General features: G+C 36.8%; 4 protein-coding genes and 2 pseudogenes across 6 annotated transcripts in view; 2 read left to right on the forward strand and 4 right to left on the reverse strand.

Annotated features, from left to right (window-relative positions):
• Positions 1-10,306, forward strand: part of DHRS7 (dehydrogenase/reductase 7) — a 21,448-nt gene extending 11,142 nt beyond the window's left edge. Inside the window, exons 5-7 of the mRNA XM_037832596.1 lie at positions 718-840; positions 6,470-6,685; positions 9,600-10,306. Of these exons, the coding sequence (XP_037688524.1) occupies positions 718-840; positions 6,470-6,685; positions 9,600-9,647 (387 nt within the window). The 3' untranslated portion in view covers positions 9,648-10,306. The remainder of the gene's footprint in view (positions 1-717; positions 841-6,469; positions 6,686-9,599) is intronic.
• Positions 10,307-36,896: 26,590 nt separating this feature from the next.
• Positions 36,897-93,298, reverse strand: PCNX4 (pecanex 4). 3 transcript variants are annotated; one of them, XM_037832598.1, is made up of 11 exons: positions 92,813-93,298; positions 71,709-72,453; positions 68,019-68,198; positions 67,410-67,924; positions 67,061-67,161; positions 66,808-66,930; positions 65,132-65,495; positions 62,734-62,837; positions 58,651-59,687; positions 58,080-58,266; positions 36,897-37,558 (listed from the first exon to the last, which is right to left on the reverse strand). In XM_037832598.1, exons 2-11 carry the CDS (start codon positions 72,404-72,406, stop codon positions 37,307-37,309), a joined length of 3,561 nt encoding a protein of 1,186 aa, XP_037688526.1. In that variant the 5' UTR covers positions 72,407-72,453; positions 92,813-93,298; the 3' UTR covers positions 36,897-37,306. The 3 variants fall into 3 exon arrangements, with proteins under 3 accessions (XP_037688526.1, XP_037688525.1, XP_037688527.1); XM_037832597.1 differs by having other exon boundaries at positions 92,803-93,298; XM_037832599.1 differs by having other exon boundaries at positions 67,806-67,924; positions 92,803-93,297.
• LOC119531395 lies at positions 77,917-78,215 on the forward strand (annotated as a pseudogene).
• LOC119531396 lies at positions 84,098-84,403 on the reverse strand (annotated as a pseudogene).
• Positions 93,299-120,217: 26,919 nt separating the features above from the next.
• On the reverse strand, positions 120,218-123,220 carry LOC119532625 (double homeobox protein B-like). Its single transcript, XM_037835039.1, has 2 exons — positions 123,193-123,220; positions 120,218-121,554 (listed from the first exon to the last, which is right to left on the reverse strand). The coding sequence occupies exons 1-2, from the start codon at positions 123,218-123,220 to the stop codon at positions 120,233-120,235; spliced, it is 1,350 nt and encodes a 449-aa protein (XP_037690967.1). The 3' UTR covers positions 120,218-120,232.
• A 3,749-nt stretch (positions 123,221-126,969) lies between these two features.
• LRRC9 (leucine rich repeat containing 9) overlaps positions 126,970-144,179 on the reverse strand; it is a 150,237-nt gene continuing 133,027 nt past the window's right edge. Inside the window, exons 30-33 of the mRNA XM_037832601.1 lie at positions 143,689-143,829; positions 131,086-131,230; positions 129,439-129,607; positions 126,970-128,569 (exon numbers count right to left, since the gene is read on the reverse strand). Of these exons, the coding sequence (XP_037688529.1) occupies positions 128,530-128,569; positions 129,439-129,607; positions 131,086-131,230; positions 143,689-143,829 (495 nt within the window). The 3' untranslated portion in view covers positions 126,970-128,529. The remainder of the gene's footprint in view (positions 128,570-129,438; positions 129,608-131,085; positions 131,231-143,688; positions 143,830-144,179) is intronic.

A 144,179-nucleotide genomic window follows, 5' to 3' on the forward strand; every position in this document is an offset into this window, starting at 1 on the left:
TTTAATGATCAAACAACCAGACAAACAAAAGATGAAATGACAGGGTTTTTCATTCTAGAGTGTCTAACTGGTTTTGGCAAAAGTCATTTAGTAGGTAATTATATTACATTGTTAACTAGCCATGTACCTTCTGATCACCCCCCAAAAAGATAAATGTTTGCTGAAACTAATTCAGTCTGTTAAAATAGTAATATAAATAGAAAAAAGTCAAATTCTTTCTCTGTGATAGTTTCCATTAAGTACTAATCCCTTCCTGCTCCTTCTTACACCAAATAAGGGCACTTTAGATGAATTTGGGGCATAAAAAGAAACCCCAACCTCAATGATTCTTAATGCAGAACTTGCAGCCCTTTTGGAGTGGGAAAATGGTGTATCAGAATCTAGGGATAGTTTTTCATCTATCCAGTGCTTGCCTACCATAAAAATCACTGACATGATGGGCCGCCACTACTAAAGGGGGTGAACCGTTCATATCTGGAAAAGCTGAGAATGTTGTTCTAGGCTGCCTCCAGTTGGTCTTAAAGTTAAAAATGCCTACTAAGCTTGCACAGTTACGTTACCTGTCCTTTACTCAGGCATTTCAGAACGTCTTTTTGATAAATGTGTTGATATTGTTCTTCATAAAAAGTTGAAGAAAAGTATTTCATGCCCATAGTAAACATGAGATATGTCTGCATTTAATTTTTTTATTTACCTTTTTTTTTTTTTGCCTGTTAGGGTTTTTTTAATAGCCTCCGAACTGAACTTGCTGCATACCCAGGTATAACAATTTCTAACATTTGTCCAGGACCTGTGCAATCAAATATTGTGAAGAATGCCCTAACTGAAGAAGTCACAAAGGTAAAAATTTCTAGTTGGGAAATAATTTGAATGTGTTAATAGATAACTCGTTTGTATTACTCCTTCTCAGGTTTTGCATTAAAACTCTAATGAATTATTCAGAAAACTTAATTCATCAATTGTTTTCACATCAACTTAACTCATGGCATTATGAAAATTGTTAAGGCTAGCTAATAGTGCTTTTTATTTTTTTGGCATCCAGTTTTAGTAAAGGCCAATGAAATTGTTAAGATACCATTTATAAGTAATCCACTATTAGGTGGGCCATCAACATTTAAGAAACCCAGTTTCTACTAATTCACAAACTTTAGCAACATTGAAGGGTTCTGCTGGGCTTAATTTTAGAACATTAAATATTACTGGGATTATTTTAGAGGCATTTTTTTGAGGGAACTTAGAAAATGTCTTGTCAAATTGTGTTTATTTTAGATTAGCCTTGCCAAGGCCTGTGCTTCCCTAGCTCACAGATTACACCCAGTGATCTATCAAATCAATAGCAAGTGTCTCATAGAGAGGAATTCAGTATTATTTGATAATACAACATCCCTCTCCACTCCATGAAATTTTCCTTCTTCTTCAATTAAGATTTATTTCTTATACATAAATCTGTATATGCTTTATGTAAATGTTCACAGATATAATTTATATTTTCACATTTTCTGTGGAAGCTCAAGGTAAAATGAAATCAGGAACTACTGGAATCAAGAGATTTGGAATCTAGACCTGGTTCTAACATTAATGATTTGTGTGAACTCAGATGACTTAGTATCTTTCTGGGCCTCAGTTTATTTTTTTATAGAATGGTAGTAGATTAAGTAGATTAATGACACCATCTTTTTTCACTTGCAAGAAATCCCTTTCATTTGTTCCTTCACTTCATCCACATGGACTCCATGCTTTACAAGATTTTATTTGCTAAATGCATGTATTAATAATTTGTTTAAAAATTTTTATTACTAAGGTGATACAGAATTATCATTAAGCACATTAAGATGATGTAATTCTAATTAAAAGCAAAGAACCTTCATCTTTTTAAAAAAACTTTTAGTAACAAATATACAGCACAGAATTTCCATTTTTATCACATTTAAGTGTACAATTGAGCAGTATTAATTCTATTCTCAATATTGTGCTACAATCCCCAATGTTTACTACTTCCTTTTTTTTTCTTTAAAGGTTATTTATTTCAGTGAATGTTAACAGTAACAGAAAAGTATAGAGAATAATGTAAAAATGTGTCCTCCAAACCAGAGTTCTTTTGATTGTGAAGTCACACTGGCCTCACCATTCCCAGACGGAAGCACCTGGTCTTGGCCGCTTTTGGAGGCTCTCTGGGCCGGGTGACCTGTCCAACCCTGTGGACACTGCTCCTGTGAAGTGCAGCACGTTCCTCTGGCCCATGTCCAGTTGCTGGGTGCTGCATTCTGTACATGGGTGTGTCTTTCACGCCCCTGCAGGACTTTGAGTTGTAATTTTTTTTTTTTTTTTTTGAGAAGATGTGGGTTTACAGAACAATCATGCATAAAATACAGGATTCCCATAGGTCACTTCACCACCAACACCTTGCATTGGTGCAGAACTTTCGTTACAATTGATGATAGCAATTTTTTAAAATTATACTATTTTTTAACAGTACTTACCTTAGCTACAATTGATGAAAGATTATTAAAATAGTACTAACTGTCTCGTCCATAGTTTACATTAGGTGTATTTTATCCCACATACCACATTATTAACACCTTGGATTACTGTTGTACATTTGTTATAATTCATGAAGGAACATTCTTATACTTGTACTATTAACTATAGTCCATCATCTACAATAGGGTTCACTGTGTTATATAGTCCTGTGTTTTATCTTTTAATTTTTATTCTAGTAACAGGTATTACTTAAAGTTTCTCCTTTTAACCAGTTATATAATTCAGTGCTGTTAATTATACTCAGAATATTGTGCTACCATTGCCACCATCCATTTCCAAATATTTATAATCCACTAAATAGAAATTCTGTGCAAATTAAGCATCTACTTTCCATTCTCTAAACCCAGTCTCTCCCTTGGTAACCTATAATTTAGATTCTATCTCTATGAATTTGCTTATTATATTTAGTTCATATCCCTGAGATCATACAATATTTGTGCTTTTGTGTCTGGCTCATTTCACTCAACTTAATGCCCTCAAGGTTCATTCATGTTGCCACATGCATCAGGACTTCATTCCTTTTTACAAGTATACCCTTGTGTATATGTATATACCACATTTGTTTATCCAATCATTGGTTGATGGACACTTGGGTTGCTTCCATTTTTTGGGAATTGTGAGTAATGTCCCTATGAACATTGGTGTGCAAATATCTGTTTGAGTCCCTGCTTTCAATTCTTCTGGGTATACAGCTGGTAGCAGGATTGCCCAGCTGTATGGTAATTCTATACTTAGCTTCCTGAGAAACCACCAAACTGTCTTTCTAAAGTGGCCGCACCATTTTACATTCCCATCAGCAATGAATGAATGTTCCCATTTCTTCTCATCCTCTCCAACACTTGTAATTTTCTGTTTTTTTTTTTTAATAGTGGGCATTCTAGTGGGTGTGAAATGATAATTCATTGTAGTTCTGCTGCATAATAGCTAGTGATGTTGAGCACCTTCTCATGTGCCTTTTAACCATTTGTATATCCTCTTTGGTGAAATGTCTATTGAAGTCTTTTGCCCATTTATTAATTGGGTTGTTTGTCTTTCTATTGTTGAGCTGTAGGATTTGTTTATATATTCTGGATATTAAATCCTTATCAGATATGTGGTTTCCAAATATTTTCTCTATTGAATAGGTTGTCTTTTCACATTGAGGCACAAAAGTTCTTAATTTTGAGGAGGTACCATTTATCTATTTTTTCTTTTGTTGATTGTGGTTTGGGTGTAAAGTCTAAGAAACCATTGCCTAAAAGAAGATCCTAAAGATGTTTCCCTACATTTTCTTTGAGGATTTTTATTTTACTGGTTCTTACATTTAGGTCTTTGATCCATTTTGTGTTGATTTTTGTATATAGTATGAGATAGGGGTTCTCTTTCATTCTTTTGCATATGGATATCCAGTTCTCCCAGCACTATTTGTTGAAGACTATTCTTTCCCAATTGAGTGGACTTGGAAGTTTTGCGAAAAATAGAGGATCTATTTCTGAATGCTCAATTCAATTCCATTGGTTGATGTGCCAGTTCCATGCTGTTTTGACCACCATAGCTTTGTAATATATTTTAAATTCAGGAAGTGTGAGTCCTCTGACTTCATTCTCCTTTTTCAAGATGTTTGTGGCTATTCGGGGCCCCTTTAATTTTTAAATAAATTTGATGATTGGATTTTCCATTTCTGAAAAGTAGACTGTTGGAATTTTGATTGGGATTGCATTGAGTCTGTAAATAACTTTGGTCGAATTGACATCTTAACAATATTTAGTCTTCCATTCTAGGAACATGGAATGTCCTTCTATTTATTTATTCTTCTTTGATTTCTTTTACCAGTATTTTGTAGTTTTCTGTGTACAAGTCCTTTACATTCTTGGTTAAATTTATTTGTAGATATTTAATTCCTTTAATTGCTCTTGTAAATTGATTTTTTTCTTGATTTCCTTCTCAGATTGCTCTTTACTGGTATATAGAAACACCACTGATTTTTATGTGTTGATCTTGTATCCCACCCCTTTGCTGAATTCATTTATTAGCTCTAGTAGCTTTGTTTTAGAATTTGCGGTACTTTCTATATATAGGAGCATGTCATCTGCAAATAGTGAAAGTTTTATTTCTTCCTTTCTGATTTTGTGCAATTTAATTCTTTTTCTTGCCTAACTGCTCTAGCTAGAATGTCCAGTACAGTGCTGAATAACAGTGGTGACAGTGGACATCCTTGTCTTGTTCCAGATCTTAGAGGGAAAGCTTTCAGTCTTTCACCATTAAGTATGATATTAGCTGTGGGTTTTTCACATATTCCTTTATCATGTTGAGGGAGTTTCCTTCTATTTCTAGTTTTCTAAGTGTTTTTATTAAGAAAGGATGCTAGATTTTGTCAAATGCCTTTTCTGCATCAATTCAGATGATTGTGTTTTTTTCCCTTCATTTTGTTAATGTGGTGTATTACATTAATTGATTTTTTCCCCTTGCATACCTGGGATAAAACCCACTTGATCATGGTGTTTAATTCTTTTAATGTGCTGTTGGATTGTATTTGCAAGTATTTTGTTGAGGATTTTTGCATCTATATTCATAAGAGAAATTGGTCTGTAATTTTCTTTTCTTGTATCTTTCTCTGCCTTTGGTATTAGGATGATGTTGGTTTCATAAAATGAGTTAGATAGTGTTCCCTCCTCTTCAGTTTTTTTTTGGAAGAGTCTGAGCAGGATTGGTATTAGTTCTTCTTAGAATGTTTGGTAGAATTCATCCATGAAGCCATCTGGTCCTGGGCTTTTCTTTGTTGGGAGGTTTTATTTTTGTTTTTGTTTTTGTTGTTGTTGGGAGATTTTTGATGACTGACCCAATTTCTTACCTATAATTGGTATGTTGAGGTCTTCTGTCTCTTCTAGAGTCAGTGTAGGTGGTTTGTGTGTTTCTATTTGTCCATTTTATCTAGATTGTCTACTTTGTTGGCAAACAGTTGTTCATAGTATCTTCTTATAGTCCTTTTTATTTCTGTGGGGTTAGTTAGAAGAATGAGTCCTCCAATTTCACTCTTCTTTTTCAATGTGTTTTTGGCTATTCGGGGCCCCTTTCATTTCTAAATAAATTTGATGATTGGATTTTCCATTTCTGAAAAGTAGACTATTTTCATGTTTTATTTTGTTTACATCTTCTCTCTTTTTTTCTTTGTCAGTCTAGCTAAGGGTTTGTCAATTTTATTGATCTTCTCAAGGACCAACTTTTGGTTTTGTTAGTTCCATTGTTTTTTTTTTATTCTCAATTTTATTTATTTCTGTTCTAATCATTGTTATTTCTTTCCTTCTGCTTGCTTTGGGATTAGTTTGTTCTTTTTCTGTTACCTCCAGGTGAACAACTAGGTCGTTGAGTTTAGTTCTTCCTTCTTTTTTAATGTAGGTGTTTAGTGCTACAAATTTCCCTTTCAGTACTGCCTTTGCTGCATCCTGTAAGTTTTGGCATGTTGTATTCGTGTTTTCACTTCTCTGGAGATTTTACTGATTTCTCTTGCAATTTCTTCTTTGACTTGCCATGAGCTTCTTCTACCATTTTAAAGCTATGTTTCTTGATTGTGCACTTATGCAGTTACTGTAACCCTTTAACTGTTTTCTGGAGTTTTGAGGAAGATGACTGACAGTTTTTGCTAGTTGTTTAAAGATTCCGTGGGATAATTCACCCTAGAGCGTCTTAAATTGCCATCTTGGTCAACTGCTAAATCTCAAACCTTCATCTTTTAGTTAGCTTGTACAATCTTATATGGTAAATGTGTGATTTTTGTTAGGCTTTTTGAAATATTATAAAAAGTTTATAAATCCTCATTAGTACCTATGGGGTCTCCTAAGGGGCTCCTTACTATAGGAGCCACTCCTTTTGGATCCTTTCCAGCTTAAAAGTTCTGTCAGATAGTTTAGATAAATACTCAGTATTCACTTTAACTTTTCAATTTTCTTAGTCCTTAGGCAATGACAGAGACCAGTCCTACAAGATGGCAACTAGTCGTTGTGTGCGACTGATGTTAATCAGCATGGCCAATGATTTGAAAGAAGCTTGGATTGCAGATCAACCTTTTCTGTTAATGATATATTTGGGGCAATATATGCCAGCCTTGACCTGGTGGCTAGCCAGCAAGTTAGGAAAGAAAAGGATTGAGAACTTTAAGAATGGTTTGGTAAGATCAATTTATACATTTCTTAATAATGCATATCAACCTTGTAGAAAAATACAAAATTTTCCAGTGTTTAAAAAGCTTTTCTTACTAAGCCTCCACCAACTTTATGATACACATATAAAACGTGTAAAAAGTGTTCTATTCCCATGCATATCTGCTGGTTTACCATAAGTCATTACTGGTCTTAGACAATGAAGATTTTTTACAAAGTAAAATCAAATCAAAGATTGCCATTTTTCTCTATATTTACTGTTTGACCAGTGTATGCTATAATCTGTTCATGGAGTATCTGAAAAAGCGTTCGCTAAATTTTTCATTTAGTACCATTTAGAATTTCAGGAAGGAGAGAGACCCTTTAGTTAGGGTTTTTGCCCCACAAATCATCTCTCACCACTCGCATTGTCTATTCCTTATTCCCACAATTCTAGCCTATGGCAAGTGGGATTCCTCTGCACAAAATTCTCTTTCCCCATTGCTTCTCCCCACCAACTCCTACCAATCCTATGAGTCTCAGCTTAGGTGTCTCTTCCTTGGAGTGATACCTGGCCTCCCTTTCTGTTTCTCCTCAAGACTAGGTGTACCATGGATTCCATGCTTGCCTCTGTCAAACCACTTACCACACTGTTAAAACAGATGTGTGTACAATGTATAGTACTGGTTCCTTTTACCTCATTCCTGATCTACTCTGCACAGCTAAGATGTGTCTATGCCCATGTCTAAGAAAATATGCTGATTAGTCCTTCTTTCAGCATTCATACTTATAGCAAATAAAAGTAAATATGAAGTATTTCTGAGAAAACTATGACTATCAAAATAGACTAATGTATAAATTGCATGGGAAATGTAATGGGTTAAGCCCCAAATTATAGATTATGATTATGAAAAGAAAGATTATTGCTGCTGATAGTTTTTATTATTAAAATATTTCTTTCCATGATTGTTATTGATTGTTAGTACCTTTTTATAGAAATCAACCAATAGGGATTGATATATAACAAAAAGAGAATTATATAAATGAGATAATACTGTATGTAACATAATCTACCACTAATTAAGCAAACCACTAATTGTTAGACATTAGTTTGTTCCAACTTTTTGCAGCCCTTGTTTACTGGCTAAAAATGAATTAGGGGGGAAAAAGTACAAAAAAATGCTTTAAAAGACTTAAAGGTTATTAACTGTTCCATGATATACCTAATGTCCAGAGCTTGAAAAATCATGAAGAAGGCAGTATATTTTCTACCAAGCTGGAACATGGATCAGTTTGCTTTGAGCCAAATCATTTAAAAGTGTTTTAGTAACATTGGGACTTGACATTGTGAGGCTGGTTCTAAAGGTAGAGCTTCATCAAAGATTACACCTGAGTTTTGAATTTGGAGGTAAGCTGCTACAGTAGCATTGTGCCCAGTGATGGGTAAGACTCAGGAGGGGAAGTCCACATTACTAAAGAGGAGGCAGTACATCCTGGTTAAAAGCATGGGGCTTAGTGCCTGTCTACCTGGATTAAATCCCAGCTGTACCCCGTACTAGCCCGATGACCTTAGGCAACTTATTTCTCTATAACTCAATTTCTCCATCCATGAGATAGAGATTAATGATAATAGTACCTAGTCATAGAGTTGTTATGGGGATTAAATTAGTTAGTATATGGAAAAAATTTTAAACACAGTCTGGAGCGTTATGCTTACTAAATGTTAGCTGCTGTGCTTTTATTTTTCATTCAGAGTTTGATGGCAGCTTATAAGGATATTCAGCTTATAGATAATAAAGATCAAAGACCTAAATAATGGGGCAGAGAGCAAACTGTTTTAGGGAGGAAAGTGAGACCAGGGACTAGAGTTTCAGTCCTCTATAGTAGTTGTTGATCTTTCAGGAATGTCCATAGTGAAGGTTATTTTGTTTGGTTTACAGAATATCTGACTATAAAATATAAAGATCACTCAGCAAATCTAGCATTTGATTTATACTAGCTTTTCTTTGCTAAGAATGATTGTCTTTTTTTTTTCCTACAGTGCTATTTAATATATTGTTTATGACACAGTCTTATTACTGTATCACTCTTTTTAAGGATAAATTGAGCATCCTCTCATTTCCCAATACCATTTATGAAAATAATACCTTGTTCTTTACACAAAATCATAGAAACTTTTAAAAATTGTTTCTCATTTTTATCCTCCTCTCCTCCCTGTTTCTTTCAAGCTGTCTACAATTATTTTCTGTTGTATATCTCCGTTACCTTATTGAGCTATTTAAGCATTTAAGTTTTAAGAGAATGCCAATATAACTTATCCCAAGCTAAATGTACTTGTTGAATTTGTTTCTATCTTTTTGGCTATAAAAAGTATGTCTGGAACTTTGTATTTTTATGAGGTTTTTTTTTTTTTTTTGTTTTTGTTTTTAGGAATCAAGACTAATAACTGAATTTCATATTATCATGATTTTTTTTTGTCTTAGTACAAATTCTTAGAAGCCATAAATGTATACCCAACCAAATGAAACATCACATCTAAGGGGTTATCAACTTACCTTGTTCTACTCTTTAAATAAAATACTAAAAGTTCACAAATCATTTTAGAGTTAGTTATAAAGTCAATTCTAAATACTCTGACCTATTTTTTGCCTTGATTAAGTTAGTGTAGGTGTGAGATGCAGGTCGAGAAGAGCAGTAATTAGAGAGTTCAGCATGTAAGAAATGGCATAAGAAGATGCCAACCAATGATATTTATTACCAGATAGAAAAGAGATTCTAAGTCCATTAGAGGCTTTTGTATGTGTGTAGATCTAGAATTTTGGTTATGATTTCTATTCTAATTAAGGCATTTGCCCAGATTTTGTAAGAATTCTTAACAGTGATTCATAATGATACAGCTTGTCTAAGCAGAGATTGATTCATGTTATTCCCACTCTGTTACAGGATGCAGATTCCTCTTATTTTAAACCCTTGAAGACAAAACATAACTGAAGGAACACTTGCATTTTCAAGCTGCTAGTGGAAGAATGGAAAAACATGAAAACAGCAATCTCTTATGCACCGAAGATGAATCTGTGACTTTACTTTTTAAAAAATATAACTTTCCTTTTAACATTGTAATGAATAAGAAAATCAAAGATTGCCATGAATCTTGCATACATTCTTGGATAAAAGAATTTTAAAATATTCTGGCATATATGCTTAAAATCTAGGTTAACAAAATGCTAACCAAAGATGTATAGTAATTAATTTAACATAAATGCATGGAATATTTTGCTCAAGGCAGAGTGCTGGTTAATGAGCAGATACAAAAAAGTTTCTGAAATGATCCTGGCCTCCAAAATGCTTGCACTGTCTTAGAAAACTGAGTTAATAGGTACACAAATGACTATAATTGGAAAGAGCAGGTAGGACTCATAGCAGCCATCATTTATTAAATACCTGTTATATGCCATTTGTTGTACTGGGGTGCTTTGTATGAATTAATTCATTTATTCCTTATAAAAGCCCTATAAGGTCTGTAGTATTATCTAAATTTATTGATGAAGAAAGAGACACCCAAAGCAACTAGGTGTTACTTTCTCAAGGTCACAAAACTAGTAAGGGGTAAAACCAGGATTAAATTCAGCTCAGGATTACTCTATTGGCGACTCCTGACTCTAGTTATTATAATTAATTTTACTTTAATCTTTAGCATCTTACAGTAGAAAACAAACAAATATTCCTTGATTATCTATTGTCAAGAAGGGTGTTATAGGAGAAGAAAAACATGGTTCTTACCTACAAGCGTTCACTGTTTAGCTGAAGCCCAAGTAACGTACACAACATAACTATATAATAGTTGGGGGTGTTGGAGATCACCCTGGAGGCTATGCTTGGGAAAGGTGGAACATGACATGAAGGAACACTGGGGTACAGCAGGTGGAAGCAATGGAATAAATGCACATATAGCAACATAGATATATCCTAGAAGAATGGTGATGAGCAAAGAAAGGAGCAATGAACTATAACAATACTGTTTACAAACATTTAAATATATATGATAGAAGATAGTGCTCATTTTGTGAGAAAATATCACAAAAAGATACACATTAAATGCATTAAAATAATTGCTTATGGTGGGGAGGGAAATGGGTACGAAGTATGGGAATATGTGTTCATACACAACCAGTGACGCCAGTGTGCCATGAACTGAGAATTATGATTAATTGAATAGATGGCACCTGAAGTAAAAATAAAAAGACTAATTGTTGGAATACTTTTAGAATGCTATAGAATAACATAAACATCATGAGGCATGGAACAGACTGTAAAGTACAATAGGAATTCAGAAAAGGGAGAGGTCTGCAGTGGTAGCCCGTTATAGAGAAAGTGTGTCTTGCACTGAGCCTTGAAAGAAGAGTGGAATTAGACCCAGGAGTTTGGGGTACAGAGGTCAGTTTCATTTTGCTTGTCATTGTATTCCCAGCACCTGGCACTGTGCTTGCCAATAGTTAGGGTTTGTTGAGAGTATGTAAGGCAGACATTCTTGGTCTCCAGAATGTCATGAATGAAAAATTACAGATTGAAATTAGCATGGTAAGGGCACAAGGGAACACAGTAATGAGATGAGTTTGTTCAATTACTCTAGCCAATAAAGGGAAGAGGCATAAACAAATTAAAATGATCTTTAAAAATTCATCTGTATGGTGTTTTTCTATAGCATGTAATTAATTACACATGCTTTATCTATATACACTCTCTCTTCCTTGGGCTCCTTTTGTCAGCAGCCCAAGATGAAAGGCAACTTTTTTTGCCAAAGCTCATTTTTTCAAATTTAGTCAAGAGCTATAAAACCAAGTGTTCACGCACAACTGTTTTGAAAGTGTTTGTTATCCTGCTTTGCCATCTTGTATCTTGTTTCCTAATCTAGAGTGGCCCTTTTAAAAACAGGAAGGAAACAAATGTGTTCATTCTACCCATGCTGAAAGTGAGGCATAGAGGTTGTGCAATGTGACAGCTCTTGAATTAGTATAAGAGTTACCAATAGAAGCTATGGCTTTAGGGTCTGCTCAACTATTGGCTGCACCAGTAAGTTCCGTGACACCTTAGTGGCAATCAGTTATTCTGAGGCAGACTTAATAATCCTTATTCTATAATATTTTTTATTTTTATATAAATTGTTTAATGGTGGACATACTATTTCATAATCTTTCCCCCCCCACTTAACAATATAGTTTGACATTACCCCTTAACAAAGCATATTTTTCTACAACTTAATTTTTTAAAGCCATAGTGTGGATGCATAATTTGGTTACCTGGGGCCATGCCCTTTCCATAAATTCATTTATTCAATAAATGTATAAGGATATTTGAATAGACTGGATGTTAGTCAAAGGAATAGTTTGGTGTATGGACAGCCATACCGGAATTTTCTACTGGGCTTCATAACTCTTTTATGTGTCTGAGACCTTGAAAAGGAAGGAAGGGAGGGAGGATCTGGGCTATGAGTTTTGCCAGCATCTTACCAAATAAGGGCTCCCAAAGGGAACACCCTGATCTACATCATTTGGTGGCATTTGCGGTCCCTGCATATGGCCAAAACCTGCTCCAGAGTCCTAATGGAGATAGCTATCAAAGGACTGTTAAGATACTCCAATAGATCTCTATTATTGTATTAATTTTTTTAAAATACACTTTTATTGTGAAATTTAACATCTATACAGAACAGTGATCTCTTTCAAAGTATGATTTAACAAGCAGTTAGAGAGCAAACTTCAAAGAATGTTATGGGTTAGAGTTCCACAGTTATTTCCTTACTGTTAAATATAGGATATATACAGAAAGGTGATAACTTTCAAAGTACAATTTAACAAGTAGCTATAGAGCAAATTTCAAAGAATGTTATTGATTACATATCCACCACTTCAGTTATTACCTTCTAGCTATTCTAATACCCTAACATCTAAAAAAATAAATACATGTATATATATATTTATATAAAGATTCAGTATTCATAATCCTTTGTTAATTCCTATCTTGTCTGTTGCTACCCTTTCCTTTTGTTTAATCACTTTATTGATCTTCAGAGGTGCTAGGCAGTGACCACCCTAACTTGTTCATATTAAAAAGGGCAGTTGACATTACTGGGAAGGGCTGCATGTGGTTGATGTTCTTAAAGAGGCTGTTGCCTCTGGGTTTTAGGACTTGTCTGGCATAGGAACACTCTGGTGAATTTAAGTTTCTGAAAAATAAACTCAGTGAATGAAATTTTTATAGAGTCACAGATAGGGACCTAGGTGTTTTGGGACTACTGTTGGTTAGGGCTTGGCATACTGTGGCCATTTGGGATATCCAGCTGGAGCTTGCATAAGGGTATCCCGCAGGAAATCCTCTCAACTCCATTTGAAATCTTTTAGCCACTGTAACCTATTTTGTTACCTTTCTTTTCCCCCTATTGGTCAAGAAGGCATTCTCAATCCCCTTAATACCAGGGCCAGGCTCATTCCCAGGAGTTGTGTTCCACATCTATTTTCCTATTATTTTAAACATTTTTTACTGAGGTATATAATTGATGTACAATAAATTGTGTATATTTAAAGTGTACAACTTCATAAGTTTTGACATATGGACTATGAAACCATTATCACAATCAAGAGAGTAAATACATCTGCCAACCCCAAAAGTTTCCTTGTGCCCCTTTGTAATCACTTCTTCCAGCCCACCTCCATTCCAGGAAAGCAATGACATGCTCTGTCATTATAGATTAGTGTGTATTTTCAAGAGTTTTATATACATTGAATCATATAGTTTGTACTCTCATATAGTAATGGTGGGAATGTAAAATGGTACACTTACTTTGGAAAATAGTTTGGCAGTGTCTTAAAACATTAAACATTCACTTACCAAATGATCCAGCCATTACAGTCATAAATATTTAACCAAAAGAAATGAAAGCATATGCCCATACAAAGACTTGTACATGAATATTCATAGCAACTTTGTTTGAAATAGCCAAAATTTAGCAAAAACAAAATGACCATCAACAGATGAATGGAATAAACAATTGTGGTATATTCCATACAATGGAATATTACTCAGCAACAGAAAGGAATGAACTATTGACACATACGACAACATAGATGAATCTGAAAATAAAGAAGTCAGATCATCTAGGCCTGGAAATTTTTTGGGGGGAATTTTTTTTCTTTAAACAGTGGGAATTTACTCACTTATTGTTAGAGTCCAAGAATATGTCCAATCAAGGCATCATCAGGGCAATGCTTTCTTCACAAAAACTGGCTGCCAGTGATTCTTGGCTCCTCTGCCACAGGGCAAGGTACATGGTGGTATCTGATGGTCTCTCCCTTCTCTTCTGGGTTTTGTTGCTTTCAGCTTCTTGCTTCCGTGGCTTTCTGGCCACATTTCATTCTCATGCCTTAAGTAACCTTATCAAAATGTCCTACTTACAAAGTATTCATACCCACGGGAATGGACTAGCTTTAAAAACATGATTTTCTGGGGGTACATAGAGTTCCAAACCACCACTGGCAGTGATGACGGGGAGGGAATGATGGTACCTGGTGTGGTTTGAGCACTTTACCAGCCCCTTTACTGTGTGGCTAGGAAAAAGGTGCCAAGTCTTATGTAAGAGAACTGCTCTGGGAAGATTCATAAGATGACTAAACTCTATTCAACAAATACTCATTGACTCCTTTACTATATGGTAGGCACCCATATCAAAAGATGAGTTCCAACCAACCCTTCCCCTCAAGAAACAATGACAATGCACTGCAAAAATGGTTTAGAATGGCTTTCCAGTAGTAACAGAGTATCAAAGACAAAAAAATCCTCTTATCAGATTTTAATTTCACCTCCATTGACCTTATCACCATGTATTCTCACATCCCAGAAAAAAATAATTTTTACAGCTGTCTGAAACATAATAGAATGAAACATTGTTGCATGTAAGATTATTTATATAGACCAAATTGCTTTTTAGAGTATATTGCCTTTTTATGTTTTTTAAAATGCAATTTTATTGAGATACATTCATATACCATATAATCCATCCCAAGAATACAATGTCTCACAGTATCATCATACAGTTGTGCATTCATTGCCATAATCAATTTTAGAACATTTTCATTACTCCAAAATAAAGAAAAGAATAAAAAAAAAGAACACCCAAACCATCCCATATCCCTTATTCCCTCCTATTATTTGCATATTTTTTGTCATTATTTTATTATTCATTTGCCATAAACTGGATAAAGGGAGTGTCAGTCACAAGGTTTTCACAATCATATGGTCACATGATAAAAGCTATATAGTTATAAATTATCATCAAGAATCACGTCTAGTGGATTACAGCTCAACAGATGCAGGTATTTCCTTCTAGCTATTCTAATACACTAGAAACTAAAAAGAATATCTATATAATGCATAAGAATAACCTCCAGAATGACCTCTCAACTCTATTTGAAATCTCTCAGCCACTGAAACTTTATTTTATTTCATTTCTATTCCCCTTTTTGGTCAAGAAGACTTTCTCAATCCCATGATGCCAGGGCCAGGCTCATCCAGGGAGTTGTGTCCCACGTTGCCAGGGAGACTTATACCCCTAGGAATCATGTCCCACATAGTGGGGAGGGCAGTGAGTTTATCTGCAGAGTTGGCCGAGAGAGAGAGGCCACATCTGAGCAACAAAACAGGTTCTCTGGGGGTGACTCTTAGGCATAATTATAAATAGTCTCATCTCCTTTGCAGGAATAAGTTTCTCAAGGGGAAGCCTCTTTTGGGGGAGCTTTTTAATAACAAATTCAGTTCCTTAATGGTTATTGGGATATTCAGATTGTCTGTTTCATCTTGGTTGAGTTTTAGTAGTTTTTGGTTTTCAATTGGATGATTTCTTCTAAGATGTTCGTAGTATTCCCTTATTATGTTATTAAGGGCTGCTTAATCTAGTAGTGACATTCTCTGTTTCATTTCAGATATTGGTGATTTGTGTTCTTTTTTGTCATTCTTCTAGACGTTTTCTGATTTTATTGATTTTTTAAAAGAACCAAATTTTTGTTTAATGACGTTCTTTTTTGTTTTCCTATTTTTAATTTCACTGATTTCTGCTCCTATCTTTCTGATTTCCTTCCTTTTGCTTGGTTGGAGTTTATCTTGCTCTTCTTTTTCTAGTTTCTTGAGGTAGGAACTTGGGTTATTGTGTTGAGAACTTTCCCCATGTCTAAGGTAAGCATTTAGGACTAAAATTTCCCTCTTGGCACTGCATTAGCTGCATCCCACAGTCTTATGTTGTGTTTCTGTTTTCATTCATTTTTATGTATTCTTTTTAAAATCTCCTTTGAGATTTCCTCTTTGACCCACTGATAATTTTTAAAGTGTGTTGTTTGTTTTCCATGTGTTGAGATTTTCCTGTTGTTTTCCTGTTATTGATTTCTAGTTTGCTTCCACTATGGTAAATGAACACACCCTCTAAGGTCTCAATTCTTTTAAATTTGTTAAGGTTAGTTTTATGGTCCAGGATATAGTCTATCTTTTTCAATGTTCCATGGGTGCTTGAAAAAAAAGTGTATTCTGATGTTTTTGGATGGAGTGTTCCATATATGTAAATTAGATCCTGTTGAGTGTCTTGTTCAGATATGCTATATCCTTACTGACTTTCTGTGTAGTAGTGCTGTCAGTTGCTGAGAATGAGGTTGGAAGTCCCCAACTATAATTGTGGATTTGTTTCTTTTTCCTTTCAGTTCTATCAGTTTTTGCTTTGTGTATTTGAGGCTCTATTGTTTGGTATGTACACATTTAGGATCATTATGTCTTCCTGGTGAATTGATACTTTTATCATTATATGATGCTCCTCTTCATCTCTGGTAATTTTCTTTGCTCAAAAGTTCTACTTTATTGGATGTGAATGTAGCCATTCCTGCTTTTTTAAAAATTACTTGCATGGTATATCTTTTGCCATCCTTTTACTCTCAACCTACTTATGTTGAATTTGAAATGAGATTCTTGTAAGCAGCATATAAGGAGTTGTGGGTTTTTAAATCCACTCTGCCAATCTCTGCATTTTGATTGGTCTACTTAGGTAACTGCTTAACTATTTCAGTGCTTAAGTCTGCCAGTTTATTGTTTGCCTTTTGTTTATTTCCTCTGGCTCTTGTTCTTTTGTTTCTCTGTTCTTGCTTTCCTGTGGGTTATTTGAACATTTTTTAGGATTCCATGTTGATTTATTTGTAGTGGTTTTGATTCTTTCTCTTTTATAGTGTTCATAGTGGTTGTTCTGTGTATTGCAATATACATATGTGACTTTTTTTAAAATTCAATTTTATTGAGATATATTCACATACCATATAATCATCCAAAGTGTACAATCAGTTGTTCACAATACCATCATATAGTGGTGCATTCATCACCCCAATTTATTTTTTTGAACATTTTCCTTGTACCAGAAAAAGTGAAAATAAGAATAAAAAAAAAAAAGTAGAAAAGAGCACCCAAATCATCCCCCTCCTCCCACCCTATTTTTCATTTAGTTCTTTGTCCCCATTTTTCTACTCATCCATCCATACACTGGATAAAGGGAGTGTGATTCACAAGGCTTTCACAATCACACTATCACCCCTTGTAAGCTATGTTGCTGTACAATCATCTTCAAGAGTCAAGGCTACTGGGTTGCAGTTTGATAGTTTCAGGTATTTCCTTCTAGCTATTCCAATGCATTAAATCCTAAAAAGGGTTCTCTATATAGTGCATAAGAATGCCCACCAGAGTGACCTCTCAGCTCCATTTGGAATCTCTCAGCCACTGAAACTTTATTTTGTTTCATTTCACATCCCCCTTTTGGTCAAGAAGATGCTCTAAATCCCACAATGTGAGTACAGATTCATCCCCGGGAGTCATATCCCATATTGCCAGGGAGATTTACACCCCTGGGTGTCAGATCCCATGTAGGGGGTAGGGCAGTGAGCTCACCTGCTGAGTTAGCTTAGCTAGAGAGACAGGGCCACATCTAAGCAACAAAGAGGTACTCAGGGGGAGACTCTTTGGCACAATTATAAGCAAGTTTAGCCTCTCCTTTGCAGTAACGAGCTTCATAAGGCCAAGGCTGTGATACAAGGTTCGGCACATCAAACCGCCAGTCCTCAATATTTCTAAGAACATCAGCAACAATCCAGGAGAAGAAGCCCAACACCTCTGCATTTCCCCCCAGCTCCTCAGGGGGCTCCTGAGTATATATTTTTATTCTCTGTCCAAATTACTTTGGGATGTGTTCTCTATTTCACAGTAACCTATGCAAACCTACCATAGCTCACTTCCTATTAAAAGTTCCATGTAATTGTGGTATTTGAACAAACTATACGAGTAAATTGTTTAGGAAATATAGATCTTGCACCAACTGAACATCTCTTCCCTTGGTCTCACGTGGAATTTGAAGCTTTAAAACACAGTCAGTATTGTCCTTTACCCTTTGGCATGATTAACCCTAGTCCTAACCACATCTGCTTCATTCATATCTCTAGTTGAAGTCTGGACCCTTTTTCAGCTTTTTAAACAGTTGCTATATGTGCTAATACTGATATTCATATCTGCCATGTTCTAGCTCTGAGTTTCAAGTGTCACACAGATACCCAAAATTCCAGGGATCAGTCAGGTGATACATAAAGGGATCAGCATCTCGGAATCTGGAGATAGCCATTACAATTCAGAAATAGATGTGAATGCTGTAAGAGCTTACAATCCAAGGACCATTACAATAAGGGTTCCCCTGAAAAGCTGTGTTCTAAGATTCAATTCTGAGTTTACACATTGTAGTTAGTCCATATTGGTAAGGCACTGTAGTGTTTGCTTTGTTTCTGGCATACTTCATTCAAAATGCTATCTACAGGTTCCAGTCACCTTGTTGGGTGTCTCACAGCTTCACTCCTACTTGCAGTTGCTCAGTATTCCATTGTATGCACACACAACAGTTCACCATTCTGTTCCTCAGTCTATGTACCCTTAGGCCACCGCCACCCATTGCAAGTCATGCATACTCTCTCCATAAACACCAGTGTGCAAATGTCCATTCATGTCTCTGTTCTCAGATCCTCCAAGTAAATGCCCCCTAATTAGGTTGCCGGACCTTAAGGCACCCACATGCCTCCCCACTGTCCTCCAGAAAGGCTACACCATTCTGCCTCCTAACCAACAGCAAATACATACATCCTTCTTTCCATGTTTTCACCAGAAATTTTATCCATTTGTTTTTTTCCATACAATTTTATAGAGCTATATTTGCATACCATATAATTAGCCACAGTGTACAATCATTGTTCATGGTATCATCATACAGTTGTACATTTATCACCACATTTGGCACTTGAACATATTGATTACTACGAAAAAAAAGTTTTTTAATAAATAAAATAATAAAAAAGATAATAAAAAGAAAAATAAAATATCATATAATACAATATAATAGTAGGGTCAGACAAGACCACTACCAAGAATCCCATATGCCTCCCTTATATCCCCCTCTCATACACATTTAGCTTTGGTATATTGCCTTTGTTACATTTAATGGAAGCATATTACAGTGTTACTGTTGATCATGGACTCCAGCTTGCTTTGATTATAGTTTTTCTCCAATACCATTCCCTTTCCAACACTCTGCATGGTTGATATTCATTTGTTCTCCCACATGCAAGAACAGTTTTATATTTGTACATTTAGTCACAATCACTGACCACTCCAGTTTTTGCTAAGTTAAACAGTTCCAGTCTTTATCTTCTATCTTTACCTCAGGTGTCATTCATGCCCCTAGCCCGCCTCTTTCAGCTTTACTTATCTTTGTTCAGTGTAGTTACAATATTGTGCTACCATCACACAGTATTATGCTATCTATTTCTGGATCTATACAATCAATCCTGCTGAACATTCTGTAGTCCTTCAGTATCAAATGCCCGATCTCTACCCTCTTTCTATCTCCTGATAGCCTGTGTTATCAGCTTTTAACTCTCAAAGTTTGCTCATTAATGTTAGATCACATTAGTGAAACCATACAGTCAGTATTTGTCCCTTTGTTTCTGGCTAAGTTCACTCAACATAATGTCCTCAAGGTTCATCCATGTTATTATACATTCGGTGTCTTTGTTCTGTCTTACAGCTGCACAATATTCCATCGTGTGTATGTACCACAGTTTGTTTATCCACTCATCCAGTGATGGACATTTGGGCTGTTTCCATCTCTTGGCTATTGTGAATAATGCCGCGATAAACATCGGTTTACAAATGTCCGTTCATGTCTTAACTTTCAGTTCCTCTGAGTATATAACTAGTAATGGAATAGCTGAGCATACGGCAAATCTATACATAGCTTCCTGAGGAACTGCCACACTGTATTCTGGAGTGATGGCACCATTCCACATTTCCACCAACAATGAATAAGTGTGCCTCTTTCTCCACATCCTTCCAGCACTTGTAATTTTCTGTTTTTTGGATAACAGCTATTCTGGTAGGTGTGAGATGATTTCTCATTGTGGTTTTGATTTTCATTTCCCTAATAGCCAGTGAAGTTGAGCATTTTTTCATGTTTTTGAGCCATTTGTATTTCCTCTTCAGAAAAGTGCCTGTTCATTCCTTTTGCCCATTTTTAAATTGTCTTTCTGTTGTTGAGTTGTAGGATCACTTTATATACTGGTGATATTAAATCTTTATCTGAAATGCGGTTTCCAAATTTTGTCTCCCATTGTGTAGGCTGCCTTTTTATCTTTCTGACAAAGTCCTTTGATGTACAAAAGTGTTTAATTTTGAGGAGCTCCCATTTGTCTATTTGTTCTTTGGCTGCTTGCACTTTGGGTATAAGGTCTAGGAAACCACGTCCTGTCACAGATCTTTAAGAAATTGCCCTATATTTTCTTCTAAGAGTCTTATGGTCTTAGTGCTAATGTTTAGATCTTTGATCCATTTAGAGGTAATTTCTGTATAAGGTGTGAGATAGGGATCCTCTTTCATTCTTTTGGAAATGGCTATCCAGTTCTCCAAACACCATTTTCTGAAGAGGCTGCTGTGTCCCAGTTGCTTTGGCTTGACTGCCTTAACAAAGATCATTGTGCATAGATGACAGGGTCTATTTCTGAACACTCAGTTAGATTCCATTGGTCAGTGTATCTAACCTCATGCCAGTTCCATGCTGTTTTGAGCACTTGTGATGGTTAGGTTCATGTGTCAACTTGGCCAGGTGATGGTGTCCAGGTGTCTGGTCAAGCAAGCACTGGCCCCCCATTACTGCAAGGACATTTGTGGCTGATTAATAAACCACAAGTCTGGTTTATTAAATCATCAATCAGTTGGCTGCAGCTATGACTGATTACATCAATGAAGGGCATGTCTTCCACAATGAGAGTAGAGTTTTCCTGGAATACAGGAGATCCCCTAGGGCATCTATTAGTACTACCATGCCCTGTAATTAAAGTCAATGGAAAACTGCCATTGACTTTAACCCAATCCAGAAAGGACTACCAATGGCCAAGAAACTTCAGGAATGAAGGTTTGGGTCATCCCACCAGGCAAAGAACCATGGCCAGCTGAAGTGCTTGCTAAGGGTAAAGGGAACATGGAATGGGTAGTGGAAGAAGGTAGTGATAAATATGAACTATGACCGTGTGACCAGTTACAGAAACAAGGACTATGATGGCATGAATATTTCCTCCTTGTTTTGTTATGAGTATGTTTGTGTTTGTCTGTAAAGCAAGTATCTTTGTTTTCTTCTCTATCTTATCCCCTTATCATATGACATAAGCTGTATTGTTCATTTTGCAATATTCAAGTTAAAAGAAATCAATTTTAAGAGTTAATGTCACCCAAGCACTTGCACCCTATTCTGGAGAGATTTAGTGCATTTCTGGTTGTATGCAGGACAGTGGAGTTGTTAGGCAAAATATATGTGTGTTATTGTTCTCTACTTAGAGATAAAGTATGGTTTAAGGTGATGTATATAACTTCCAAGTTGACAAGGGGTGGACTGTGATGGTTAGGCTCATGTGTGAACTTGGCTAGGTGATGGGGTCCAGGTGTCTGGTCAAGGAAGCACTGGCCTAACCATTACTGCAAGGACATTTGTGGCTGGTTAATAAACCAGAAGGCTGATTTATTAAATCATCAGTCAATTGGCTGCAGCTATGACTGATACATCAATGAAGGGCATGACTTCCACAATGAGAGAATTCAGTCAGCTGGATTTAATCCAATCAGTTGAAGACTTTTAAGTGAGACAGATAGAGGACCTTCATTTCTTCTTCGGCTAACCAGCAAAGCATTTCCTGAGGAGTTCATCAAAGTAGCCAGTTAATTTCCTGAGGAGTTCATGAAACACATTTATCCAAGTTGCCGGTTCACAACCTGAGTTCATCGAACATCTTCATTGGAGTTGCCAGTTTTTTGTCTGCCATACGGAATTTGGACTTCTGCATACCCACAGTTGTCTGAGACACTTCTATAAAATCTCATATTTATAGATATCTCTTGTTGATTCTGTTTCCCTAGAGAAATCTAACTAATACAGCACTGTAATACGTAATATGCTTGAAAGTCAGGTAGTGTGAGACCTCACACTTCGTTCCTTTTTCTCAAGATATTTCTGGCTATTCGGGGCACCTTGGCCTTCCAAATAAATTTGGTTATTGGTTTTTCTATTTCTGCAAAGTAAGTTGTTGGGATTTTAATTGGTATAACATTGAATCAATAAATCAGTTTAGGTAGAATTGACATCTTAATTATATTTAGTCTTCCAATCCATGAACATGGTATATTCTTCCATTTTTAAAGATCCTGTTCTATTTCTTTTAGCAGTTTCTTGTAGTTTTCTTTGTATAGGTCCTTTGTGGCCTTCATCATGTTCATTCCTAAACACTTGATTCTTTTGGTTGCTCTTGTAAATGGAATTTTTTTTTTATTTCTTCCTCCAGTTGCACATTACTTGTGTATAAGAACACTACAGACTTTTGTGTGCTAATCTTGTAGCCTGCCACTTTGCTGTATTCATTAATTAGTTCTAATAGCTTTGCTGTAGACTTTTCTGGATTTTCTATGTATAGAAGCATGTCATCTGCAAAGAGTGAACACTTTACTTCTTCCTCTCCAATTTGGATGCCTTTTATTTCTTTTTCTTGCCTAATGTTTTTTTTTTTTTTTTAATCTTCATTTTATTGAGATATATTCACATACCACGCAGTCATACAAAACAAATCGTACTTTCGATTGTTCACAGTACCATTACATAGTTGTACATTCATCACCTAAATCAATCCCTGACACCTTCATTAGCACACACACAAAAATAACAAGAATAATAATTAGAGTGAAAAAGAGCAATTGAAGTAAAAAAGAACACTGGGTACCTTTGTCTGTTTGTTTCCTTCCCCTATTTTTCTACTCATCTATCCATAAACTAGACAAAGTGGAGTGTGGTCCTTATGGCTTTCCCAATCCCATTGTCACCCCTCATAAGCTACATTTTTATACAACTGTCTTTGAGATTCATGGGTTCTGGGTTGTAGTTTGATAGTTTCAGGTATCCACCACCAGCTACCACAATTCTTTAGAACCTAAAAAGGGTTGTCTAAAGTGTGCGTAAGAGTGCCCACCAGAGTGACCTCCCGGCTCCTTTTGGAATCTCTCTGCTACTGAAGCTTATTTCATTTCCTTTCACATCCCCCTTTTGGTCAAGAAGATGTTCTCCGTCCCAAGATGCCAGGTCTACATTCCTCCCCGGGAGTCATATTCCACGTTGCCAGGGAGAATCACTCCCCTGGGTGTCTGATCCCACGTAGAGGGGAGGGCAGTGATTTCACCTTTCAAGTTGGCTTAGCCAGAGAGAGAGGGCCACATCTGAGCAACAAAGAGGCATTCGGGAGGAGGCTCTTAGGCACACCCATAGGGAGGCCTAGCCTCTCCTTTGCAGCAACCGTCTTCCCAAGGGTAAAACCTATGGTAGAGGGCTCAACCCGTCAAACCAGCAGTCCCCTATGTCTGTGGTCATGTTAGCAACCATCGAGGTGGGGTAGGCGAATACCCCTGCATTCTCCATAGGCTCCTCAAGGGGGCACTACATCTTTTTTTCCTTGTTTTTCTTTCTTTTTTTTTTTTAACTTTCCCTTCTTTTTTAAATCAACTGTATGAAAAAAAAGTTAAAAAGAAAACAAACATACAATAAAAGAACATTTCAAAGAGACCATAACAAGGGAGTAAGAAAAAGACAACTGACCTAAGATAAATGCTTAACTTCCAACATGTTCTTGTATTTCATTTTGTTCTTAAGTTTCCAGAGATGTTGCTCATATTTTTCATTCTTTTCTCCATCTGCTCCTTTGCATGTAGGCTTTCAGGTGTTTTGTTCTTCAGTTCCTGAGTGTTTTCTTCTGCCTCTTGAGATCTGCTGTTGTATGTTTCCATTGTGTCTTTTGTCTCTTATGTTGTGCCTTTCATTTCCATAGATTCTGCTAGCTGTTTTTTTTTGAAGTTTTGATTTCTGCTTTATGTACACCCAGTGTTTTCTTTATAGCCTTTATCTCTTTTGCCATATCTTCTCTAAACTTTTTGAATTGATTTAGCATTAGTTGTTTAAATTCCTCTATCTCAGTTGAAGAGTAAGTTTGTTCCTTTGACTGAGCCATAACTTCATTTTTCTTAGTGTAGGTTGTAGTTTTGTGTTGTCAGGGCATCTAACCTCCTAGGCCACCCCAATCAGGTTTTCCCATATGAGAACAACCTCAGATCACAGAAGGAGGAAATATTCAGTATCTGGTTTCCTTGATGGTTTTTCTTAGAGGATTTACATACACTGTGCTTTTCTACCCAGCAGGTGGCACCTGTCAGCCTGTCACAGGCTAGTGTAAGGGGGTGTGGCCCGTGGATTTCCTCCCCCAGGCTCTGGGGTCTGGTTCTGAATGTAAGGCAGGTAGTAGAACTGGGCCCCTCCTCTTTCCTCTTGGGAAGCTATTCCCCTCCAGAGAGGTCATTTGCATGTATATAGATTCTTTGTTTCTCTGACTCTGCTGGTCCGAGCACTCTGATTTAAAAATGGCTGAGGCTTTCCCTACTGCAAAGCGCTGTGAGCTGAAAATGGCTGAGGCTTTCTCCATTGAGCCACCCAGGTTGACAGAGAGAGAAAGGGACAGAAAGCTCCCAGATTCACCCATTGGCCAGAGATAGCACCCAATCCTCTGGGCTCCCCGTTCTGAGAAAGATATGTCCCTTGACTCTCCCAAGGTCATTCATCACCAAAAGCCTCTGTCTGCCTGTTGGGGATTTGCTGTCTGTATTGAGCAGTTAACATTAAAACCCTAGTTGTATCTGGGCTGAAGTACACTTGCTTGTTCAGAGAGGGCTGCTCTGTAGCACTGAGAGGCTTCCATGGGGGAGGGGCTCTCGGCTCTTGGCACAGGTCTGCAGATTTTACTTAGAGATTCTATGCTGCAGTCTTGGGCATTCCTCCCAATTCAGGTTGGTGTATGATGAGCGGATAGCCATGTTTGTCTCCCCACAGTTATTCCAAGTTGTTTACTAATTTTTCTGTCATTTATGAATTGTTTCAGGGGGACTGTCTTCCACTCCTCTCTATGCTGCCATCTTAGCTCCTTCCTCATGCTGTACTTCTTGAATCTGCAATTTTCTATCTTTCATAAGAGTTGGGAAATTTTCAGTGACTATTTCTTCTGTTATTCTTTCTGCCCCTTTTCCCCTCTCTTCTCCTTCTGGGACACCCATAACATGTATATTTGTGTACTTCATGTTGTCACTCAGCTACCTAAAAATAAAACCCTGCTCGTATTTTTTCCATTGTTTTCCCCATCTGTTCTTTTGCGTGTATGAATTCAAAAGTCTTGTCTTCCAATTCACTAATCCTTTCTTCTGCCTGTTCAAATTCTATTGTTGTATCCTCCATTGTGTTTTTCATCTCCTTCATTATGCCCTTCATTCCCATAAGTTCTGCCATTTGTTTTTTCAAGCTTATGAATTCTTCTTTATGGTCATCCAGTGTCTTCCTTATACCCTTCATCTATTTTGCTATATCTTCCCTCAGTTCATTAACTTGATTTTTGAATTGATTTAGCAGATTTGTTTGATCTTCCTTCAGTTCACTGAATTGATTTAGCATTAGTTACCTCAACTCCTGTATCTCAGTTGAACTATTAGTTTGTTCCTTTGGCTGGTCCATATTTTTGTGTTTCCTAGTATGGCTCATTATTTAAGCTGTCCAGGCATCTTTCTTGATTAGTTTACTCTGGAGCTCATTTTCACACTTTTACCTCGGGTTATCTTGTTGGTTGGCTTTGTTCTCTAATGTTTGGTGTTTAGTTCGGCTTATTCTAGGCTTCTAACTTAGGTTCTATTTAGTTGATTGGAGTTTTTCACTTCTTGTTTTTTTGTTTCTTGCCCTGCCTCAATGTAGCCTTTTTGTGTAAGGGTCTCCTCAGATATGGTCAACCCCAGTCAGGTTTTCCCAGTCCATAGTGGCCTGGGTCTCAGGAGGAGTGAATGGAGTTTCCTTGAAAATGAGACCCTCCTGTGAGAACTTTAGATTCTGTGCTCTTCCTATCCTGTCCAGTGGGTGGCACTTGCCAGCCTGTAGCTCCCCCACTAGCGTAAGGAGGTATGGAGCCTTTGGTTCTCTGGGTGATCCTGATTCTTTTGGGGGCATGGCTAGCTGAAGTTGGTTTCTGAATTCTAGCCCCTAGGGTTTGAGTTCCCCTAAGGGGGGCTGCCACTGGAGCTGGACAATGCACCCCTTCTTAGGGAAATTATGGCCTTTAATGAATTTTTCCCCTACTAGACTTATTGCTTTGTCTCTCAGAGCTATCTTAGTTCTGCTCTTGCCTGGGACCAAACTGCAAGTCTTTGAGGCTTTCTGTAATGGGCTTCTTAGAATGGTTATTTTTCAAAAAAGAGAAAAAGATAAAAGAATAAAAATAAAAAAGGAAAAGAAAGGCCCAGTATGGACTATTCTTAAAAAAGCACTTTAATTCAGTCCTTGCACTTCTGATGGGCTACTGAAATGCAAAAAGACAAGGAGTTGGGGAGCAATTGAGATGGGAAAAAAAATACAAAAAACAGAAAACCAGCTTTTCAGAGAAGGGCACTGACCCCCTGGGTTTGCATATGTGCCTGATTCTCTTTTGAGTCCAGCCCTTCTCCATATTATATTCACCCCCAACTCCAAAAGTCTCTGGTTTTGCTCTTGTGTTTTTTTGTTTGTTTTTGCTGTTTTTGCTAGTCCTATCTCCTCTCTCCTGGGCTGACTGCTCCCAGATTTTCCAGTGTCTGGTGTCAGTTTATCTATGGTTGGAGTTTTTGTTCATGTTCAGCAGTCTGAGTTTGTTAATCAGTTCTGCAACTGCAGTTCTCCTTCCTGGTTCCCAGCACCAACAACCCCTCCTCCCTCAGGAAACCAGCTGCAAAACAATCTGTTGTGCCTGGCATGGAGGGGTGCAGGCCCCTTGACCATGAGAACTTACAGATTTCACTCATCTCAGTTGCTCCCTGTGCTCCTGACTGTTGTATGACCAAGTCCAAACTGAGATTCCTGTGTGGTGTCCATTCCACATAGTTCCTGGCGATCTACCAGCTGCCCCAGAGGCATAACTAAAACACACATCTCACCACTCTGCCATCTTACCCCACCCTCCATATGTGACTTTTAAGTCTACTAGTATCAACATTTTACCACTTGATGTGAAGTGTGGAAACCTCACTTCCATTTAGGACCCTTTACTTCCCCATCTTTATATATCATTGTCTTTAGTTATCACACGGTATTTTAATTTTTGTTTCAATAATCATGATTTATTTAATGCACAAGGAAAGGGATAGTCTATTGTATGTATCCTTATTTCCACCCTTTCTATTGTTCCTTGTTACTTCTTGATGCTACAAGATGCCTACTTTTATAATTTTTTTTTAATTTCAAGAAAAAATTCCTTTATCCAATCTTTAAGGGTAGGTCTGATAATGATAAATTGTTTTAGTTTTATCTTAGAATGATTTTATCTTCATTGTTGACATATATTTTTGCTGCATAACAATTTGCAGTTGACAGTTCTTTTCTTTCAATTCTTGAAAAATTTTATGTCACTTCTTTCCAGCTTCCATAGTTACAGATGTCATTCTAAATGTTGTTCCCCTACATGTAAAGTGCTGTTTCTCTATTCTCTATGGCTGCTTTCAAGACTTTTCTTTATCTTCAGTTTTCAAAAGTTTAATTATGATATGTCTTGGCATACATTTTTTTAGGCTTATCTTGTTTGGGGTTTACGCAGATTCTTAGATCTCTAAGTTTGTGTCTTTTGATAAATTTGGAAAGCTTTCAGCCCTTATTCTTCAATTACTCTTTTTGTCCCACTTTCTTTCTCCCCTCCTTCTGCGACTTCAATGACATAAATTTTGGATCTTTTGTTATTATCTCTCAGGTACCTGAAGCTACACTCATTAAAATTTTTTTTTCTCTGTTGTTCAGATTGGGTGAATTCTATTATTCTGTCCTCAAATTCACTGATTCTATCTGCTGTCATCTCTACTCTCCTATTCAGTGTTTTTTTTTTTTCTGTCAAATCTTTTTAGTTCTGTAATTTCCATTTGGTTCTTTTTTATATAATTTCTATTTATTTGCTGAGATTTCCTATTTTTTCCATTTGTGTTGAGAATTTTTAATTGATTTTTGAAGCATTCTTATGACAGCTATTTTAAAATTATTGTCAGGTAATTCCAACATCTGATTTATCTTAAGTGTTATCAGCTGATTACCTTTCCTCATTCAAGCTGTGATTCTCTTGGTTCTTGGTAAGATGGATGCTTTTTTATTGTATCCTAGATATTTTGTCTCTCATATTAGGAGACTCTGGGTCTTATTTAAATCTTATTTCTGCATTTAGTCACCTTGTTTAAATTTAGTATGCTGATCTTCATGTATTCATGTGAGCAATGTTCCAATGGACCCTTGCAATGTTAGTTTGGTCTGTTTGGTTTATCTGGTGTTACTGGGGCCCTTTGGTCCCTGCTAGTGTTGCCTAAAGAGGTAGAAGTGATTTCCCCAGTTTGATGCTCCCTTGTTGGGTGTCCCTGGGAAGAGTAGAGTCTCAGACCCATGTGGACAAAGATGCTTCCTGCAGGCCATCTGGTGTAGCTGAGTTTGTCTTGATAGTTTCATCTGCCCACTTCAGTATTTCTTGGTAAGAAAAAGGAGGCTTAGGCTTAGCAGAGGAGAACTCTTCCCCTGGATGCTTATTTTTGGCAGAGTTCCTAATTGACCTCCTTGCCTGATGTTGTCGGATAAACTTCCATTCAGTTTGTGGGAGAAATGAGCCTATCTAAGCTGCCTTTGGTTGCTAGGTTGGGGTTCAGGAAATACCAGATCTGTAGGGTGAGGGACGCAAGATACCTAGCCACTGGGCTGTTCTCCCAATCCTGGGTCCCAAACCAATTTGTCATCTTCTTACTACCATTCTGTATTCTCCTTTGGTTGTCTTTTGTGTCATTTTTAGGGTTTTTGGTTGTGCTCAGGAAACGGGAGAAGGAAAAAATGGGTCTATGCCATCTTGTCTGAACTGGAAGTCAAACAGTATCTTCTGAAAAATTTCAAGTTCTGTTTTTTGCTGTCATATATATGAACATTGATTTATTAACTTGACCTTATAGCCAGCAATAAAGTGACTTATTAATTTTAAAAATTTATTTGGATTTCCTATTCATACAATAATGCTATCTATGACTATTAAGTTATATTTCTTCCTTTCTAACCCTTAAACCTTTTCTTTCTTTCCTGTCTTATTTGCACAAAGTTGAACAAAGTGAACAAAGTGAAAGCAGTCATCCTTATCTTATTCTCAACTTCAAAAGGAAAGCTTTCAACTTTCCACCGTTATCTATGATCTCTGCTGTAGGCTTTTGAAAATACCCCTTTTTATCAGATTCAGGAAGTTCTGTTCCATTCCTGTTTTGCTAAGGATTGTTGTGGTGGTGGTTGCTTTATTTCTGTGGGGAAATAAAACTTATCTGGGTTTCTCAGTGTCCCTGTACAAAATACTGAGACTCCTCACATAGCAAGAGAATTAGATCTATAATTCTTATCTCCCTGAGAAGGTCAATTAGGACAGCCTGGAGTAAGTTCCTACATGAAGCCAAAAGTGCCAGGCTATCTGGAATGACTGTCTTCCTAGTTATTGCCAGGACATAGGAGACATCTCTAGGAGACACATAGGTATCTGGCTCCTGGAAAGATTTTATTTGCATATCAAAATGTTAGAGTAAGGAGATGACAGAATAAAGATGACAGCTACCTCCTTTCCCTTTATGAGCAGGGAAATCATTTTTCCTTGTCCCTTGCCTATAGAGTATTCAGTCACTAATGTTGGAACAATTTCTATCTGCTTTCATCATGTTGCCCCAGGGGTAAAGACTAGAGCAAATGGGGACCAGCATGCTTATTATTTACTGTGGAGTAATTAAAAAATCTGTCTCTGACTCAGAAAACTTCATGGATAAGCTTAAACATTCAGGATAATCTTAATAAAGATGACTATTAAAAAGCCAACTCTCCATCCATCGCTTTTTTTTTCTTCTTTCTTTCTTCCCTTCCTCCCTTTGTCATGAATGGATGTTGATTATATCAAAAACTTTTTCTAGAATTATTGAAATGATAACTTTTTTCCTTTAATTATGTTAATGTGTGAAATATATGGACCTAGTACTTTGTTTAGGATTTTTGCATTGATGTTTGGTGTGGTGGTTTGAAGCTTATGTATTCCAGAAAAACATGTTCTTAAATTTAATCCATCTTGTCATGTGAACCATTGTTAAGAAGTACCTTCTGATGAGGATACTTCAGTTAAGAAGGTGTGTGGCCCACTTCAATCAGGATGGGTCTTTAACTTATTACTGGTGTCTTTTATAAATGGAGCGAAATTCACAGGCAGAAGAGCGAGCCACAGGAAGCAAGAGGCTGGACATTGATGGAACCTGGAAGAGAAGGGAGAGACCAGGAGAGGTGGCTATGTGCCTCATCATGTGACAGAGGGCCTAAGGATTGCTGGTGACAGACCCAGAATGCCAGTCTTCAGGAAGAAAGCATTGCTTTGATGATGCCTTGATTTGGACTTTCTTTTAGCCTCACAACTGTGAGCAAATAAATTCCTGTTGTTAAACCTGACCCATTTCATGGTATTTGCTTAAGCATCCTAGAAAATTAAAACAGTTGGGAAAGAGATAGGTCTATAATTTTCCTTCCTCATAATGTCCTTGTCAAGTTTTGGTATCAAGGTTTTGTTGGCTTCATAAAATGAATTGGGGAGCAATCCCTCTTTATTCCTCCTCTTTGGAAAAATCTGTATAAGATTAGTCTTCTTTCTTCCTTAAGTTAGGGGTAGAATTCACTGATAAATCCATCTGGGCTTGCAGTTTTCATTGTGGGAAAGTAAGAAGCAACTACAGATTCAATCTCTTTAGCAGATTATATGGCTATTCAATTTTTCCATTTTTCTTTTATCAGTTTTGGTTAAGTTACATTTTCTAGGAATTTGTTCATTTCATTTAAAATTTCAAATGCATTCGCATAAAGGTAGTTATATAAATATAACATACACAAATCTTTTCAAATATCTGTAGGATCAGTAATACTATCCTCTTTCATTCCTTATATTTTCTTGTTTGGTCTGCTAGAAGTCCAATTATATGTCTTTCAAAGAATCAGCTTTTGGCTTAGTTGAGCCACCCTTTTATATTTTGGTTTTCCACTCCATTAATTTTGGTACTTATCTTTATTGCTTTTACTTTCTTCAGGTTTAATTTTCTATTCTTTTTAGAACTTCCTGAGATTAATTCTTGGTTTATTTTCAGCATTTTTAAAAAATATATGCACTTAAGACTATAAATTTCCTTCTGAATATGGTTTTAGATGTATCCCACAAGTTTTAATACACAGCATTTCCACTGTTCAGTTCAAATATTTTCTACTTTTTATTCTGATTTATTGTTTGACCTTTGGGTTACTGAGGATATCTCTTAATTTATAAACAGAGATTTTCTAGTTATTTTTATTATTGATTTCCATCTGAATTGCACACAAAGAACATACCATCCTCAGAATCTGAGACTTGCCTAAAGACCAAGAATATGATAAACTTTGATTAATGATTACATGTACATTTGAAAATGTGTATTTTGCAGTTGTTGGGTGTCGTGTTCTATATATGCCAATTAGGTTAAGTTTTAAAATCTTATTCAAGTGCTTATATATTCACTGATTTTTGTCTGCTGGTCTATCAGTTACTGAGAAATGTATATTAAAATCTGCTAATACGGGAGGCTCCAAATTGGCAGAATAAGACACTTCAGGGTTTTGCTTCCCCAAATAAGCTTTGAACAATAAGCAAGAACTAGAAGAAACATCCTTCTCAAAGCTCCAGAAAACAGTGAAAGAACTGCAGCAACAAGGAGCATGCCCCACCCCCCACCTCCCCCCAAAAAGGCTACCTTAAAAGTGATAGACTCATCCTCTCACCTGCTCAGCACAGAACTGGCATGCACTCTCAGTGTGGGTCCCTGGTCCTGGTTGTGAAGGGAGCAGAGTAACCCTGATGCACATACTGGGAGCTTGTATGTTTGGCCCAATATGTCTGGTGATGGCTTGAGGGACTCGCTGTCCCAGAACTTGCCCTGCATGTTGAAGGCATTTCATAGAGTTCTCTTACAGAATGCTGTGGGAGAGCAGTCAAGTGGTTACCTGTGGCAAATTATTGCTGGCTGTAGTACATACAGTACAGTGCCTGAGACCATGAGGAAACTGGTTCCTCAGGAAGTGGGGACATTTGTATCTGTGTAAACAGAGGAATCCCAAGGGCCACATATGCATGTCCATAACAACATGCATGTGCAGAAAGGATCAGGGTATCTCCCACACATTGGCTTCAAGCTATTCTCTAATCTCACTGCATGGATAAGCTCTGAAGGAAAGCACTTGCACTAGTCAATCTACAAAGACTGGGAAAGGTGTTTTCTTTTTCCCCTTTTTAAAAATGTTAGTTTCTGGCATTTTAAGAAAGCTCTTCCATGGAGGAATACAAATTTAAGGAAAAGATGCTGCAGAATCTAAATTACAGTGGTAACACACTGAAATACTAAAATGTCCAGGTTTCAACAAAAGGTTACAAAACATGCAAAGAAACAGGAAATGATGGCCCAAGAAGGGAGAAGAGTAAAGCATTAGAGATGTGGATGAGGAGGACCAGACCTGGGACACACCAAGCAAAGATGAAAAAAAAAAAAAAAAAAGGCCCTAAATAAGCTCAAGGAGCTAAAGGAAAACATAGACAAAGAGTGAAAGGAAATCAAGAAAAAGGTAGATGAAAACAAAGAGACTATCAAAAGAGAGATGGAAATTATAAAAAGGAACCAAACAGAGCTGAAGACCCAATAACAGAAATTAAAAATCCTTAGAGGGGCTCAACAACAGATTGGAACTGGCAAAAGCAAGCATCAGTGAACTTGAAGAAAAGACAATCATTCAGTCTAAGGAGCACAAAGAAGAAAGAATGAAGAAAAGTGAACAGAGATTGAGGAACCTGTAGCACACCACCAAGTGAACCAATATTTGCATGTGGGAATCCTAGAAAGAGAAGAAAGAAAGGGGCAGAGAGAATACTCAAAGAATAATGGCTGAAAACATACCAAACTTAAGGAAAGACATGGATAAATATTTCCAAGACATTCAACAAACTCCAAACAGGATAAAACCACACTGAGACATATCATAATCAAACTGTTGAATGCCAAAGATAAAGAATTCTGAAAACTGCAAGAGAGAAGCAACGTGTCATGTACAAGGGAGCTTCAATAAGATTAAGTGCTGATTTCTCATTAGAAATCATGGAGGCAAGATGCACTGGGATGACATATTTAAACTGTTGAAAGCAAAAAATTGCCAACCAAGAATTCTAGAAAACTGCCTTTCAAAAATGATGGTGAGATCAAGACATTCCTAGATAAACAAAAGCTGAGGAAGTTTGTCACCACTAGACTGGACCTATAAGAGATGCAAAAGAGAATTCTTTAGGTTGAAAGAAAAGGACAGTAGACATAGATTGAAGCCATATGAAGAAATATGTATCTCCAGTAAGGGTAACAATATGGGTAAATATAAATGCCAGTACTATTGTTTGCTATTTCATTTTTTACTTTTTACAGGATATAAAAGGCAAATGCTTAAAATGTAATGATATATCAGTGGTTTTGAACTCGTAATGTATAAAGATGCAGTTTGTGACAAGAACTACATAAAGGTGGAGGGGGCAGAGGGGTACAGTAACATAGTTTAGTTTGTGTATACCACTGCAGTCAAGTTTGTATTTAAGCAAACTTAAGAGTGTTATAGATTTAGGATGTTAGATTTAAGTCCCATGGTTAATACAAAGAAAATATAGGAGAATATGTGATCACACAGACATAAATAAGAGTACAGGTGGCCAGGGGCAGGGGCTTGGGATAGGGTTAATGGGTAGTTAATGCATGATGGGTGTAGGGTTTCTTTTTTGGGAGATGAGAAAGTTTTAGTAATGGAAGGTGCTGAGGGTACTGCAGCAGTGTTAATATGAGTGATCCCACTGAATGGTATGCTTAGGAGTGGTTGCGATGGGAAAGTTTATGTTATATATATGTTCAAACAATATTTTTAAAAAAGAATGAGCAACTAAAGAGACAATGACAATTAAATGCAATTTGTCATCCTGGACGGGGTTAACAATAGAGGAGAGAAGGCCCAAAAGGTCATTTTTGGGACATACAAAAAAATTAGAATATAGACTGTAAGCTTTGTATCAATGTCTACCCACTGTACTAAGGTGGTTACAAAAGTGAATATCCGTGCTCTTAATGAAAATTACATGGCAATATTAAGTGTTCAAGGAGCATGAGGTATACAACCTAAATTTAAGGCAAGGATATCAAAGCAATACTTAAGCTTCTCAGACTTTGAATCACCTCTTCTTGAATTAAAAAAAATCAGCCTGAATGCTGAGAGCAGGAGTGGTGGATTGAATTATTATCCCAATTTATCCATGTTCTTGGCCTTGATCAATATTCCTGAGTGTGAACCCACTGCAAATGGGGTCTCTTGAAGATGTCATTTTAGTTAAAGTGCACCCCAAATGAGTGTGATTGGACCTTAATCTGGACTTCTGGAGTTCTTTATAAGAAAACAGGGAGAAAGTCACCATGAGGAGTCATAAGAAGGAAGTCTCAGTGGGAACTTGGAAGAGAAAGGAGAGGACATTGCCATGTGATGGGAAAGCCAAGGAACCACAAGGATTGCCAGTGCTGGCCAGAACACTACTGACCCTTGGAAGAAGCAAGCTTTCTAGCCTCCAAAACCATGAGAGGATAAATTCCTGTTGTTTAAGCCAACCCACTGTATGGTATTTGTCAGAGCAGCCTAGATACTAAGACATCAGATCTCTAGTTTCATTCTTTTCTTGGATCTCAGTCCTGTACTTCCTCACTGGCTTTTTGGTTCTCTGATGCCTGTAAGAAGAATTAAAAATATTATTTTGCCCATCTTTTCTAATTGTTCTTGGTGAGATGGTTGGTCTGAATTACCTACGCACTACTAAAAGTGGAAGTCAATAAAAAGCTTATAGGGAAAATTCAAGAGGTCTGTTTGGAATATATCAAGTATAGATACCAAATAAGAGGTCAGAGTTATAGGTTCAGTGCTAACTAGAGAGTTTGGGTTAGATACTTGCATTTGAACATCATCAATTTATTGATGAGGGGGCCTGGGCCCAATTGTGGAAAAATTCCAAAATTTAGAGTCAGGTAGAAGAGGAAAAGGAGTAAAGGTGATTGAGAATAAGTGGCCAGGAAGACAGGAAGAAAACAAAGATAATGTGGTGTCAGGGAAGCCCAAAAGAAAAAATTATTCAAGGAGTGGTCATGTGTCAAATGCTATTTAGAGGTCAAGAAAGATGAGGTCATAAAAGTGACCAGTGGATTTGACAATATGGAGGTTAACTGACTTAATAAATTTCTTTTTTTTAAATCCGGTGTAGTAGTAGAGATGGAACCTAGACTGGCATGGGTTGATGAATGAATGAAAACTGAAGAAATCTGGCCATGAAATGGAGAGATGGAAGCAGTTTGAGAAGGATGTGAGATCAATGGAAGGGATAGCTTGGCATTATTATAATAGTGAAAATCTTCAAACAACTTAAAAAGCCTATGTTTTGAAAAATGGTCCAATAAATTATGCTTATCAATTCAATGATGAATTGATTTAAATCAATTAAAACTGAACAAAGAGTGTTTCAATAACATGAGAAAATTTTCCTACATGGCAGGCTCTAAAAAGATCTAAAATTGTCTAGTTAGTAAATCTCAGTTATGTACTTAAGTCTGAAGTCTGAACTTAGATTTAACTCCAAACCCTATCCTCTTCGTAACTACACTATATTGCCTCTAAAAAACAAATGGGCTAACACACAAACCTTATGAATTCATTAAATGAAAATTACTCCAAAAGTTACCTTTAATATTGTTAGTTTGAACTGTTCCACATACTAAATAAAAGGAATAATAATATCAACCTATTTGGTACATTTCAAACAATCTGAACAATTTTACAGAGACTATGTTACTATTTTACAATCTAGGGGGCTACTATAAATTTAATTGGAAATAAAGTATAGAGAAAATTCATGTCTCAATTGATGCAAATTCATTGCTCATCCTTCTTAAAGAACCTATAAAAAGTTCCTAGGTAGTAAGAGAATGAAAACAAAATTCCGATCACATTATGGAATTTTCCTCTTTTTTGTATTTAGTTCAGACACTTTGAGACACTACTAACTGGTAATCCTGTTGGGTAAGTCATTCTTCAGAAGCAGCATATTCAGTTGAAAAGAAAATATATAAGGTGCCAGGTCTATGGAATGTCCTCTCGCAATCATACTCACATTACCCTAACATTGCTAATCCTCTGAGTATTCACATGAGGTAGGGAATGAACCTTTTTCCTTTCATATGTATCAAAAGGCTATTTGGAGAGGAGGAAAAATATTGGAAGATATTTTATTAAAAGTTTTTAGGTTTTGGAAATAAAATATATGAAAAGAAAGTGAATACACTGTATGAAAACATTCAGACCTTGTTAAATGTTAAAATAAAACAGCACAAACTCTATAAATATTATAAAAATTATATTTCAATTAAATATATATACATTATGTACACCTTCAATAGGATTCATTATCATTACTTAAAAACACTGATATGCATATCTCTATGTAAAGATGACACAGCTGTTGACTTTTGCAATGTGAATCACCTATACACATTTAAGAAAGCATATACAAAATTCACTATCTTATCTTATACAAATGTTTTATCATATTTCTCAAAGTCTACCATACCATAGTCCAAAGGCACAAATATTGGCCAACTAGTTCTAATTTTTATGTAAAACATAAAAAAAATTTTTTTTAACCCATAAGATGGCAAAAAGATTAATTTTATGTTGCTTAGCTTTTCTTAGGCATCTGACTTGAGGTGAAAAATAGTTCAGTGAGGTTACAGGATGAAAAATATCTAGGATGAAAAAATATCTCATTTGAAGACATTACATTTACAAGTCGAAATGGTCTCTAATACAAATGTATATGGAGAGGTTTTGAAGAATAAATTGGATATCCCAGGGGAGGATCAGCTGCTTGAACTGTAAGGTTTCTTAAAAGAAGTGGTTGAGCTTGTATACTGTAACGTTCCTCATCATCATTTGTGGCATAAAGCAATTCCCATGAAAGATTGGCCCACTGTCCTCTAACGGCTTCAGCATTTAATTTCCCAACTTGGATCAATAATTCTTGAAGGGTTAGTACTCTCCCAGTGTAAACTCCCTTTAAAGTATAAAAAAGGTTATGGGGAGAGAAAAGGAAAAGAAATTACATTCATACCTTTACATTTTACTTATAAACTTAGGGAAAAATTCTATTCTAGTTAGGCAAATTTTCTCCCAAGATCAAAAAACATGAAGTGCTGTATTAAAATGTACACATATGAGCTGCTTGTATTCAGAGTCAAGAATCACTGCTACTGCCTGAGCTCTGTCAGTAAGTATGAGAGGACAAATTCTCTGGCAGTCATTTCACTTTGTGACCAGCATAGCAAAATCCAAGCTTCATTTTCTTTCTCTGTTCCCTCACCCCATCCTGCTTCAGTGATGCATAAGCCTTACCTACTATTCACTGGACAGTCATGCAGTAGTCTCTTTTTTAAAAAAACTACCTTTATTGAGATATAATTCAAATACCATAAAATTTACCCATTTAAAGCATATGATTCAAGAATTTATTTACAGACAGTTTATTTATATGACATTCAATTTTAGAGGATTGTAATCACCTTAAAAAGAAATGCTGTACACTTTAGCTATTACCCGCTGTGGTGGTTAGGTTTATGTGTCAACTTGGCCAGGTGATGGTGTCCAGTGTCTGGTTAAGCAAGTACTGTCCTAACTGTTACTGCAAGGACATCTGTGGCTGGTTTATTAAATCATCAGTCAATTGACTGCACCTGTGACTGATGACATAAACAAAGGTCGTGTCTTCCTCAATGAGAGAATTCAATCAGCTGGATTTAATCCAATCAGTTGAAGACGTTTAAGGAAAAGAGAGAGAGGGCCTTCACTTATTCGGCTAGCCAGCGAAGCGTTTCCTGAGTTCATCGAACACCTTCATTCTTGCGCTGTAGCTCTTCAAGCTTTGTTTTCAGTTTGTTATTCAAGTTTGGAGTTTCGATAATTACATTTGTTTACTGTCCTGGTCATGGGTGCCAACAGTTCGAAAAAGGTTTCTGAATTCTCTTTGGGGACACTGGGCTACAAAATGTTCAAACACAGTGCTCGCTGATGTTTGTTTTTGGATGAATGAAAAAAATTTCACCCAGGACAGTCTGCCAATTGGGGATCTTTTTCATTAGATAAACTGTGTTTTTATGATCACAATTGAAAAACTGTGGTTCTAAAAATAAGACAAGGACAATGAGGTTCTTATTCTGATTGGTATTTAGAGGCCTTAAAAGAGGTTCAAGATTCTAAAGTTGCATTCCTAGAAGATACTGTCTCTAAATTATCTCAAACTAATCAGGAACTAAAATCACAAATGCATACTCCAAATTCCCCTGAATTCATATCTTCTGCTCTACCACCTCTATATCCTCCTTTGCCAACTTGTCCCTCTGAGCCCACCACTTCTTCCTCTTCTTTACTATCTGAACTTCTTTTCCACTCTGAGCCCTATCTTTAAATGCTTCTAAGACAAAACCTGCAGAAAACACCAACTCTGATGGCACTCAGAGGCCTAACCAAATAACTTTCACCCCTTGGTCTAAGGTGGCACTCTAGGCCATAGCTCAAGAATTCCTTAAGCCAAAGGAACACCCTAAAAAATTTACTGAAGAATTGTGCATCTTAATTCAGGTTTATTAACCTGCTTCCCTGATTGTATGTTAGTCAAGTTTCTGGAGAAGCTCCAAATTAGATTAGAATGGCAAACTGGAAGGACCCAGAAAAAGACACGACCATTAAAGTAGCTCCCCCTGTTCTATATAAAGCTAAAATCATATCTCAACAATTGTTAGATGCTATTCCTAAGGCTTTCCCTGCAAACTTGACTGGGTCAAGGTCCAAAGCTGCAAGTCGGGTAAGGACGACCTGTCTATTATTTTCAAGAAAGACTAACAAAAACATTTCTTTAAGCCAACTCTGCAGATTAACTCACTACCCTCCCCACTACGTGGAACATGACTCCCAGGAGTGTAAGTCTCCCTGGCAACGTGGGACATGACACCCTGGGATGAACCTGGTCCTGGCATCATAGGATCGAGAATGCCTTCTTGATCAAAAAGGGGAATACAAATGTAACAAAATAAAGTTTCAGTGGCTAAGAGATTTCAAGTAGAGTTGAGAGGTCATTCTAGAGGTTATTCTTATGTATTATATAGATATTCCTTTTTAGTTTCTAGTGTATTAGAATAGCTAGAAGGAAATACTTGAAACTGCTGAATTATAATGTAGTTGCCTTGATTCTTGATAATGACTGTACAACTATATAGCTTTTATTGTGTGACTGTGTGATTGTGAAAACCTTGTGACTGATACTCCCTAGATCCACTGTATGGACAGATGAGTAATCAAATAAAGACAAAAATATATATAAATAATGAGGGGGAATAAAAGATATGGGATGTTTTGGGTGTTCTTTCTTATTTTTATTTCTTAAATTTTAATTATTTTTGGGGGGGAGTAATGAAAATGTTCTAAAATTGATTGTAGTGATGAATACATAACTATATGATGATACTGTGAGACACTGATTGTATACTTTGAATGGATTAAACAGTATGTGAACATAGCTCAATAAAATTGCATTTAGGGGGAAAAAATGTTTGCTGAACAGTCCGGACTATCACAAGATGCACCCAGAGCTGGAATTCCTTTTTTTTTTTAATGCACTTTTATTGCAATATATTCACATACCATAATATCATCCAAAGTATACAATCAGTTGTTCACCAAATCATCATATAGTTGTGCAATTATTACAATAAATTTTTTGAACATTTTCATTACTCCAAGAAATAAAAATAAGAATAAAAATAAAAGTAAAAGTAAAAAAGAACACCCAAAATATCTCAAACTCCTTTCCCCTATTATTCATTTACTTTTTGTCCCCCTTTTTTCTACTCATCTGCCCATACACCAGATAAAGGGAGTATGGGCCACAAGGTTTTCACAATCATACAGTCATCCTGTATAAGCTATATAATTATATGATTGTCTTCAAGAATCAAGGATACTGGATTGCAGTTCAACAGTTTCAGGTATTTCCTTCTAGATTTTCTAATACATTAAAAACTAGATAGGGATATCTATATAATGCATAAGAATAACCTCCAGAATGACCTCTTGACTCCATTTGAAATCTCTCACCCACTGAAACTTTGTTACATTTCTCTTCCCCTTTTTGGTCAAGAAAGCTTTCTCAATCACACGATGCTGGGTCCAGGCTCATCCCTGGAAGTCATGTCCCACGTTGCCAGGGAGATTTACACCCCTGTGAGTCATATCCCACATAGGGGGTGGACAGTGAGTTCACCTGCAGTGTTGGCTTAAAGAGAGACATCACATCTTAGCAACAAAAGAGGTTCGTTCTCTGGGGGTGACTCTTAGGCACAATTATAAGTAGGCTTAGCCTCTCCTTTGCAGTAACAAGCTACATTAGGGCAAGCCCCAAGATTGAGGGATTGGCCTACTACAATGGTAATCCCCAATGCTTGTGAGAATATCAGGAATTCCTCAGTTGGGGAAGTTGAGTATTTCCAATTTTTCCCCAGGCCTTCAAGGGGGCTTTGCAAATACGTTTTATTCTCTGCCCAAATTACTCTGGGATGTATCAGGGTTTCATGCTACTCTGTACAAACCAACCAGATCTCACTGCCTCCTCAAGATTCCATATAATTATGGTGTTTGAGTAAACTGACCATACAGGTTACGTTATATAGCATACTACAGAAAATACAGATTTTCCACCAAATAAACATCTCTTCCTTTGGTCTCACACAGAAGGTGACGTTTTAAAACAGTCAATACCATCCTTTAACCTTTAGTCTGGTTTACTTTAGTCCTAATCAAGTCCATTTTGTTCGTATCTCTAATTAAAGTCTGATCTCTTTTTCAGCTTCTTTAACATTTGCTCTATGGGGTAATGCTGACATTCACAGCTGCTGAAATCTGGCTCTGAGTCTCAGGTGCCACACACAGCTATCCCAAGTTGCAGGGACTGACCACGTTTTATACAAACAGCTTATCATCTCAGAATTTAGAAATAACCATTATAACTCGTGAATAGATGTGACTGCTGTAAGAGCTTACGATACAGGAACCTTTACCATAAGCCTTCCCCTGATAACCTATGCTCTCAGATTCAATTCTCAGAGTTTGCACATTATAGTGCATCCATATTAGTGAGGTGTTATGTTTGTCTTTTCGATTCTGTCTTATTTCACTCTACATACTGCCCTCAAGGTCCATTCACCTAGTTGCACATCTCACAACTTCATTTCTTTTTGCCACTGCTCATATTCCATTGTATGTATACACCACAGTTCACCATTCTGTTTATTGGTTGATGAACCCTTAGGTCACCTCCATCTGGAATTGCCTTTTTTTGTTAAGTGAAATTTTATTGAGATATATTCACATAACATATAATCCTTCAAAGTGTACAATCAGTTGTTCATAGTTGTGCATTGATCACCACAATCTTTGAACATTTTCATTAATCCAAAAAATAAAATAAAAATTAGAATAAAAAAGAACATCCAGAACATTCCATTCCCCTCCTCCCCACATTGTTCATTTACTTTTTTTCATACTCACTCGTCTTTTTTTTTAACTTTATCAAAAAATTAAAAAGGCAAACAATAAAAAACATGTCAAACAAAACCAAAACAAAGGAATAAAACAACCTAAAATAACTACATTGCTTCCAACATGTTCCTACCTTACCCCAAGAAAATAAACAGACTATAACCCAACAAAGGAATAAGAAAAACAAATAACCTAAAATAACTACATTTCTGTTAACTTGTTCCTACCTACCATACCCCCCAGAAATTACCAAACCAAAGTTATTCCTGAGCATTCCCAGAACGTTACGTTTACCCTCCATAACTTATCTCTTCTTATTAGATTTATCGTTTCTCCTTCATTATTTGCTTTCTATTGCTAGGTCCCCTACATTCCACAATATAAACCATTTATTTTACATTTTTTACAGTGTTCACATTAGTGGTAACATACAATATTTCTCTTTTTGTATCTGGCTTATTTCGCTCCGCATTATGTCTTCAAGGTTCATCAATGTTGTCATATGTTTCAAGACATCACTCCTTCTTACTGCCACATAGTATTCCATCATGTATATATACACCACATTTTATTTATCCACTCCTCTGCTGAAGGACATTTGGGTTGTTCCCATCTCTTGGCAATTGTGAATATTGCTGCTATGAACACTGGCGTGCAGACATCCGTTCGTATCACTGCTTTCAGATCTTCCGGGTATATATTGAGAAGTGCAATTGATGGATTGAAGGGTAACTCTATATCTAGTTTTCTAAGGAATCGCCAGACTGACTTCCAGAGTGGCTGTACCATTATACAGTCCCAGCAACAATGAATATGAGTTCCAATTTCTCCACATCCTCTCCAGCATTTGTAGTTTCCTGTTTGATTTATTATATCAAAATTCCTTTATCATATTGAGGAAGTTTCCTTCAATTCCTATCTTTGGAAGTGTTTTTATCAACAAAGGATGCTGGATTTTGTCAAATGCTTTTTCAGCATCTATTGAGATGATTTAATTTTTCCCTTTTGATATGTTAATGTGCTGTATTACACTGACTGATTTTCTTATGTTGAACCATCTTTGCATGCCTGGAATGATTCCCACTTTGTCATGGTGTATGATTTTTTTAAATATGCCCTTGGATTTGATTTGCAAGTATTTTCTTGAGATTGTTTGCATCTATATTCATTAGGGAGATTGGCCTGTAGTTTTCTTTTCTTGTAGCATCTTCACTTGGTTTTAGTATTAGAGTAATGTTGGCTTCCTAAAATGAGTTAGGTAGTGTTCCATTTTCTTCAATGTTTTGAAAGAGTTTAAGTAAAATTGGTGTCAGTTCTTTTTGGAAAGTTTGGTAGAATTCCCCTATGAAGCTATCTGGCCCTGGGCATTTATTTGTGGGAAGCTTTTTGATGACTGATTGGATCTCTTTGCTTGTGATTGTTTGATTGAGGTCTTCTGTTTCTTCTCTGGTCAGTCTAGGTTGTTCATGTTTTTCCAGGAAATTGTCCATTTCCTCTGAATTATCTAGTTATTTTGACATACAGTTGTTCATCGTATCCTCTTATAATGCTTTAATTTCTTCGGGATCTACAGTAATGTCACCTCTCTCATTCATTATATTGTTTATTTGGGTCTTCTCTATGATTTTGTCAGTCTAGCTAGGGGCTTGTCAATCCTGTTGACCTTCTCAAGGAACCAACTTTTGGTTTTATTTATTCTCTCTATCGTTTTTTTGTTCTCTATGTCATTTATTTCTGCTTTAATCCTTGTCATTTCTTTTCTTCTACTTGGTTTAGGATTAGTTTGCTGTTCATTTTCTAGCTTCTTCAGTTGTTCCATTAGTTCTTTGATTTTAGTTCTTTCTTCCTTTTTAATGTATGCATTCAGGGCTATAAATTTACCCCTCAATACCACCTTTGCTGCATCCCATAAGTTTTGATAAGTTGTGTTCTCGATTTTATTCAACTCTATGTATTTAGCAATTTCTCTTGCTATTTCTTCTCTAACCCACTGATTATTTAGGAGTATGTTGTTTCACCTCCAGATATTTGTGAACTTTCTAAGTCTCTGATGGTTATTGATGTCTAATTGTATTCCATTGCAATCAGAGAATTTGCTCTCAGTAATTTCAGTCTGTTTAAATTTGAAGCTTGTTTTATGACCAAGCATATGATCTTTCTGGAGAAAGTACTGTGAGCACTAGAGAAGAATATGCATCCTGGTGATCTGGTATGTAATGTTCTATATATGTCTGTTAATTCAAATTCATTTATCAGATTGTTTAGGTTTTCAATTTCCTTATTGGTCCTCTGTCTGGTTGATCTATCTATAGGAGAGACTGATGTATTGAAGTCTTCCACAATTATTGTGGAAACATCCATTGCTTCCTTCATTTTTGCCAATGTTTGTCTCATGTATTTTGGGGCCCTTTGATTGGGTGCTTAAACATTAATGATTGCTATTTCTTCTTGTTGAATTGTCCCTTTTATTAGTATATAGTGACCTTCTTTGTCTCTTATAACATCCTTGCATTTAAAGTCTATTTTATCTGAGATTAGTATTGCTACTCTTGCTTTCTTTTGGCTGTAGCTTGCATGGAATATTTTTTTTCCATCCTTTCACTTTCAATTTCTTTGTGTCCCTGTGTCTAAGATGAGTCTCTTGTAAGCAACATATTGATGGTTCATATTTTTTGATCCATTCTGCCGATCTATATCTTTTAATTGGGGAGTTTAATTCATTTACATTACCGTGAAGGCATTTCTTGAATCAGCCATCCTATCCTTTGGTTTATATTTGTCAGATGTATTTTTTCCCTCTCTTTATTTCCCTTAATGTACCCTTACTAAATCTCTTTAGTTCTGAACCCTTCTCTATACCTCTCTCTCCTTTCTTTGTTTACTCTGCTGGTAGGGCTCTCTTTAGCATCTCAAGTAGGGTGGGTCTCTGGTTAGCAAATTCTCTCAGCATTTGTGAAGATTTTAAGCTCTCCCCAAATTTGAAGGAGAGCTTTGCTGGATGAAGAATTCTTGGCTGACAATTTTTCTCTTTCAGAATTTTAAATACGTCATACCACTGCCTTCTCACCCCCATGGTGGCTGCTGAGTAGTCACTGCTTAGTCTTATGTTGTTTTTCTTGTATGTGGTTAATTGCTTCTCTTTTGCTGCTTTCAGAACTTGCTCCTTCTCTTCAGCATTTGACAATCTGATCAGAATATGCCTCGGAGTTGGTTTATTTGGATTCATTCTGTTTGGAGTTCGTTGGATGTCTATGATTTGCATATTTATGTTGTTTAGAAGGGTTGGAAAGTTTTCCCTAACAATTTCTTTAAATATTCTTCCCCTTCTGGAACACCAATGATTCTTAGATTTGTGTGCTTTATGTTGTCCACCATATCCCTGAGATCCATTTAGATTTTTTTCTCCATTCTTTCTTTTGTACTTTCACTTTCCATTCTGTACTCTTCCAGTTCATTTATTCTTTCTCAGCTTCCTCTAATCTGGTACTGTGTGTATCCAGATTCTTTTTAATTCTTTTATTTCCATAAGATTGTCTATTTTTTTATTTACTCTTGCAAATTCTTCTTCATGCTTTTCTAGGGTCTTTTTCATGTCCTTTATTTCCTGTGCCATGATGTTGTTGTTTGTGATTACTTCTTTGATTAATTGCTCCAAGTACTGTGTCTCCTCTGATTTTTTGATTTGGGTGTTTGGGTTTGGGTTATCTATCTTCTGGTTTCTTCATATGCTTTAAAATTTTCTGTTGCTTTTGACCTCTTGGCATTTGCTTATCTTGATAGGGTTCTTTTAGGATATGGAGGCTTATTTGAACAATTATCTATAATTTGTCAAGGCACAGCTTGGTAGAGCACACTTTCTCTGACTTGCCAGCAGATGGCGACCCCGAGCCACCTATTACCCTCAAGCCAGTTCTCCCCAAGTGTGTCTATGTGGTGAGTGGGGATCCAAATCTTGTGGGGGTCCAATCAGTGCACCATTATTTCCGTATATAGTTGGTGCAGCCAGCCCTGAAGGTTGGGGGTGTGTCCTGTGCAGTTAAGGTGGGAAGGCAGCTTTAAGACTCAAATCTCCCAGCCATTCCTGGAGACTTAAAGTTGTTGCATGAGTCCAATCCTTTGGCTCAGCTTCCCCACAGTCCCTCTCTGCTGCAGGCCCACAAGTCCCTGGAATTGGCGTAGGGCTCTTGGGACTTCTATGCAGGACCCTGCCTTTAAGCCGTGCCCTCCGTGGGCTTCCATGGAGGGAAGACTGCGCAATGTCACAGGTGAGCAAAATCCCCTAGGGAAGCTCTTGGCCACGGCACCACGCAGGGGTGTTCCTAGCCTGCTGAGAAGATGGTTGTACAGTGCATGGTTATTTCCCCCTTCTGCTGACCTCTGCTTTCCTAGTTCTGGGACAATTAGCTGCAGGTCTGTGAAAGGCTACTGTCCACTCCAGATACTGAGGTGGGTGCCTGGGGTGTGGAAGGCACTTCCCACCACGCTCGACTGCAGGCTCTTGCTGCTAGATCCGCAGCCACTTTTGGGTTTTTTTTTTAACTAATCCATCTCCAAACGCCGATCCTGGGTTTCTCCCAACTGCGCCTTGGCTGCTGTTTCTCCAGCAGCCTCCCTCCCTTATTTCCAAACACAGACTCTCAGTTTTACCAAGTGCCCAGTCCCTGTGGATTTAGTGGACTTTGTCCAGCCAGTGCAATGCTGGAACTGGTATTTTGGAGCACTTTCTGTCTTTTATCTAATGTTTTTCCCGGCAAGTATTTTGCTCTGTCTCTCCTAATCTGCCCATCTTGCATCCTCTCCTGGAATTGCTTTTAATCCTATGTTTGTTGACAGACTAAAGGTCAATCTTGCTATCTTAGTAAAAAGGCACAACTTGACTTGGAAACAGTCTCCATTATTGAGCCGACAAACTTAACTGAACACTTAGCTCGCACTAGAAATGGAAAAAGCCACTAAACAAGCCAAACTACTTGCTTTATAGTTACAACAATTGCAGGCCCCTCCTAAATCATTCCATATCCCAAGACCTCCTGGGGCCTGCCAATATTGCAAAACTGGGACACTGAAAAAAGGACTGCTTTAAATTTCAAAGGAAATGTCATGACCATGCTGCCAATCCACACCCTCCACCTGTAATGCCCACTGACTATGCTCTGAGGGCACTTTTGGTTGCTTCCAGCCCTCACATTTAACCAGCAAGGGGAAACCAAGTTCAAAACGAACAAGGAAACTTGCACTTTTGTAACTGATATTGGTGCTATGCTCTCTGCTACTAATCCCTTCTTATTGAAGCAGCCCACACTTAGGAGCAAACATATAGATATGTGGGGGTCTCTAATCAAGTTTAAATGACTTCCAAATCAACCCTATAACTAGTCACAGAAATGCATTCTTTCCAACTTTGTGATATTGCCCGAATTACCCTATTAGGATGAGATCTCCTAACTAAATTGAAAAGTATTCTCAAGTTTAGTAAAAAGGGGGAAATAATTTTATGCCTATCTGACCAAGAATCCCCTTTAGAAGAACTTCTATGTTACCTGTAAACATTGAGTCTAGAAACCGATCAATGCTGATCACCTGTCCTCAATCCCTGAAGAGTTATGGTCCTATTCTCCTACAATATAGGAAAAAGTGCAGAACTAATTTTAGTTCAAATAGACCCCTCCAAACCCCTTCCCAAACATTCCCAATCCCCTCAAACCAGAAGCCATTAGAGGTTTAACTCCCATTATTCAAGACTTACACAGAAGGGCTTAATAATCCCATGCATGAGGCCCTGCATCACTCCCATCCTCCCTGTAAGAAAACCCAATGGGAAACAATGGGGATTTGTTCAAGACCTAAGAGAAATAAATAAAATTGTAATTCCTTGCTTCCCTATAGTCCCAAATCCTCATCTACTCCTATCCCAGATTCCTCTTGGGACTACCCATTTTACACAGTTGACCTCTGCAGTGCATTCTTTAGCATACCAGTCCACCCTGTTAGCCCATACCTGTTTGTATTCACATGGAATGAATTACAGTATATCTGGGCTGTTATGCTTCAGGGATTCATGGAATCCCCCAGTTACTTTTCTCAAACCCTTGAAAAATGATTTACAGGACATAACTTTCCCTCAAGCTCCACTCTCATACAATATATTGATGATCTCCTTGTGTGTTCCCCTAATGAACAAACATGTCAGGTTGACCCCCTACATTTACTACAACAGCTGGCCTTAAATTGTCAAAAAGTCTCTAGGGATAAACTCCAATCCATGCAGCAAGAAGTCAAATATCTAGGGTACATCTTCTGTCACCAGGGAACTTTATTAGATCCCCGAAGAATTTTTTCTATATAAGATTTTCTCAAAACCCATAAAAAAATTCAACTGAGAGGATTCTTAGGACTTTGTGGATACTGGATACCAAACTACTCCCTTACAGCTCAACCTCTCTATGAACTCCTACAGCATACTGTACCAGAGCCTTTGAGCTGGACTATAAACCAGATTGATGCTTTTCGTAATCTGAAGGAAGCCCTATGAAACACATCTGCCCCTGGTGTACCTAACTATGATTTCCCTTCCAGCTGCATGTCCATGAAAGAGAGCAAAATGCCTTAGGAGTATTAACCCAAAGTAAATGGAGTCAAGAGGCACCTTGATATCGCAGTATGCAATTAGATCCTGCAGCCTGAGCATACCTGCCTTGTCTCTGATCAGTAGCTGCAGCAGCCAAACTAGTTGAAGTTACTGCAGATAAAGTTATGCAGAACCAATTTGATCTTTCTGTTCCTCATGCTGTGGAATTCTTGCTTAATTCTGCTTTAACTCAGCATCTCTCTGCTGCAGGACTCACATCTTTTGAACTTACGCTTCTCTCTCCTTCTTGTATGTGCAATCATAACACACCTCCCCTAAACCCAGCCACTCTCCTACTTTCTGACAAAGGAGCACCTGATCATGAAAGCATAATTCTTTACCGAAACCCTAGTTTTCTCTAGGCCTGACCTCAAGGAAACCCCAATAAGACAACCCAGATCTAATCCTGTTTTCTGACAGGTCATATCTAAAACCTGAAGCCTCAAATGCAGATGCCAAGCTGGATATGCAGTAACTACCTTAAGAGAGGTTCTTGAGAGTAGCTCCCTTCCTAAAGAAACTTCCACCCAAAAATCAGAATTAATAGCCCTTACTTGAGCTTGCCAAATATCTAAAGTGTTAAGAGCAAACATTTACACTGATAGTCAATATGCCTTTGGTGGAGTACATGCTTTTGGTATGCTCTGGAAACAAAGAGAGTTCCTTACCTCCTCTGGAACTGCCATTGGGAATAAAAAGCATGTAAATACTGGAAGTTCTTTTGCTCCCCAAGGCTATTGTAGTTATGGTTAAAGCTCATACTCATGAAACTTTCAATTCAGAAGAAAGCAAGGGAAATGACTGTTGATCAGGCTGCTAAGGCAGCAGCTCAAATTCTCTCACAAAAACCAACTGAGCTTGGTACATGGGATCAAGAATTGGCAAATCCCGAAGAGAAGAGGCTAAACAAACCAAATAGCTGGATAGGGACTAACAGTCATGCAATATTACCAGATGTCCTAAAATTATCAATATTCTGAGCGCTTAATTCACTTACACACACTTGGAACAGCCAAAATGATAGAAATAATGGAAAAATACTGCTGGGGATGCCTTTATATTATTGCTTACTAGGTCTGTACTTCTTGTCAAACATGTCCACATTACAACCCAGGGAAGCCATTCAAGTTTCCCATGGGACATTTTCCTTTACCTTCTGGGCCAGTGCTAACTGGCACATGGACTTGATCCAGTTTCCCACTTCTTATGGACATAAATATGTGCCAGTAATCATCTGTATGTTCTCTCACTGGGCAGAAGCCTTCCTTTCTAGAGAAGTTACTGCCTGTTTCTGTGGCCAAGAAACTACTTGAAAATATCATTCCAACTTTGGGCACCCTTACTGAACTTCACAGTGATCAAAGGATTCATTTTACAGGAAAAATAATTAAATAAATATGCAGTCTTCCCTGTATATCAAAGATTGCACTGCCCAATCTTTAGGCCTGGTGGAAAGGACCAATGTGATAATCAAACAACAATTACACAAGCATAGTGACTTGCTAAAATTATCCTTCTCTAAAAATTTCCACTAGTTCTTCTCAAGCTTCGCTCAACCCACTTTGGGAAGCATAAATTTCATGGAACCCCATGAAATTGTTACTAGAAGACCTCTACTACTGCCTCATATTTTATTTACAGACCCTAATATTGCCCAACAAGACTGGCTTAAATTTTGTAGGTACTTATGAACTACTCTCGAGCTTATGTTTCACAGGTTGAGGAAGCCTTTGAAGGAGGAGAACATCACCTGACTCCAACTGACTCCAAAAATCTGCAGTCTGGCGAGTTAGTGTACTGGAAAAGACATCAATTAAAAAACTTTGGTATCCTGCTGGGAAGGACCTCCTCATCAGGTCCTCCTCACCAACCAATGTGCTGATAAACTTGCTGGTGTAGGGCCTTGGGTACACCTATCTCAACTTAAAAAAGCATCATCCAATCATCGGAAAAGTAGAGCTACCGGTAACCTCAAACTCACCCTAAAGTTTCAGGTTACCCAAAAATGGATAGCAAATGATTTGCACAGCTTTCCCCAAGCGCTATATATAGATCAAGAAACATGCATTCTTTCCTTTCCTTTCTCTTTTACTTTTCCTTCCCGATCGTTTGCCATTCACCATCCTTTTCTCCTAGCTGTACAAAGGACTGCCAACCTAGACAATCTGTCAAATTGCTGGGTCTGCATTAATTTAGGCTCCACGAGACGGGCTCCAGTTATTGGCCATATCCGTAGACATTTAAAAAGTATATTTTGCATAGACTAAGTATGTTTCAAAAGGGATAGGCACTCAACAGATACATATCAGAAATGGCCGCCCCATTGTACTTATCTTACTCTTGAAGGGAGCCTCCGTAGCATAAATTGCCCAGACTCTAATGAGTTTCTCTTTGCATAAACAATGATAATGGCACTGGACTTTATCTAGGTACTGCCCCAGCTACTTTTTCAATCTTGGTATGACCAAGGGGAAGGCAAATGGTATTCTCTCTACAATGACATGACAATCAAATAGCACTCTGATGCTGATGTACATGACACTTACCATTTTGAGCTAGATGAAACTGCCTTTTCTACCATTGGAAACTTTTCAGAGTATTGGAACACGAGTTTTGTCCTTGTCTATAAATCTGACAATCATATTATCTATCTGGACCAATTATCAGGCCTTGCTTGGACACAAATTCCTAACAGTAATTCACTCTTTTATAACCATTCCTACAGCCTATTGTATCAACTACACCTCAATGTCCATTGTTTATACTCCACCAGACCCCATAATTTTATAGCCTTTGCTTGTAAAGATGCAAACTCTTCCACTTCTGGAGGTTGAGAGAGGCACAAACAAAATTGCTGGATTGGGGTAGTACTTTGATTCTCAGTCTGGTTGGCACAGGCTATTTCCTCCTAGGTGGAAAGAAAGCCTATATAGCCTTACCACTAGCCTGGAGTGGGACTTGCACAGTGACCTACAGAAGAGGGCCCAATTAGAAACAAACATGTTGCCAACCTGGGAACTTTTTTATCAATTCAAAAACCATGTTTAGACCTAAGCAGGACCTACAGAATACAACCCATCAACTGGAAGTGTTGGTATAGTTTAGAAATTTCTAAGAAGTATATTTTGGTTTTATGGAATTCCTCAACTTCAAAAAGTCAACCAAAATGTGTCAAAAACTATTAAGGTACCATTAATCATACCATCAAGGCATTAGAGAACTTACCACTCAAAGTTTAGTGAAGGTTGTTTTACAAAACTGTAGGGTACCTGATATCCTCACATCTCAGAAAGGAGGGAAATGTGCTTTCTTAGTTAGGGAGCAATGCTGCTTTTATAAATCAATCTGGCAAAATTGAACAAAACATTAAGGAAAACAAGAAAAGATGCAGATACTGCAAGAACTTCCAAAGCTTGGAAATTATTTAGTGGTTGAATCTTGGGTCTTGGGAAGACTGGAGTATGGGCATATTTCAAACACTATCAATTGTTTCTTCCTTATAGTTATTACAGTGTCTTTAATTTGTTGTCTTAGTTTCAGAATAAAGGCTATGGTTCAACAATCTCTCACTTCCAAAATCATGCTGGCAAATCAGGCTTTCAATCTTTAGGCCTGCACTTAGGGATGCCTTATAGTACAAAACTTCTGATAACTGCCTTTGCTTACCCCAAAATATTGCTGCCTCTGAATAATATTCCTCTTGTGTCTTTCAGAAATCTTGTCTCTGACCTTTAATGGACTCCATTTTCCTAGTGTTGCCTCAACTGGCTATAGTTTTGTAACATATTTCTTTCTCTGTGGGACATTACTGGACCTTTCCAGCTCTGTGGATGCCTAGGATATTTCCCTAGTACTGTGGGACAGCACAAAATCAACCTTTGTCAACTATGCTTACTATGAATGATCTTGATGAAAACAGGGAAATGTTAAAGTAGCTCTACATTGATCTTTAGACCCTACGTTGCAAAATGGGTCCTGGCAAAGGAGGCACACAAGGTGGACACCCTATACTGACCTCCAATCAGACTTCAAGAATGTACAGCTTAGAGAAAGAGACTTACAGGAAAGAGATTTACAGGACAGGAAAAAGAGGCCTAAGCTCTGACCAATCAGTTTCAGACAAGTTTCCTTCTGCCTCAATATTCCAATAAGCTGCTAGAACAGAACTCACCTGACAAGTGCCATTTCTCTTTTGGACTACAGATTCACAATGCCCCTCTAATGTTTTGGAACTACTTAGTGGTGCCCAATTTGTGAATTGTTATATTGTTAATAAAGCGCCATAGGATCATTGTATATAACTATTTTTTATATGTTGTTGGATTGTGCTAGGACTGAGAATTTCCGTGTCTATATTCATAAGAAATATTGGTCTGTGGTTTTCCGTATATAATGTCTTTGTGTTGTTTTGTTATCAGGGTAATAATGGCCTCATAGAATGACTTGGGAGGTGTTGCTTGCTCATCTATTTTTTGGAAGAGTTTATGAAGAATTGGTATGAATTATTCTTTAAATGTTCAGAATTCAGTAGTAAAGCCATCTGAGTCTTGGATTTTCTTTCTGCATAGTTTTTTGATTACTAATTCAATCTATTTCTCTGTTATAGTTCTGTTCAGATTATCTATTTCTTCTTGAGTCTTCTAGTTTTAGTCTTTCTAGAAATTTGCCCACTTCATCTAAGTTATATAATTTGCTGGCATACAATTGTTCATAGTATTCCTTTATAATCCTTTTTATTTCTATAAGGTCAGCAGTAATGTCCCTGCCTTCATAACTGATTCTAGTAATTTGAGTCTTTTTCCTTTTTTCTTGGTCATTCTAGCTAAAGATTGTCAGTTTGGTTGATCTCTTCAAAGAACGAGTTGCTGGTTTCACTGATTTTCTCTATTGTTTTCCTGTTCTCTATTTCATTAGTTACCACTCAGATCTCTATTAGTTCCTTCCTTCTGCTTGCTCCAGGTTCAATTTAATCTTCTTTTTGCAGTGTCTTAAGGTGAAGGTTAGGTTATTGATTTGAAATATTTCTTCTTTTTAAATATGGGCACTACAGCTATTAATTTACCTCATTCAATTTCATTCTGTAAGTTTTCATATATTTTGCTTTATTTTCATTCTTCTCAAAGTATTTTTAAATTTCCTCTTTGATTTCTTCTCTGAGCCATTGGTTAATTTTGAGTTTTTTAAATTTCCATATTATCTATGAGTTTTCCCAAATTTCATTCTGTTGCTGACTTGTAATTTTATTCTACTTTGGTTGAAGAACATATTTTGTATTCTTTCTAAACATTTGAATTTATTTAAGTTTGTTTTATGGCCTACTGCTGGTCTATCCTAGAGAAGGTTCTGTTTGTATTTGAGAAGAATGTATATTCTGATACTTCTGGGTGGACTGTTCCATAGATGTTTGTTTGCTCCAGTTGGTTTATTGAGCTGTTCAAATCTTCAATTTCCTTGTTGATCTTCTGCCTAGTTGTTCTATCCATTATAAAAAGGGGGGTATCAAAATCTCCAACTATTATTGTTGAATTGTCTGTTTTTCCCTTCATTTTTGTCCTTTTTATGCTTCATGTATTTAGTTGCTCTGTTGTTAGGTATATATATGTTTATAATTGTTATACCTTCCTGATGGACTAACATTTTTATCATTATAAAATGTCCCTCTTTACCTCCAGTAATATTTTTTTGTTTCAGTGTTTGTTTTGTCTGGTATTAGTATAGTTAGCTATGCCAGTTTTCTTGTGGTTGCTGTTTACATGATATATTTTTTCCATCCTTATACTTTCAATTCATTTTTATCTGAGTCCAAAATGTGTCTCTTGTAAAAAGAATATAGTTAGATCTTGTTTTTTAAATCCAGTCTGATAATTTCTGCCTTTTGTTTGGATTGTTTAATCCATTCACATACAATGTTATTATTTATATTGGTGGATTTATGTCTGCCACTCCACTTTTTGTTTTGTATATGTCTCACATCTGTTTTGTTCCTCTATTCCTCCTTTATTGCTTTCTTTTGCATTAAGTGAATAATTCTAATGTAGCAATTTTTAATTCTTTAAGGATTTTTTTCACCATATATTTTTTAGTTATGTCATTATTGGTCATTCTAGGATTTCCCACATACATCTTAACTTATCCGAGTGAGCTTCAGACTTATATTAATTTAATTTCAGTAAGATAAAGAAATGTTGCCCTTCCATGTCTCTATTCTCTTTCCCCCCTTTCTGTAGTGGTATTATTGTTACACCTATTACATTTACAATTCTTAGAAACCCAACAATATTTTGTTATAATTATCATTTAATACAATTTTATGTCTTTTAAAGAAGCGGAGAAGAGAACAAGTATATATTCAGAGCTTTTCTTCAATTAACCTTATTTATTATTTCTGGTTCTCTTTATTTGTTCCTGTGGACTCAAGTTGCCATCTAGAGTCATTTCTTTAGTCCAACAGAGCTTTTATCCCACCAGCCTCCTTTATACTCTTTTTGGCAATATATTATATATCTACATTTCTACAAGTCCAATATATTATATACATATTGCTTTATACAATTGCTTTCAAATCACTTAAGCAAGGAAACAAGAAGAAATATGCATGTATAACGCCTTTTCACAATCACATAAATCCTTTTACCAATGCTCTGTTTTTTCTTGTGATTCAAATTACTGTCGGTGGTTACCTGCTTTTCATCCTGAAGAATTTCCTTTAGTATTTCTTATGAGTCTACTAATAACAAACTATCTGTTTTTGTTTATATGGGAATGTCTATTTTGCCTTTATTTCCGAAAGATACTTTTGCTGGATATAGGATTGTTTTTTTCTTGAAGCACTTCAAATATGTTATCCCACTGTCTTCTGGCCTCCATTGTTTCTCCTGAGAAGGCAGCTGCCAATCTTACTGGAATTCTCTTATAGTTAATGTGTTGTTTTTTCCTTACTGCTTTCAAGAACTTCCTCTTTCAGCATTTCTTCCTGAATTCTTTTTATGATGTGTCTTTTTGAGGATCTCTTTGTATTTATCCTATTTGGAGTTTCTGAGCCATAGATGTATAAATTACGGTTCTTCAATAATTTTGCAGCTATTATTTCTCCAAAAATTTTTGGTCATTTTTCTCTGTTATTCTTCTCGTACTCCCATTATGCACTTGTTGATGTGCTTAATGGCACCTCACGTTTCTCTGAGTCTGTCTCCGTCTTCATTTTTTGTCTGTCTGTTCTTCAGGTTGTATAACCTCTATCAATTTATTTTCAAGCTTTCTATTTTTTCTGCCAGTTCAAATCTACCATTAAGCACCTTTAGTGAATTTTTCATTTAAGATGTGACAGTGTCATATACCTTCCCGTATTTCTTTAATCATGGCTTCCTTTGGTTCTCTGAACATATTTATAATGGCAATTTTGAAGTCTTAGTCTGTTTAATTAACAACTGGTCACTCTCATAGGCAGTTTCTGATGCCTGCTTTTATTCTTGTTTCTTTGAATGTTTTGCAATTTTTTGTTGGAAACTGGACATCTGGAAACTAGCAACTCTGTGTACTGCTCCCCCACCCTCCACCACTAACACCCAGAACTTGTTACTGTTATTTGCTTGTTTATTTGTTTAGAGACTAGCTGGATTATTTTAATGAGGTCTATCCTCTCACCTCTTCCTATGGTGTGAAGCCTCTCATGTTGCTCTTCATGAGGCACAGCCTTGGATATACCAACAGTCACTCTGGGATGGCGGTGCTTTTGGCAGGGCTCTTTTTGATTGTCTCTTTCCCAGCTATTAAGCTCTGGCTTGTTGCACCAGTGTTTCCAGTAATGGCCTGGGGCATAAATTGCTCCATGGACTGATCTATTAAATTTGGCTCCTTTGAAGGGATAGTTTTTGAGGTCAGTGTTTAAAATTTCTTCTGACCCTAGGAGGGCTCATCTTAGCTGTCTCTTTCCCTGATTCTCTCTGATAAACTAGTCAGCCCACAGTTAAGCTTGTATCTCTAATAAATCTACCAGACACCACTTAATTGCTTTTCACCACAACCTCCTCTGTTCTTCACAACTCCCTAGGCTTGAACTTCTCCACAATCCCTTGCCAATGAAGTCAGTTCCTTTGGAAAGAGATTTGGAGCTCTTTGTTTTATGGTTTGTTTCTCCCACTGGTAAAATCTCTGAGCAAGGGCTCTGGATCAAGGGGTAGGGATAACAGCAACCTCTTCCCGAGTGCTACCCCTACTGGAGGAGATAAGTGCTCAGTGTGTTGAGGGTTTAGGGGTAGGGGGCAGTAGCCTCAGGTCTTCGTGGCTTGCCTCTTCTGAAATGGAACCTATATGCCTTAAGAGCCAGGGAAAGGGGAGCTGGAATCCAAGTATTCTTAGTGACACCATGCTCAAGGTATAGCCTCCATCCCACAAACAGGGTTGGTGAGAAGGGAGCCCCCACTTCTCTGCCATGCATACCAGTAACCTAGCCTCAGCAACAAGTAGCTGGGGGCAAGATGAGAAAGGCTTAAGTCTTGCCCCTCCTGGGAAAACATCCCCTGGGAGCAGGGGGAGAAGGCCTGTGTTCTTGTTTGTACTCCTCTGAATGGACTTGCTGTCTCATTGAACAAGGAGGGGTAAAGGAGGGAGTAGTTCTTCGTACAAATACCATAGTCTCTTACCAGGTTTGAGTGCATTTTCTTGAATAAATATTTCTTCACTCACTGTATACCCTTAGGATTACCTGCAGAGACTTTACTGGTTGTTTTAAAAATACTTATCAACAGTTTCACTGGGAGCACATCTGTGGAACTCCACATACTGTCATGCCATAAGTGGAACCCATCTTATACTCTTAACAGTAAATTTTTCAAATTGTATGTGCTAGATGACATTTTAAATACAATGAGAACAAGCACTAAAGCTTTGAAAAATCACCATCTTTTTTGAGTTTCTCTGCATTTTTACAGGTCAGGTTTGCATCAAATAAAATATACATTAGTAAAACAAATACTTCGCCACTTATAAATTAATTTCTCTTCTAAGTGCCAAATCCAAAGAAATCATTCATACACTTGAACTGGGTACAGGAATATAATTCATTAATCAAATATGCTACAGAAAATTACATTTACTTGGCTATCTTATAGGTCAGTTATACAATGGCTACCCAACATTTTTAATTGGCTCCTATAAAATTGGTAAAAGTAAATGAATCAGCCATTTTATAGTTGGACTATGTTGGGGATAAAGGCATGATTACAAATGCCTTGAAATGGTAATTAATATATCTCTAGTCAGAATGTTTTTTCTCTATCACTTAGTTCAAATACTTTATAACTGATTTTAATTTTTTTTAAGGTTAATACATGAAAATGATTGAAAATATCTTTAACCTTACCATATTAGGCTCATACCCCAGAGAAAACAAGTATGGCTTTTCTTCTAAAACTGCTTCCTTCCATTTTTCATCAGATACCAAACCAACGTACCAGTCACTTTCATATTCATCAAGGCAGTTAATCAGCTCTCTGAAGTCTTCTATTGGACCTAAACTTGCTTTATCAATCATTAGTTTCACAGTATATCTAAAAAAATGCAGAGGCAAAGAATTTTAGAATATTTTTTATCAACTTCATAGATGAAATAGATTTTGTTCAATCAATATTTTTAAGATGTTGAACTGAAATCATACATACTCATATAAAAAGATTAGGGAGAAATGATGCAGTTAAGGTGAAGAAATCCAGTTTGCCATATGAAAAACAGGTTTTCCATATAAAACCAAAGGAAGTACAAATTAAAGTATATTCCTGAAATAACCACAACACATACTAAGCATATTTTTTTTCAAATTTAGGAAAAGGATTTTTAAAAAAATAGAAATGAAGGAAATGTCTCCTTCTAGGTGATTAAAAAAAATTTAGTTTTTTCTGCCAATATTATGACTTGATATAATTAAAATGAATTACCTGAATGCTTTCAGTGCTAGCTGGAAAAGTTCTGTCTTTTCCGTAAGCCAATCCAAGGCAACAGACCAAGGCAAAACACTATTGTAAACTCTCAATATATAACCAGGACTAGGAGTCATATTATCTGTTCCAAGCAAACTGAAGTAACAAGTCATTACTGTATGAACATAAAAGTCTTTTAAAACTTTGTCATTTGCAATTTCTTCCAGTACACCTGAGGCCTTTTCTTCTGAATGAAAACATTCCAACTGCCTTAAAACAAATTGGTACCAGTCTTCTGGAAATAATGAGCTCATCTCCTTTATTTTGGAATTAGGCAAACAGTTAGACCCCCACTCTGCAGGTATGCTTAATAAGTGAGAATGTGAGCAACCCAACTCCATGAGAGGGATATATGCCATGCCTTCTTGTTTACCTTTGTCAATAGCAGGGTATCCCAATATAACAGCTTCATAAAGACTATTTTCAGGAACTGCGCCTGTAGACTGTTCACCAACCCTCTGAGATTCTACCGATCCCGGAATAGGCAAGTTTGTAGCTGGGAAAACTTTCAACTGATCTTTTTCTTCTTTTCCTTTTTTTATGGTTGGCTCATCATCAAAAATATTATCATCAGACCAGTCTTCAAAAGTTTCTGAATTTAAACTATCTGTGTCTTCTGGGCATTGGGGTTGTGGTGAAGTATTCAAAGCAGGAGTGATTATTAGAGATGGTTTCCCTTTATTATCAGTTTTATGAACATTCTGCTTGCTGGGCCTTTTGGAGCAGTACCGAACAAGTAGCCATACAAGTACTTTCACAAGGTCACCTTTAAATTCTTTTAAGTTTTCATGAGAATCAATTATGCCAGACAGTACATTCCTGGCATCAGAATATAGTTTCACAGGCAAAACAGTACAGGGTGTTAAGATATTTCCAAAGTGTTCATTAAAGGAACATATTCTTCTGTATTCTTCTTGCTCAAAGGCACCTTCAAAAACTTCATCAACTCTTCGAGCTTCAGCAGTATGACAGGATGTCTCCTGCAATTCTAACCCCTAAAGAGGAAATTAAAAACACTTGAATCCTTGACCATTTATTACACAGAGAAAAGCAACTAGTCTGTAAATGCCCATGGATTCATAACAAAAATGGAAAAAGTTCCTTTAACTCAAGAGCTACACCTTAACTCAAACTCAACGGCACTTAACAAATTTGATAATGGATACAGAGATTAAAAATGTTACTGCTATTTATAAGAAATTATAGAAATTCCACTAGAAATTGGCAAAATAACTTTACTGAGTATGAATACACTTTTAAAAGAATATTTATCTAAAGTCAAAATTGAATTGCTCTTACTAAAAACCTTTTAAAATTATAAAATAAACATATTTTTGGAAAAAAGCAAAATTGGAATTACACAATATGTACAGTAATTTTGTATCCTTTTCACCTCACTTTATATATGATTGAGGGTGTCTACTGTATGGATGTGTCACAATTTATTTAACCATCGCCTTGTGCCAGGGTTTTTTGTTACTGTTGTTAATGAAATAATAAAAACAATAATAGATTTACTTAGTTGATTATTGCCTCTCTCTTCCAACTGCAATGTAAACTCCATAAAGATGCTGTCTTTTGATTACTACTGTATCCCTAATGTCTTTCTCAGTACTTGGCACAGAATGGGTACACAACAAATGTATCCTGAATGAATATTATGAATATGTTCATATATGAATTTTGAATATATTTCAATTACTTTCCTAGAAGGAATGAATTGAAGAGAATGTATCAAGTTGCTGTTTGCAGTTATTATTATTTATTTACAGATTTTTTTTTTTTTTTTTTTTTTTTTTTTACAAAACTACCAGTGCCTTTGATAAAAGATAATGCTTTCAGTTTGTATTTTGACCCAAGAGAGCATGAGATGTAACATCAGAACACTTTTTAAATCATGGCTCCACCAGGTGATGGTTATGGAATTTTGAGCAGGTTACATACCCTGAGATTCTGTTTCCCTCTCTTTCAAAGAAAAATAATCTTAGCCCATAGGGATGAGAAGATTAAATTAGGTAAGTAACAAAAGTGCTTTGTAAACTTTAAAAGTGTTACATAAATGTTAGTAGATGGTATAGCTAAGCCAGTTTGTGTCAAAAGTAAAAAAAGAAAGACTGCCACCAAAAAGTATGCCTTTCTACAACATGCCAAGGAGCACAGATTAACTGAAGGTCCTACCTTATTAGGTATTATAAAACCATACCATTTTTAAAAATAGAACAAAATTAAACAGTCAAAATGTCCTTATTATTTTGCATATGTTATTGACTACCTCTACTTGTACAGGTTAGACCAAAGCAGTGGTTCTCAAACTTCAGGTAGAGTCAGAAACACCTGGAGAGTCATTAAACTATACATTGCTGGACCCAACCCCAGAGTTTCTGATTTAGTAGGTCTGGGGCAGGGGCCAATAATTTCCATTTCCAACAAGTTCCTTGGTGATGCTGATACCGCTGGTCTGGCTACTGCACTTTCAGAACCACCAGACTAAGGAAACAGCTTTAGACACCAGTAATTCTATTCACTCTGTACTAAGACAAAAAAAAATTCATTCATTTACTATTCATTTAACGAATATTTACTGAGGGCCTATTATGTGCCAGGTATTGTTCCAGGGGTCTAGGATATATCCTCAAATAAAACAAAGATCTCTGCTCTTGTGATACTTGCATTACAGACTGGGGGAGATAAGCAATCACCAATAAAACTACTAAATTAATTACCAAGTATGTTGGAAGGTATAAGTATAAAGAAAAAGTAAAGCAAGGCAAGGGGGATGTGGAGTGCAGGATTGGGGGCAGGAGGCGATTTTAAATATGATGTCCATAGTAGACCTCACTGAGAAGGTGACATTTGAGCAAAGACTACGTGGTAAGGAGGTTAGCATGCAGTTATCTAAAGGAAAAGTGTTCCAAGCAGAGGGAGGAGCCATAGGCTGAAGTAGAGTTAAAGGGTTAAAGTAGTAGATGAGGCCAAAGAGAGAATAGGAAGCTCAACCATTTGAGGCCTTGGCTTTAACTCTGAATGAAAGACAGATCCACTGCAAGGTTTTGAGCAGAAAAGTAGCATTATCTGACTTAGATTTTACAGAGATCATTCTGCTTGTTGGGTTGAGAATGTACTACAGGGGGCAAAGATAGAATCATGAAGACCAATTAGGAAGCTATTGCAATTATCCAGGCAAGAGATAAAAATGGCTGGGACCAGGAAGCTGAGAAGTGTTAGGTTGCAGGATATGGTTTAAAGGTAGAGCCAACAGGATTTCTTGATGGACTGGATGTAGGGTACAGAATTCAAAAAGTAGTAAATTATGACTCTAATATTTTTAGCCTGAGCAACCACAAAGACTGAGGATTTGGCTCTGGGGCACTCTGATATAAAGGGGTCAAGGAAAAGAGAAAGAACCATCAGAGGAGACTTAGAAGGTGTCACCCATGAAACAAGTGAAGAGAGTAATCAACTGGGTCAAATGCTGCCAACAGGTCAAGTAAGATTAGATCTGGGAGCTGGATTTAGCAACGTGACAGCTATTGGAGAACTTGACAAGAGCAGTTTTGGTGAAGTAATAAGAGTCAAAAACTTAGAGGAAATTGAAGGGAAAATGGGAGGAATGTAATTGCAGATATAATTATAAGCAACTCTATAAAGAATTTTGCTTTAAAAGGAAGGAGAGAAATGGGATGTATAGGTAGGGGAAATGGAGTCAGAAGAAGGTTTTTGTTAAGCTGAGAATCCTTATATGTTACAGGAGTTAAAAAATTTTACTGAAATATATTTTTGAGATGCTCAACTAGACAGGGATAAAAAGAACAGGACTGGAAGAAAAGGAAGCAAGTATATTTTGTTACTATGCTCTATTATACAATCAGCATGCTTTATGTTCATATGGAAATATATTGTTAAAAAATCCCTAGGTGTTTTCACAGGTAATTAAAGATACTCTTCTATGAAACTCAACTATTTAGGATTTGATGTATACATAACAGATAACATTTTACACATGAACTATAAAAACACCAGAGGTTCCAAATGCAAACTGACCTTAATGTTGATACAGCAGTAAGTACAGCCACGTTCTAGAATGATTATCCATATTAAACGATCCTGAAAACGGCCTAAGAAATGAGACCCAGGTAAGATGAGACCTAAAAAATAAATAAATAAATAAAAAAGTGAATCATTTCTCCAGCTTGTTTTATTTTGCCATACAAACAACAACAGTTGGAAGAGGCAAGCAATAGGTGATATACATAAAAATTCAAAGACATATTTTCCAGAAAAAACAACATATTAGGAACATATGTTAAACTTATTAGGAAAAGTATTAAATATATATGAGCCAAGTTCACCCTATTTTAAAACATTTTATATACATAAAAACATACAGAAATAAATGTTTCATGGTTTAAAAGTTTACATAAAATGCTACCACACTGTACACATACTTTTAAAACTTATTTTTTCCCTCAACATGTCTTAAGAGATTGGCCAAATCAACTGTAGACAAATCCAGTTGATTCATCGTAACTGCTGTAAAAAATTCATTGTATGAATATAAATTGAATTTGATTATCTACTTCCCTGTTGATAAACATGTCAGATGTTTCAATTTTTTTGCTATTACAAACAATGCCACAGAAATTATCTCTGTGCAAGTTTGCTTGTATACATGTTGTGTAGAGAAGAGTTAACACAGCAGCCCTGACTGCTAGCCTTTGAAAGACCTGCTTACAAGATTGGCCCTTGGCTGGTATCTGGGAACTTGGATTTTGGGAGAGTTCCCACCATCTAAACTGATAAGAGAGGCTCACTGTGCTAAAACTGTTTGTGCAAACAATATGGCTTATGCGGAATACCTGCTTTCCTTTTGGGAGTTTGGAATTTTGGTAGGTGCTAGGCAGAGTGTGACTATGTAAACAACCCCCAATAAAAACCCAGGACACTGGGTCTCTAATGAGATTCCCTGGTGGTTGACATATCAGTATTGTCACAAATCGTTCCTGGAGAACTAAGCACATTCTGTGTAACTCCTGTGGGAATGGATTCCCGGAAGACTGCATGTGGTCTCTTCTGAACGTCACCCCATGTACCTTTTCCCTTTGCAGATTTCACTCTGTATCCTTTAGCTATAGAGTAAACCTTAGCCTTTGGTATGAATATACCGTGAGTTCTGTGTGTCTTCCTAGCAAATCATCAAAACTGGGAGTTGTCTTGGGGACTCCCCAACACAATTGTATGTGCAAGAGTTTCTCCAGAATTGGAATCACTGGGTTATAAAATCTAAAATTGGAATCCCCAGGCGAAGGGACGTGCTTGGGGATTATAAATTACCAGTTTACTCTTCAAGGTGGTTGTATGAATTTACATTCCCTTCAGCAAGGAAAGAGAGTTCCTGTTACCCTAGTCAAGACTAGTACTAGACTTTTTAATTTTTGCCAATCAGATGTGTGTGAAATGTTATCTCATTTGTTCTAGGAAATACCTTATAATATACTTCTTTGTTGATTTGATAATGAAGTATAATTTCTAGCTAATTATTAACATACTTCCTATTTCAGATGTGAGTTTAACCTCACAGGTGTTTTAAAAGTAGCATAGCATTATTTAATGAAAACTAATCAGAACTGGATAAAATTATTCAGAGCATAAATATTTCCTATAAAAAAGGAAAATGATTATTTATAAAAAGTTGCACTACAAAGACAAAAAAATTTTTCTTGAATTATCTCACATAATATACAATTAGAAAAGTTCACCCCAAATAAACATTTCATTAAAATTCTGATCTTCGATTGCTAATCTGCCTGAAATCAGTTTGCCAGAAAGGAGACTACATTCTACTGTCATCAGTTTGCACCTTTATCTACCTAAAAGCAACCTTAAGAAGTATAATAGAGTTGAATTTGCAGTTAGTATATGAAGAAAGCATTATAATTCAAAAGAATAACTGATTCCCATCAAAAATCTATTTTCTTGCTAATATTTCCACAGCACTTCATTTTGGGAAACTACAGATCATTGACCAAAGCTTTTATATTACCTTGTCCAGTAATTTTGTCAGACTGCTTCAGAGTCAAAACAGTGATTAGTAAGACAAGACCAAACTTCCTTACGTGCTTCGACCTAATATGGAAAGCTAGTTTTGACTCTTTATGGATCTAAGCTATTCCATCTACTTGAAATGAATTCATAATAAAATCATGGAATCTTGGGAAAAAAGATATTTTCATATTTTAATGGTGGAACTGCAACCTGATTTTATTCAAGAAAATGTTTTTAAGAGATCACATTTACTATTTCTGCCTACATATCAGAGTATTAGAATCTGTTTTATAGCCCACCATATGGTTGTATCAAGAGATTGTTTTTCTGTGTGTTCTTTTTTTTTGTACTTTAAATACATTAGTGGGGACTTCTTAAGCACAATCCATTTATTTACCTAAACTTCCAGCTGTCATTGCAGACTGCAGTGCCACAGCCAAACTTGGGACCATTTGGTAGTAGTACACACTATCTGCGCAGACACAGGCTGCACTGCCTACTACTCCTGGCCAACTCCGAGTAGGTCGAGGAAACCCCACCAAGAACACAGGTAGGGTGAAGAGTGGGAATAAGGGAGAAGACAGTAGTGTAGAAAAAACTATGAAGAGCAACACAAACGGAGAGAAGACAATGTTGAGAAGACATAAAGTGGTAGTTGATTTTCGACGTTGTTTTTTCTCCATCCATGAGACCCAAAGTAGAGTCACAGCAAACTTCAATTTAGAGATGAACTGAATCAGGCGATCACGAATGAGACCAACCTATAGAAATGTAAAAATGATTTTTGTTTATTCTTAAAGACTTTTCATGAATTTTCAAGATTACATGAAGAAAAACTGAATAATGATTTTATTCTTGCTTCAATACCTCTTTTGGGGAAATAGTTGGACCCTTAACTGCAATATATACAAAATTTAACTCAAAGTAGGTCATAGACCCAAATATAAGAGCTAAAGCTATAAAACTCTTAAAAGAAAACATAGTAAATCTTTGTAACATTGGAGCATGCAATGTTTCTTAGAAATGACACCAAAAACACAAGTGACTAATGAAAAAAAGTAAATTATATTCCATCAAAATGAAAAACTTTTGCAGTTCAAAGGATCTATCAAGAAAGTGAAAAGACAACCTACAGATTGGGAGAAAATTTTTACAAATCATGTATCTGTCAAGGGACTTGTGTCCAGAATATATTAAAAAACTCTTATAATTCTACAATAAAAAGACAAATAACCAAAGTAAAAATGGGCAAAAGATTGAATAGACATTTCTCCAAAGAATATACACAAATGGCCAATAAACACATGAAAAGCTGTTCAACATCATTAGTAGATCAAGCAATGCAAATCAAAACTACAATGAGAGAACAGTTTGCACCCACTAGGATGGCTCTAACAAAAAATTAAACACTTGTCCCCCATTACTTGCAGGAATATAAATAGAATAGGAAATTTTGAAAACAGTTTGGTAGTTTCTTGAAGTGTTAAATATAGACTGACTATATGACCCAGCCATTCCACTCCTAGGTATATACCCAAGAGAAATGAAAACATGACCATACAAAAACTTGTATAGCAGCATTATTCATGATAGCCCAAAAGTGGAAGCTAACTAAATATCAACTGATGAATCAACCAAATGTGGTACATATACATATGATGGGACATTATTCAGCATTAAAAAGAATTAAAAACTGATTGATTCATGCTACAACATGGATGAACCTCTGAAAATACTATATAAGTGCAAGAAGCTAGATGCAAAAGATTACATAGTACATATCATTCCATTCACGTAAAATGTCTCAAATAGGCAAATCCATAGAGACAGAAAGTAGATTAGTGGTTGCTAGGGTTGAAAGGGGGATGGGGGGAGGGAAAGATGGAGTGGGAATAGGGAATGACTATTAATGTGTATAAGGTTTCTTTTTGGGGGTGTTGAAAATGTTATAAAATTAGACTGTAGTAATGGTTGCAAAATTCTATGAATAGACACTACTGAAGTGTACACTTTAAATAGGTGAATCTTACGGCTATGTGAAATATATCTCAATAAATCCACTAACAGATTTACCAGTAAGAGTCTGATTCCTGTATCCAGGCTTCTATTCCACCATAAGTCTGTACCGAAGATCAACAACTGCACTACTGACACAATGACTGTCTCCAATAAAGCATTTTCTGTATTCTGCCACACCTGCAGTACACAAATTATCCACTTTTATTGGGTATAATTTGATAATCTAAGCAAATTTTTAGAGTAAATGAAATAAAAATTAAACTTAGCAGTAGGAAAATAAATACTATTAAATATACATTAGGATTACCAGTCTAAAAGCTCTAGTGAATCCAATGGAGACTGACACGGAGTGGAGCCCTTGTAAGGAACTGTCCAGTGAAAGAAATGCTATCAAAGCAAAAGGTGATACTAAAACAAAAAAAGAGACAAATTTAATTAAGGCAAATAATCCCTTTCACCATATTTTATTTTGCCAAAAATAAGAATTTTTATTAGCACACTTAAGCAATTAACTACATAAACTAACAAAAACCAAAACATACAAGCACACGTATATACACAGTATAATCCCATTCAAATATGGAAACTCCCTAATATTTTTGTATACTTCCTATATATGGTTTATAACAAAAGGTTAGTAGCTTTTATATTCCTACCTAGAGTTAGCAAAATCCGTCTGACAACACCAATCTTCATGAGCCTTGTTTGCTTCTCTAAGAATACTGTCACAGTTTGCACATCCTTTGGATAGAAAGGGTTTCGGATAATTCCAAAGATAAAGACACTTTGAATTTCTCCAAGTATCCACAGTATTATAAGTAATATCATCAAAATATAGCCAACAATTGCCTGTGGACTGCTTTTGGAAATCTGTGAGAAACCAGCAAAGTAATGCAGCAAACTAGCCTCTAAGAGAGCCAAAACTAATATAATGATGTAGAAAAGACATTCCTTCCATGTAAACTGTTTTTCTGAATGACTTGATAAAGCATTAGATTTGGTTCCAACTCTATGTCTGGTCACATTGTGTTTGAAGACAAAAGCCATCTCACTTAGGTTAAGACTCAGTAAGAACCCAAGTCCAGTCATGAAAAGAACCACACCAACAGTGCTGGGAATGAAATATGATGTGAAAGATGTTCCAGCAGAAATGATGAACATCACTAATAACCTGCAGAGGAAAAACAAGCAAAGACATACGCTTGAAAAGAAAATGTTAAGAATACGTTTATGCTACATATAACTTTAATATTTAAAAAAATTACCGTAGGTGCGTTGACATGGGTGAGCCTCCAAGGCCAAACTCTAAAACTTGTTCCATCGCCCATAAGAAAAATGCATCTGGTGGGGGTAAAGTACCCAGTGCCCAGAGAAAGGGTAAAAATATAAATAAGATATGTAAAATCTGATTCATTTGTTCCAGAGCTGGTATATTTACCATAAACCTATAAGAAAAAGAAAACATTTAAATCATACAAAATAATATATACAAGAAGATCTTTCCAAGAAAAACAGAATAACAGAATAGCACATACAACTACCCCCCACCCCCAACTCCAACTCCTCATAACAATAGGACTACTTACAGAAAGATCCTAGTCTCAACTTACAAAAGATCAACACATATAAACTGGGGCTGTTGTCCTTCCTCTCTTCCAGCAACTACCCAAACTCAACTGTGTAAAAGCTTGGCATTTAGACAATATGTGGGTTCAAATGTGGAAAGAAGGAAGAAGTAATTAAAAACCATCACTGAATAATAATAAAATTGAATTTAGGGATTTGTAAAACTGAACAACTGAGCCCAGGGCAAAAATATTTCTCTCCTAAATGTCTAAATTACACTGACTGAAATTCTACCAATGATTCTTTAATTTTAAATTTAAAATCCCAAGTAACTGGGAAAACTAAAGACTTGCTGACATTCACACATTTATAGTTAGAAAAGGGAGAAAGCTCTTCTCTTCTTCCTACTTTCCCCTGTACTGCCCTGTTCCTAGACCCCAGAATTTGGTCAGTATAGTTAACACCAGAAGTCAACATTAGGTTATAAATTTTTCCCTAGGATGCCTTGGAATTTTACCAGCACTTATAATATTGTTTCTCTCCTGTGTGAGCAGTGGCATGGATTTGAGAACACAAATTTATACAATACAATCCCCTCATAAATTAGGGACTGCCTCTATCTTAAGTAGAAAAACTGGTAATTGGGATAGCACTTACAATTTAAACATAATTTAATGAATACTTTAAGGCAAAGAAGAATGAAAATTATGAAAATGGTGCTGATAATTTGGAGTAAGGCCAATCAAACACCCTGTCTGGAAACGAAAAAGGTCAGATTACTCACGGAGTTCCAACAAAATTTTCAAAAGAAAAGAATAAATATCAAAACTTATACCATAATAGTTCTTGAATACCTAAGCTATTGTGAATCAAAGCCAACCTTTGCAATAATTACCCACTTAAGTGTACGCTGACAGCCCAGAAGCAAATGTATAGCAACTATGGATACAATAATAGCATAACGTGTTTGTTTACACAGATACCAGGATAACACCAGCTAATGCACTCTGCCTCAGGATGTGTCCTTCAAATTTGTACAGGCAGAGAAGTAACGAATACAAGGTTAACAACGTGATGCTAAATTAGCTGACAATATTTTCTGTTGTGCAGTTTTAAAATCAAATTCATTTAGTTTTGAGAAGAAAACATTCCAGTAATGAAAAAAGAAAATCAACCCACATATAATAAGCCACAGAAGGTCAAGGAAAACACGCAGATTTGTATACTATTCTTTTATTGAAAGACACATCTCCTGCTAACATATTCAAGGATAGGACAGTCTGTGTAAAAATAATGTTTACACAGGAAGCATTTTACCTAAATTTGATTTTATCTCCAAATCTCTGTTTGTATAGTAAATAATCAGCAATGGCAGGGAAAAGTATAAACAAGGATATCAGAAATAAATATAGGCACATGTAATTGTAGTAATCAAACATTGTGACTTCTTCTGTGGGGTAAGACTTGTCCCAAATCAATAAACATTGTGGCTAATCACTTAATATGGAAAAACATTTAAATGCTAATGTTTTTGGTAATGTAAAAGATGTTTTCTAGATTAAAAAAAATCTTATCCTTCAAGAAAAAAAACTTTTCTTTGAACCTAACAACTATAAAAATATTTCAAATTCTGCACACTCACCAAGATCCATACACTAAGAAAAAAGATGTTCTTTATAGTAGCTAAGCATACCATTCACTCAAGTGATTCCTGAGGGTCTATAAGCTAAGCATTGTAGGCTTATTGTTTGTCTTTGATAAAAATGCACAAGAAAATGTTTAAAATTATTAATACACAACTGTACTGGGAAGAATAAAGAACAGGGAAAAAGATTACTACACTGTGGGGCTTTGACCTCTTTAGCTTTCTTTCAGATTCTATGAAACAAAACTAAGACAGTTTGATAAATCTGACAACAGTCCAAATTTGAAAGCCATATTCGTTTAAAGAGTGCATGCAATCATTTGTCTGTAGTGTAATAGTACTGTATAAAAAGTACCTCAATTTTTTATTATTTTGTTAATCATGAGCTAAAATTTTCTAAAAGCAAAGTAGCAGGTAATTCTTCTGCACAAATATGTCATTTTTTTCTTTAAAAATAGATTTGGGGGCTGCCTTTGTCTTTTCTCTTAATTGTAGCTGAAAGAAATCTCTGCAATTATCAGACTTTAAATATTAAAATTATATATTAATTCCAACTAGAAAAACATTTTGGCACTTTTTGATTTAGGAATGAGTAAAGCAGTAAGTATGGAAAATCAAGGTAACTGAATCATAAATTAACTATCAGATGTTTGGACATTAACGATTCTAGAACATCAGTTTAATGCAAAGATGCATTATATCAGGTATATAATTTCTGATTTCAGAATGGCAAAGTAAGATAGTAACTCAAGAGTTTGTATTATAAAACTAATAATCTTATAAACAAATAACCTTTTAAAGGAGGTCAAATTAAACACTCATTGGACTCAATTTTGCTGCTAAATTTTCAAAATAAAGCCTTCAGTTGTAATATATTTTATAGTCAGTAAATGACAGTGGTACTAGGAAAACAATTATAAATCAAGAACCTATAAATTCTCCCCTTGCATATCTGACTTAGCGAAAAATTATGTGAGTATTATAGTATCCTCTGTTCCAAACAGCAATACAATTAGAATAGATTAAGAGTTATGGAATAGCAAACAGACACCCAAGAATAGCTCATTTTCAGTACACAAAGTTGCTAAATATTTTAAATGCCTATATGATTCTACCTGGACACTAACCTGGGAAAGAGAAACCTGCAATCTATAGAAACAGAGAAAGAAAAAATGTCAGCTTTAGAAAAAGGCAAGCAAAAAGTGTTACCAATCAACTTTAAAAACAATTTTGTTAAATGCTATTGTCTGTTTCTCTTCTGTAAAAAACTGATTAAAAATCAATATTCCTTCCTAAATTATTACTATAACAAAATTAGAAATGTTATTCTAGTCATTTTAAATTTACTCAATCTGCACATATTTATGTGCAAAAATTTTAAATTCTTAATCCCCCACCTCCACCCCGCAATGGGAAAGTTCCCTATCTTTTCACAGGTTTTAGCCAGGCTATCTTACAAAGTCAACGCTCCTTATTTGAAGTGAAACATAGTGTTAAAAAATTGCTTAATTATCTTGAAAAGAGTTTTTTTTTAACTTTCCAATAAGTTTATAAATGCTTCAGTATGAAAGTTTAAGAGAGTAGTCATCAAAATAAAAGATTAATCATCAAAATAACCTATTATTCAATGGCTTAGTCTTGTTCATTTTTAATCCACAGATTCATATTTGTGATACTAAGGACAGCTCTCTTACTATATATACTTAAAACAAAGCAAGTTGTAAACTATTCAACAGCTTCTTACCTGTGTGTTAGGTCCACGGAGACAAAAAAAAAAATATAAAGAGGCCTCATAAGCGGAGTGATTTCATAAGTATCCTGAGTTTGGAAAGTTGCAGTCTCTGTAGCTGTGTTTACAATTAATGAATATTCTCCTATACATAATGTCATCCATCCAAAGAAAAATAGTAGCACAGTGCCTCCCAAATTGCCATACAGCAAGGTTATTCTGTTTGGAAGTAGGTACCATGTTCCAAGACCACACAATAACCCAGCAAGAACACAATGAAAGACCATATTGGCTATATATTTCTTGCCAGGAATCAGAAATTTGATAGTCTCAACACCAGCACAACTTGTAAATTCATGCTCATCCTCTTCTGCTAAGATATCTGTGGTTAGTATCCTTTCTACTGTCACTGATTTGTTTCTGGCATATAAACTTGTGAACTGGATGACAAATGCAGTGAGAAGCATTAGTCCACCTGAAAGTGCTGCAGCATAATAGTCTTCCAGGATGCCTAACTGGTACAGAAGTGTTCCTGTTCCACCTAAAACCCATGGCATCAGAAAAAGGATAATTTGATTAACATATATGTAAGAAGGGGCACAATAGCCTAATTTGAGTCGAGGGCCTCCAAGAACCGTCTGTGGAAAACGCTTCAGAAAGAAGTCCTGTTTGTAATCATTCAGCAGAGGCACATCTGGACTCATCCTTGTCATTCAGGATTATTCTGAAAGTCACATCCTTTTCAGTAACACAGCAGTCTCTAAGAAAAAGCAAAAAAGTCACTATTTGAAGATGTCAGACTTAAAATAAAAACCCCTCAAAACCCACATTTCTATTTTATCTCCTCAGCTAGACTGTTAGTTCCTTCCAGGACAAGATTAGTAACTTTACTTCTCTGGCTCCTCCCAGTGCCTGACACATACTTGGCACTAAACAAACACTTGCTAAGTTGTTTTTTGTTTAACTTTTTATTTTGAAATAATTTCAAACTTACAACAGTTGTAAAAACAATACAAAACCCATTCAGAGAACTCCAACATAGTTAAGCTGTTTTTCATTTGGAAAAAACAAAACAAAACAAAAAACCTCATTTTTCATTTATCTGGAACTTAATCTTTGGAATTCAATCTTAAGTTAACTCTCATTTTTAGATTTTGAGGTCAAAGGAGAGTTCAAAAGCCAGTGCTCTCCTCTCAACTCAAGTATGGCAGTGGTTTAACCGGTTATTTCCTAGTGAGGTTTTTTTGTTTGTTTGTTTTTAAAAACTCTCCTCTATTCTAAGAGTCAGCAATTTTTTTCTGTAAAAAGACAAATGGTAAATATTTTAGGCATTTGTGGACCATATGGTTTCTGTTACAACAACTGAACTCTACTATTGGAGCACAAAAGTAGCAGAGACAATACATATATAAATGACTGAGAATGGCTGTGTTCCCATAAAATGCTACAGTATTTACCAAAACAGGTGATGGACCACATTTGACTCTAAAAACAAGGGTATTCTCTATAAAAGGAAAAGACTGGAAACAGAAATAGAAATACTAAATGCTATTTATGATGAGTAATAATTATAGTATACTTATGACTTTATGATAATTTAAAAAATCAAGTCCTGTTAAAATCAGTATTTCAAAGATCCATACACCAGTTGGCAGCTCAGCATGTAGTGAGAACAGTGAACTAGAAATCAAAAGACTCTAGGTGCCAGAGCAGATGCTTATTACCATGAGCAAGCCATTAAGCCATTTTTCAGACTCTCTTTTGTCAGTTTCCAGAATATCAGAATTGGGAAACATGAAACAGTAATAGGACTTAAACATGCTTTAGTCTAAACTATTTTCCTTCAAGGGCCACAAAAATCTAAGTATCAAATAACATGGATTCTCTTCTCCTATCTTTCAGCTTTCTCGTTTCCTGGGATATATTCAGCAGTTTATTCTGAAAAACAGTTGCTGACACAAGATCAGCTAGCAAAGTATTACCTCAGTGGATCATATGTTGAGCTAGAAAAAAATTAAATTTAAAACCATCTTAAAACAGCTTTTCTTTCAGTAAGTTTAAAATAGTCTTTCTCCAGTCATTTCTACCCAGCCAACAGTTATAAGGCCTGGAGAGAGCTTTTGGGCATCATGAAAGGTTTTGGGGTCACCTTTAAGAATTATTACCTGACAGCACCTCTTTGTTACACTATTAGGAACATTTTTAAACTGTACATACCTATCTTCTCATATCTTCTAGACTTGGTCTTAGTTCTACACAGAACAAATCACAGTTTTTACTCATATGACAGCCCTGCAAGTACCCACAAAATAATAGAATCACAGGGCCAAATGGAACCATTGGGGACTTATGGCACAGTCTCAGGGAATGAAAAGATTGCCTCGCTCCCCTCTCTATGAAGTTATCTCCAAATTGATGTCAGGCTCAGTGTCCTGTATTCTGATATGACTGCCCTGTAAAGTCGTAAGTTTAAGTAAGGTCATAACCCTGTGGGTATGGTAAACACTTCTGATTTCGATTATCATTGTCATTTCAGACATGAAAATGAACTTGGATGGCTAGCCTGGGCTTTAAAGAGCCTGAATGTGCCTGAAATTTTCCCAGGGAATTAGTTTAAGCTGGCCATCCTGCTCTATTGAGATAAGCCAGAACAAGGTGGGGTGGTTCACTAGAAAATGATGTGACTAACTGAAGACGCCTTACAAACCAGATTATCTAGCTATATGTTACCATCCATATTCATATCCCTTTTAGTACTTCTGAGTCTTTTGTAAATAGTTTAAATGTTCTCATCTATTTACTGGAATATTCTGTAGTCATATTCCAAACAGTGGGATATTCTCAAGAAGATCGGAAGTTGATATAGAAACATGCAAAGGGTCCACAATATACTAAAAAGTAGAACAAGGTGCTGATTCCTAAGAGAGAGAGAGAAAGAAACAAATCCGTAATCTTAGTCAGCTTTCAAGACTATCTAATCCTTTGTCAAAATTCTGCAGAGCACCTTAGCCTAGCTATGTCTCTGTTCTCTATATACCAAAAGCATTGCTGGTCTATACTACTCACTTGTAATATGTATTAGCATAGGGCATATCTTGTAGTAATTTACTGTATTTTTTCATCCTTTACATGTTATCTTTACATACGTATTTCTTTTCTCTACTAATAGTAAAGCATTTGTAGGTAGATGCCAAATCTTGAGATTCTTCTGATTTCTCATAATATTTAGCAAAATACCTTGATATGGAGAGGTATGTAATACATTTATGGCATAGCTTAAATAAGATGCTTAATTGGAAAACATGAGATATAGTGATTTTAAATAAAGTTGGGAGTATCTGCTATTTGAAAACTTGTTCCTGCATTCCTTGACTCCCCCCAAACAATAAATCTATAAATTCCTTATTCACAGTTTTAACAATTTTAGAAACTATCTTCATTTATTTTTATTATTATTTTATGGGATAATAACAGCATCTATTGATGATGTTATTTGTGCAGGGAAGATTCTGCTCAGAGCAGTATATCCTAAGGCAACATAGGAGCAAGATGGGCCTGAGGAAGAAATGTGGCTGCGTTTCTCTTGTGGAGAAGCAGTTGGAGAATTTTAAGACATTAGAAGTCCAATTTTAATTTGCTCCCTGTCCTATGCTCTTTCATCACCAGGAAAGGAAGAGCTAGTTCATACTGAGAGAGAAGAGCAGAGAGAACAGCAGGAGCTGACTCCTTGAGGCAGGAGCAAACAAGCATTCAGTGAGAGAAGACCAAGAAGTACCAAGAGAATATGAATTCCCTCAAGCCTCAAAAATACGAGAAATGACACTGGGATGGTGATTTGAGTAAAAGAAAGGCTGAAGAACCCAGGATTACTTGTCCCATAGACTGTTTCCCGAAAAGGAGTATGTGGTAAAAGAAGTTTGATATATTGCGTATCAGACTGTCAACCTGAAGAGTCCATGCCTATTAGCAAACTAAAGCTTCGAGACATCTTTGAAGTTAAAAACACCACCACAGAGGGACATCATCAACATGACCACATGAGACATCCCCTGAAAAAAAAACCTCCCCAGGGATTCAGCAAATAAAAGGATAAATCCAACTTGCTTAAAACTCTGGAGGACAGTAGAGACTAGAGGACTCCACAAATGCTGAAGTGAAGAAAAAGAAAAACATCAGGTAGGAAATTGCCATCCTGAATGCCAGTCCCTCTCCCTCCCCCTCAGACCCATCCAGCTCAGAGAGTGGCCTGGATCCCTCCCTCCCACTGTGGTCACAGACTATAGGGGTACTCGCAGCATATTAGAACCCCACAAATATCCAGGCATCAGGTCCCAAGTCCACAGAGACCCAGGGCAGAACACAAGCCTCTTGGGAACGTGGCATAAATAATGCACACACACCCCCTCCCCGGGAGGTGGTGGTGAAGAGAAGCCATGGCTGGTGTGCCGGTTTGAATGTATTGTGTCCCCCAAATGCCATTGTCTTTGTAGTTTTGTGGGGCAGACGTCCTGGTGATGGTTGGATTTGCTTGGAATGTGCCCCACCCAGCTGTGGGAGATGATTCTGATGAGATGTTCCCATGGAGGTGTGGCCCTGCCCATTCAGGGTGGGCCTTGATCGGTGGAGCTATATAAATGAGCTGACTCAAAGAGAGGGAACGGAGTGCAGTTGTGAGTGACATTTTGAAGAGGAGCAAGCTTGCTAGAGAGGAATGTCCTGGGAGAAAGCCATTTTGAAACCAGAACTTTGGAGCAGATGCCAGCCACATGCCTTCCCAGCTAAAAGAGGACGCTATTTGCCATCCTCCAGTGAAGGTACCCGATTACTGATGTGTTACCTTGGACACTTTATGGCCTTAAGACTGTAACTGTGTAGCCAAATAAACCCCCTTTTTATAAAAGCCCATCCATCTCTGGTGTTTTGCATTCCACAGCATTAGCAAACTAGAACAGCTGGCAAGTGGTGTACTCACTCAATCCAGTTTCTGTTGGCTCGACCACCTGAAAGCTAAATGGGTTTTACTGGAACAAACCACCTTTCTGCATTGACTCCATCTGGCTTACCTGGTTGGGATATGCTAACAGGGAAGAAACTGGAGGCAGAGAAGACTCAGAGTGAGAGACAGAAAAAAGGGAGGGTTAAATTGAACTGCTGCAAGACAGGAGGGTCATAGAGCTGAAAAATACAAGGAAAACAGGGCACCAAGTGAGGGAAAGAATCTAAACCAATCACAGGAGTTGGGCAGAAAAGCCTGCAAAGAAACAGATCAAGATACGCAGAGAAGGAACAGAGGAGCCCAAGCAAGAGAGAAACTGACCTTCAGAGTAAACTCATCAGAATAATCAGATGCATAGACATTAGCAAAAAATTACAAGCCATGCTAAGAAACAGGAAGATATGGCCAGCCAAAGGAACAAATTAAAACTCTGGAGGAGACACAGAACTTGAAATAATCAAAGATGTTCAAACAAATTTCCTAAATCAATTCAAGGAGATGAAGGAAAATATGCACAACGAGATAAAGGATATTAAGAAGACACTGTATGAGCATAAAGAAGAATTTGAAGGTATAAAAAGACACATGACAGAATTGATGAGAATAAGGCACAATGGAAGAGATTAAAATACACTAGAGGCCTCCAACAGCAGATATGAGCAGGCAGAAAAAAGAATCAGCGAACTAGAAGACAGAACAATCGAAATCTTAGAGACAGAAGAACAAATAGAAAAGAGAATGGAAAATACTGAGCAAGATCCCAGGGACTTGTATGACAGCATGAAGCATACGCACATATGCATCATGGGTGTCCCAGATAGACAAAAGAAGGCAAAAGTGACAGAAAGAACATTTAAGGAAATAATGGCTGAAAATTTCCTAATTCTCCTGAAAGACTTAAACATACATGTCCAAGAAGCACAATATAAGCCAATCAGATTAAATCCTAATAGACTTACTCCAGGACACACACTAATCAGAATGTCAAATGCCACAGATAGAGAATCCTGAAAGCAGCAATAGAAAAGTGATTCATTACATACAAGGGAACTTGCAATATTACTAAGTTCCAAGTTCTCATCAGAAACCATGGGGGAGAAGAGGAAGTGGGGGGATAATATACTTTAGACAATGAGAAACTGCCAGCCAAGAATTCTTTATCTGGCAAAACCAATGAGGGGGTGGCTTATGCTTCCGGTGGCTCACACTTGAAGCTCAACAGTCACCATGGAGCTGTTGGGGGAGTATATCGGGCACTACAGGCAGTGGCAGTGGCTGCGGGTGTCCTGTGAGGCACGGGGTGACACTGACCCTTTCCGGGGCTTGTTGTTGGGTGTGGCCCAGATAAGGGAGCAAGCGGCTGAGCTCCCTGGCTCCTGATACAGAGGGAAGCACAGGACCAGGTGGCCGCAGCTAGAGACGGGGCCCTGGATGGTGGTGATGAAGATAATGAAGACAGTGGAAATAACAGTGATAACAGAACTAACTCAGATGGACCATCTGCAAAACGGCCCAAACCACCTTAACAATAGCTTTTATGAAATTTAAACTAAAAGACTGCTACTGTATTCTAATTATCACATAGTGACGTTTCAGGATGACTTATGCACTAATTTGAAAAAGCATCAGTTTTGTTCCCCTGGGACAATTTTGTCAAAGAAAAAAACTATCTTCTGTTTCCAGCAAAAGATATAACAAATGTTTAGGAATAAATCTATTTTTTTAAGTGAGAAATTTCAGACCATGGATATGAAAGAGGACATTTCAATATAATGTATCGAGTCCTCTGATTTGGCAACTGGATTTTTATCAGTTTTCTACTTTTAAAATAACTATTGCATTAAAATGTGTGATGTCTGTATCTTTTTAGCTTCTGTTATAAAAAGAACATATAATGATTCATGGGTGGTAACATTTCAAACAACTAACATGAGTGAGTGGTGAAAACTGGGTATTAAATATTAAGAATGGTAGTTCTCTAAATAGAAATACTAAAGAGAAAGGAGAGCCCTTGAAAAGGACCCAAGGAAACCTTGAGTCTATACTCAGACCCAATATACAGAGAGTCAAAGATCACTCAACAAATACACACTAATTGATTTAATTTGTACCTTAAGAGAGCTAGTTGGAGTCTATTTCTAAGCTGTGACTGTTATACGTATAAATAGAAATATAAGGCCTTAAGTAAATACTGTGTTGACTATAACTTAGATATTTTCTTTCCTTCTGTAGCCATACTTTGATTTTGATTAACAGAGGTCCACTAAATCCTTTTAAAATATAAACTCCTAAAAAATGTGTGTATGCATGTATATTCCTTTTCTGCTTGTCAATCCAACTAAGGCATTCTGGTTTACTTTACTATGCACCTTACCCAATCAATTTAGACGGTTAATATGCAAATGAATGCAAAGAAATCAAGTAACACATACCTAATGAAATACAAATAGTCATGGAATTTTAGAATTGAAAGTAACCTTAAAAATTATATGATTTATATCAGAAATAAACTGAATCTCACAACAGGTGTTTGCCCAGAGCTACACAGCTACCATCGGCAGAGCTAGGTTACATATATAGCCTTTTGTTTTTTTCTTTTCCTTAAGCTGATTAAAGGTTGGATAAATCATTCACCCACTTTTGTGAATCACTTTTATTATGAAATAATTTCAAAGACAGTACTTTCCCAGTTACACATTCTGAAATATATAGCTTACAAAGTAAAGGAACAAAGTACACATCTTTTCATATCCTTAAAGTATTGTTTAACTTGGAAAAGCAGCCCTCCATAAAGTACTCTTAGGTAATCAAAACAATACCAACTAGAAAAAAATATTTTCTATAAATGGTCAGTAATTATTTTATTAACAAATTAAACATAAACTAGATAGTATAGAGGTTTAATTTGTGATAATGTGTCTAATTCTGGAACTACAGAATTAAAATAGATCATACTTTAAAATGTAAAAAGAAAAAATGAGGGGGAGTTTAAAACATTGACAGATAAAGAGAAACAGAGAATTCATCAGTAAGGTACCTGCCCTACATGAAATAATAAAGGGAGTTCTGCAAGCTGAAATAAAAGACAGGAGAGAGAGGTTTGGCACAGAGTGTAGAAAGGAAGATTATCAATAAGGGTAACTAAAAGGGTAAAAAGAAACAAAAAGAAGGTATGATATATAACATTCAAAGAATAGAATGGTTGAAGTAAGTAACACTTTTAGAATAATGATGCTGAATGTTAATGGATTAAACTCCCCAACCAAAAGATGCAGATTGGCAGAATGGAAACAAGTATGATCCAATTACATGCTATCTACAAGAGACTCACCTTAGACCTAAAGACACAAATAGATTGCAAGTGAAAGGTTAGAAAAAGATATTCCACGGAAACAGTAACCAACAAAGAGATGGGGTAGCCATACCAGGATCAGACATTTTAGACTTCAAACGCAAAAATGTTGTGAGAGACAAGGAAGGATATTATAAAAGAGGCAATCCACCAAGAAGAAATAACAATCATAAATATTTAAGGACCTAACAATGGTGCCCAAAAATTCATGAAGCAAACAGTGGCAAAATAGAAGGGAGAAATAGATACTTCTACCATAATAGTTGGAGACTTCAATAGATCTCATCAGTAGACAGAACATCAAGATGGAAGATCAATAAGGAAACAGAGAACTTTAATACTATGATAAATGTACTAGACCTAAATGACTTATACAGAACACTGCAACCCAAAACAGCAGGATATACATTCTTCTCAAGGGCTCATGGATCATTCCCCAGGAATGGCCAAACCTTGGGTCACAAAACAAGTCTCAATAGATTTTAAAAGACTGAATTTATACAAAGCACCTCCTCTGAGCATAATGGAATGAAGCTGGAAATCAGTAACAGGCAGAGAATCTGAAAAATCATTAATATATGGAAGTTAAACAACACATTCTTAAACAATCAGTGAGTCAAAGACAAAATTGCAAGAGAAATTAGAAAATACCCCAAGACAAATGAAAATGAGAATACAACATATCAAAACTTATGGAGTGCAGCAAAGGCAGTGCTGCGAAAGAAATTTATAGCCTTAAACATCTACATTAAAAAGAAACAGCTAAAATCAAAGACCTAACTGCACACCTGGAGAAACTAGAAACAGAACAGCAAATTAATCCCAAAGCAAGCAGAAGGAATGAAATAACAAAGATTAGAGCAGAAAAAAATGAAACAAACAAACAAAAAAACAATAGAGCCAACTAACAAAACCAAAAGTTGGTTCTTTGAAAAGAATGATAAAATTGACAACCCCTTAGCTAGACTGACAAAGGAAAAAAGAGAGACCATGTAAGTTTAAAAAGAAATCAGAAATGAAAGGGAGACATTACTACTGATCCAACAGAAATAAAAAGGATCATAAGAGGATACTATGAACAACCGTATGCCAACAAAGTAGACAATATAGATGAAATAGACAAATTACTAGAAACACACAAACAACCTACAATGACTCCAGAGGAAATAGGAAATTTCAACAGACCAACTACAAGAAAAGAGATTGAAACAGTCATCAAAATCCTCCTGTGCTGGTTTGGAGCTGTCATGTACCCCAGAAAAATATCATGTTCTTTTAATCCATTCTCATGGGGTGTTCCGGTTTGCTAATGCTGCCATTATGCAAAACACCAGAAATGGATTGGCTTTTATAAAACGGGTTTATTTGGTTACAAAGTTACATTCTGAAGGCCATGAAAATGTTCAAATTAAAGCATCAACACAAGTTTACCTTCATCGAAGGAAGGCCAGTGGCGTCCCGAAAACCTCTGTTAGCTGGGAAGGCATGTGGCTGGCATCTGCTTGCTCCCAGGTTGTGTTTCAAGTGGCATTCTCCAAAATGTTAGTGTCAGCTTTCAACGGCCATCTTCAAAATGTCTCTCTAAGCTGCAGCAGCTCTGAGGTCCTTCTGTTTTTGAGCTTTTATAATGCTCCACTAAACTAATCAAGACCCATGCTGAATAGGCAGGGTCACACCTCCATGGGAATAATCTAATCAAAGGTTTTACCCACAGTTGGGTGGGTCACATCTCCATGGAAACAGCCTAATCCACAGATTCCAACCTAATCAACACTAATATGTCGGCCCCCAAAAGACTGTATTAAAGAACATGGCATTTTGGGGGACATAATACATCCAAACCAGCACATGGGGGCAGACCTATTATTGGTGGGACCTTTTGGTTACGCTATTTCAAATGAGATGTGACCCAGCCCATTCAAGACGGGTCTTAATCTTTTCCTGGGGTCCTTTGTGAAGAGGATAAAAGACAGTAAAAACACTGACAGAGTTCAGAGACAGAGAAACACCCAAAGACATTTGGAGGCAGCCATTGAAACCAGAGCCCAGGAGAAAAGGACCAGTAGACAATGCCATGTGCCTTCGCATAAAGAACCCCAGATGCCAGCAGCCTTTCTTCCAAGAAGATATCTTCCTCTTTTTTTTTTTTTTAATATTCAGGGAACTTTATTTTTTTAAAGGACAAATCAAATAAGATACAGTTTTCATTTACCCAAACATGCATAATCCACTCTTAACATAAAATGTACTCAATTGGTAAATTACACATGAAATACAAAGGGAATGCAATTTTACATATGTAAAACGATCACATCTATACCAATTTAACAGTCAAATTAATCAAAACATTCTACTTTAAAAAAAAAAACCCAAGTTTTAAAGTCAGTTATCTATAGCAAACCAAGGGAAATTCAGAGATATGGAATGGTTTAACTCAAAGCAAAAATTAAGGCACCTGCTATGAATTTAGAGCAGTAACTTTCATTTTAAATTTATAAAATAGATTTATTTAACCAAGACACCTGTTTCAAAGAAGGAACCAAATATAGGGGTTGATTTGCTGGCTGAGAAAGGCAGGTAACAATGTGGTTAAAAACCTGCTGGCCCAAAGTCAGCTGATTCCTGTTCCTTCATTTGGAGTAGCTCAGCTAACCATAGTAGTCAAGGTCCTTAACTACTACTCTCCTTTTTTCCCATACTCGGGGTTATCAGAAACTCTGAGGTTCACACTGTTTATAGACTAGGTTGCACTTTTCCCTTCTGTTCCTCTTAACTGTTTAAGAGAGATATCCTGAGACTATTAACAAAGCACACAGAACCAGCTTTTTTTCCAATTCATTAATAGACACCTCAGCCTTTTTTTTCACCAAATAGCCAATACTTGCAGTTTTTCAACAGTACTAGAAAACCCAAAAGCTGCCTTACCACCCTCACCCCATTAGTAAAAAGGAAATTTGATTAAAACCTGTAAAATCATACAACAAAGGAAGACTAAAGACTGATCCTTATCCTTAAGTCTAATTTCAGATGTCACCCTAGTCTGATGTATCCAGTAACTAACAGCATTTCAATCATAAATCCAGTAAAAGCATTTCTAGACTAAGTGTAACTTTCAGTTTAGTTGATGTGCCTGTTTGATATTAAAAGTGCTAGTAACATGCTAAGATGTCTTATGGTATATTGGGCTCAATAGCATGTCCGGATGAGGCTTCCACCTTTAGTAGTATTTTTTTCCTTAAATTTTGTCTAGCATAGTAAACCCCTCTGACATATTAAAATAATTCTAGTGAAATCAATGCTGAATAAACAACCTTCCATGACTTGGCTCCACAGTAGCTTTTACTGAAACTGCAATGACCAAGTTATAAAATGCTCATTTTTTTTTTTTTATGGCATCTTAGGTTACTATATTCACTCATGCAAAATCCAAGGTACTATAATAGCAAGACTATTGTTAAAATAGATGTTGTGGCTATAAACATCTCCCTTCATATTAGGCATTTAGAAGCTTCTTAAAATTTTTCAGGTGCTAAAGGTGGTAGTAAAACTAGGCTGTGTAGTTGTACCATTTATAAGCACCTTATTACAGGTTAGTTACTTGACCCTGTATGGGAATGTGCTTTCAATTCAAGAGATAGTAATAAAGTGCCTACCTTTATAAAAACCATAGATTCCAAATTTTAAATTAAGCTAAGTACATTGACACACTAGGGTTAACAAAATCTAGGCCCTGTCTACAGATTTGATCTAATTATCTATCCTGCATACTGTTTTAAACAATCACATAGAAAAACTTACTCCTTACTAACTGAATAAGCTTAATGACCAAATTTTATTGCTTTATTCATGTGGTGCTTTTGCAAGGCACTGTGGTATGGACTAGGAAACTCGGAATGACTGGTGAAGAAACCTTGGATTGACACATGAAGGATGATATGAAAAGTCATTCTGAGGCAGGACGCTTTACTGAATTGTTTTTAACCAGGATATCAAACATCAGGAATGAGTTCAAGTTAAAATTCACAGGAGACTGGAAACACGTTAAGGTCAGTCACTTCACATGCCCATCCTGATACTTTGAATAATCTGGAAAACTACAGAGCTGCTAACAACTAGGGTCCTACAGATGCCTTCTCTTCGGGGGCATTTCTCGAGGTCTTGGCGACGATGCCGCGATGGGTGATATTCTTGCTGTGCTTCTCGTTGGCCATATGAATCCGCTGACTGGCGACCATCTTCATGGCACCACCACTAGACCCGGCCACCCCTTAGACTCGCTCCCTTGCCTTCCTTCGGACCGCTGCGAGGCTTGGCTCGTAGGGCCCGCGCCGCCTGAGAGAGGGGGCTCTCAGGAGGGGTGCGAGCTCCGGCCGCTGGGCCTGGGCGCGGTGTGTGCAGGGGTTGAGCGCTAGGCGGGCGCAGGTCGTCAATTGACTGTTGCCACCAGACCGACAGGCGCGCCAATGTAACAGAGCAGGCAACCCCGCCATTCTCCCGCCGCCATCGCTGCTCGGGCAGTCGCCAAGAGTGTGGGCTAAAGAGGAAGTAAGCTCAATGCAACAACCGTGTGGTTATCTTCCTCTTGATGCCTTAATTTGAACATTTTCATGGCCTTAGAACTGTAAATTTGTAACCTAATAAATCCCAATTGAAAAAGTCAACCCATTTCTCGTATACTACATTCCCGCAGCTTTTGCAAACCAAAACACCTCCCCACAAGAAGAGTCAAGAACCAGATGGCTTCATAGGTGAACTCTACCAATCATTCCATGAAGAATTAATACCGATACAGCTCAAACTCTTCCAAAAAGAGTTTAAAGAGGCAGGTACACTAACTCATTCTGTGACGTCAATATCACCTTAATAACAAAGCCAAATAAAGATACTAAGAGAAAAGAACATTATAGACCAATTTCTCTAATGAATATAGATGCAAAAATCCTCAAAAAAATACTTCCAAATAGAATCCAACAGAACATTAGAAGAATTATACACCAGAATCAAGTGGGTTTTATCCCAGGTATGCAAGGGAGGTTCAATACAAGAAAATCAACTAATGTAATACGCCACATTAAGAAAACAAAGGGGAAAAAACCACATGATCATCTCCATGATGCAGAAAAGGCATACTACAAAATCCAGTTTCCTTTCTTGATAAAAACACTTAGAAAAATCACAAATAGATGGAAACTTCCTCAACATTATAAAGGGCATATATGAAAAACCCACAGCTGACATTTTACTCAATGGTGAAAAACTGTAAGCTTTCCCTTTAAGATGTGGAACAAGACAAAGGATGCCCACTGTCACCAGTATTATTCAAAATTATGCTAGAGGTTCTAGCTAGAGCAATTAGGCAAGAAAACGAAATAAAGTCACCAAATTGGAAAGGAAGCACTAAAGCTTTCACTATTTGCAGATGACATAATCCTATACATGAAAGCCCCGAAAATTCTAAAACAAAGCTACTAGAGCTAATAAAAGAAGTCAGCAAAGTGGCAGGATACAAGATCAACACAAAAAAATCAGTAGTGTCTCTATATACCAGTAAAGAGCAATCTGAGAAGAAAATCAAGAAAAAATCCCATTTAAAATAGCAACTCAAAGAATCAAATATCTTGAAATAAATTTAACCAAGGATGTAAAGGGCTTATATACAGAAAACAACCAAACATTGCTAAAGAAATCAAAGAAGGCCTAAATAAATGGAAGGACTTTCCATGTTCATGGATTGAAAGAGTAGATGTCATTAAGATGTTAACACTACTGAAATTAACAGATTCGATACAATCCCAATCAAAATTCCAAAAGCCTGCTTTACGGAAATGGAAAAGTCAATTATCAAATTTATTTGGAAGGGTAAAGGAACCTGAATAGCCAAAAACATCTTGAAAAAGAAAAGCGAAGTTGGAGGACTCACACTTTCTAACTGTAAAGCTTATTACAAAGCTACAGTGGTCAAAACAACATGGTAATGGCAGAAGGATAGATACATTGACTAATGGAATAGAAGTCAGAATTCACAGACAGACCCTCACATCCATGGCCAGTTGTTATCTGACAAGGCTACCATGTCCACTCACCTGGGAAAAAATATTCTCGTCAACAAATGGTGCTGAGAGAACTGGAAACCCATACGCAAAAGAATGAAAGAGTAACCTTATCTCACACCATATACAAAAGTTAAAATTGATCAAAGACCTACTTATAAGAACTAGTACTATAAAACTCCTAGAAGAAAATGTAGGGAGATATCCTAAAATCTTGTGTTAGGCAATGGTTTCTTAGGTTTTATACCCAAAGCACAAGCAGCAAAAGAAAAAAATAGGTAAATTGCACTACCTCAAAATTAAAAAAAAACTTCTGTTCTTCAAGGGACTTGTCAGAAAATGAAGACAACCTATACAATGGAAGAAAATATTTAGAAATTTGATAAGGGTTTAATTTATCCAGACTATATAAGGAAATTCTACAACTCAACAATAAAAAGACAAACAACTCAATTAAAAAATGGGCAAAAGGCTTCAACAGACATTTTTCAAAAGAAATACAAATGGCTAAAAAGCACTTGAAAAGATGTTCAACATCACTAGCTATTAGCGAAATGCAAATCAAAACCACAATGAGATATCATTTTATACCCAGCAGACTGGCCATATTAAAAAAGAAAAAAAAAAAAAAAAAACAAAAAACTACAAGTGATGGAGAGGATAGGAAGAAACAGGGACTCTTATTCACTGCTAGTGGGAATCTAAAATGGCACAGCTGCTGTGGAAGACAGTTTGGCAGTTCCTCAGAAAGCTAAGTATAGATTTGCCGTATGATCCAGCAATCCTGCTAGTAAGGACATACCCAGAAGAACTCAAAACAGGTAGTCAAACAAACATTTGCACACTGATGTTCATAGTGGCATTATTCACAATTGCCAAAATATGGAAGCAACCCAAGTGTTCTAGTTTGCTAATGCTGCAGAATGCAAAACACCAGAGATGGATTGGCTTTTATAAAAAGGGGGTTTATCTGGCTACACAGTTACAGTCTTAAGGCCGTAAAGTGTCCAAGGTAACACATCAGTAATTGGGTACCTTCACTAGAGGATGGCCAATGGCATCCGGAAAACCTCTGTTAGCTGGGAAGGCACGTGGCTGGCGTCTGCTCCAAAGTTCTGGTTTCAAAATGGCTTTGTCCCAGGACGTTCCTTTCTAGCAAGCTTGCTCCTCTTCAAAACATCACTCACAGCTGCACTGAATTCCTTCTCTTTGAGTCAGCTCATTTATATGGCTCCACTGATCCAGGCCCACCCTGAATGGGTGGGGCCATGTCTCCATGGGAATATCTCATCAGAGTCATCACCCACAGCTGGGTGGGGCAAATTTCAAGCAAATCTAATCAGCACCAAAACGTCTGCCCCACAAGACTACATCAAAGAATATGGCTTTTTCTGGGGGACATAATACATTCAAACCGGCACACCAAGTGTCCATCAACTGATGAATGGAAAAACAAAATATGGTATATACATACAGTGGAATATTATTCAGCTCTAAAAAGAATGAAGTCCTGATGCATGCGACAACATGGATGAACACTGAAGATATTATGTTGGGTAAAATAAGGTGGACATAAAAGGACAAATATTGCATGCTCTCATCGTAATGATCTAATTATAATAAGCAAGCTCATAGAGTTAGAATCAAGAACATAAGTACCAGGAGAAAGACCAGGGTTAGAGAACAGAGAGTTGATGCTCAGCTTGTGCAGAATTTGTTTGGGTTGACTGTCAAGGTCTGAAAATGGATGGTGGTGATGGTAGCGCATTATTGTGAGTATAATCAACAGCACGGAACTATTTAGGTGAAGTGGTTAAAAGAGGAAACTTTAGGATGTATACATTACTTAGAATAAAAATTAGAAGATAAGACATAGGATTGTATAGCATAGTGAACCACAGAGTAGATATTGGACTATAGTTAACAGTACAAGTTTAAAAATGTTCTTTCAGAAGTTATAACAAATGTATGATACTAATACAAGGTGGTAATAATAGAGTGGTACATGGGGAAAAAGTACACCTAATGTAAATAATGGAGGATAGATAGAACTAATTTAATAATCTTTCTAACGTAACAAAGGTAATAACTGCTGTTAAAAAAAAATAGTACAATTACAAAAAAACGTGCTATCAACAATAGTAACAAATGTTCCACACCAATGCAAGGTGTTGATTTTGGGGTGGTGTATGGGAATCCTGTTTTGTATGCCTGTATGTTTTGCAAACTCACAACTTCCCTGATTAAAACAAAACAAAAAAATCGCCACCACAAACCTGCTTAAAACGTGTTGTTTGAGTACATTTGACCATTAGATATCATATTCCATGAAATATCTATTATTCCATTATTTTTAATAACAGTCCATGTAAACAGTTTTTATGGAAACTACTTTGAGAAATATTGACCTGGGCTTTGATCAGGACCTTGAAGATTTAGTGAAGCCAAGGAGAACTGAAAGGATATACAAGACAAGAAGGAATGTCATGAACAAAGATATGCAAGGAAAAAACGACAAGGTAAACTTGATATCTAGCAAGTGTATCAGATTACTGAAAGACTGATTTTTTTTCTAATATGTTAAGGAAGAAAATTACATTATGTGTACAGGAAATTTATTGAGAAACTATAAAGAAAAAATATGATAAACTCACATTATTTCACTTTTAATGTTAATTACAGATACTTGAATATTTTTAAAATATTTTCTTTGTAGGAAGCAATATAGAGAAATCTTCTAAATGCTAAATTGGATTACTGGCACAGAAAATGAAATCAGAATAATTATAACTTACTCCCTGAGTGAGAATTTGGCATACACTTCTGAAAGCCTATTAATTCCCAGATAGACAGAGACATTTATACATGTTTGCTACCTCCAACATGTTAAAATGAAAAATGGCTCAAGACTTAAAAAAAAAGAAAAGAAAAAAAAAAGCTGTGAAAAGAGAGCTCATGGGATAAAGATGGCATCACAACACAGATTCAGGCCATATGTTTTCTTCATCTGCTACTCCGAGATTGGGCCAATAATGTATCCATAGAAATGCGGCTTTATTTGGAATTTGAGTCATGTTTCTTATGGATTACTCATAAGCATGGGAAATAGAAATCAATTTGACAGTATCTGGGGAAGGAATTCTTAGTTACCAAACATTAACTCAGCAGTCATGCATGTGGCAGTTTTTTGGAATTATACTATATAGTTCTTTAGGTTCAGTAAAAAGAATTCCTAGAAATGGAAGGCTTAGAAACTGCATGATTTTGTTTAGCAGAGGCTACAGTTTAAAAAATCTATCATACTATTTTTATTGGTGGTTGATTTTATTCTTCAAATCAGCAAATATTTACTGAATACTTCTATGCTCAAGGCATTGTACCTCAATTGTATTTTTGTTGTACTTTCAGGGAATTTACTTTTCTTCTAATATGTCTGCTGAATTTTATTAGATATTGGCACTCATCATTTTAATTTCTAAGAGCTCTTAATCTCTGAATTTCCCTATTTATAGCATTCTACTATTATTTTGTGAATATGTTCTATTTATCAAGATATTCATTATATGAATGTATGCCTGTGTGTGCATGTGTAGATAAATGCAGCTTAAATTTTTTTTTTGTAAATTGTCAATCCTTTGCCTATTTTTCTAATGGAGTGATCACTTTTTATATATGATGGATATTAATTCTTTGATGTATGTTACAACCCCCCCCCCCCGTATATTAATTTTCTTTTGAAACACTTGTTGGAAGATACTGGTGGGGATTAAAGGTTACATTTTGATAAATGTTAGCATAGGCCAAATGTGTTATCCTTTATTTTATACAGGAAGAACTAAATGATATGGTACTACTTTCCACAAATTTAAGCTTTTGAGTTACTTTTTAGTGCCTACAATGTGCCAGGTGATGGTAATAGGGTTGGTCTCTGACCCAAAGGCAGTTACAATCAGGTAAGGTAAACATCATTTTCCTTTCAAATAACTGTTACTGGTAGAATCAACTCTGGAATTATTTAAGTTTTCATTATCAGGAGAAGCAACAAGAAAGTTACTTTAGAGATAACCTTAAATTATTAAACAAAATTAAACATGTGAAGAAAAAACAATTCTGGCTTATGTTCAAAAATGACTACATGAACTCTGTCAGTAAATTAAGGTAGTGAAGACCTAGTGAACAGACTATACTTACACATATCCCTAAAAAATGTTTTACAAAATTTGAAAGGTAATATGCTAAAGTTTTACTTTTCCAAGCATCACTACCTTTACTAATTTGGAAAATAGAAAACTTTATGCCCAAAAAGAACCAAGCTGGCCCACCCCAATTACTCAAAAGCATGATAAAAATCACCTCTTACTGCCAGAGCAGTTTCAAAAAGTATGCACTTTTTTTTTTTTTTTTTTTAATAGGCAACTGTTGGTACCAATGAGAATCCAGAGATGAAAAGACACCACTGCCCTATAATTCCAAAAATACTCTATGGGATCTTAACTGAACACCATGCCATAGACAAACAGCCAAATTCTTGAAGAGGCTTTGAAAGCCATTTAGTGCTTAAACAAATGAAACACATTTCATGCTTTTGTTTACAAATCATGTGGGAAGCACCCTCCTCTTCTAGACAAATGAAAGAAAATCTACCCAAGTACCCAAAAAGAAAGTCTTAAAATAAAGTAACATTAACAATGCTTTGGATCTACAAAATGGTATTTATTCTAATTGAGGACTTTTGAGGGTATTTGAATCTAAGGGTTTTCTGTAAATTCACAGGAATTGGTTTGTACAGGAAATTTTAAAAATGGAAGCTTTTGGCCTGCATGAAGGCACTGGGGCCTAGGATTCCCTGAGAAGGGATTAAGGAAGACAAGGGTGAAAGTGTCTAAAACAAAAGGTCCTCCCCATGAGGAAAGTAAAAAGACAACCCACAAAACAGGAGAAAATATTTGCAAAGCATGTATCTGATAAGGGACTTGTACTAGAATATATAAAGAATGCTTACAACTCAATAATGAAAAAACAAATAACAATTTAAAAATGGACAAAAGATCTGAATAAATATTTCCCCAAAGATGATATACAAGTGGCAAAGAAGCACACTAAGAGGTGTTCAACATCATTACTCATTAAGGAAATGCAAATTAAAACCTAAATGAGACACAACTTCATATCACTAAGATAGCTAAAATAACAAGAAGGAAAAAAACAGACAATAACAAGTGTTGATGAGGGTTGGGAGAAACTAGAATGCTCATAGACTTCTGGTGGGAATGTAAAATGGTGTAGCTGCTTTGGGAAACAGTCTGGCAATTCCTCAGAAGGTTAAAAATAGTTACCATATAACCCAGCAATTCCACTGTTAGGTATAAATAACCAAGAGAAATGAAAACCTATGTCCACACAAAAACTTGTACACATATCTTCATAATGGCATTATTCATAAAGCTAAAAAGAGAAAACAACCCAATGTCCATCAAGCAATGGATAAATGAGGTATATTCATACAGTGTAGTAATACTCAACCATAAAAAGGAATTAAGTGCTGATACATGGATGAACCTTAAACACATGCTAAGTGAAAGAAGCCTGTCATGAAAAGCTGTGTGTTGTATGATTCCACTTACATGAAATGTCCAAAATAAGCAACTCTTTACGGAAAGAAAACAAATTAGATTAGTTGCCTAGGACTGGTGGGCATGAGAATGGAGGATAGGGGTGACTGCTAAAGGGTACTGGGTTTCTTTTTGGGGCGATGAAATGTTCTAAAATTAATTGTGGTGGTGATTACATAATTCCATGACTATAATAAAACCCACTGAATTGTACACTTTAAGTGGGTGAATTGTGTGGTATGTCAATTATATTTCAGCAAAGCAGAAGAAAGGAAGAAAGGGAGAGAGGGAAAGAAAGAAAAGATCCTTGACCTGGTATTGTTTTTTGTAGCAGTTAATAACCAGTAGATAGATCTTGAAGTAGAAAATTTAGGGGTAGTCAATAAGTGGCCCAAACAGTTAAATTACTAAAATAGCAATATTTAAGCTTGGATTCCAGCTCTGGATTCTATGATAAGGTTTGGTGTTTGGGATGCGGGGTTGGGGGGAGACGGTGGATAATATAATCCACAGAGGAAAAGAGATGGCCTTTGCCCTAATTGCAGGAATGATTTAATGATGAAACAAAATCACCTATTATTACACAGCAGAACAATGAAAAAATGACTGGTCCTGAGCAGATAATTCAGAAGCACGACAAATCACTTTGAATAGGAAAGGATTTGTGGTGAAGAGGGAGCAGTTCAGCGAGGAAGGAGCTATGTTCAGAAGGCCATGCATTGGCCAGTTTGGAGCAAAACGGATTTAGCTGGAGTTAGGAAAAAATATAGGGACATAGCTAAGGGACATAGTTTGTAAACTTTATTGAGGTAACGGGACCACCCCTGAATCAGGGGATACAAATGCCATTTTCTTTGTTATATGGGTCTTAGAAACACAATGCTGCAACTTAACGGACTAAAGGAAAAGTTAAAATCAGACTGGATTAATACCTCATAGCTACTGAATTCATTTTACGACTTTAAAAGTACAATAACCGCAGTTAGAAGTTTCATAACGAAAAATGAAAAATCTGTTTCTGCAAAAACTTGGCTCTGCACAGGTTTGGGAATTAAGTATGCGAAGAAGTCCCCAGGTGGGTGCGGGAGATCGAACATACCTCGACTCACCCCAGGGAAAAGGCGATGCAAAGGCATCCCGGGGACTGCATTTTTGCAAGTAGAGCCGGGGTGGGCGCTCCCGCCGGGAGGCTAGCTGTGGAACGAACGCGGCTGAAGAGAAACTGCAGCGGTCCAGCAACCAGCACAAGCAGCTCCAGTCCCAGCCCGCACCCCGTTTCCAAAACTAACGTCAACTCCGGCTGGAGTCACCCGGGACTGAGGAGTGCGCACGCGCTCGGGGGAAGGGCGGGGCCGAACTCCTGGTTAGCTCCGCCCCTCGGTCCTCTCGTTTTGAGGCGGCCCTTATCGTACATCGGCCCCCGCGTCCCAACCAGGTCGTCACTCCGAGGCGGGGAGCGGGAGAGGAAGCGTGGTTAGCTCGCCTTGGGCGTGGGCTAACGTTCGCCTGGCCGCTGAAGTCTCCCGGGCTCTTACTCCGTGCGGGGCCCAGAAGCAGCAGCAGCGGCTAAAGGACACAGCGCCAGCCTTGAACTTTCACCCGCGTTCCGCTCCTACGGGAGCGGTGCGTCATTGCCGTGGTGACGCACGTTCCTCCGCCGGACTGGACTCCCGAACGGGAAGACGTGAGGTCGCCATTTTGCGAACATCTTGTTGCTGGAGTTCAGATCGAGTTGTTTTACTACCTACTCAGGAGTGTAATGTAGTTAAATCACCAGCCGCTTAGGCTATCACGACTTCCATTAACGACATCCACATTCTGGCCTGTATTGAGTAACACACTGTCGCAGCCCAAGAGGGCTTGGCCAATCAAAAGACCAAAAAGGACACTGAACATTTTCTGAAACGTGAACTTTATTCAGGGCCTACTTACAGGGAGGCAGAAATCGAAGGGCCTTCCTCTTTGCCTGGCGGGTATAGCATTCAGCAGGGAAGTTGACCTCGCAATCAAGCTAACCGATCAAGCTGGTTTTAAGGGCTTTCTAGACAAAGACATTCTCGTGATCGATTGTTGTGCAAGAAGGGACAGGTTGTTTTTTGGGGGATTACAATGTGATTGATAACATCTAAGGGGGCTCCGAAAGGAGGTAAGCTGTAGATTAACTCTTGATGTATGAGGTCTGGTTTCCATAGTACATAGTCCAGCTGCATATTTTCAGAACACAGAAGTGGTAGATTATCAACTGGCCTAGGTCACAGAGTCTGCTGAATGCCAAATCTCACAGGCCCCAAGTTAGGCCAGTGGCTCTTACACACACTGCATGTAATAAATGCATTTAATGATACTTCATACAGCTTATCGACTTGGAAGATTCGGAATTTCATATGCATGCCTGTGGTCTCTAATGCATTTTTCTTTCACGAGTGGATTTGTGGCTGCATTTTTAAACACAAAGAATATACATGACCCTCATTGAAACATGTTACTAGGGTATCTGTTCACCAATAAAATAAGTCCACCTACCTGTGTTCCAATAGCAAAAAAAAGTCGTCACAGATTGTTAATAAGTGTAGTATTAATTTCAGATCTGTGTATCTTTACAGGCTGGCCACAAGGTCCTCAGTTACACTAGTTACAAGTTAAACATATGCCCGGCACCCACTGCTCCCATTCTCTGTGGAATTTGATTTTTTTTTTTCCTCTCCATGTTCCAGATAGCCCATAGGACATCCTCTAGCCAGTCCCTCAGTGCTTTTCACACTGATTGGTCTCAACTGATTGAGAAGCTCCTATAAAGCGAATTTAAGGCCAACCAGTCCGTAATAAGATACTGGTTTCCTCCTCGTGATTGATAACCTAGCAGTACTGCATCCTTGGGACTCCTGAGCGCCTTGAGGACTGTCTCCTTTGGATCTCCTTATTCCAAAACCATAAATGCTGTCCACATTTGAGTGGGGGGAGGGTTGAGAGGAGCTTTTCTGGAAAAGATTGCTTAGTTCTGAAGCATTTAGGTATTCAGGCCATAATGGAAGGGAAAAAAAATCTTTTAAAATATTAAAAGAAAGCCAAGGCTTAAAAGAATAACTTTACCCAGAGAAAAAGTATAGTTTATTTAAAGCATGTGGAAGAAAACTGCATAGTATCACTCAATATGTATATTTGTCTTCAAGAACAGAATATGCATATAGAACCTTTCATAATTTGGTGTCTATACAATTTGATAGATAGGAGAAAGTGTGCTCTTGGTTGAGCCATGTTTCCACTCTCTGGGGAAGACGATCTCAATTATCATGGGTCGGAGTACCACATTAAGCATCTTTGTGCATCTTCCTAGCTACTGCTAGGAAGTCTGAGTGTAGTGGGTAAGAATAGAGGTTCTGAAGTTGTTGGGGACAATTAAGGTAGCATATATAATATTCACCTTCAGCAATACTGGTAACATGCAACATGGCCACCAGGACTGATACAAGAACAGCCTAAGCTATAATTAGCCTTCTTCAAGGAAGTAACAGTAGTTCCCGCTTAAGCAGTAGCTAGTTCGCGCCTAAACAGTAGCTGCCTATTGGCCATCCACCCCAGCAAAAGCAACCGCCAATCCCCTGCATCTGCCTTCCACCCTAGCAACAGCAGCAGCCAATCCTAGATCGCCACCCGTTTTTACTAGCCACTCCCTCTACCTTAGAGTATATATACCCTGCCTCTTCAATAAAATTTTGCAGCTTGATCAGAAACCTGTCTTGCTGTCATTCCTTGTGTCTCTTGTCCCATACCATTCCTCCCTCACAGGACTCGGAGCCTCCGTTGAACGTCCCACGGGCTGGGACAAACTGGCGCCCCACGTGGGGCCCTGAATTCTGTGAGAGACGGAACGCCGCACTCAAGGAGAGAGGTACCTCACACTCACCGCACCCGGGATCGCCGCGAATAAACTCGGTCGTGAGACAGATCCGTTCAGCAGTCAAAGAAAGAAAGAAAACCACACCAGGGATCACCGCGAATAAACTCAGCAGTCAATCAGTGCCGGCGAAAGGAAGAAACAGAAAGAAGAAAAGAAGCCAACAAAAGGTAAGCCCCCATCCCTAACATGGGACAAGTAACTTCCCAACACGAATTATATGTTAGTCAGGTCAAACAATCACTCAAGGCACGAGGAACTCGAGTTAAGAAAAAAGATCTCACACATTTTTTTGATTTTTTGTTAAAAACCTGCCCTTGGTTCCCTCAAGAGGGTACTATAGACCACCAATGCTGGCTAAGAGTCGGAGACTGTTTAAAAGATTACTTCCAGGCCTTCGGTCCTGAAAAGGTCCCGGTTACTGCCTTTTCTTATTGGAACCTAATTAATGAAATTCTAAAAGTTCATTCCTCAGCTCCAGACATTCAAAATCTCTGTAAAATAGGAGAGGAAGCTTTAAGAGAGCACTCTCGCCCCGCTTCAGCATGCAGCTCAGTAATTATTAACATGCCTGAATATCCCTTAAACAAAAACCCCAACAGGGATAGGCCAAATACCCCAACCAGTCAAGCTAGTCTATTGCCCGATCAGCACAAAATCGAACCAGAGGCTGAAATTTCTCCCTCTTTGGAGGCACCGGAGGCTAAAATCTCTCCCTCTTTGGAGAACAACTCCCTTCCTCCGTTTCGGCCACCCCCTTACGCACCTGATTTTCCCAAATCATATTCTCGTTTTTATCCAGTCACGTCCTTACCTCAGTTCCACGCTTTAGAAGAAGCCACAGAAAATCTCCGGCTATACGCCGATAATTTTAGAGAAACCTTTAAACAGGAGCGGCTGTGAGCCACCAATTTGCTCGCCGACCTCCGGTTGGCAACTCAAAGCGTTGCAGCCCTTGCGCTTCCAGAAAATGTCCGCTCATCGCGTCCCCATTGCACTCGCCGCGCCTATGCCTTTCTGGTTACGCGTAGTCAGACCCAAGACCCTCAAAATGGCGCCGCCGATTCTCAAAATGGCACCGCCGGCTCCCAAAATGGCGTCACCGGCTCCAAAAATGGCGATTCTAGTAGCGAAAGCGAGGAAGAAAAACAATCAACCCCCCCCCCCGGTTCTGATGCAGAGGAGCAAGAGGAAGCTAGTACTACCCCAACAGCTAAATATAAAAAACTCAGTTTAAAATATTTAGAAAAATTAAAAAAGGCAGTGAATGATTATGGCGCTACCGCCCCCTTCATGCTCACCCTATTAGAAAGCCTCAGTGAAAAGGAACTCACTCTTAACGATTGGTCCCAATTAGCCAGAGCTGCCTTGTCCAGTGGCGATTTCCTGTTATGGAAATCCGATTATGAAGAGCACTGTAAAAGGTATGCCACCCGTAATGCCCGTAAAACCACTTCTAAAAAATGGACATTAAACAAATTTTTAGGTCAAAGCCCCTACCATCGAAATGATAAGCAAGCTCAATTCCCCCCAGGCCTCCTAGCACAAATACAAAAGGCCGCGCTTAGAGCATGGAAAAAACTTCCACAAAAGGGTGCTGCCACTGCCTCTCTCGCTAAATTAAGACAGGGGCCCGATGAACCGTATAGCAACTTTCTCAGCCGCCTACAAAACATGGCTGAACGTCTATTCGGAGCTAGCGAAAATGAAAGTGACTTTATTAAACACCTGGCCTATGAAAATGCCAACGCTGCCTGCCAAGCAGCAATCCGCCCCTTTCGTAATACCAATCTTAATAATTACATAAAGCTCTGTTCTGGCATCGGGCCCACTCAAACTCTTGGAATAGCCATTGGCGCCGCCCTTCAAAATTTTGCAGCGCAGCATAAGAATTTTACGGCACAAGCAAAGCCTCCAACATGCTATAACTGTAAGCAACCTGGCCATTTTTCAAAAAATTGCCCCGTGCCACGAACCAGTTCCTCTTTACCCATTACTAACAACAAACCCCCATTGCCACCCTCTATTTGTCCCCGCTGTAAAAAAGGGTTCCATTGGGCGTCTGAATGCCATTCTCGAGCAGACATAAATGGCCAACCCCTTAATCCCAAGCCCCAGGGAAACTCCCAATGGGGCCGGCCCCAGGCCCCAACCAGAACGAACCCAGGGGCAGTACGGTTTGTTCAGCCATCCCCAGTCGCAGTACCTGCGCTCCCAATCATAAACCAAGCTGCCATATCTCAGACTTATGGAGAGCAACAGCAGGAAGTGCAGGAATGGACCTCTGTACCACTTCCGAATCAATATTAACCCCAGAAACCAGTCCTCTCCTCATACCAACAGGAGTCTATGGACCTTTACCCCCTAATACCTTTGGTCTCATTCTAGGGAGAGCTAGTGTCACCCTGCGTGGAGTCCAAATCATCCTGGGTGTGCTAGATAATGATTTTAAAGGTGAAATACAAATAATCGCAGCCACTTCAAACAATATTATCTCTATTCCTCTTGGCACTCGAATAGCACAACTTATAATACTCCCCATTCAGCACATCAACTCAAACTTCAAAAAACTCCAGTGCCCTACAGAGGCCCCTGGATCCTCCGACATTTTTTGGGCACAACCAATATCCCATAATCGGCCCACTTTATGATTAAAATTAAATGGTAAACCATTTGAAGGAATTTTAGACACAGGGGCTGACGCCACAATTATATCCTCAAATCACTGGCCTAAATCCTGGCCTCTCACGGCCGTTGCCACCCACTTACAAGGAATAGGCGAAGCCACAAATCCTCTACAAAGTTCACAAGCCCTGAAATGGGAGGATGAGGAAGGAAACACTGGCACCATTATACCATATATTATCCCCCATCTCCCCGTTAATCTCTGGGGTAGAGATATTCTAAATCAAATGAAAGTTTTTATGTGCAGCCCTAGTGATACAGTTACTGCTCAAATGCTCAGAATGAACTTTCTCCCTGGCAAAGGCCTTGGAAAAGCTAATCAAGGAATAAGACAGCCCATCTCTATAACACCTAATACAGCTAGAACAGGACTCGGGCACTCCCAAAATTTAGCCTAGTGGCCATTGACATCCCTGTACCCCATGCTGAAAAAATCTCTTGGAAATCCGTAGAACCAGTATGGGTTGATCAATGGCCCCTAACTCAGGAAAAAACCCTAGCGGCTATAAAGTTAGTACAGGAACAACTTAATGCCGGACATATTGAACCTACTCAGTCCCCTTGGAACACTCCTATTTTTGTTATAAAAAAGAAATCAGGCAAATGGAGACTGTTGCAAGATTTGCGAGCCGTAAACAAAGCTATGGTACCTATGGGAGCACTGCAACCTGGCCTCCCTTCGCCAGTTGCTATCCCTATTAATTTTCACAAAATAGTTATAGATTTAAAAGATTGTTTTTTCTCCATACCCCTTCACCCGAAAGATAGACAACATTTTGCCTTTAGTGTTCCTCAAATTAACTTTCAAGGCCCTATGCCCCGACTTCAATGGAAAGTCTTGCCACAAGGCATGGCCAGCAGTCCAACTTTATGCCAAAAATTTGTTGCTGATGCCGTTAACCCTATCAGACAACTATGGCCACAAATCTACATCCTCCATTACATGGATGATATCCTATTAGCAGGTCAGAATATGTCCAACCTACACTCTTGTTTTCAGGACCTTCTAAAAAATTTAACAGCAAAAGGTCTTCAAATAGCCCCTAACAAAGTACAAACTTCAGACCCCTTTTCCTATCTGGGGTTTGAGCTTTGGCACCAGCAAGTTTTAACACCCCGCATTCAACTGCGAACCTCCCATCTATTAACGCTAAATGACTTCCAAAAACTTTTAGGGGACATTCAATGGCTTCGCCCCTACCTAAAACTACCCACTGAAGCTCTTCTGCCGCTCAATAATATCTTAAAAGGAGACGCAAACCCCTCCTCTCCCCGAAGCGTAACTCCAGAAGCAATGCAGGCGCTTACCATCGTAAATCAAGCTATCCAGAATCAAGCTTGCTATCAAATAAATTACCACCAGCCCTTAATTTTTATAATTCTTGCTACAACTCACACACCTACAGGTGTATTCTGGCAATCCAATTTAAAACAACCAAACGGGCAAGGCCACCCATTGCTCTGGGTTCACCTCCCCACTACTCCATCAAAAGTGCTCTCACCATACATTTCTCTTATAGCTGCCCTTATAACTAAGGGCCGACAAACTAGTCGCCAATTGTTCGGAAAAGATCCTGATTCCCTTATCGTCCCGTACACTCAAGATCAAATCCATTGGCTTTTCCAAACCAACGACGAATGGGCTATCGCATGCTCTTCGTTTCTAGGCAATATTGATAACCATTACCCCAGCGATCCATTAATCCAGTTCGCTAAAATCCATCAATTCACCTTCCCAAAAGTTACTAAAACAAAACCAATAGACTCTGCTACCTTAGTCTTTACTGATGGTTCAGCAAATGGAACCGCAGCATACGTCATCCAAGGCCAAGCATTTTCCATGCACTCTCCCTATACTTCAGCTCAACTCGTCGAGCTCTATGCAGTCCTGCAGGTTTTCTCCCACCTTCAAAACCAACCTTTTAATTTATACACTGATAGCGCATACATAGCTCAGTCTGTACCACTATTAGAAACAACTCCATTTATCAGACCTTCCTCCAATGCAGTCCCCTTATTCTCACAACTACAAAAGCTAATTCTCAAACGACAGCACCCCTTTTTCGTGGGGCACCTCCGTGCCCACCAAAATCTACCAGGTCCTCTTGCGGAAGGCAATGCGCTAGCAGACGCTGCCACTCAGTTAATATGCCCCAATCTCTGCGATTCTCTAACCTTAGCTTCCCAAGCCCATGCTCAACACCACTTAAATGCAAACACCCTCCGTTTAAAATTCAATATTACAAGGGAACAAGCAAGGGGCATTGTTAAAGCCTGCAAAAACTGTGTAACCCAACTGCCAGTCCCTCATTTGGGAGTCAATCCAAAAGGACTCATCCCAAATGAAATCTGGCAAATGGATGTCACCCATTTTGCTGGTTTTGGGCGACTTAAATATATCCATGTTTGTGTTGACACATATAGTGGATTCATTCAAGCTAGTTTGCAAACAGGAGAAGCTTCAAAACATGTTATCTCTCATTTACTACATTGCTTCGCTATTTTAGGCCAACCTAAAATCATCAAAACAGACAATGGACCTGGATATACTGGAAAAAATTTTCAAACCTTCTGTCAACAATTACAAATTAAGCATACTACGGGAATACCATATAACCCCCAGGGGCAAGGAATAGTAGAACGAGCACATCGCACCTTAAAAAATGCCCTGTGCCGCCTAGCCGAAAGCACTCTCAAGCTCACAAAACAACGTCCCCGAGACCTTTTACATCATGCTCTTTTTGTTCTTAACTTCCTAACTCTGGATAATGAAGGACAATCTGCAGCTGACAGACATTGGCATCCCAAAGCACAGATGCAGCAAGCCACTGTTATGTGGCGTGACCCCTTAACGTCAGAATGGAATGGGCCTGACCCCGTTATCATTTGGGGACGAGGCTCTGCCTGCATATATGACCAACAAAAGGAAGGCCCTCGCTGGCTTCCAGAAAGACTAATAAGACATGTTAATCCTCCACTATCAAAACAAGCCCCCAAATCCCCCCTTCCCTTTAACAATAACCTTTCCAGGGAACAAACCCCTCCCTGAGAAAAAATTTTTCTTTTTCTCTTCCAGCACGTCGCCAACCTTGCTGTAACCTGCCCAGAATACGTCCAACCTACGTGCAGCCGGCAACCGAGAGAAGCCCAACTTACAGGTTTGCCCCATCACTGAGGCCACATGAACTATTGGCTCTTACTAATTGGCTCTCTGGCCTTGCTGTTTGCAGCTGGATTGGCAGCTGTTGCCCCAAAACATTGGAGCCCGTTAGAACGCCTCCTGCTTGCTATAACATACTTGTGCGTTGTAGGGTGCATCACTCTGCTAGCTTGCTTTCCTTAAAAAAAAAAAAAAAAAAAACCTATAACCCCTATTAGTATGGCCTTGTTAAACCTACTACCATTCAAAATTGCCGCTTTATGTCTCCTCCTACCTTGTGTATTGCATGGCATTTTCGATCGCAAAGGTAACCCCCACCAACCTTGGAAATGGACCCTAACGCGGTGGAAAGATTCCAAAATTGTGCAAACCAGTACCACCGCAGGGCAACCTTCTTTTCTCGTCAACGCCTCTAATCTATTTCCCAACCCCCCCGTTGGCAGTAATGAACACCAATATTATATGTGCCCAGCCTGCAACCCTGGAAAACCGTATTGCAATGCCCCCAATCAATATTATTGTGCCTATTGGGGCTGCGAAACACTAGCTACTGGTTGGAAGCCGTCTAGCGTTGATCACTATCTTACCCTACGCTGGGCCCCCTGGAACTGCAAACCCCGTGATAAGCCCGTTTATTTCAGCACGGACGATAGTTCCCACCTTCCACCTACAGGTACCTGCACTCACCTTAATCTTACCGTGCAACTCCCCACTGATCCTTCCTGGTTAACCAGTCGAACCTGGGGCTTCAGAATCTATAGAGACGGGGTCGACCTGGGAAGCCTTATCCAAATAAAAAAAGAAGCAGTACAACAAAAGCCGTTTGCCATTGGGCCAAATGTAGTGCTAGCTCCCCCGTCCCCAACATCTCCTCCTTGCAAAACTGCCAGTTATTCCTCCACTACCAACCCAACATTGTCACCCTCAAGCTCTTTCATAGAGCCAATCTATAACTCACTTTGGTCAATACTCCAAGCCACCTTTCTCTCCCTAAACTCCTCCCAGCCTAACCTTACTCGCAGTTGTTGGCTATGTTTCTCTGTCAATCCCCCTTTTTATGACGCTATAGCCCTTAATACCTCATTTAATATTTCTAACGAAGACAATCCTCCCCAATGTCCTTGGAATACAACAAAAATCGGCCTCACCATGCAATCCGTTATTCACTCTGGGCATTGTATTGGTAACATTTCCCCCTCCTTAAAAAAGGTCTGTGCACAGTCGTCCTTTCCATCGCAGGGTAAATTCTATATTCCCCCAACAGGGGCAAAATGGCTGTGCTCTTCCACGGGGCTTACTCCTTGCGTATCAGCAAGAGCCCTCACTGAAACAAAAGAAACGTGCGTCTTGGTGACTGTGTTGCCCCATATCCTTTTCCGTCCTAAGGAGGACCTCTATCACTATTGGGATGCACAGCTCCCACCTGCGCACAGAGAAAGACGAGAAATTATTACTGCTGTTACCATTGCTTCTCTTTTAGGTTTTGCTGGCCTAGGCACCGGAATCGCCTCACTTACCCTCCAACAACAGGGCCTCTCTAACCTCAGAGCTGCAGTAGACGAAGACTTAGCCCATATTAAAACCTCTATCACCCATCTTGAAAAATCCCTTACATCTCTATCAGAGGTTGTTCTCCAAAATAGAAGAGGCTTAGACCTACTTTTCCTTAAACAGGGAGGGCTTTGTGCTGCATTAGGCGAGGAATGTTGCTTTTACACTGATTATTCTGGAATAGTTAGAGATTCCATGACCAAGCTTAGAGAAGGAATTGCAGACCGCAAGCGTGAACGGGAGGCCCAAGGAGGTCCCTCCTGGGGGTTCAATGGAATCCTCCCTTACTCCTCCCTATATTAGGCCCCTTAATAACCATAATCCTTATAATATCTTTTGCTCCTTGAGCCATAAAAAGAATAATACAGCTAGTTAAGGATCAACTTGATTCTGCCCTAGGCAGGCCTATTCAAGTGCATTACCACCGGCTCCACCTCGCTGACCAAGGCGTGAATCTAGACTACTTGAATGCTACCCACCCTGACGGGTAAGAATCCCCCTCCTACGGGAGCAGCATATAACTCAAAAATATGCTTCTAGCTTACGCTATGATTGGTACCGCTGGGTGCAAGGCAAAGCACTGCAAAGGAGGGCCAAAACAAACAAAGGCCATTTTTGAGCTCCTTGAGAAGTATGCCTCATTTGCTTAGGGGTTTGCTCTGCACAAATCCCCCTCCCCAGAAAAACAGAGCCACAAACAACTTGGGGAATGAGGCCTCTATTTCCCCCAGCAGGTTAATGCCAAAGGAATGCTCAATCAGCATTCTTCCTCCGTCCTTTTGAAAAACAAAGGGAGGAGATGTTGGGGACAATTAAGGTAGGATATATAATATTCACCTTCAGCGATACCGGTAACATGGAACATGGCCGCCAGGGCTGATACAAGAACAGCCTAAGCTATAATTAGCCTTCTTCAAGGAAGTAACAGTAGTTCCCGCCTAAGCAGTAGCTAGTTCGCCCCTAAACAGTAGCCGCCTATTGGCCATCCACCCCAGCAAAAGCAACCGCCAATCCCCTGCATCTGCCTTCCACCCTAGCAACAGCAGCAGCCAATCCTAGATCGCCACCCGTTTTTACTAGCCACTCCCTCTACCTTAGAGTATATATACCCTGCCTCTTCAATAAAATTTTGCAGCTTGATCAGAAACCTGTCTTGCTGTCATTCCTTGTGTCTCTTGTCCCATACCATTCCTCCCTCACAGGACTCGGAGCCTCCGTTGAACGTCCCGCAGGCTGGGACAGAAGTTAGGAGGCTTGGGTTGGAACCCTGATAACACCATTCACTATGTGTTTGATCTTGGGGTTACCTAAACTCTGGGGCTCAGTTACCTTATATTGTAAAATAGGGCCAATAGAATATATCCCACAGAGAGCTGTGCTTATAAAATCAAATAACTAAATTGCTTAGCACAGTCACTGGCACAGCAATTGTGTAGAGGGGATTTATTTATGATGCCTGTTTTTGTCACCCTGAATTACATTTGATTCGATCAGAATTAACATGTTTGTCATTAAAATATTTGCTGTAGATATTTGGTCATTACTTTTTTCAAACGTTTCTGCATTTAATTTTCTTGGAATAAAATTAGTAAAGCTTATGGTACAAGGCCCTTGACTATTTGTGTATAAAATATACATTCATCATTCATTGAAATAATAGGTGCTTTTTGCCAGGAACCACATGAATTGCTGCGGATACAAAGTCAAATAAAATTCCTCAAGGAGTTTACCAAAATATAACCTGGGTGACCAACAAGGAAGTTTGTGATAAACAGTATAACAGACATGCTATAGAAACATGCCTGCTATAGAAACACAAGTGGAGAACAAAAATCATTCTGGTGAAATTAAGGAAGGCTGCAATCGAGTTTTAAGGGACAAGTAGATGTTGGCTGGATGAAGATGTGGGAGAGGAGGTATTCAAAACAGGGAATGTTAGTTAATTCATGTAACAGATATTTAGAGCATAGAGTCAGGTGCTTTACTACCTCATTTAATCTTAATTTCATGAAGTAGTTTAATAATATTCCTATTTCACATATAAGGAATCCAAGGCTCAGAAAAGTAAAATAAATTATGAAATCTAGAATTGTGTACATATCTGTATGTCTCCAAGATCTGGATTATTTCTGTTACACTGCTGAAATACATAAAATTTAGTAGATATGGAAAAGCTGTAGTTGCTGCTTCAAGAAGAGAAAATGTTTAGTCAGCAATTATAGTAGAATTACTAAAATTTGGTAAATGATTGGTTGAGGAAGGGGAGGGAGATGCATGAAGAAAGGATGAAGATGAGCCCAGCTTTCAAACCAAAAAGGTGGAGGTACCCAGAGGAAGACTAGATTTGGAAAGGATGATAATGAGTTCAATTTGGGACATCATGTTTGGAGTGCTGGAGGTATATTCTGGTAGATATGTCCAGTTAGAAATAGAGGGTTGGACTTTTGAAAAGAGATCAAGGCAGAGATTTATGAGTATTTTACATTAAAAAAAAATTAAGGATAGTTGAAGTCATGGGATTGGAAAAGAATTACAGTTTAGGCATGAGATATCCAAGAGAACAAAACCAGCAGAGAAGAAAGGGACAATAAAATAAAATGATCAATTTCTTAACAACTTGTTGAGATTGATCTCATTGCTTTGTATCATAAATCATGATATACATATAAACACACACAAAGATATTGTGAATAGCATGTGTTGGGTAGAAATTTAGTGTGTTCCAGTGTGTTCACCCAGGTATATGGGTGGGATAACAATGAGTTATGAGAATACTGAAGATAAGTGACCAATTATTAACTACAAAGATTCATATTGAGACTTCCTTTAATAAGGAAAAATTTCATGCTCATGAACATATTCATGAGTAGAACCATAAAAAATGAATAATGTAATCATTTGCCATTGGTTGATTTTAAGCTTTATTGTAAGATTAAAATCTATTTAAGTTACAATTCTTAAAAATTAACAGCTTTTTTGATGGGGAGTATAGAATGAAAGATATTTTCTCAGATTTTAAGTCTGATCAAGAATTTTGACCTTACTTATATAGCTCTTAAATTCATTATTGTTCCACATCAATAACTTCACAGATTAGATTTGTAATTTTAAGGGTATTTCAATATTACTTTAAAAAGCTATCACCATTAGGAAGTGTATTTTAGATAATTGTTTAAAAAGAAAACACAATTGTTGGCAGACTGACAATCACTAAATTAAAATATTTAAACGTCTAAAGTTTCATTTTTTCAACTGTTACAATTTTATAAACTTGTAAATATAACTTCACTGAAAGATCAAATTTTATGAGCAACAAAATCCTATGTAAATATCCACAGGCACATTTACAGTTTGTCACGGTTTACAAAAATTGTTATATACAGATCTAAATTAATTAAAATTATTCTACTTTTTTGGGGGAGGAGTTGAGAGTTGTGGCAATTCTCAATTATCTCACATAATTGAGAGTTGACTATGCTCATTTCATTGTCTTTATCTCTGACGTCATATTGGAACATCAGTTGAACTCTACTGACAAGTGTTTACCAACCATGTGATGTTTTACTATTAATAATATTAATTTCTAAAGCTATATCTGAAGTTAGTTACCTCAGTTAGGTATCCTTTTCCTGGCATTTACCTGCTAACTTCTCTGTTTATAAATGTATCAACTCTTTGGAAGTGTATGAACTTTCCTTTAGCATGACTATATAAAAAATGCAGTGAGCAAGTTGTCACAGAAAATTTCTATTTGGTAGGAAAGTTGTAATGAAATAAGAGTGGGAGGAGAGTTAGGTGTAATTTGTCTAAAGATGGAAGAAAACCTGTATACCTGTTACAGTCTTTCTGCCCCATGATTCTAATACTGTTGAATGGAAAAGTCCACATTGGTTAGAATTACCTCATTCAGTTTAAATTGTGATGCCCTCTTCAGATTAATATATTTCAAAAACATGAAAACTAGAGAAGTCACAGATAAACTATTTATCTTGAGGAAATGAAACCAAATTTGGCAGATAAAATTTATACATTAAATATCAATAACAAAAACTAACATTGGTAGGATTGTAGATTGGAGGTACATTTTTGAAAGTCAGTATGGTCTTATCTAACAACATTTAAAATGCAATTCACAGGGATTTATCTCTAGAAACATACCTTATAGATATTTCACCTAAATGTACAGCAATATTTGTACAAAGATTTGAACATTTGTAATATTAAAGCACAATACGGTCTTCAATAGCAAACAGGTTAAATAAATTAGGTTTAAAAGTAGGTATGTCTGCATGTACTGATATAGAAAGACGTCCAACTTATAATTGTAGATTACAAGTTTTATAGTATGATCCTATTTGTATAAAAAATGTAGGTGCATATATGCACCTACTTTGTTTATACTTATTCCTGAAGAATACATAAGAAACTCATAAGAGGTTCACTTGGGTTGCAGCTTGGTGGGAAGGAGAAATATTACTTATAAGCTTATGCACTTTTAAATCATAAAACAAGTGCCAAAAAAATTAAATTTACAATCAAAAATACTTCCCACAAATATCCACCAAGCTATTAATATAGCCACTATTTAACAAATAAAATGGCATAGTGGGTTTTTATTTTCTTAATAGTTCCCTTATCCTGAAAATAATTTTGAAAATATCATTTTCTGAATAAAGAAGTAATCACAATATTGATGCTTTCATAGGGAGAAAAATACTTGTATTTTTAGTGTTATAATGCAATTGAAAACTAGAATAATTTTGATTTATCAGTAAATTTTGAGTTCTAATTATCAGAGTCTGCTTAGATCCTGAACTACATCAGTGTTATATCAATAGGTGATCCTTTGTAATCTTTAAAGTCAGTTTTTTTAATAGTAAATAAGAACATTTGTTGAATTTATTTATATATTCTCAACATTAGGATTTTTTTTCTAATGTTGCATATAAAACCTTAATTTGTAGTATATATGTAAAAAATATATACACATATACTTGTATATATGTATAAATGTAAAACATTTTAACATAAGTAAAATATATATATTGTGCAAAATAAAATACATAGGAATTCTATTTTATTGAACCAGCAATGACTAAATATTACTGGAAGAAAATTTAATATGTGGTTTGTCTTTAGCAATACAATTTTAAAGTAAGCTACCATTTAAAAAAATTATGCTGATAATTTAAAAAAATTTTACCAGAGCCCCTTTTTAGGCTCTTAATTTAAGTGAAAACTGAATTGTGAGATGAATATTAAAATAATTATTAATCATTCTGAATTTTAAAAGCTATTTGATGAATATTAAGCCAAATATTGGATTCATGTTTTACATAGAAATTTTCCTTCTAAAATACATCATAGGAGAAAATGTATATACCAGTAAAAAGCAGCATATAAGAAAGGATGCATTTATGTGCAGAGGACTCCATATGTTAAGATACAACTAACAGATCATTTTATTTGTGGTTTTTATATAAAACTTTCCTGTGATTTTTTTCCCTTATCACTTTTTCTTCTGGCAACAATATATAATGAAAAGTGTACAATTTTTTTATAGGCAAGCTTTCTGCCTAATGCCTGCAATAAAGCCAAATAAATACTCATACTCTCTAATGTGAAAGTCAAATGAAAATATTTTTTATTCTGAATGAATTCCACAAATCATTTTCCCCAGGCAGCTTGTTGCTGTATCATCAGTATGCCCAAATGTACTGTGGGCTGGAAAAGCGAGCTAAGAAAACCTAAAAGTTACAGTTACTCTTATGAAAAGACTTCATTTATCTACACCTGCTTTCTTCAATATACACATTTTAAAAATATATAATACATCTCAAAAATACTAACCTGATTGAGATGCAGACTCTTTCAGAAAGAATTCTTATTCCTTTTTCTCCTTATGCATGGAATGAATACTGTTTGCCTTACGAGACAGGGAACAATCTTAAAGAACAAAGAGGGCATGAGCCTATTTTCCCTTCCTTTTTTTTTATATCACCAGTACCCATCTATTACTGACTCTTTTCAAAGAGAATGACTACTTCCATTCGGAAACAAAAGCAGTCCTACCTAAGGACACTAAAATATTTAGTCCTCTTTGCATGATCTCCATTTACTTGTAGGCCAATATTTTCCTCAAAACCTATCAAAACATGAGCCCAATAACTGATTTCTTCCTTGTTGGATGAATGAACACAGGAACTTCATTCCAAATTAAATTAGAAATTTAAGAAAACGTTCTTAGTATGAAAGAAAAATGCAAAGATTTCCATAGAGCTATGGAAAGCATAGTTAATCAGAAATACTAAGATGTGAGTTACAGTTCAATCTCTGCAAGAAACTTGATAGCTGACATTGACAAGTCATTTAAATCTTCTGGACTTCCATGTCCTCATCAGTAATATTAAGAGATTGGGCTAAATCTCTGGATTTCCAATGGAAGTAAAGGCAGTCTAAAATTTTTCTTTTCTTTATGCAAATAATTTTTCTATGTGTATAGCTTTTCTAAGTAACCGTTCTTAAACAAGAGTGAACGTTATTGCTAAAAGCAGATCTATAAAGCATTTTTACTGTTAGAATTCTGAATTTTTTAACTTCATTATTGACCCCTTTTCTAGGAATAGTGATTTCTGTCAATACTAAAATCAGGTATGTGTCTCCTTAATAAATATTCATTATGTACTAATAATTTGCCTTCTGACAGCTCTCTTTATGGTCAATTAAATAGAATGTTAAAAAGTCAGTATTGTGAAGATTTCTGCTATGTAATGGTCAATTATTTTATGTTTAGCCTATTTTTCATTAAAATTAGTGGTCAAAGATGTCTGAAGCCCTCAAAAGTGATTTTGAAGATGAAGTGCTGGAGCTATCCAAACAGCAATCAGAATCAATTAAGAAAAATGTACCAAATGCTTCATTCTTTCTCTAGGCTGCACAGTAAATTACATTTAATACTTCAGGTTTGTTGCATTTTAAAATAAGGCCTCCAAATAAGCAATTTTCAAGACAACTCCAATCAAAAGATATTGCTCAAAATTTTCTTATTGCTATAGAAATGAAAAGAATGATTGTTTATGATGATTAGCCTTGAAGATTGCTTTGGGAAGAATTTGACAGTTCTACATAACACTCCCGTTATTATTTATATCTGTGAAGAAGAACTGCATACTATATAGTCTTTCAAGATAGGTTAAGCTTTCTTTTTTCTCTGTTAATTTTATTATACTTTACATAGAGAGGAGATCCTTGTAGTGTATTTTTTTTTAATCCACATATAAATTTTTTAATCATGATTCTTTAAAATTATCCTCAATTAGATCAAACAAAATAAATATATGGCATAAGAAATGTAACTGAAATATTTGTTGATACCTATTATGTGCAAAATTTTGGGCTAGTGAGTTAGGCAGCTACAAAGATGAAAAGGCCTTATAGTTTAATGGTTAGGACATTCACAATAAAAAAGAAATGAACAAAAAAAGAGAAAGTTAGAACAAATTATACTTTGGTTATGATGAGTTGAGTATGGCTGATACCATTTCATTTGCTTATACGTAAATGCTAAATAAAGATTATAGCCACCTGATGCCATACAACCTGGCAAGCCAGGAAGGTGATCCCACAATATTTGATATTTAAAAGAATGGTTTCAATTGAGTGAGATCATGAGTGTTTATCTGAACATTTGCTATTGTAAGTAAGAGTTTAAATACTGAGAGAGATCTTTATGCTGGCAAGAAGATTCATTTTTTATGATCTTCTGATCCAAAGGCCAAATTTTAATTGTTTTGCTTTAAAATAGCCTTAAAATAGTTTAAATTGTACAGACTCTCTTAAATTAGCAACCAAAATGAGATAACTGATAATTGAGGATTCAGTTAAATAGCCTTCTCATTCATGAATCCAATTAGTAAACATTTACATGTTTACAGGGCAATAAGCAAAGTTTGTTGGAGAACTGGTGTTGCAAAGAGTAACAGTGCTTCCCTTTATGAGCCTCTCATTGGAGAGTACTATGGTAATACAAATCTATATGATCCTTTTGGAAAGAAAGTTAGTATTATCAAGAACTCTTTTAATGTGCATGTCTTTTGACTGATTAATACTTTTCTAAGTATATTATTCTAAAGAAGGAAAGGAATTTATGCACATTTTAATTGCGTATTTCTAATGGCAGAAAATTGGAAGCAGCTTGTGTGTTCCAAGGTAAGGAAGGTTATGATTAAGAAAATTATAATAGTTCCTTTGGTTAAATATCACACAAACATTAAAATGATGACTATGTTGTCTATGTAATTCCACAGAACATATGTAATGTATATGTATAAAATATTACAATTCTGTTAAATATACAAATGAGAAAAGTTTTGGGGCATGGTGGTGTTTTAGATTATTTCAATGTGTTTTTCTAAACATCATGTGATATTGAAAAAGAAAGCCTTTACATGTATAAAATTGGTTCCAAATCCAAGTATACACACACACATGTCAGAAGTTGAAAAGCAGTAGGAGTGTTTAAATGAAATGCATAAAGCAGTTTGAAAAAAAATTCTGAAGACAAATATAACCTAATTCTATTGTGTTAAACTCTAGTTTATGATTTCAAAACTGTTCTACTTGAATATTTTCTTGCCTTTCTTTTTCTAAGCTAATGTCTGTAAAGTAACAAAATACATAATTGTCAGACTGAAAAGAACTTTGTGAGGGTTCAGTCAGAACATTAGAGATGACAGAGATGCCTGTGGTACAGGTAAGAAAACAGAGGTCCAGAGAAGTTAGTTATTTAGATAGGTAATGACAGAACCATCTAGAATGGACCCTTTGACTTGTATTACAATGCTATTTAAGCTTTTTTGAACTTTATTTCCTCAAATTACTCTTTAATTGTGGGACTATCTCCTAGATCTTATGCCATTATGTCATTACTTGCAAATGACAGAAATTCAACTCAAATAGGTTTTATTGACTCATGTAATTGGGAAGTCCAAGGGTAGATCTTAAGGGGAGACTGCATCCAAAAGTTCAAATACTGCTGTCAATTTTTTCTATGTCTTGGTTTGTATTTCTTTATTCTTCAAATAGACTCTCTACTACTGGCAGACAAATAACTACCAGAGACTTCAGATGCATATCCTCTCAGTTAAGCAATTCCAAGGGAGGAAGTAAACCAAAGCACTCTCTCCCAATGTCTATATAGATCTCAATTTCAGGCCCTGTGTGCCTACCCCTCTGATTAGCAGCCACAGCACTAACACAGATTTGGGGAGGAGTTTCCTAAACGAATCTGAAGAAGCAAGGGGAAAATGATCTGGTCAGACAAAAAAGAACAACTCCCATAGTCCTCTATACCAGTATTTCCCCACTTTATAGTTAAGCAATTTATTTTTTCATTCCACATACATCATAAAACAATGTTCCTATTAAACTCCATTATAATTATTTTAGTCATTTAGTGTACTGTATATTTGTTTCCTTTTGGCTGCCCAGCATTTGAATCTCTTTTCTTTGTGGAATCTGTCACTGTGGAAACCTTAGTGGGAAACCAAGCCACATCTCCCACCACTGAAATTGAAAAATATATACATTTTTCTTAAATTCTCATAACTAGGGTTCAGGCAGTTAACCTAAGTTTGGCCAACTTCTGCCTGCAACTTTGAACATAGGGAAAGAGAATCAAAGAAGCAGAAATAGTTAGAATTCATTCTGATGGTAGCAGTGACATCCAGGGCCCAATAGTAGTTAGGTCATTGGTGGCACCAATGTCAAGGGGCAGCAGCAAGGCACTGGCACCCTAGTTAAGTTGTTCCTGTGGCATGATACTACCTGTGATTCTGGCCACCCAGCTTCCCTTGGTCCTTGGTTATTTTAGGAGCCTGGTTTCTCAGCCTTCCTGTTGATTCTGCAAGCTATCCAATACCCTATAAATTCCTTCTCTATTTAAGAATTTTCTTTTGCTTGCAATCAAAAGCTCTGATTGGTATACTCTGCTAATTTTTAGCAAAGTTATTTTGAAGTACAGTTGTCTTCTCTAAGGTGGCAATTATTGTCTAAGGTTTTCATCTTAATTTATTTAATGGCTCCAAATTTATTCTTCCAGGGCCCCCTTTTAAATGGCTATAAATATGACTAACTCAGAACCAGTTGCTGCCTTCATTTTGCCATCCTCCATTTGATACTTGTTTCAGTTTGCTAAAGCTGCTGGAATGCAATATACCAGAAATGTGTTGATTATTACAATGCGGACTTATTAACTTAAAAGTTACAGTTCTTGGGCCATCAAAATGTCCAACTCAAGGCATCAGCAGGATGATACCTGGACTCTGAAGACAGGCTCCTGGCATTCAGGACACCTCTGTCACGTGGGAAGGCACATGGCCTGCATCTGCTAATCCTTCACAACTGAGTTTCTTTTCCTTCAACTTCTGGCTTTAGTGGCTTCCTGTCTGAGATTCTGTGGGTCTTCTCTTCTCTGGGGCTTTTCTCTATGAGCTTCTCATTTTCATCTCTTAACTTTTCTTAGCTTTCTGGATTTTTTCTGTGTGTCCATTATCTTCTTGTAGAGGACTCCAGTAAGGGGATTAAGACCCACCTTGAATGGGGTGGGTCACATCTCAATTGAAATAACCTAATCAAAAGTTCCCACCCACAATAGACCTGCACCCACAGGAATGAATTAAAAGAACATGGCCTTTTCTGGGGTACATAGCAGCTTCAAAACAACACAATACTCTTCTAAGATTTTCTGTGTCTCCTCTTAGCTCTCTTTCTCATTCTTCACTGAGTTGTATCGGTCTACTATCGTTTAATACAAAAGCCATCTCCTTTCTGGGAATTTTCCTATGTCACAATTAGTTTGAGCTGCGTGTAACAGATAAGCCACAATAATGTTTAACAAGATATACAGTTCTCTATTACATAAGATAAATTTGGAGTTAAACAGGTATTCCAGTCTGGTGGGCAGTCTAGCTCACGCCATCATCTCTAGAGAGTGGTTTTTCACCTCTTGGTCTGGTTAGAGCTCCCCTATCATACATTCTTGTTCCAAGAAATAGGATGAAGGGAAGGGAATTGTTCTTCCTTTCCTTTTTAAGGAGGCTTCCAAGAAGTTTCCGTATAATACTACCACATATCTGTCATTGGCCAAAACAAATGGCCACATTTATTTGCAAGGGAAGTACTGTGCTTAGCTAATAATCAGGGTTCTTTTACATAAGAACAAAGAGAAAAGAGCTGGGGAGATACTTAGCTGTCTTATCCGCAGTTCCCACTTTGCCTGTCTCTTTAAGTGACTGCTCATCTTTCTTCTTAAGATATGGTTTATTTTTCATTCTGAACTATTTGTACATTTTTAGTTCAATTAATTAGTATAGTAAAAACTTGGGATAAAAAACAAAATACTTGTCATTGTGTTTTAAAATCTTATTTTTCATGATTATAGTTTTTATTGCTTAATTACCCATTCCAGTTGCCTGAATAGAATGGCTCAGCTCTTTTACAGAAAATTGCGATTAATTCACTTATTCAAGAGAATGGCTTCATACCAAGCTAAGTTCTTACTTACAAATGCGTACTTTAAAACAATTTATATTACTTGTAGATTGTGATATGAAAATAAAATACAGAAGATCCTAAAACCTTCCTAAATTCCCATATTTATGAAGAATAGTGTGTGAAATACAGTGGTTGGGCTCACTCACCGAAAGCTTTGCTCCTGCACATCAATATCAATAAAATGACTACCTGAAACATTAACATTGTCAAAAATTTACATTTAAAACTCCTAGTTCTTTTTAAAGAAATAATTTTGAACATACCGAAAACTTAAAATAATAGTATAATTTCCTTCACCTAGTTTCCCCTCATATTAACATTTTACATAACAGAACAATTAAAACCAGGCAGTTAACATTGATAAATACTAGCTGATCTACAGGCCTTATTTGAATTTCATTTTTCCCCCACTGATGTCCTCTTTCCAGTCCAGGATCTAATCACACTTCCCATATTGCACTTAGTTTTCAAGTCTCCTTAGTTCCTTCTAATCTGTGACAGTTTCTCAGTCTTCATCATTCAATAACTCGAACCCTTTTAAAGAATTATTGGCCAGTTCTTTGGTAGATTGTCCCTCAATTTGGGTTTGTCTGATGTTTTTCATGATCAGATTATATATATTTAGTAAGAATATCACAGAACTGATGCTATGTCCTTCTCAGTGCATTGTATCAGAAGTACATAATGTTGACATGTCTTTCTATTGGCGATGCTAACTTTGGTCACTTTGTAAAAGCGGTGACCACTGAGTTTTTCCACTGCAAAGTTACTATTTTCTCTTTTTATTTAAAAGGTATCTTGTGGAGAAATCCTTTGAGACCAAGCATATACCCAGTTTCTCACTTACTACCATCTACTAATTTTAATATCCATAAATGATTCTTGCCTGCAACACTTATTTACTTCAGTGTTTGCCATACTTATCAATGTCCCTTATATACCTATTGAATGCAAGAGAATGTTAGGCATTCTGATTAGAAATAAGCATTTGTAAATCTGATTGGAATAAGCATCTGTTGAGCCTGACTGGAAATTCTGTTGGTTAGTAGATCAAAGATATGACTGAGAAGTTTTCTGAAAGTTACAGGAAAAATTGTGTGCAAATGTTAATTTGTAGCATTTTTACTTCAGTTGAGAACAGGCACAGGTATAATATAATCCAACCATCTCTATTTGTGGGGTCAGTAAGGTTCTTGATGGGACTAATGAACTTTTGTGTTGCCTCTCAGTTCAAAATCCACTTTCCTCTTTAGGAAGAAAAAAACCTTTCTGGCTCATAGCAATAGATGGGAAAACTATCTAAGCAACAAGGAGCTAGAACTCCCTCAGTCCTGAGCCAGCTTATACTGAGCAAAAAGATTATAAGCGTCTCCATTTTCTCGATGCACAGACCTTTGCAGGTAATGAATTCCATGGCTAGAACAGGTAAGGTACCACGGATACATAGTGTTTGGTTGTCTCATTCTGTATATACATCACAAACCACTCTGAAACTCATCCTCAGACATTTCTCCAAGGTAGTGCTAGCCAGACCATAAACTACTTTACCTTAAATTCTTACTTACCTTCATGTGCGTGTGTGTTCTTCTCCTCATGATATCACTTAAAATAATGGGATTTTCACATTTCCAGAATAACCAGGAGTGGTCATGAGGAGGTTAGCCTTTACCAAAACCTTAATTTCATTTGGTAATGTTCCTAGTTCCCTTAGTCCTTGGGATGGAAAAATGCAAAACATTATATATTTCTGTTGGCTTTTCTCATTTTGTCTAGTTCTCCCCCAGGTTGCTATGTATACACTCCTAAATTTATTAATAAAACCCATTTTATTTCTACTAACTAGCTCTGATACAAATTAATGTTCTTTAATACACTAGGGTTCTTTCAGATCAGTATAAACTACTCAACATTTTGGACACTAGAATATGACTTATTTTTGTGTTTGGGAAAATTGAAAGTCTTCATATAGGAAGTTATGGATTAAGATAGACAGGGGAATGAATCATTATCCTCCTTGAATTCCTAACAAAAAAGCAGTAATTGCAACAACAGAAACAACAACAAAAATACATCCTCATCAATTGAACAAAGAGAGAGACCTAACCATAGAGCTAAAATACTGGCTGCCAATAAAAGAAACAGAAAAATTCTGGAGCATGGCTATGAGGCATAGTTAATAAGCTTCAAGGATAAAGAAAATAACACATTACAGTCAGTCAGCCAAAACAAGTCCATAAAACAGTTCGGGGGTGGGGTGGGGAGCTCAATGGACTCAATGTACAATATTATAAATTGCTACATAATAGGTCTGTTGACTTAACCAAGCATGGTGTTGAAGACAATTTTTTCAACTAGGAAAACTGCTTTGTGTATATCATCCACAAGATAATTCTTATCCCTGATCATCAATGAAGACTGGTTTAAGGGAAGCCTTTTGGGCTGATATTACATCTAAATGCTCTGAATTATTTCTCTGGAAGGACTTTCAAAAGTAGTTACACAGATTTATGGTTCATTTTACTCATTTCTAGAGAAATTGTGTCTTTGAAAGTTTGGTAAGTTGGCCTCCCTTTATGCTGAAATTGATTTCCAGAAAACAAAGTGGTGGCCTATATGACACTCCTAACAGTGTGGTGTTAAAGACTAGATTCCAAAAACAGTCACATGATTTCAGATTTTATGAAAGTGAACTAACCCTTCTTGGTTAGTGTTTCTCAATGTTGACAGTGTGAATGAGCAGTTAGAAATGGAGTTTAATGAATTTAAAATTAAATAAAATGTCATTACAATGCCAGAATTCTACAAACATTGAAGAAGTAATATATAAAATCTATTGTGTGAAGATTTTCTCCATAATTAAAGTTCTATATTTGTGTAATAATTGTGGGGTTTTTTTGGTATGAAACTAATTTAAAAATATAGCTCCCAGAATTCAAGACTGTAGTCTATGTCGCATGTCACAACTCCAATCTGTCATTAACATTCTGTGGTAGAAAGTATATCAGGTGTCCAGTTCCAAATTAGAAGAGTAATGAATCATAAAATAAAACAATTAGAAGTTGTAGTCTTTCCCTTGGTAGGCTTTCTATTTTTATTTAAAATATATAATCCCAATATCATACATATTTATATCATTTTAGGTGCTATATGTATTAGGGTCTTGGCAGGAAACAGAGGGCACAAATGGGGCAGTCAAATGGGAGGAATTTAGCAAAGGGACTATTTCAAAACTGTGGATTAGATTAAAGGAAATAAATTAGGGTTGGTGAAGCATTCTGGCCTAGCAATACCCTTAGACCTGAAGGTGGATGGGGAAGGAGAGTTCCCTAGAACCCAGAAAGCTTTAGGAGAGCCCAATAGGAGTTATGGCCCTTGTAGACGAATGTAGTTTCTATTAAAGCCCAAATCTCCCACTCTTACCATTCTCTGATCTACTGCTAGTGTGTCCCTTTGGCTAAACCCAACTGGCAGCTAGAGAGACATCTGATGCTAGTTGATGTGGTCCATAAAGTCAGTCTCTAGGGTAAAAAAGCAGAAGAGTGGATAGTAGATCTGGAAGGGCAAATAAAGACTATCAAGCACATCAAGCATGTACAATTGAATTTACTTCTGGCTGCCAATTTTTCTTTTATCTGGCTTCTTTCATTAGGCTGTATACAGTTCCCTGGAGTCTTCTAAGATTGTAACTTCTGTAGAAAGAATTTCATAAATCTTGGGAATTGATTCTGATATTGTTTTTTCTACTACACTGATATTTTCAATTGAAGATTTTATAAAAGGCTGTACTTATTTGTCTCAGAAGTTTTGTAAAATAACATAAAAAATGTAATGTCATGAAATAAGTGATCTAATATGAAGTAGAATACCACTTTAATTTATAAATATATAATTTTTTCCTTAATTATGTAACTTCTATCCTCTGCTGTAACATTCCTGTGCTTACCTCCTCAATACATAGGCCATTTAGCTGTGGTAGCTGTAGGAATTCATTTGAATAAGTGGGTTATTTCATAGGAATAGCATGAGTTTTTAAAAACATATATTCATAGGTTTTAATATTTTTCCACAATTTTTTCCTTTCAAATTAATGTAGTGATAAATAGATTTGATTTGAGAATTTTTTAAAAATCACATTGATTTTTTTTGTCTTAACACAACAAAATGTAGATCATGCATAACTATGACACTGCAGCTTTATAAATCATCGAAAAGACTCAATATAAATAAAATGAATAAAATTACAAAATTCTCAGTAGAAAACAAAACAGTAAATATTAATAATTTTTTAAATTTTTTTATTATTAAAAATTATAGCTAAAATTTTTTGGTCTACAAAAAAATTTGTAAAGTAAATTTTTACCTTACAAGGTAAAATTTTAAATGTCTACAATCCAGTAAAGGAGTTCAAGCTTATTTATAACCAAATATGAATAAAAGTATTTTAGAAACCACTATTTCTGCTTTGGGTTCATTTAATTTTCCCCATCTGGACTCATAATTGTATTCTTTTTTTTTTTTTTAATATTTTTCAAAGATATTTTTATTACACCAATATAAATGCCATACAGCCTGCTACACCATGTTGTATTTTTACAACTGAAAACCAAGGAGTAAACTGAGTATAAGGGTTACAAACTAGAATTTTTAGGTTTAATTTTTTATAAAATTGGGAAGGGTATAGATAAATATACAGGTAAAAACACCTGAAAAACCTAAAAAAGGGAAATAGTAACATCAATAGACTATTCTGGGATTACATGATGTTACTATTGTAATTTTCCTTGCAATTTTCTGTATGTTTTAAATGGGCAAAGGAAAAAATAATATTATACGTCATACTATGTTTAATCTTTCTCTTATTGCTGGATACTGAGGTAGTTTCCAGTTCCCAATTCCAACCCTTACTCTAAGGAAAAATTCAATTTTTATGAATGTACATCATAAGGAAATATAGCACACTCTCATTTTCCACACATCACCCCCATTTCAAGTTTGACTTTCCCGTGGCCAGAATGGAAAGAAGTGCAGGTAGACCTTTTCTTTTACCATGAGTTCATTTACAGTTCATGGATTACCCACACTGCCAAAGAAATGGTTAAAGGGAGGAGGTCATGTTTGTCATGAAAATGCTTTTGTTTATCAAGGATTCAGCAAACATGTCCACTGCCTGGTGCCCATGGAGCCTCTAGAGCCTCCAGAGGTAGTGTGCAGCTTCAGGATAGGCATTTACTCAATGAAGCGAACAGAGAAGGTAAGCACCACCTAGGGCCAGGGTATAAATCTGCATCTTGAATTCCAAGTGGTTTGTCCTTCCTTGTGCAATTAGTCTTGCTTCAGAACAACTTGTTTGTTCATCATCCTTTAAATTCCACTGATTCTGCATCAAAGGAAAAGAGGCCTGGGCTAGGGTGGTGAGAATGCCATCTTCCTCCTCTTGAAGCTGAGGCCCTGGTGAGCTTCACAGCATGTGGAGCAGAGCTGGAAAATCTTCCTTGCTGAAGGGTGGTTTGGGTGCTGGAGTCCTGCTCCTGGGGATCCAAATTCAGAAAAGGTTGTACCTCTTACTGTCAATCTGTGGTTGGCAGATGCTGATTTAAAGGCTTGATGCTTCTAGATATTGCTGGTGCAGCTGGCCGGTTGACTGTGTCAAATGCTGCCACAGGTCTCTCAAGTGAATCCTGGATATCAGAGTGTCCCTTCAGGAGGCTCCCACTCTGCAATCAGAGCTTGGCAGCACTCATCCCACCATTCAATAAAGAAAGTTATGTCTTGATGACTTAGATCCTTCCACTGCTTTTTACTATCAAGTTTAAACTGCAAATAATTCTTTGACTCTAGTACTTCCAGGTCAATGGGTTCAATGGGCTCACTGCGATCCTGGCATTTTCCTTGGTCCTGGGGACATAAAGGAGTCTCAGTATCTAAGAACTCCCTTTCTGGAGGCAGTACTGTTGGCAGCTGATTCACTGGTGTCAGAGGTGGGTGAGGGTTCTCCAACCCCTGCACAGTCTGGGTGGGCTGGACCACCAAGATAGTTGGTGCCTGGTTTGCATGACCCGCAAAGGGATCCCAAGGAACAAAGGATGTGTAGAGTATAAGACAAGAATTTTGGTTGATAATGAAAGAATTAGAGGGAGGAATATCATGGGACCTGCTTGGGACAGTAGAAGGGTCATTTTGGTGCTGCTGAACAGTCAGCTCTTTCCTCACATCTGGGGCATCTGCCAAGGAATTCACAGGTGCCCCTTTGCTCCGCTTCTGGTGCCGAGCTCTTCGGTTCTGAAACCATATCTGAATTCTTGATTCTGGAATGCCTGTTTCTTTAGCCAGTTCTTCCCTAGTAGCAATACCAGGGAACTGGTTCTTCTCAAAGGCTTGAACTAGGACACTGCTTTGAGATCTTGTCAGGTATAACCGGTTTTTTCTGTGTCCTGCCCCTAAATATTCTTGAGTCTTTAGCAAAGGCTGATCCTGAACCTGGGTTTGCTCTCCTACGGACCTTCTAGACTTCAGTCGCTGGGCCTTTAATTGTCTCGTTCTGTGGTTTTGAAACCAAACCTGAATTCTAGGCTCTGAAATACCAGTATCTTTGGCTAGCTGTTCCCTGGTAGCTATACCAGGGTAAGGGTTCCACTTAAAGCATGCTTCGAGGAGATCCTTTTGACTCCGGTTCAAAACAATCCTCCGTCGCCGGGCTTCTCTTTGTAGCGCATCTCGTCCTTGGCACGTCTCCAGTTCTCCAGGTCTCCAGTTCTGAGGCTCGAGAGGTGGGAGAGCGACAGGACCGGAGCCGCGGGACCCCAGGGCCTTCGCGATGGCTGGGGATGTGCTGGCGGAGGATCCGGGATGACTCGAAGGCCCGGCCTGAGCCGCGACTCCCGCTGCGTGCCGGCCGCCAGACCGCCGCCGCTCTGGCTTTGACTGCTGTGCTCCGGGGTTCGGTGCGGAGCGGCAGCAGCGATGACCCGCGCAGCGCCAGGGCCCGCCCGGAGTGCCGTAATTGTATTCTTAATTGATCTTTTGACTATAACTGAAAATAGTTTACCAAAAATGTGCAAGCTCTAATACTAGAAACAAGTATCTCATCTTAAAAGATTGCTTTTGACTTACAAAAGGCAGTTTTCAAATGAATATTATATATATATTTTTCATTTTTGTTTCCTCTGTGGAAATAATCCTTTTTAAAAAGTAAGTCTAATTATCTTCAACAGTTGTTTTTGATAGTTTCTCTTCTAAATATTGAAATGACTGAAAAATTCATATTTTAAGTACAACTTTACACATTTTCTTAAAGTTTATTGAAAAAATATCTGGAAATAACACATTACAATAGTTCTGTGATACTAGGAAATCTTCACTGTTACCTAAATCTCTATTACAGTTTGGTTTAAGCTCTTGATACTGTCAATATTAGTCAGTTAATTCTTAATCTTTAAAGAATGAAACATTTAAAAATGACACAAAGGCTGACAATTATATGGCTGACATTTTCATAGTTACTCTTTTTGAGAGTTAACAATTGCTTAACCAATTTTGAATAACAATGTGAATATTAATATCTGTTTGGGCGTTGGTTTTAACAAATCAATCCACTTACGGAGATTTTAGCATCTTATTCTGTAAATTTACTCACACCATCATTCAAAACATCATCTGACAATATAGTAATGCCTCTATTAACAATGCATGAAAATAATAGAACCTACAACTAACTAAAAAAATTATTTCAGCATCATACCAGGGATCTTGCCTATAAGCAACTTCCAGGTTATATCCTGTTAAGTACACATTCCACCCAATTTTCTTCATCTATATTCCTCTAAAATTATAAATCATGCACAACTATGACACTGGGGCTTTATAAATCATTGAAAATAACTTTTATATGTTTAACTTATTCTACTTACTACAGTAGGGAAGTATAGCAATATATTTAAGAAAGATTTCCCCAAATACATAAAACAGGTCTTCTGATTGACATACAGCTAATTAAAAAAGTCAAACATTAAATTAAATCATTTTGAAACACCCTATTGTGTGAATAGCAGGTGTTATTAGTTTAGTTTTCAAGCTTTTGAGATTGTATTCTTCCACTGAATCTAAATTAGCCCTTTTGTTTTTCCTAGGAGGGCAGGAGGTTTGACAAACATACTGTACTGATTGATATAGACTATAGTGTTAAATGTTATAATTCTATGACAACTATCTGTTGTATTTTTACTTGCATGTATGTATATATATTGTGTTTATGTGTATTCACAGATGTTGTATAATATGTTGTGGTTTAAAAACTCCAATGACAGCAGCTTAAAGACTATTTTGTTACTAATAATGTCTTAATACCTAAAAAAAGAATGGAGTTCCTCACAAGGTAAATTAACCAGGGAAATATGCCAATTTTGACTTCATTTCCATCTCACTGAATGACTGCATTCATTCTCTTTAGATTTAGAGTGCTTCATTCTACTCTTCCTCAACACCCTTTATAGAATTCCAGCTTGCTTTTCACCTATCTTTTAACAGTTTAACATAGATGGCTGGATCAAATCCATTGTTCCAATTGTATGTAGCTTAAAAAGCTCTGCAGTATTTTACTCTTGCCATTGTATCTGGCTTCCCCGAGTGCTCTGCTCACTGCATTTTACTCGTACTCTCTCTGTTTTCTAAATCCATTTATGCCTCTTCTTTCTGAAGACACTTGTTTGTCTGGGAGCTCAAATTGACTTCTCCCCATTCTATTTCCTTAACTAAAAATGCACCATTAAGGTTGATTGAACTCTTTTAAAGCACTTCATAAAAATGAAAGGCCACAAGAAAGTAGGCTACCAGTGTTTGTAAATACCTGTTTTCAGCCAAATTGATAGGAAGGAATAAAAAATAATTGGAAATTTAAAAATGTTATTGATATTTTTTAACAGATTAGTCTTTTTTGGTTGTTCTTTGAGAGACACACTTGTAAAGTATGATGGGGGTGCACTGAATTATAACAAAAGATAGAACAAACAGTAGAGAAAAACACTAAAATAATTCAAAACAATTTCTAGATAAAAAATGAACTGTTTTACAACAAGCAAGATGAATGACATGGGAAGCCCATAATTAAACTTCACAACTTTTAAATCACACAGCCTCAATATTTTGTCCTATATAATAGTCATTGTTATTTTTAGGGTCTATAAAAATAGTAAGATCATGGCTTAGCTTTTTTCCTATTGTGTAATGTTTAAAAATGGAACTGTGCTGGTATTAGATATTTTTAAATATTTGGAAGGAAATTAGAATTATAAAAGTAAAGATCATATAAAATGTAGAATACTATTTGTGAAAAACTTCATATCCTTTTTTATTTTAATGGTTGATAAAATAATTAATTTTAAAACTCTCTAAAATATATTATCTGAATGGATTTTATTCAGAAGATATGGAAATACACTTACTTTTAATGAAAAATATAAGGAAAATCTGGGTAAACTTTAAAATAATAATTTCAGAATCACAGGTATTTTCTATGGAAAATGCCAGTGTTGAATTGTGTTTTTAGAGTTAAATTATTTTCTGCTATCTTCTTGACTTACCTACTAAAAGAGTATATAGTTAAGACTTAACTAAAATACAAATGATATATAATTTTATTTTAGGTAATAAATACTTTCAAGCCTACTTCTAAGTTCTTGTGAATATGTTATTCTAATTTTAGCTTACAGATTTTTATGTTTTTGTTATAAAATCTTTTTATTTTAATAGGAAAAAATCATAGTAAAACAATAAAAATGTATAGATTGAGTCTGAGAAATGTGTTTTGAGTAATTTAAAAACAATTATATACACAATTGAAAGAAAAGGAAAAATAAAGCAATAGTAGAATATTTTAATTCATATTTTTGTGTCATAAAACTTGTAGACACAGTATTATTAATGAAATAACTGTGAACTCCTTGCTGATCTAGTTCTAAAAGGCAAATGTGAACAAGTTTTCTTTAAAACTCAGAACAAGTTTGTCTTTAAAAATATTTTCAACAATGGAGGAAGAGTATAGAAAAATAAACAAGAAAAGTAAGCTCTTGGAGGTCATTAGGAAGCTCTAAGTTTTATAGCGAAGGAATGAGAAAAACCAGTTTTTATCCTACAAATAAGCCCTTATTTGATTAGATTCATTGAATAACTGTGCCAGTTTGAATATATTATGTCCCCCAAAATGCCATTATCTTTGATGTAATCTTGTGTGGGCAGATGTATCAGTGTTGATTAGATTGTAATTCTTTGAGTGTTTCCATGGAGATGCGACCTGCCCAACTGTGGGTGATGACTCTGATTGGATAATTTCCATGGCGGTGTGGCCCCACCCATTCAGCATGGGCCTTCATGAGTTTACTGGGGCACTGTATAAGCTCAGACAGAAGCAGCAAACTTGCTACAGCCAAGAGGGACACTTTGAAGAATGCACAGAAGCTGAGAGAGTAGCTGCAGATGAGAGACACTTTGAAGATGGCCGTTGAAAGCAGACTCTTGCTCAGCAGAAGCTAAGAGAGGACAAATGCCCCAAGAGCAACTGAGAGTGACATTTTGAAGAAGAGCTGCAGCCTAGAGGGGAACATCCTAGGAGAAAGCCATTTAGAAACCAGAATTTGGAGCAGATGCCAGCCACGTTCCTTCCCAGCTAAAGAGGTTTTCCGGATGCCTTTGGCCATCTGCCAGCAAAGGTACAATTCTTGATATGTTACCTTGGACACTTTATGGCCTTAAGACTGTAACTGTGTAACCAAATTAACCCCCCTTTTATAAAAGCGAATCCACTTCTGTTTTGCAAAAAGGCAGCGTTAGCAAACTAGAACAATAACCAACGGAACTCGGCCATAAGTGCTTGCTCATACTCATATAGAACTACATATAATTTACCTTTTTTATGTAAGTAAGATTTAATTGAAGCTAAGGGCCTGTAGCATAACTAAGAGTGAGATCTAATGTTTTAAAACAAACACTTCTCATAATGCATGATAGCTTTTGAATAAATAGTGAAATGGCAAGTTACTTAAATACAAGAATTATTTTAACACTAGTAATAAGTACCTGCAAACACACACACAATGCATACTAAATATTCTAGGCAAAAATAGTTTTATAACCATAGTTAATTTTATGACAAGAGTTAAAAAATCCTGGACAGTAAAAATTGAAGTGAATAATAAAGTTCTTGTTGAATGATTACTTAATTATAGTTAGACTTCATATCATTATCTTGCCCTCATAAATATTGAGTTCAGCATTTTATTCTCCCAGTCTATAGTTTAGGTGATTAGTTCAATCAATCTAGTTTTCCAGGTTGTTTGTGGAATTGTCTTTAATTTAAAACAAGACATAATGACAACTGCTGGAAGTAAAGAATTAATTTTACTATAAAAATTGTACATTTTCCCTTAGCCAAAGACACTGGAAGAGAATGAATAGAGTTCACAGTTGTTACATAAAACAGCTGCTTCAATAGTGTATTTGTAGGCTTATTGCTACAGCAATAATTAATTGTCGATTCACTTGTAGTAGTCAAGAAAGCAATGAATTTGGAGTTGGAAAATCTAGGATTAGGTGTGAGATCTACTCTTTCCCTTTTTTAGCCACAGCTTCCTTAATTATAAATAGAGACAGTATATGTCATGTATACTTCATAGAATTATAGGATAAATAATTTAAAAACTAGGGCAGTGGTTTGTAAATTAAAAACACTACTAATACCTACACATCGGCCTGTTGTGTTGCAATCAATTGTGAAGTGTGTTACAAATAATTTGTAACTAAAACATAAAATTTCACATGTGAATGATTTACTTAAAAAAAATTTAAGTAGATCGGATCCAAAGTCATTCCTATAAAAATATCAATCACTCCTATTCAAATACATTTTCATTTGGTTTGCTGCATAGGAAAGGGATTTAATAGCTATTGCCCTAGAAACTGCACACAATCAATGCCTTAACCTGTCTAGATCTTCCCAGGGAAGTGTCTTATATATGTCAGTGTCATCTGCCATCATGGCAGAAAAAAGTCAGAACTTCTGTGCCAAATCATGTTAAGAATCCTCCTCACTTTTTTTATATGATGTTTATTGTATATTTATATTAAAATGTTTTGAAGGTTAGATTTGTGTCTGTTTTCTGTACAGTACCTAATAATGCCTAAATACTGGTTTATTATTCTTCACATCACTATCAAATTCTGAATAAGAAATTACATTATTTTACTTTCAAGAAGAAATTCAGATATAATTAAAATTTAATTAAAGACTATAATAAAATTATAAAATATCTCAAAATTCAACAATTTGTATATAAAATCAAAGTATAAATCTCAAATATATTAAAAATTCTTGGGATAAAATGACTAAAAGAAAACATGCGAAAGTTAAGTGGATGCTGGATAATGAGGTATGTTTTCTTTGTGTCATACTTTTCTATTCTTGAAAATTTTTCTCCAATTAAAATTTATTGCATTAATTTTTCCCATCTAATTTATTATTTCAAAAGACACCTTTTACTATTAAAATAACACATATTCAGTATATCATTTGTGCTTAATTATAAAAGGAAAAAAAGCAGATGATGCTAACTTAGTAACAAATATTGAAGGGTACTCTATCACAGCACTGAAGTGAAATCAAGTGTAAAAACTGAAGGGCAACAAAGACATCTTCTGGACATGTTAAGAACTGCATAGCTGTTTTTTGAACAAAGGATCTTATTCCCACCTAGTTATGATAGTTTAAAAACCACACATTAAGTACCAAAAAATCAATCTGTAATTCGGCTTGAAATTTTAAATATTACATGATTAAATTACAAACATACAGCATTTAAAGAAGAAAAAATACAATTCTGTTGCATACATATTGGAATTACACAGTTCCCAAAATATCTTCAAAACAATTTCCAAAGAGATTATAAAGTACAAATATTTTAGTGAAAATAATTTATTTTCATGTAAGGAACATATAAATAGTATGAAACCTACATGCACTGCTGAACCAATACTTGAAAATTTTAAATAGTGCGTGTCATGAAACGTGGAGCCCTTTTAAATCAAAATATGCTCATCAATTTATAGAACTGTATTTAACAAATAACCAAGGAAATTCAAAACCATATTTTATTGATTTGCGATATGTCCTAGTACTATGCAATATACAGTTTAGTAAAATCATTTCAAGTGAAATATATTAAAGGTCAAAACTTTAAATGTGTCCACCCATTTTGAATATGTTTTTTTCAGCCTAAAACTACTTGTAAAATTATGTCACTGTGGACACAATTAACTATTTGTATATGAAATCAGTCTCTTTCTTTTTCTTAGAGCATGAATAACTTATTTCATCCACAGTTAGCCCAATTCAGAAGCTACTCCTGATGCCACAATTTGCATCTCTAAACAATTTTAAGGGCTCACCTGGTTTGAGGGTCCTAAAAATCTAATTTGTAGTTCAACTGGCAAAAATCATCTTGCTTTAGCAATAGTTGTGTTTGGTAAGAGGTGTATGGTTTAGTTTTATGTAACCCCAGATGACTAGATATTCTACAAATAAAATTACGCTTAATTTCTAAGATTCCATCCACTTCAAATCTCCATATGTCAAGCCATAATGAGATTTTACAACTAAATGTTCCAATACCAAACTAAGTATTTGATTCTCTGGACTTCGTTTTATGTCACTTTTATCTTTTCAAATTGTTGTGTGATATATTAGTTCATGATTTCTCTGATACAGAAATTCAAAAGATTAATTAGGATTACCATAAAGACAGTTTAAGAGAGACAAGGTTACATAAAATTCACCAAAGTTGATAGAGATTATCTTCACATGGAGCTGAAATGTTTCAATAATGTAAGTAACATGATTATCTTACTCATTTTTTTTTTTCACCCACCACTGTCTGCTAGTTTTTGCACAACTACTAAACAGAAGATTTCTTGGTGTATGTTCATTTGATGTTAGGCAGTTACATTCGATTTGATCTGGGAAAGTTGTTGCCAGACATTCTGTAAGAAATAAAATGTTTATGAGTCAAAGTATGGTGACTTAATTTCCTAATGAATCATCAATTTAAGGTAATTCTGAAATAAATAATTTATGCATTTTATACATGTACTACTTCAAAAAGATAATAAAAAAGAGGAAATGGTCTTACTTTTGGCTATCTAAATTTGGGTTATCCTGAGGACTCAGTGGGGTAGGATTGACTATAGATTACAGCCAGGGAGTCAGTATGGCAAGAGGCAAGCCTAAACTAGATCTGCTGCTGGGGCAGGTCAGGAATTGGGGCCAGTCAGATAAGCTGGACCCTGGCGACAAAGACACTGGGGGCAGGTAATACCTGGAACTCTACACAGGCAGGTGTTGAGAACTAGCAAGTTCTTGGGCAATCAGCTGGCCCCTAGGGCTGGGGTTCAAGATGGGAGGGGTAAAGGCAAGGGAAGATATGAGGAAGGGTTTGAAGAATTTACAAAATTCTTGGCCCTCACAATTTCAGAAAGTTTAACTTATTTGCTATTCAAAATATAAGTGAATCACTCTACATATGCAATGAGTAGAGTGAGTTGAGAGAGAATTAAAAGTAGTTTCCATGTAATCATCTGAATGTTCTTCTCACAAAAGAAATCAGTGCGATGATTCTATCTCGATAGCCATTTTTAAGCCTTTTCGAATTATTATGTAAACATACTGGGCTTTGGGACAGGTTTGGTGAAAGTAGTACAAGGAATCTTATGCAACTCAGCAGCTTTTCTCTGCTTCCAGAGTAAATACATAATACTACATAACATGATTTCCTACTTTATAAAGACTAGAAAATGTAGGTTGTGTTTCCGAAGAATGATAAGAAATGATATTAAAGCACAGATGGCTTTACCTCTCCTCATCTTGACTGCCCTGGTACACATGAGCAGTTTGAGATGTGATATTTGGTTGTGATAAAAGAGATGGAGAGATATTTATCCCTCTGAGTTGCCGAAAAGCTATTTCTGCATGGATGCTCCGAGGATTATTTGTCAGAATCCCTGCATTCTTGTTTTTTTTGTCTGAAATTAGAAATTTAGATAATTAAGATTATGAAACAATGAGAAGCATTAAGTAACATAAATGTTTGATTGTTCTTTGGCTAAATGTAGGCTATACATTTTTTGTGATATGAATTAAAATTTTTAAATAAAAATATAGAATGGGAATATTCTTAGCACTTAATGCTGCTTAAATTTTCTGAGCCAGAGAATCAGTTTGATCCTTTCTAGATAATTTGTGAAAATATAAATATCTAGAGGTGCAGGCTACAAAAAATGGACAGATAAAGTGATCATACTTTTCACAATAAAAACTGGGGGACTACACTCATAAAATATGAAAAAAATTACAGGAGTTTTCTAGAAAATCCTACAAATACAGCTAACAAAATAAATCTTGAAGAAGGGTACCTGAGAGGGAAGTTGTGGAGATGAATCCAGGGTTGAACGAATACAAAAGAGAGGGGAGTGGAGGGGAGGGAGAAACAGGAAGGAGAAAGGATGTTGATGACACACTCAGAGATCACTTCCTGCTGTTAAAGAGGCCAATAACAATTTTGCAAGTCCAATTTTGCTGACAGTTATACCTACTGAACAAAAGCATAAAAATCCTCACTACGATGAAAACCTTGAAATCATAAAAATGTGGAAGTAAGAAAAATAAGTTAAACTAAAATGCCTTAGAGTAAATTATGCTGAGTTTCTTTTAACTGGGTTTCCTTTAAAAACTTTAGCCACATAGAGCCATCTATCATTCTCAGTAGGCTCTTAGATCATTTATAAATATTCATGATGTTCAAGTTTATTGTTTAACAGTGGTCTGAGGACAAAGTAAAAAGTTAAAGTGAATGGAAGAGATGAGCCCTCAGAGAAGGAGTAGCAGTGTAGGAGCCACCCCAAATTTTGCCAAACTAATAGTCTGTGAAGTTCTGAAATTAGGGAAAAGCCTTGGATAAGCCATTTCCATGCCCTGTCCTTTTAATATACCCATCCCTCCCCTTTAAAGCTCCACTCCTTGAAACTTTTCCCTAGTATGACTTCATGAATATTTACTTGTGGTTTAAAGGACATCTAACAAAAGATATCTTTTTGTAAGCTATCCCTCAGACCCCAATAGTCTGTTGTTAACTATTTTTTAACCTCTGAGTTCTACTTCTGGCAGGACATACTAATAAACTGGTTTTAGCAGTGGTTTGTTATGAAATACACAAAATGAAATCAAAGCTTTGTAAAAAAAAGTCAGAAAATAATTGTGCTAGTATCACAAAGTTCAACTTGTGAGTAAATGTTGCAATGTATTAGAGGTTGAGCACAACCAAAAAATACTAGGTTTCTTTGAAATCAGAATGGCTACATAAAACTTCAACCAACATGGGATTATAGGAAATGTTAATTAAAAATATGCCATTTTAATTAATAATGTTAGAAATTAAAGTGAGATTTTTGTCTCAGATAAAATGTTTCTTTTTCATTCACTCTGACAGCCATTGTCAAAATACCTTCAACTTCAGGATTTAAAGCGAAGTCAGATCCCAAGAAATGGCTAAATCCACCAGGCAGAATTACATTTGTTATCTTTATGGGAGGAGCTTTCACATGGCCAAATGATCCACTATCCACAGGAGAGTTGGTAACAGTAATAAACTACAAAATAAAACAGTTAAAAAAACCTCACCTCAATAGACATGGTCCTTACCAGCAGCCCCAGTTGACACTTAACATTTTTTAAATCAGGAGTTATATGCTTACCTAAATTAAGAGTTGGTACTAGGCAAAAACATTTAGGCCCTTAACCTCCTTGAGAACCTTCTGTTCTGTCATTTCAGACTTCATTGAACTATTACTAGAATCTAGTGCTTGATAGCACTTCCTCCTTTCCAAAGAGTCTTAACAAAGGTAAGTATAGACTTAAGAAAATGAGAATTAAGACTTTTTCCCCTTTTGTAATGCTTCTTCTCTTTTTGAATAGGAATTCCTTGAAGTTAAGAGTTATATCTTGCACATCTTCGTATTCCTCACATTACTTCCATGCCCTGAATTTAATTAGCTGTTCAAAAATAAACAAGCAAAAAAACTGGAGTCTAAGAAAAGCATCTTATTACAAGCAATTTTAACTAGTGTACCAACTCACCAAATAATATTTACATGTTAAGCTAGTAGAGGAATTAAGGGATTTTTTAAAGAATTTCAAGAATCAGCAAATGGAGCAGGGAAGTATTTTAGGCAGAACACTACTGGTTTCCCTAGAAATTTATGCCTGTTCTGCCTTCATTAAGATTGATCTTGCTTATATTTTAAAAAATATAAATTCTGATTATATGATATAACTCATTCTGAGAGGTAGCCCATTTGTGTAAAACTACTGATTTCCCTCATATTTCAGTAAGTGTTACCAAGAATGCAGTTCTGTAGTGGGCACTGAGGTAACAGGCATTTTATCAAAGCTAGCCAGTCCCAAATTCCCTACTAATTTTTTTATGGGAGTGTCTTCCCATCATGAAACTAGAATGCAGTCAAATTTTCTTCCGGAACCAAAGCATCAAAATGCTTTTAGATTTCATGTATTCCTTCTTAATCTGTTGTTAAAAAGGAAACAACAGCAGCAATTGAAACAAGGTAAAACACATTAGACTGAATGGATAAACTTGAAAAGTTTTTCTGTTCTTTTGTCTCCTGAACAGCTAAAATAAATAATGGCTTGAACATTATCAACATGGTGATGTAAGACATCTGTGGAAAAGTCTCCCCTCAGAATCAACAAATAAAAGGACAAATGCTATGTAAAAAGAACTCTGTTGGACAATAGAGACTGGAGAAGGACTCCACAAATGCTGAATTGAAGAAAAGGAAAAACAATCTTCAAAATATTTTTCCTGAACCTGCCAGTCTGGATCCTTCCCCCTCACTTGGTCCTGTGCAGCTCAGGAGTTGCACAGAGGCAGCATGGCCCGGGTCCCTCCAGCCAAGGATGCAGACTGCAGAGCCACTAACAGCAGCAAGTTAGAACCCCACACATATCCAGGCACAAAGACCCTAATCTGCAGAGACCCTGGGTGGAACACAAGCTGCTGAGGAGTGCCACATACAAAAGGGCCCTAAGGGAAACAAACAAAAAAACAAAGAGACTGCAGCAGAACTGTTGGCAAGAGCTGCAAACACTCTATCCAGAATCTGTTCCCTGGACCACTAAACATAAAATGGACTTTTCTTGATTGACCTAACTTTCTGGATTGAACCCATCTGGGGTCCCCAGGGCTAGATACCCTAATAGAAACTGGAGGCAGAAATGCATCACAGAAAAAAAAAAAGCTGCTGTAAGACAGGACAGTTTCCAGAACTGAAAAGTGCAAGGCAAAGGAGGCACTAAGTGAGGGAGAGAATTTAAACAAATCATAGGCGCTGGGGAAAAAACTCTGCACAAAAACAAATAGAACAGATCAAGATTTCCAGAGAAGGAACAGAGAACGGAAACTTTCTCTTGGAGGTGAAACAATTGCACAAAAAATGCAATCTTAAAAACTGTACTGCCTATCCAGGACAAGAAACAGATGAAGAAAAGCTGAGAAAATCTAAACAGTTAAACATGAGCTACTCTAAGGGTCCAGAATAAGTTGGACCAATCATCAAAAAAGAGCATTAATGAAAAGCCAATCAACCATAAAACACAAAAGAGGGAGAAACCGGCATTTGGAGTTAACACATCAAAATAATCAAATGCCCAGACATCAACAAATAATTACAAGCAATGCTAAGAAACAGGAAGATATAGCTCAGTCAAGGGAACAAATTAAAACTTCAGAGGAGACATGAACTTGAAACACTTAATGAAATAATTTCAAACAAATCTCCTGAATCAATTCAAGGAGATGAAAGAAAATATGGATATAGAACTAAAGCACATTAGGAAGACAATGTGTGAGCATAAAGAAGTTGAAAGTTTAAAAAGAAACATAACAAATTTATTCAGATAAAAGGCACAATAATGGAGATTAAAAATACTCTAGAAGCATACCACAGGAGATTAGAACAGGTAGAAGAACGAACTAGTGAAATAGAAGAGAGAACAACTGAAATCATATAATCAGAAGAACAGGTAGAGAATAGAAAAAATTGAGCAGGATCTCAGGGAGTTGAGTAACAGTATGAAGCATCCAAACATACACATCATGGGTGTCCCAGATGGAGAAAGGAAAAGAGGCAGGAAGAATACTTGAGCAAATAATGGCCAAATATTTATGAAAGACATAAATATACTTGTCCAAGAAGTACAACATACTCCAAAGAGGTTAAACCCTAATAGACCTACTCCAAGATACATGCTAATCAGAATATCAAATGCCAAAGATAAAGAGAGAAATCTTAAATCAGCAAGAGAAAAGTAATTCATCACATACAAGGGATCCTCAATAAGACTAAGTGCAGATTTATCATCAGAAATCATGGAGGTGAAAAGGCAGGTATGATATATCTGGCAAAAACTGTCCTTCAAAATGAAGGAGAATTTACAATATTCACAAATAAAGAGAAACTGAGACAGTTGGTCAACAAAAGACCTGCCATGCAAGAAGTACTAAAGGGAGTTCTGCAAGTTGAAAGGAAAAGATAGGAGAGGATAGCTTGGAGCAGTGTGAAAAAATGAAGATCTCCAGTAAAGGTAACTAAAAGGGTAAATGCAAATCCCAATAATACTGTATCCTCTATATACAACTCTACTCTTTAATTCCTGTAAGAGTCAGAATACAATTAAATACAAGAAAAAGGCATATTTCCTGATAATAGATGCACAATACATAAAGAGGCAATGTGGGAAAAAATACAAAGAAGGGAAACAGAGGGATATGGGAGCAGAAAATATGCATGCTATCAAGACTAAGTTGGTATCTTTCCAAATTCACTGCTTTTAGATGTAGGTTGTGGAACCCCAGGGGAACCACAGAGAAAGGATTTTTTAAATATATAGAAACAGAAATGAGAAAGGGATCAGTCAGATACATCACAAAAAAGCAACCACACAGAAAAGGAGGTTACAGTAAAGGAAAAGAAAGACAGAAAAAGGTATGATATATAAAAACCAAAGGACAAAATGGCTGAAGGACTGACTTTACAGAAATAACACTGAATTTTAATGGATTACACTCCCCAAACAAAAGATACATATGGCATAAATGGATAAAAAAGCACAATCTGATTATATGTTCTTTACAAGAGGTTTACTTTAGACTCAAAGACACAAAACAGTTGAAAGTGAAAGGTTAGAAAAAGACATTCCATGCAAATAGTAACCAAAATAGAGACGGGGTAGCTATATTAATATTGGAAAAACTAAATTTTAAGTCAAAAGTTGTTACAAGAGACAAAGGAGGACACTATATAGTAATAAAAGGGTCAATCCAATGAGAATAAATAGCAATCATAAATATTCAGGCACCTAACCATGGTGCACCAAAATACACGAGGCAAACACTGGAAAAACCAAAGGGAGAAATAGACACCTCAACAAAAATAGTTGGAGACTTCAATACACCACTCTTATCAATAGACAGAACATCTAGACAGAAAATCAATAAGGAAACAGAGAACTTGATTAAAGTGACAAATGAGCTAGACCTAAAAGACACACCAATCATTCCAAGAAGAATTCATACCAATCCTGCTCAAACTCTTCTGAAAACTGAAGGGGAGGGAACAATGTTTAGCTCATTCTATGAGGTCAGCATCACCCTAATAGCAAAGCAAGATGGGATACTACAAGAGAAGATAGTTACAGACCAATTTCTTTTATGAATATAGATGCAAAAATCCTCAACAAAGTACCTGCAAATAGAATCCAATAGCACATGAAAAGAATAATACACCACGATCATGTGGGTTTTATCCCAGGTATGCAAGGGTGGTTCAACATAAGAAAATCTATTACTGTAATACATCATATTAACAAAATGAAAGGAATAAAAATCCCATGATGACCTCAACTGATGCAGAAAAGGCATGTGACAAATCCTAGCATCCTTTCTTGTTAAAAACACCTAGAAAAGTAGGAAAAGGTAGTGTGGGGACCCAGGGCCCAGGTTCTCCCTCCCAAATGGAGTATGAAGCCCCAAAGCACATAGCAGCCTGCATGACCAGGACAGAAATTGAAGGTCATCATACCTCCTAAGGGCAGAAAGTATGTACAGATGGTATTGTAAACAAAGCATTGAAACTCCCCTCCCTTCATCACTGTTGAAAACCAATCTCCAGACCCCTGTGTCACAACACTCTGCTAAAACTCTGTTCTTATACCCTATGGAGTGTCTTTGTCCTAAGCCCTTATAAGTTGTCCCTTTGCACCGCCACCATTGTGGAGCGCTAATTCTATTTTCCTTGGGTGGCTGCCTCTGGAAAGAATTCTCTCTTGTTTGTAAGTCTTAATAAACCCATGTCTCACTCTGTGCCTGGGGTGTTCCTTGGTCTTAGGGCTGCGCTGACCCAAACCCTCCAAGAGCTGGGTTGTAATAGATGGAAAATTCCTCAACATGATTAAGAGCATAAATGAAAAACCTACGGTTAGCAACATACTCAGTGGTGAAAGACTGAAGACTTTCTCTCTAACATCTGGACCAAGGGAAGAATGCCCACTGTCACCACTGTTAATCAGCATTGTACTGGAAGTTCTAGCCAAAGAAGTTAGGCAATAAAAAGAAATAAAAGGCATCAAATTGGAAAGGAGGAAGTGAAACTTATGCTATTTGCAGATGATGAACCTATATATAGAAAGTCCTGAAAATTCTACAACAAAGCTACTAGAGCTAATAAATGCATTCAGCAAAGTGATGGGATATAGGATCAGCATACAAAAATTGCTAGTGTTTCTATATACCAGTAAAGAGCAATCTGAGGAGGAAATCAAGAAAAAATTCCATTTTAAATAGCAACTAAAAGACTCAAATATTTAGGAATAAATTTAACCAAGGATGTAAAGGACTTATACACAGAAAACTAGAAAACATTGCTAAAAGAAATCAAAGACCTAAATAAATGGAAGAACATTCTGTGTTCATGGCTTAGAAGACTAAATATCATTAAGACATCAATTCTACCCCAAATTATTTACAGATTCAATGCAATCCCAATCAAAATTCCAATAGCCTACTTTACAGAAATGGAAAAGTCAATTATCAAATTTATTTAGAAAGTTAAGGGACCCAGAATAGCCAAAACTATCTTGAAAAAGTAAAACAAAGTAGGAGGATTTGCACTCCTGACTTTAACGTTTATTACAAAGCTACAGGGGTCAAAACAGCATCATTCTGGAACAGGATAGACATAGACCGATGGAATAGAATTGAGAGTTCTGAAATAGTTCCTTACATCTACGGCCAATTGGTTTTGATAAGGCTTCCAAATCCACTTAATTGGGAAAGAATAGTCTCTTCAACAAATGATTCTGGGAGAACTGGATATCCATATGCAAAAGAATGAAAGAGGAATCTATGTCATACCATATATACAAATTAAATAAAAATGGATCAAAGACCTAAATAGAAGTATCAGGACTATATAACTCCTAGAAGAAAATGTAGGGAAGCATCTTCAGGATCTTGTATTAGGCAATGGTTTCTTAAACTTTACATTCAAAGCACAAGCAACAAAAGAAAAAAATAGATAAATAGAACCTCCTTAAAATTAAAAACTTTTGTGCATCAAAGTACTTTATCATGAAAGTGAAGACAGCCTACTCAATGGGAGAAAATATTTGGAAACCACATATCCAATAAGGGTTTAATATCCAGAATATATAAAGAAATCCTACAACTCCATAATAAAAAGAAAGACAACTCAATTAAAAATGGGCATAAGACTTGAATAGTTATTTCTCCAAAGAGGATATACAAATGACTAAAAAGTACATGAAAAGATGCTCAACACATCAGCTATCAGGGAAATGCAAATCAAAGTCACAATAAGGTATCATTTAATATCCACTAGAATGGCTACCATGACAAAAACAGAAAATTAGAAGTGTTGCAGAGGATGTGGAAAAATGGGAACAGTCATTCATTGCTGGTGGAAATGTAAAATGGTGCAGCCAGTGTGGAAGACAGTTGGCGGTTCCTCAGAAAACTAACTAAAGAGTTACCATATGATCTGGCAATCTTGCTACTGGGTATATATATATATCCAGAAGAACTCAAAGCAGGGGACTCAGATATTTGCAAACTGATGTTCATAGTGGCATTATTCACAATTGCCCAAAGATGGAAGCAATCCAAGTGTCCATCAATCAATGAATGGATAAACAAAATATGGTATAAACACACAACGGAATATTATTCGGCATTAAAAAGGAATGAAATTCTGGTTCATGTGACAACATGGATAAGCTTTGGAGACATTAGGTTGAGCGAAATAAGCCAGACACAAAAGGGCAAATATTGTATGATCTCACTGATATGAAATAATAATAAGCAAACTCATAGAATTAGAATCTAGAATTTAGATTAGCATTGGCTGTATTGGGCATAGGGAATGAGGAGTTAATGTTTAATTTCTACAGAATTTCTAATTGGGTTGACCGTAAAGTTTGGAAATGAATGGTAGTGATGGTAACACAAGATGGTTAGTGAAAGCAACAGCACTGAATTATATATGTAAATGTGGTTAAAAGGGGAAACTTTAGGAATGTATATATTATTAGAATAAAAATTAAAAGATAAAACATAGGACTCCACAATACAATGAACCCTACTGTAAAATGATGGATTACAGTTAGAAAACTATAAAAAAAAGTTCTTTCATGAATTGTAACAACTATACCACAGTAATGCAAATTGTTAATAATAGGGTGGTATGTTGGAAAGAAACACACCCTAATATAAACTAAGGACTATAGTTAATAGTACTATTATAATATTGTTTCATTAATTGTAATAAAGTTACCACAATAATGCAAAGTGTTAATAGGGGGTGGAGTATATGGGACCATTGCATTGTTTACATTATTTTTCTGTAAATGTGCAACTTCTCTAATTAAAAAAAATTAAATAAGAAATCATGGCTCAATTTTGTTCTAGCCATGAAAACAAAAATTATTGAATATTAAAGTAGATTTATCTAACCTAAAGACTTCTAATACCCCCTTTACTAACTATATATAGATGAATCACAAAATAATTTTTAAATAAGATGATTACATATAGAATAACTAAGTGGAAACAGTTAAGTTTTCATATGACACTGATTCAAGTGGCAAGAATATGCATCTAGAATCACCCAAAACAACATATTAGGCTGACAGGAAATTCTAAATTCACTATATAAAGAATGGAAAGAGTAGTCACTGAGAAATTGCTTTAGTAAAATACTCATCGCCGGAAATTTTAATTTATATACTTCTTCCGTTAATTAAACTAATTTTTAAAATATTGTATATGGAAATTGGGATCTTTCAAGTTGCTCTAAGTGATTATGTATTTCAAATTAGCTAATTTTACCTTAAAATAGAATTTATAAATTTTTAATGTGACAATAATTTTTTAGGACTCTCACTGGAGTCCTCATATATGTGGTATAGGCAGAATAATGCCCACCCCCCCAATGATGTTCACATCCTAATTCCTCAAATCTGTAAATACATTACCTTACATGGCAAGACTTTGTCAATGTTGTTCTGTTAAGGATTTTGAGACGGGGAGATTATCCTAGACTATCTGGGTGAGTCTAATGTAATCAGAAGGGTCCTGATACAAGCAAGGCAGGAGGGTCAAGGTGAGAGGAGGTGATGTGATGCTGCAGGACAGGTTGAAGCAATGACATTGCTGGAAGGGGGCCCATGAAACAAGTAAGGGATATGGCCAGCCTCTGGAAACTAGAAAAAGCAAGGAATGGTTTGGATTCTCCCCAAAACCCTCAAGAAGGAATACGACTCTGCCAATATATTTGATTTTATCCCCATAAGACCCATTTTCAGATTTCTAACCTTCAGACCTCTAAGATAACTTTGTGTTGTTTTAAGCCACTAAAATTTGTGGTAATTTGTTACTGCAGCAATAGGAAACTAATACGTTGTATACCCTGTGCCAGTTTGGATGTATTATGTCCCTCAAATGCCATGTTCTTTGATGCAATCTTGTGGGGGCAGACGTATTTGTGCTGATTAGGTTGGAATTCTTTGATTGAGTGTTTCCATGGAGATGTGACTCAATCAACTGTGGGCTAGATTTTTGTTTAGATTATTTCCATGGTGGTGTACCCCACCCATTCAGGGTGGGTCTTAATTGAATCATTAGAGTCCTATAAAAGTGTTCACACACAGAAGGAGCTGCTGCAGCCAAGAGAAACAATTTGAAGTATGCACTGGAGCTGACAATGGAGCTGGAACACAACCTGGGATCAGCAGACACCAGCCACATGCCTTCTCAGCTAACAGAGGTCTTCTGGATGCCACTGGCCTTCCTTCAGTGAAGGTATACTTGTGTCAATGCCTTCATTTGGACATTTTCATGGCCTTCAGACTGTAACTTTGTAACCAAATAAACCCCCTTTATAAAAGCCAATCCATTTCTGGTGTTTTGAATTATGGCAGCATTAGCAAACTGGAAAACAGGCTTTTTAGAAAATGACTTGCTCCAAGGAAAAAAAAAAAGAGAACGGGAAAGGAGGCTTCAAGTCATTGAACTAAATTTAATTTGATCATTTGCTCTCTTTTAAAAGACTGGAGCCTATGAAACTAATTTGAGTTAGTTATATTATACAGATTAATGATTAAGATTTTTTCTACAAAGTACAGTTTTTAGAAAAATCTTTTACATATAACCCACAAATGAATCAATTTCTTTTGCCTAAACTAAATAACCTTTACACCTATAGTTGGGTGGGTCACACTTTGTACCTCACCCTTTGGGATCTGTTGGGACTTTAGTTATAGGTATTGAAGGAAAGACTGGTGGGGGGGGGGGTGTCATGAAAAGAATTAGAAGTATCCCTCAAGCCATTTACCTCAGGACATTCCATTGCAGTTTCATCTCATGAAACAGGATTAACCTCTCCAGACAGAGGAGTGAGGGCTGCTTCCTCAGGGGAGGTGATTAAAGGTTTAGCAGAAACTGAAGGATTAATCTCTTTAGGTGAAGGTTGGATGGCAGGCTCCTTAGGGCAGACTGGATGTTGAGAAGCTGTTTCCTCAAAGCAGGCTGGAGGTTGGGTAGCTGTCTCCTCAGGGCAGACTGGAGGTGGGGGGGGGGGAGGGGGGTGCTGTTTCCTCAGGGCAGACCATAACAGGTATATCTAACAAAGACTCAGCAGAATCCAGGGTTCCAATGTCCTCACTGCCATTATTATCAATCCATATGTCCCCATCCCAAGTTTCAGGATCCCATTCTTTTCCAATCAATGCCTTTACTTCAAAGGCAGGCACTATGCAAGGTTGAGATTTTAGTTTACGTTGTAAATCTGCCACTTGCACAATGAGACTCTGGGTCTGGTTTTCAGAAATCTCAAGTCTGTGGCCACAGGAAATAAGATTTTCTTTCAGGGCACACATAGAATCCTTTACATTTGTCATATGGCGCTTAAGTTTCAAATTTGAAGTCTTTAGCTTGTCCCCTTCTCTTATGACTTTATCCAGCGTATCTAAGAGCAACCAGCCAACATCGTTATACCTCTTAACTCTGCAAAACTCTGTTAAGGTGTCAAAAACACTGTTACCCAGAGCCTTGCTTCATACAAGAGTAAGATTTGGAGAATCAAATGGTTATATTTTGCATATTTCCCCTGCCAACTCACGCCACGGACTGTCAGTGCCATCTTGATTACTGGAAATGGAGTTATTAGTGCCTTTGAATCTAATCAGAGTAGAAAACCAACTGTAAAAGACCATGTTAAGATTCTGTTTCTCAAGAACCACTTCTGGTACCAAGCTGTATTAGTTAGGGTTCTCTAGAGAAACAGAATCAACAAGAGATATCTTAATAAAAGATTTTATAAAAGTGTCTCACGCAACTGTGGGGATGCACAAATCCAAATTCTGTAGGGCAGGCAGCAAACTGGCAACTCCGATGAAGGTGTTCGATGAACTCCTCAGGAAATGCTTCACTGGCTAGCTGAAGAAGTGAAGGTCCTCTCTCTTTCTTCCTTAAAAGTCTTCAACTGATTAGATTACATCCAGCTGACTGAATTCCTTGTGGAAGACATGCCTTTCTTTGATGTAATCAGTCACAGGTGCAGTCAATTGACTGATGATTTAATAAATGAGCCTTCTGGTTTATTAACCAGCCACAAATGTCCCTGCAGTAATGGTTAGGACAGTGCTTGCTTGACCAGACACCTGGACACCATCACCTGGCCAAGCTGACACATAAACATAACCATCACACCTGTACTTTACCAGTCAAGCCCTCAGTCTTGAGGCTTGCTCAGGTAAAATTTATGGCTGTAAAGGGGACGCTAAGCCCACCTATACTTAAGCCTAGGAGTCACCTCCAGAGAACCTCATTTGTTGCTCAAATGTGGAATTTCTCTAAGCCTAACTCTGCAAATAAATCCATTATCCTCTCCCTGACATGGGACAGGACCCTGCCAGATAAATGAGTCTTCCTGGTGACATGTGACATAGATTCTGGGAATGAGCCTGACCCTGGCATAGAGGGATTGTGAATGCCTTTTTGACCAAAAGAAGGAAAAGAAAGGCAACAAAATAAGGTTTCAGTGGCTGCGAGAATTCAAGTAGAGTCAAAAGGCTGTCCTGGAGGTTACTCCTAGGCAAGCTTCACCTAGATATGCCAAATGACCACAGTATGATAAGCCCAAGTCAACAGTAGTCCCCCAAACCTTAAAGAATACCTGGATCCCTATCTGAGATTCTATAAAAAGTTTCACTCACTAAGTTTATTCTTCAGAATCTTAATTCCTTCAGAGAACTCCTATACCAGCTAAGCCCCCAAACCCAGAGGCAACAGCCTCTTCAAGAACATCAATCAGATATGTCCCCTTTTTCCATAATGTCAACACCCCTTTTCAACATGAACAAGTTAGGGTGATCACTGCCTAGACATCCCTGAAGATCAGGAAAGTGATTAAACTAGAGGAAGGGGTAGCAACAGACAGAGTGGAATTTAACAATGGATTATGAATAACGAATCTCTATACAATTTTCTTTTTCTTGGTTGCTAGGTTATTAGAACAGCTAGAAGGAAAGAATTGAAATGGTGGAAATGTAACTCATAGCATCCTTTGAAATTTGTTCTATAGCTACTTGTTAAGTTGTAATTTGAAAGCTATCACTTTTTTGTATATATGTCATATTTCACAATAAGGAAACAACTGAAACTATGGTACTGTAACTCATAACAACTTTGGAAATTTCCTATATAATTACTTGCTAAATTGTAGTTTGAAAGATATCACCCTTCTGTATATATGTTATATTTCACAATAAGGAAATAACTAAAATTGTGGAACTGCAACCTGTAACATTCTTTAAAATTTGCTCCATAACTACTCATTGAATTGTCCATTGAAAGTTATCACTTTTCTGTATATATGTTATATTTAACAATAAGGAAATAACAAACTGTGGAACTGTAAACCATAACATTCTTTGAAATTTGCTCTCTACTTGTTAAATTGCACTTTGAAAGTTAACACTTTTATGTATATGTTATATTCCGCACACACACGCACACAAAAGAAATGAAGAGAGGAACATGTCTCCCTTATTCGATGAACTACACAGATGAGAGAATTGAGGTCAGAATTCTTCCCTTCTCTTCCTAACTGCCTAAACTGAAACAGTTTTTTATTTTTAGTTTCTATTTATAAAAGTGATACATTATTTTTTACCTTCTAACATCATCTGATACACTGAGGAAGACACACACAGATATTAGTTTGCCTTATGTCAAAGTAGATAATCAGAAAGGAGCTTCCTTGACTTTTGTGTGCGTTTATGTGTGCTCTCTTCAGATCATGCTGCCTTTGATAGAAATCACTAAACAGATACTAACATAATCTATAAAAACACCATAGCTCAGGTATAGGCACTTAAGTAAAAAGTCAGAAGATATAATGTTCATTTACTAATTTATATATTTCATGAGGAAAAGTGAAAATAATATAATATTTACCGAATTCTTCTTTGCTTGTAGTTCAGAGAAGTGAAATTCAGCTTTTGCCCTATCATCTGAATTCACAGGGATTCCATCTAACATCTGTAAATTAGGCAGCCGAAATATAAGCACATGTCGATGTAGCATTTTTCTACAAATCTGAAAAAAGTTAAAAAAAAAACCAATTTGTTCTTTAACAAAACTTTCTTTTCCAAAGATTAACCATGAAAAGGAATAGCAAAGAGGACAGATAACAGCTTTAATAGGATTAGATGCTAAAAATATGAGCTCTTTGTTTGAAAGGCTTCTCAATTCCCTGTCAGGCTAAATGAGGATAAGAACTTTTTTTTAACCAAGGCTATCATTTGGAGGTTTAGCCTCTTTTTAAAGTATATAGTATTGTTCATTAACTACAGGCAATGCCCAAAATGTGACTAGGTTTATATTTCAGACGTGTGCTTATACATAATTAGTTTGAAACTTATATGATATTTTCCACAGGCACTATC

Source organism: Choloepus didactylus, chromosome 4 (assembly GCF_015220235.1).
Source record: "Choloepus didactylus isolate mChoDid1 chromosome 4, mChoDid1.pri, whole genome shotgun sequence".
Classification (NCBI taxonomy): domain Eukaryota; kingdom Metazoa; phylum Chordata; class Mammalia; order Pilosa; family Megalonychidae; genus Choloepus; species Choloepus didactylus.

Excerpts from the sequence above, each read along its gene's own strand:
- PCNX4 (XM_037832598.1), bottom strand. The coding sequence starts at position 72,406 with ATGACAAGGATGAGTCCAGATGTGCCTCTGCTGAATGATTACAAACAG. Across the intron at positions 59,688-62,733 it reads ACTGCTGTATCAACATTAAG|GGGTTAGAATTGCAGGAGAC; the intron begins GTCAGTTTGCAT and ends TTTCCTCTTTAG. Across the intron at positions 37,559-58,079 it reads TGGGGTATGAGCCTAATATG|GGAGTTTACACTGGGAGAGT; the intron begins GTAAGGTTAAAG and ends TATACTTTAAAG.
- LOC119532625 (XM_037835039.1), bottom strand. The coding sequence starts at position 123,220 with ATGGATTTAGAAAACAGAGAGAGTACGA. Across the intron at positions 121,555-123,192 it reads AGAAAACAGAGAGAGTACGA|AATACAATTACGGCACTCCG; the intron begins GTAAAATGCAGT and ends AGATCAATTAAG.